Raw genomic sequence first — 144,179 nt, forward strand, 5'->3', positions numbered from 1 at the left:
ATTTGCGCCAAGTGGTTAACCGTTTTATGTTCGTTCGTGATATAAAGGACCCATGTTTACGAACTGTGTGTCAGGTTCGATTGAACAGAGTGCTACCAAATTTTGTTGTAAGTTCGGCGAGCATGCAAGGGAGGATTTTCGGAATTCTTAAAGAAGTGTACATGTCATGTCGTGTATTGCAAGCCCGTTTTTCGTTTGAATATTTATCAACTGTGACGCGAAAAATCTTTACAAGGACTTGTGCGATGTCTTTCTCCCGATCCCATTGTACAGATCGTTGTACTGTGCAGGTCCATGGAAGGCTTAAACGAGTAAAAAATATGGCTGTACCAGGAGGAACAAAAACTTTCTTTTTCAAACTCCATAGCAAAACACTAGACGTTAAGACTTATTTAGAAATGAAAGGTTTTTTTGTACCTTGGGGAAATCACTGCTTCATATGCCGCAAACCGGAAACTATCGAACAGGTTTTCTTAGACTGTTGGGAAGCCTTTTTCTTCTGGGACATTCTACAACGAACAATTAAAAAAGACCTACCCGTGGATGCATTCGGAATTCGATTTTTACCTATTGAAGATGATGATGGGCTACCGCTGGACATGATCATGTTATTGGGCTTGCACAGTATCTAGCGATCCAGAATGGCTTTCAGGCATGTAGACGTTGATGCGAGGAAAAGCCGTTGCGAGTGTTATTGAAGTTTTCAAGACACAAGACGAAGTGCCTGAGTGGCTTCCGAGAATGGAAGTGTTGCTGCAAATGACTGATTTGTAATGGATCACGCAGCCCAAACCGCGTGGTTTTAACCCATGTAGTGTATTTGTCGCGTAATATTCGCTCTCTGTGTGTATGTGTGTGATGTTCTATATGTGTAAACTCTAAGAATAAATTAGGCAATAAAAAAGCGGGTGGTGCAGTGGTAAGACACCCGACTACTGTGCCGGAGTTCCCGGGTTCGAACCCGACCGCGGCGGCTGCGTTTCGATGGAGGCGAAACGAAGTGGCGTCCGTGTGCTGTGCGATGTCAGCGCACGGTAAAGCGCACGGTGGTCGAAATTACTCCGTAGCCCTCCACTACGGCTCATCTTTATCTCTTTCCACTTTCATTCCCACCTTCCTCCCTTCCCTTACGGCGCGGTTCAGGTGTCCACAGAGCAAGTGTGACAGATACTGCGCTTTTCCCTTCCTGTGAACCAATTATTACTATTACCTGGGAAGGCAACAGGCTGCAAAGGAGCTGCAACCGATGAGCTGACCTGTCACATGACTGACAAACGGCGCATGTTCGTACCAACTGTTCAACGTGCTACCCCGTCGGGGTGGCGCAGTGGTTAGGGCACTCGACTACTGAATTCCCAAGGAAGCGGGATTGAATCCTGGCCTCGGCGGCCGCGAAGCAAGGCGCCCGTTTGCTGTGCGATGTCAGTGCACGTTAAAGAACCCCAGGTGGTCGAAATTTCTGGAGTCCTCCACTTCGGCATCTCTCATAGCTTGAGTTGCTTTGGGATGTTAAACCCCACAAACCAAACCAAACCATGTTCAACGTGCTCGTCTATTTGCGGCCACAAGTAATGCTCTCGCAATCGGCTTTTAGTGGTGGTGGTGGAGAAAACATTTATTATATTACAGAGAGGTATATACATGTGGGATGTCTAGACAGGCACTCCATTAGCGTTTTCCGTAGCCCGGGCGCGCTGCGTTAAGATCGTTTGGGCCTCTATGGTGCAGCAGCCGGACAGGGTCGCCTCCCAATTCTCTCGGGTGGGGTTGGGGATAGGGGGCAAAGATGGGTTTTTCTGGAAGGCCCACACCATGTGGTAGGTGTCAGACACCTCACCACAGTGCGAGCACAGCCCGTCGAATTGTGGATCAAAATGTTTTAGAGTAGACGGGCACAACATTGCATTGGTGAGCAGGCGCAGGAGCACCCACTCGTTAGCCTTCCCCAGCCCTTTGCACGGGGGGGGGGGGGGGGGGGGGGGGAGAGTTTGGTGCGTGGATCTGCAAATACTTTCAGGAACGACGACTCTGTCACCTCGGTACAGAACATCCTGCGGGACGGACAACTCCGCACGTAGAGGATAGTATGGCTTCAGATTTTTCGGCAGAAATTTTTTGTCAGGCCATGTCGAAGATGAATATTGCATGGCTAGCGTAACAGTCGAGTCATTGATGGTTGCCTCTTGTAGTTCTTGTACATTGACGGATGGGGATACCAGGCAGACGAAATCATCATCAGCAGTGTCTAGCTCGCCTAACTATGTGATTATACTCATAAAGGCAGGTGAGACAGATGCTGGGAGGTCGGACGTAGCTCAGATGGCAACAGGGGCGTATCAAGGGTCAGAGAAAGACATTCCAGGGATGCACCCTTTATCTTCATTTGTAGAGCCACGATGGCATCCAGACCAAGCAGTGTTGTCCCTCCCGAGACGACATACAGCAGGATATGCAGGCAGAACGGTCAATGAGTTTTGCTGACGCAACAAAACAGCCTTGTACTGCAATCCGAGACTTGGAGTAATCCAGAAGTTGAACCGCGGTTGATTTTAACAGGCAAGTATCGGCGAAATGTGGCGGTATATATCTTCTGGGAGAAGGGACACTGATGAGCCGGTGTCAGTCAGGAAATGGATGGACTTGTCTTCAACGAGAACAGATGCGAAGATTCCGTTTTTCCGACCATTAACCTGTAGAATATCCGCACTGGTGTCGTAATTCAGCATAGATGATGTGTCCGCAGCATCTTCGTCTTCGACTTGCTGCACTTGACAGGAGCGATCTGGCCACTTGCAACCAGAATCGAAATGGCCCACTTCGCCGCACCGACGACCCTTCCGTTTGCGGGCTCTGCATGCAGGGTTATTCGCTATGTGAGTGGTGGAATCGCAGCGATAGCAAGAGCGCTCCTGAAGTGCATAGGAAGATTTCTGCACATGGCAGTTTCTTTTATTGGTGCCCCATGTGATGCACGCTCGCATCCTACACGCTGTACTGGAGCTAGCTCTTCTGATGTCTCTTTTGACTCATGGGAAGCTTGCTAGCACTATCGAGCAAGGGCCGCGGCTCGCGACAGAGCCGGGGAAGCGTTCACGCAAATGGTGATTAGTGGTCTTCTCCACCGGCTGATCTCTAATCATGTTGTCCGCGAGGGTCCCAAACCCGCAATCGCCAACAAGACTACGAAGGGCAGCGATGTACATCAGCTGTCTCTCCGGCAGCTTGTACTCGGCGGCGGTAACACAGAGTACAGGTAGTGCGTTGCTATTTAGGAAATCGCCTCGTCAAATTCATCACGGCGAAGTGCCACGTCACCGGAGTGTGAGACAGCAGCGGTAGGCGCTTAGGGGACGACGACAGTAATGTATAGAAAATGCGCTGACCTTCAAGTCGCGAGCAGTTCAGCAAGATTGCTTTTCGCCGGTCCGCACTTGCAGGAAGTGTAGAGGCACCAGACGCCAGCATGTAATAAAACGTCCGGCCGCTCCCATTGCTCCCACGGAAGGACAGGACGACCGGGAGTCGGCAGGATGGGGGGCGGCGGCTGGAGGCCCGAGAAGATCATGATGGTGGCCAGTAGTTCACGTCCAGATCCTGATTGAAGTTGACATCCTCGTCGCCAAAACATGTTGTATCGGGAAGGAGACAGTACGCAGCAATCGACTGCTCTACAGCCCTTCTGTAGAGCAGTTGATTGCTGCGTACTGCGGGAGCTTAGGGTTCACACACTAAATACTGAATAGAGTACGCTTACGGTGAAGCACTCGAGAGTCACATGCTGGAGAAGCACTTGAAAAAAAGCAAGGTGATGCTCGAAAGTCGGTCGCAGTCGCGCGCGCGGCTGCGGGGGAAGCGAGACGGAGACGGCAGCGGATGGGAGGCTCTTGTTGGATGCTGGCATAGAGTAATCGAATCGCGTTGGGTTTTGCGATGACGGAACTGAAACGGCAGCGGTGGCACATACTTTTGTGCGCTGGCCGTGGCTAGACTGAACATAGTTTTGCAAAAATGCTTTACCAGCTGGAAATAATTCAGTCTGACTAGCCCGTGCATTAGCAGCAAGTCAAGAGATACCGCTTCGTCCAAAAGTTTCGTCTGCTATACTCTAATGCCGCAACTTATGCTCGTGCGTCAAGGTATGCTTGTTTGAGGTTTACTCTTACTTTTTAGACTGAAAGAACGACGGCAATAGCTCAGAGCAGTCGGGAACATAACGTTTATATGTGGGAGCGCTTGTTGCTAAAACAAGCTAAGTCTCATAACGTAAGAATAATATGCTTCTGATGGTATACCTAAATTGTTCAGCATGAACCCGTCGATTTCGGCCTCTTCGGCAATCTCTAGACGAAGCCCAAAACAAGTCCGAGAATCACTAAAGTCACATATTATAGTGCAGGCCTCTCAAAGAAAAGAGAATATGCGAATAAAATATTTTTGTTGAAGAAAAAAGAAAAAAAAAATCAGTGACCACCATCCACGCCGTGCATGCAAGAGTACAGCCTACACCGCGAATAGCAGGAGACATGGAAATAATATCTCGTTGTGATGTCGGCTGCCAATGGTTGCCAGACCATAAATCTGACTCCGATAATAATAATAATAATAAATTAATTTAAAACCATATACTGCACGGAATGAGCTCAAATTTCGAGGATTTATAATTTAACGTGTGAGGAGTGAAATGCAATAATTAGTTAATGCTCAGCTGTTAGCTGTCATGACCCCTTTAATTCTAACCCATTCCTAGCATTTCATTATGCTATAACATATGATCATCTGCAGTGCCACCGTGATCTGCAGCCTCCATTCACACTTTCCACATTGCGGAGTAGCAAACCATGGTCACCTTGCCGCCGGCCAACCTCTCTACCTTTCGAATCAATAAATTGCCATACCATCTCTTCCTAAAATATTCATTAAGCGGGCTGCTAGTGAATGCCCCTTAGCTGTATTAGTATTGTACTGATGAGAATGTTGTGTCAAAGAAACCGCTCTTCTCGGAGTCCATTAAAATTAGAACACTTAAGCTTTGCCTCAAGTGTAGACGGGATAGCATCTTTTACAGCGCCTCTTCATACCGCGAATTTTCAGCATTAACGGACTGGGGCAGAGTTTGACAAAGAAAGGTCTTTAGTTTGCTTTTGGAAAACGGAACTTCTTACTTATTGATGGACACCTACACTTGTAATGAACGGCATATAATTGGAGGTACAATACAATAGACCCGTGCTAAATTTTGAGGTCGTCATTGCGTTCGTAGTAGTCGAGTTTGGTTGGATATGCATGATTTTAGACCAAATCGGCCGAGGTCAAATTTCCATTATACATTATCAAGTTTGAATTACCCGCGCGAGGGCACGTGGTTGTGACTGGTTCTGACCTCACGAAGCAGCTTAGCTAATCAGTGTGATGACACGTGTTTTTACACTAATGAATAGGGCTTTCCCTGCAAACATGAATGACTGTGAAGCCAGTGAAGCTGCATTGCAAAGCTAAAAATGAGGATGTCTGCCAGTCTGCTGAAAACAGTCGCCATCTGTTAGAATGACAACAAACCGCACGGTCACCCCCATGAATAAAGGTTTTTGAATTAATGAATTAAACCCCACAAACCAACCAACCAACATAGAAGTCGCTGCATTATCTAGCTGTAATAACTTCAAGCCTGAAAAATAACGAAAAGAAAAACGTATTGCAGTGATGAAGCTTTAAAAGGCATATACTCATTTATTCACATGGAGGAGGGAATGTTTATCCACGTTTATTCATAAGGATCAACGTTGATAACGAGGCCTAGAGGCGTGGAGGGAGTCTACAGGGGAAGGGGGTGGTTTAAGTGAGGTTGAGGGCGCCAGACGTGATGGTGATGACGGCTGTCCCCTTTTCAACGGGTCGCCTCCGCCTGTCGGCGTGGCGGGGCCAAGAAAAAAAATCACACACACACACACACACACACACACACACACACACACACACACACACACACACACACACACACACACACACACACACACACACACACACACACACACACACACACACACACACACACACACACACACACACACACACACACACACACACACACACACACACACACACACACACACACACACACACACACACACACACACACACACACACACACACACACACACACACACACACACACACACACACACACACACACACACACACACACACACACACACACACACACACACACACACACACACACACACACACACACACACACACACACACACACACACACACACACACACACACACACACACACACACACACACACACACACACACACACACACACACACACACACACACACACACACACACACACACACACACACACACACACACACACACACACACACACACACACACACACACACACACACACACACACACACACACACACACACACACACACACACACACACACACACACACACACACACACACACACACACACACACACACACACACACACACACACACACACACACACACACACACACACACACACACACACACACACACACACACACACACACACACACACACACACACACACACACACACACACACACACACACACACACACACACACACACACACACACACACACACACACACACACACACACACACACACACACACACACACACACACACACACACACACACACACACACACACACACACACACACACACACACACACACACACACACACACACACACACACACACACACACACACACACACACACACACACACACACACACACACACACACACACACACACACACACACACACACACACACACACACACACACACACACACACACACACACACACACACACACACACACACACACACACACACACACACACACACACACACACACACACACACACACACACACACACACACACATTGCTGTTTCACGCGACCACTTCACAGCCGGAATGCTCCTTTGTTGCACCGCCCCATTCCGTCATCAGTATTCCAACTACACTTCGCCCCATCTGGTCGAAACTCAGGGCAGCGGGGAGTGCTGAGGCCTCCGAGATAAGTAGAATATTTTCACTGTAGCCAGACTCCGACATGAAGTATAGCTGCAGAGCGTTTTGCTTTCGTGCTACTAGGTGACGCTAAATATCCAGACACTGTATGGTTGGTAGGGTGACATCCAGGCAAAGACGCTGGGAAATGGTTGGCCATGGAGGAAGGAAAGAACTTTGGTTGGCGCATGTTTTTCCGGCGTCCGAGATACTGAAGATAACTCAGGCGACTCGGTTTGCAGAAGCGTCGTTCAGTGCGTGCGCTGTTGAAAACATCGCGTGTTTGGTCTTCGTATGCGATAGTAGGGTCCCTGGAAATATTGCTAGTCTGTCGTCCGCCGGCCGCGGCGGGGGGCTGCCGCTGAATGATCGCCGCGGTGGCGCTGCGGTGAACCGGAGTGCGCCACTGCTGACGGAGCAGACGACGCGCGCGCCCGTGCGCTTCGAAATGCATTCGCCGCATGCTCATTGTCAGGTGACTTGTACATGCGATGCCGCTCTTTAGTCTTTGATTTCAGTTTAGTCGTAATATTGAATTCGCAGCCGAGTTGTTCGCATAACCACGGATGCGACTTTTTTTTTTTTCGTGAGCGAAGTTTTGCGCGCATGCCCCTGAGCCGATGTAGAAACGAAGCTGCTTTTTATACCCTATTATCCTGCTGAAGCTACCGCCGTGCTGTATTGTAATGCAGACTTCTGAGGATTTTGTGCAAACAATTGCGCTTGCACGGAGAACTATACTAGACGCACATTCTAGGCTCCAAGGACCATGTGTGCGAGCAACAGAGCGCTGTCGCCGGCGTTTTCATTCACGCTATAGTTTCATCTTAACTTCTTAGTTTAGCTAAGTTATAACACGTATGTAGAACTAGAAACTTTCGGATGCATGCACAATTAAAGCACGCAAGATGGGAACCCGAGCCTTTCAAATCGCACCGCGCTTCAGGCAAACTGCTGATAGGTATTCTTTGGTACTTAGGAAGCCTAGCAGCCACTCATCAGAAAATGCCATCACTTTTGTTGACTTCCGTTTTGCAACCTCTAAAACATATTTTAACAGCCAGCTGTTAGTTGAGAGGAAGGGCACTAACACTTCTTTCAAACTCTGTCCTTGAAGGTGTTCATTTTCATTTTTCATTTCACCGATAGCTTTTACCAGCTTTGCCACCTTGTCCTTCGTACGACAAACTGCTCGAGACATAGAAGTCTGTTTCTTAATTTTTTCTTCTTTTTGACAGGGTGTTCTGAGTTAACTTTCGCAAGTATTTGCAGGCTATATGCATGTTGCATCAGAAATAATGGTGCAGTTCGTCGCAAATTAAGCAACGCCCATTGTAGGTGGGAAAGGTCTTGGTAATAGGCTTCAATCCGTTGCCAGGACACAAGCTGAGTTTCGCAATGTCCTGAATAAGATTAATTACCTTTTCTATGTCGACTTTACAGCTATCTCCTTGACTTTGTTTCCTCGAATGCACACAGCAGCATTCATGGCAGCTTCACCACTGCGATGGAACAGAACTCGCCGATGGCAATTGCCTCCGGAGATTCGTCCTCGCTTGAGTGGCACTATGCGAATTTTTATTGTTCAACATCAGAAAGATCGACATTTGTCCCCAGTGGCGGTGGCATGCAGCTTTCTGCATTCCTGGAGCAGGCTCACGTCACACGATCCACCATCGCTGTATTCTTCAACTGGCTCCAGATGCTTCAGGATCAGTGCACTTTTTTTCTTTCTCCACAGGTCTCCCTGCTGACTGTTTTTGCTCGTACAAGTTGCGCTCCTTTCTCTTGAGAGGCAGGGGTTTCAACAAGTATTTTGGAGTGTCAGGAAACAGCGTTGAGATGGCATCCTTCGTGAGTTGCGTAACATCCCGGGGAATCGCAATTACCTTTAGGTATTAAAACTTCGCTCAATAAAGCAGGGTTTGAAGTGTCGCTCACAAACGTCGACACTAGCTTATTCGTGTTACAGTAATGTGAGGGCAACCCCGATCCGGATCATCCGATATTTATATATACCGATATTTATATCAACGTCCAGGATTTCCTGTCTGCAACTCACAAAATAATGAGGAAGATATTCACCACTTGTGGGTTTGCCCGCCACTGAAGCCGACAATATCGGCACCTGACGGCAGTGGGCCTTTCACCGAGCAACCCATCTTCGTACATTGCTTGCACGCAAGGGCCTTATCATCGTTCTCTCTTCAATTTTATTAGAACACAGCCAACCTATTTTCTTTCATTTATTACGCCTTTTAATTTTCGTTTTGCATATTCCTTTATGCCCTAGCTGAGACAATAAACAATGTTATTGCCTTTGCCGCCGCGCTTGATGTTGCGCTCCCACTCTTGCCTCTTCCCTGCGTCTTTCGGCGTCCTGAAGAGATAACATTTCACCTTGCACGAGCGCTACCCGGTCTTGCACCCGGGCAAGAAACACGTATAAGTGCTATCACGCTTACCCGGTTTTATGGACATGACGCGATCACATATCCATAAAAAAGGCACACTTGCACACATGCTAGCTAATTTGCGCGCATTCCGGCTCGCGAGCGAAAAAAAGTGCAAGTGGTGCACGAGCCTTGTCACGGCACCAACGGATCAGCGCGGCGCAGATTCGCAGTACGGTACAACCGCCACAGCATCACGTACACAACGCGACCACGCTCCGAATGCGTACAGCGCCCCCTGCGCTTTCATTCGGGAAGCGGCCAACCGGTTCCATAGGGAACCCCGCTCGGACGGCAGACTAGCAAATACTTCTAGGGGCTCTAGCGATAGAGAAAGAAACTTCCCTGTATAGAGCACCACTGGTGACTGGTCTTAAGCTTCTACCGTCACCGGGAAAAAAGAAAAAAAAAAAAATCCAGCATACCGCGCGTACGCTCCATGCAGAATCGCTGTAGCAGTCACTTCACAATGCCAAAGATCACTCCCAAGTCGCAATTCTACGCAAATAATAATAAAAAAAAACGCTGCTGATCTTTGCCATTTTGTGCATTTTGAGCAGCACGGAGTGTGCTGAAAAGTAATGCGACTTAAAAGTCGAAATCGCCGCTCTTGTCGGAGTCCCAACCACATGTTTCAATTACACCTTCGACGTCGAAATCTTCCTCTACATCGTACTGAAAATCATGGTCACCGGGCTTTTTACGACTTTTTTCGAATGATAAATTCATCACATCTTTCTTCCTCCGCAGAATCTCGTCGTCGAGCTTGTTGAGGTCTTCCTCGGGGTTGACCGTGAACTCCTCGTTCACTTTTGCCAGACAGTCTTTCAAGGCATGTCCCTTTATGTTCTCTTGTATAATGCGCAGCATCTTCTCCACCTGTATTAGCGGGGCGTCATTCAGTACCGCCGAATGCCGATCGCGCAACGCTTCAGCGACGCTCTTGACATCCGAGTTTTTGAACAGACCTCTGACAGGCATCGTTCTCTTGTGAAGGGTACCGCTCTCCGTTTGATAGACAATAACGACGGCGGGGCTGCTTAGTCGCACGCCGACCCTTTTGATCCTGATGCCAGTTGATGACATTCTCCTCAAAGCAATACCACCTATATCAGACGATATTGATCTGTTGCGATGTCACAAACCTGACGATCCAGCTTGTACTTAAGACAATGAAAGTACTTCTCTCACGCCCAAGTGAACAGTTGAAGCGGCAGTCTTTGCTGTACAAACTCACTGAATTATCTGGCAGCGAACGTCATAGGGTAATAGGGTCTCTCAATACAGAATATTTTATGGCAAACGTTTGAACAGTGGTTGGAGTGGTTTCAAAGCAGACGAACGTAACATGGTAACATCACGCGTAACATCAACAAACGATGGTGGCGCAGCCTGTGAACGGAAGTCGTGCACGTCTATGCAATAAGCACAATTAATATTTATTAATTTCTTTTTAAGGTGTCAATAAAGTACTTTGTATGACAAATTAAATTATTAGGTATTTAAACTAAAGAGAACAACTGTACTTTTTGTATGTAGGGCACCGGTTGAGCGGTTGCTTTTGCCTGGCAACTTCCTTCTATGCATGTCAAACATGGCGCACGTCAAACTAGCCAGAAAGTGAAATGGAGAGTAAATGCGCTTGGGATTAGGAGACAACGGAACATCGGGTAAGCGAGCGATTTCTACGAAATATTCTCAGATGAAGTGGCTTCTCCCACAAGCTGAGAGCGTCACTTTGGCGAGCGCCGTAGGCGAGAAAATCCCATCTTCTTCCTGTGACCGTAGGGCTTGTTCAAGTTCGTTCACTCTGTTTGTCGCTTACTTTCTCGTTTTCCGCGCTTTAAAAGGGTGCGCAGCGCGTCCCCGCTCTTTCGTTGCCGTCTTCGTTCGCAGCGCTGCGCGACTAGCCAGAAGCCGAGGGGCTGACTAGCTTTTTTCCTTTCGAATTGCTGCAGCTTCGCTGCAACAGGCGCCTGAGTGCAGTTGACCGCGATAATTAATGCTCGTTGTTTGCTTCCGAAATGATCGCTAGGCGGTAAGCTGTCTTTGCTTCGAGGCATAGCCACGCAAGCTGACGACCACAGAACTCGCCTGAAGCGTTTGATTGTGAGTTTCCAGGCGCGTTTGTCCCGGATTTTGCACCATGCTGTGAGGCGACGCTTAGAGGCCCGTTGTTCTTGTCGAACAGTCGCCAGCGCCTCACTGCTAGTCGGATGCGCCATCGGGCAGGATGTTTCGTCGCGGGAGTGCGCGGTGTTTGCCTGCGAGTTGTGATTTGCGCTCTCGGAAAGCTCTGCAGGTGGTCGGCCCGACGTGAGGCAAGAGACCCGCGAAGTGGCGGGCTTCCTCGTCTTTCGGCGGAAACCCTTGTTCTCCGGGGAGGCAGCGTGGCTGTATGGCCCTGGTCTGCGTATGGAGCCTGTGAAGGCCCAACGAAAAATATTCTGAGCCACACATCTTTCTTTGTGACACTATAGCTGATGTTGCGTTTCACGGGCGAAAACACTGCATGGAACTTCGGAGTCCTGAGGTTGCTATGAACGGTATGGCACCCGGCTCCTGAACATTTAGTGACCTAGCGAGCGAAGGTAGAAAATTAAATATTCGAGGCATCTTTTCTGGATACTGAAGATTGCGCCATTTTCTACCTTCTCTTCTTCTCTACCCCCCCACCCCCCACCTTTTTTTTTTACTGATCTTGGCAAGGAAGGGATGTAGTTTTTACTGCAGTCAAGTGAATTTTAGGCTGGAACATGTGGATTAGTTTTCTCTTCCATAGTGCAGACTTTTATGTTTGCACAATTTTCATTTCCCAGTGTCTCACACAGATTGTGTCATGGCCTAAGAGCCTGCTTCGTTTTACTATGGAGTCATTGTAAAGACACACTGCTTCATTGTTTTCTACCTTTGGGGGTGTTCAGTATGTTTCCATGGGCAGCAGCTGTGCAGCTTGAAACGGTTGCTGTTAGCTCTGAATTTGTGTCACGAAGCTTTAATACAAATAATGTTCAGGATGGTCTCCGCAAGCCTATTTTACTGTAAAACATGGCAGTCATTTATATGCCTTGCTGACGGAAGGCTTGTTTGGCACAACGGGATGCATTATTTACAGTGCAATTTCAGCATTAGTGGTAAAAAAACAGATGCAAGGCACTCTCGTGTTAGCGTGAAATTCATTCTTGCAACTCAGTATATCTTTATAGCCTTTATAACCCATTCAGCAAATAATGCTCACAACCTTGGTTCTTCAGTGAAAAGGAACAGATGGCTTGCAACAGCATATGCCTTCTGCTTGGTTCGGCATTGTCCCATTTTTTACACGCTGCTGTGTTAGGCAGGCTCAAAGTTAATTTTTAACTGTATTGTTGGCACCCAAAATTTTTAGCAGTGTTTTATAAACATGAAAACCAAATACAAGGTATGGAGCAACATAACAGAGCAAAAGAGCTAAAACCAAACAAAGAAACTATAGCAAAGCTATGTGGTGCTTCAAGTGAAGCAGAACACTACCAACGACAAAATGGCAAAATAACCCAAAAGGCAAGAAAAAAAGAAAGCTGCTGCAGTAACAAGCAACAGACAAACTGTTCTTGATTCTTTACGTTGCATGTACAGGCATTTTTTCATTACGTTGTCATATTTGATAAATGGTCTCTAGGATGGTGCATTGTAATACAGGTCCTGTAAGCACGAATCTTTTAGCTCTCATTCCCACCAGCGAATTCAGTGAACAACTTCAGGAAACCATGGCACAGACCAGATTGAATGAAAAATCGGACTGAACTTCCGACCTTTTACGTCAGTGTGGGAGCCGGCTTAAAAAAACAAAACAAAAGACAAATATACTTTAGTTCCCAACTTCGAGCCAGCAGTAGTGGCTCCAAGTGTGCAGCTCTGTTATCCAATGCACTAGACCGCTCGGCTATCGCGGCAGCATCACGTGCAGCATGTCCTAACTGGAGACTTCTCATGTCATGCATTGTAAATAGTTACTTGAATCTTTCATCCACTCACGTCGTGCTTTTAAATGTTCAGAGTGACTATTGGTGCCACCCTAGCTGTACAGTTGAGCAATTTGGATCAAGAGACAGAAAAGCACACACCGCTATGATGGTGCAGTGCTTAGCGTGCTCGGCTGCTGTGCCCAAGGATGTGGGATTGAATCTCGGCCGCGGCAGCCACTTTTCAAGGGAGGCAAAATGAAGAGGCGTCCATGTGCTGTGCAATTGTCAGTGCATGTTAAAGAACTCCAGGGGGTTGAAATTTTTTTTAACCCTCCACTATGGTGTCTGTAGCCTGAGTCGCTTTGGGACGATTAACCCCATAAACCAAACCAAACAGAGAAGCTCGACTATGTCCCTGATGCCAGCTGTACGTAGCGGCACATACAGCCAAGAGAGGAGCCAATCATCGTTGAGGCCGATGAAGCAGGGACATGCGCTATGGCTCGTCAAGTTGTGAACACGAGTGACATAGGTTCAGTGGGCTGCATGGTCATGAAAAGATATCATGAAAATATTAGGGCAAGCTAAAGCGGCTGGTTAAGACAGCAGCTAAAGCACTGAAAGTGGTGAAGGAAGCCGAGGATGCTGTCTAGTTAGGAAAAGTGCCTGATTGTGGAGTTTGCTGGGAGGCCATGTGACAGGCCCAGTTTTGAGAACAGAAGCTCATCAGAAAGGCCTTTATCACTATGGGGCAACAAACCACTTTGCATGCATTTTGTGCTTGCACCTATTCTCGATGATACCATGAAATAGGTACAAAATTGGGAGAGTTCAAGATATTGTTTTTCTAAGCACTGGTGATTCCCAGTTTTCTTGTAAGACTAACACCGATTTTTGTTTTAAGGACAATGCAGTGGCACTGCCGTCGCTGGCTGGGTTTAAAGGGTTTGTTTAGATCCCTTAGGAATAAATGTAAAGAGATGACTTTAAAGCAGTTTTCTAATTGCACAGTGTGCATACGTTGTCATCCCTTTGCAAAGAAAAGCTGACTACATTGTAGAGCAGATCATCATTAGCCGGACTTTACCCACTGTAGAGCGAAGGCCTCTTCCATACTCCAACTAATCTGGTCCTGTGCTCCACTTTACTTTTGTGTACTTCTTAACCTCATCCACTCACCTTTGTGCCACCCCCTTCGCTTTCCTTCCTTTCTAGAACAGATCATGAAAGCATAAAACAGCATTTGAAAGGTGATGTATATTAAAACACTGCGAAACATACGATAGGGAGTCCCCCCCCTCGCTGTAGGTATAAGGTTGAGGGGCGACTCTTCAGAATACATGTAAGCAATACTTTCTGAAATTATTTGCTAATTTCACAGCGTACTCCTGGAGACAGTCATTTGTTAAGAGTTTTTGAGCTTTGAAAAACACTCAGCATGTAGTGTAATTTTGAGTAACTTATTGAGATCTCATGATAAGTGCTTGTTGTGACACCGAGCATACCCCCAACAGGTGTTTTTGAGCCCAGTGCTTCTCCGAATCACACAAGCTTCATTTGTTCACTAATGTCGGCATTTAATCTAGGCAGCCTAAACAGCTCTACATGGAAAGGGGTCCTCGAATGGCATGATGAATAAACAAAAGCAAACCGTGCGCATAGCAGACGTTGCAGGTGATACCCCCAATCCCCTTCTGGTGTCCGGGGGCACCCCATGACTGTACACATGGTGTCGCCTATAACATAGGAGTGCAGTATGAAACTAAAATTGCCACATTCGATTCATGCTGCACATGTCTGAATAGGTTCAAGCTTATCTTTACAGATGTCGGCATGAACGCCTCGGGCGGAGCGTGCATATTCCATGACAAGTTTAACGTTAGTCTGGTATAACTGTCCTTCAGGTGTCATTGATGCAGCCTTAAAAATTTTCCAAACACATTTAAGGACGGGGGTAAGGACGGCTTGTGAGACACAAAACCAGTCACCGGAAGTTTGTCTGCAAAATGTATTCCCCGGAAATGACACCGTTTGTGATTATAGAATAAAAATAAGAAAAGTCAATTGGGGTCTTGATGGGAATTGAACCCGGGCCACTGGCGTACGAGACGGGGTGCTGTCACTGCTTTACAACGCTTCGACGTCTGAAGTTGAATAAAGGCACATCTAGGGAATACACATTTGTCTTAAAAATTTATCTTGCACTGAGGCCTACATGAGTAATTGAGGGTAATTACAGTTTTCACAATTACGTTGCAAGATGACTTAAAGAAACATGTTTCAAAGTCACGTGGCTAATGATGAAGATGACATGACTGTGTGAATATGGACAAAGGGAGACAAATGAGGCACTTACTCGCACTTAGTCATTGCAGCAGCGCATGCTTTTTCATTTCTTTAGTGCAGCAGGCCGCAGCGATCTCAGTTTTTTCTAAACGACTTAGTCATTCCAACAAATATGGGTAAAAGATGATGCCTAGGTATTTATAATTAGGATCAAAAGAAATATATTAGTGCTAAAGCTAAGCGTCAACCAGAAAACAATAAAAACCAAAGACTAGCCTTTGTGGCTTCTAATAGAAGTGTTGTTCAAAATGAGATGCAGCAATGATATGAGCTTAAGTAGTTTTAAAAAGAGCACAAGGAGCATGTGTATGCAGGTGTCAGATTCCCAGCATTGTGAATAAGGGTGTGAATGGTGGCCTCTGTGATTAGTGATTACAAGCAAAGGTGAGGGAGTAACTTCTTTTCACTTGCTAGCACGTTTTCCCCTGCCCCTATAATAGCCGTGGCATTTTAATACGGAATGTTTGGTGCCAGAGTCCGCTTTTTTGTTTGTCACATTGTTGCTACGCTCTTTCAGGTACCATTCAAAACTTCTAGTTGCGCCACTGTAGATGCAGGCGCAGTCATAACAAGGGATACTGTAAGCAACCCCCAGAGTATTTGGGAGAGGGAGGGGCGGGGGGGGAGAGATTCTTTTATGTTCACAAGCACGCGTCTCAGTTTCCTTGTTGGAAAACGGACAGTGTAGCCTTTGAAAGCGTTCAGAAAGCACACCGAGATCTCACTCATTTTATGGAAGTACGGAACAGCGGCTTGTTTCACAGCTGAAGACAAGGCAGTGTTACTTGCTGGATGATATATTACTGTTTTTTCCGCACATGCCATGAAACCAATAGGACAGTCACTTATTTGCCTGGTGGTCTTTAGGAGAGCTGCGATTGCATTCTGCTCGTTCAGAAATAGTTGCTGTCAGTGCCACAGTGTGAAACTAGTGGAATAATTTCAATTCAATGGGTTTCTTTTTCCCCAATCTTACGCAGATCTTTGGCGCATACACAGATCTTTAGATTGCGCCTACACTGTTTTGGTGCTGTGGGTGTGGCGGTTTTCTGAAGGTCATGGAAGGTCAGACTGTAGAAATGTTCTACCGGCTCTTAGCAGTTTTTCATTTTTAGTCTTTCGATACATGCCTGGTTTCTGGAGGAGATGTGCCCCGGTTTGAAGTGCATTCAGGCCTCGGGAACTAGTTTTTTTTTGTCAGTTTTTCAGTTTTCTGGCTTATAACTTGCTTGTTATGCTTTGTTCAAACTGTATAAAAGCAAGGCAAATTCTCTGGAGAGCCAGGTATGCAACTATATGTAGAAGAGGTCATTGCTATGGCAATTATTTTTTTTTTTTTTACATTGAAAGGATGCTGAGGGCAAATTCAAGTTTCTGTGTGTTGGTGAGGTACCACGCTGTAATAATGTAATGACCAAACCTAAACTGAAAGCAGAACTTTTATGATCTAGAAATGGCTGAAAAAAAAAACAACAACAACTGAAGAACAGGTTTGGCATCACCAGCCGGTTTCATGGACTGTCGGCTTCACACTGGTTTTTCGACATGGATCTCAGATGCTGTGCTGCATAACTTAGAACTGCGGCAACCCGCCCTTATCTACGAGGGTAAAATGACTTTGCACTGAGCAGCAATAATGTTTCAATTCAGTTTCCTCGTCCATAAATACACCTTTTGTTTCCATATGAATGTCAGCACGGCTGGAAAAAGCATACCTGCCAACTCTCCCGAATTGTCCGGGAGTCTCCTGAATTTCGATTACATCTCCCGATCGTACGGACCGACTTCCAATCTCCAGAAAAGTGGCTGCCATAGCCCAGCGTTTCTTTTTATAATTTCTAATAGCTGTAATCCTATAACGTCCTATGATATAACCATGCTGGAAAGCAGCGTGGGAGCAGTTAGTCACCAGCATGCAGCTTGAATCGAGGTAGTGGCCACCAGCATCATCACAAACATGACCAGCCAACGGGTGCTGCCATGGACCAGCATGAGGAGTTAGATGCTTTCTCTAGCCTCTATGCTGTATTTACACAATTGTAAGTCGACCAATCCCCCCCCCTCCTCCCCCCCCCCCAGTCGCATGCCCCGAAAACTGCCCTAGAACATGGACAGATAGAAAGAGACAAACACACATATATTGTTTTCTATTTGTCCATGTTCTAGTGCTGTTTTAACATAATGTTCAACCAATTTGCCCGACAAGCCACTTCAGAAAAATAATTGCCTGGCTGTACTACTCGCCTCCACTTCAAATCATATATTTCAGTGATATACAATGCAAGCTTGGCCTCTAGCTCTGGTTTGCATACCAACTCTATCCTTCGGAAACCTCTTCACTTGGCGTTGAAAATTTTGTCTCACTGCCTCCGCCACTCCCGCATAACCCATTTAGAACCTTCGAACTTGCGGCCTACAACGCAGTTTTTTCTTCGGCATAAATGAAAGCCGCCTCCTTGAACGCGGCACGGAATAAGCACCAAATGCTTTTTAGACAGAAAAGCTCATGACAAAGCATGTGGCTGGTCGTAAAGTGAAAAGTGCGAACACGTGAACCTCGCGCGAACTCAACAAACTCATCGCCGTGTCACGTGACCCGACGTGACTGACGCCCAGAAAGCGAGTGTCCCCGCGATTGGGAAAAGTGGGCCTTCCTTAAACGATCGACACTCCGACAGGTGTGCAGTTCGTGCTGCACAAGAAAAGTTAGAAAAATTCTCCTTGAGAAGCATGCACAGTAACTTAATTTTGCACCTGAAGCTGTAAAGCAAATGAATTCGCCGTATCCTCCGTGATATAGTTTTTATTGTGCTCTTATTAAGGGTGCCATGCTTTGGGTTTGATTTTAGGTCGACCTCCCCCACTTTTGATTCTCGAATTCTAAAACACAGGTCGGCTTACAATCATGTAAATGCGGTACTTCCGTGCAACAAACGAGAGATCAGTTCAAAATAAACTAATGGGCTGCCACTTTCACCTCTTTCCAATTTTGTCAGCATCAATAATTTCCAAATTGCTGAACTAAAAAAAAAAAAAAGACACCCCCGTCCCCTTCTTCCGCCGCAACGGCGGTCTCCAGAATTTTCATGTTGCAGGTTGCAGGTATGAAAAACGTTGATAATCAGTTGTTTCTTAGAACAAGAATTAGGTGGTGTTCTTCTCAGTGCCTCTTTAAAGTCTATTTGTATAAACCTAATATAATGACTTCTAACATGGTTATACGTATGTCTTAGTCAACATGTCTCAGTGAATTTGTAGCGCTGTATGTTTATTAGAAACTGAATAGGGCCTTTTTTTTGCATGCGTCATGCAGTTGTGAACCCTAGTTAAAGACAGAGTTGTTTTACGAGGGATATTTGTTTGAATACTGGTATTTAAAGTTCCTTTGAGGGTTTTAATGTCGCAAGGTGCTATCCATTACATCCCCGCAGACGGCATCTGGTAAAGCAGACCTTTGCGTGTACCACGTGACATGAAGGAGCATCCACACTTAGCCGTGCGTGGCATTGCCGTGTCTTGGGAAAAGGGGATTCTGGTGGTTGAGCTGATGGTGTGTTTGGACCTTTAAGGACCCTCGGCGGAGGCAATACAGCACTTTTGCCCGTGCTTCCCACAGACTGCACCTTCGGTCTGACCCTACTGGGGGAAATTGGAAATTGCCCTTTCCTATTCTCCCTTCAGTCTTTCACTTCCCTATCTTTTTTTCTAAAACTATTCTGTCTGCTACTCTCTTCTTGGTTTTTCCTTACTTCCTGACGGCAAGGTTTAACCTTGTGTGAAGTAACTCACTGAGTTGCCCCATATTAGGTTATAGTTATGGTGGACAGCTGGCGTGGGCAGGACTTGTTCGCAAGTTCCTGTTCTGCTCCATGGTGGCTGGCTGATTCTGTGGCCGAACAGCATACTTTTTTTATAGATTCTTGCTGAAAACCACATGATCGCCTTAAAGAAAGGCGGACTGAAGCAGCATCCGACTTCTACAGAAAACTATAACTGTTCAAGTTTCATGTAATTCATAATGAAAAACCAGCCCTTACAATATCTCCATTCTTAGTGTCTAAGACCCTCACCCAAACCTTAGGACCAGGATACAATGTATCTGAACTAGCCAATAAGGACCTCATACTGGAAATCTCAGACAATGTCCAAAGCTCAAAAATTCCAAAGCTTGAGAATTTTGGGGACATCCTCATTACAGTGTCTGCACACAGATCCCTAAATTTTGTCTGTGGAGTGATATCCGAGAAAAGCTTCATGAAACTCCCAGACGAAGAAATTCTCGAGGGTCTATGAGATCAAAATATGACCTATCTGCGCAGAATCAAAATCAGTTAAGACAACATTTAAGTACCTACAAAATGCATTGCCCTGACTTGTGCAACCTCCAATATCCCTGAATCGATTGGAGTAGGGTACATCAAAGCAAATGTTCGATCTTCCATCCCCTACTGCAGATGCTGCTCTAACTGCCAACATTTCGACCATGCTTCATTTTTAAACCAGTCAACCTTGTTGAATTTCGACCATGGCTCACAGAGTTGCTGCGGCTGAAAGCATGTGCAAGATGTGCTGCAAAAGGTCACCAGTCTATTGACTGCGCTGCTGCACCACATTGCGCAAACTGCCATGGGGACCACCCTGTGCACTGTAGGTCGTGCCAGTCGTGGAAAAATGAAAACGAAATTATAACCCTGAAAACAAGAAAACATCACCTTCAAAAAGAGAGTCAAAGAATAAAAAAAAAATTTGTGGTCATGGCAAAAGCAAACTACTCCTAGGTGGCGAGGGGTGCAGAATGAAGTTTTAGGCCCTATACATCACTGTTTTTATCTCTTCATGAAACCTCACAACCAGCACATTGTACCAGCTTGAGTGCACCGTTCACCTTGTGTTTGGTGTTCTTTGGCCTGAGATGCCCTTGCGCCATTAAAGGCCACCATCATCATCATCATCATCATCATCATCATCATCATCAGGCAGGGGCAGCGAAAGCTCCCCTTTCAGCTAAGAAACAGTGCCTGCTGGCCCCCCAACTGGCTGCCCGCAAGGATTCCTCGCGGAAGGTGAAGCCTGGAATTTCCGCTCCCGCAGCTCGCCTGCGAACCTCCAGTAACTCCGAACAGGCGACGGATACTAACTCTCCTTCACCCCCGGCATAATGGCAGCAAAACTCTCTCAAATGAAAAAAAAAAAAAAAAAAAAAGAACAAAAAAAAATAAAAAAACCCCAGCGAAATACAATAACAGGACCAGATAATCTGGGAACCTAAGATTTTAGTTACATTCTCACAAATCATTAAAGGAGGCATTTCTGGTGCGCTGGAACGGCCGTGCACTCATTAGGAACTACACTGATCTGGCCGATCTTTTCAATTCACTTGTCTCTGTTGCTCTAAACCTAGGGCCTAAACACTCAATCAAACATTCTCCGAAGTCTTCCGCTGCGATCGACAGCAAGCAAATAGGCTATCTGAAGGCGTCGCTGTTATAATTCGGAATTCGGTTGTAGCTCGTCATATTGACCCCAGAACAAATTATGAGGCTGTTGCAGTCACCATCCGTCATTACAAAACAATGACATTATGTTCTGTATGAAACAGACTCTTGGGCAAGTTGGTAATCCATTGAACACCATTCAAGTGTCACACTTCATGATCTGGAATCATTTTTTTTAAAATTTTTTTTAACTACCAGAGCTGTATCTGATAGTTCGAGATTTTAATTTTTTTTAATTGGTTCACAGGAAGGGAAAGGCGCAGTATCTGTCACACTTGCTATGTGGACACCTGAACCGCGCCGTAAGGGAAGGGATGAGGTGGGAGTGAAGGTGGATAGAGAGAGGGAGGAGCCGTAGTGGAGGGCTACGGAGTAATTTCGACCACCTGGGGATCTTTAACGTGCGCAGACATCGCACAGCACACGGACGCCACTTCGTTTCGCCTCCATCGAGACGCAGCCGCCGTGGTCGGGTTCGAACCCGGGAACTCCGGGCGGTGGTCGGGCGTCTTACCACTGCACCACCCCGGCGGGGCCGAGATTTTAATGCACATTCTACTTTTTGGGAAGTAAACAAAATGATACTAGCGGCCATATTTTAGATTTTATTTTGTGCAACAGTGTTTGCTTGCTCAATCCACATACTGCTCTCCAAGTAATAGAACAATGAGCTGCTTAGTTGTGTGCCTGGCGCTGGGCTGCCTACTCCTCTCCAATCCAATCTAATCTAATCCAATCCAAACCAACCCAGTCTATCAAATCCAGTTCAGTCAAGTACAGTTCATGCTAGTGAAATACGATCCAACCAAACCTGTCCAACCCAAACCAGCCCAATCTAATCTAGTCCAATCCAATCCTGTCCAATGCTGAGTACACGCTCGCTCGAAATGCGCCACTGACTAGCCTATCATCATCACTACTATCATCCTGACGCTAGAGAATGAGAATTGAAGGGACAGAACACTGGAATCTTGGTCTCAAATTTTTTTCTGCGCAATGGAAAGATTGATGTCTAAAATTTCCGATTCATAGCGATTTTGGTAGAAACGCTGTAAATTTTTACCGAGGATTTTTCGATCAGTGCATGCGCCCATTTTTATGTAGTCCGATGCTGGAAACCATGAGCAGCGACCGCGATGTCGACTGGTGGTTGACAAAAAAGACGTACCGAAAACAAATATAAATTTAACTCGCCAGACAGTAGACATTTCTTTTTGCTTAGAGTAACGTCCTTTTTTAATTTCACACAAGGATGTTGCGGCACAGTAACGCACGCCTCATCGACGTACATTGCTTGGACGCAAGGGCCTTATCATCGCTCTTTCTTGAACTTTATTAGAACAGCCAACCTTTTTTCTTTCATTTAATAACCCCCCTAATTTTTTTTTACATATTCCGTTATGCTATGGTGTCTAGCCACCATAGTTATGCCCTGAGGCAATAAACAACGTTATTAAAAAAAAAAAAGTCATAGTGGGCGCTATCATCGCTTCACTTACGGTATTCCAAACAATGTGGCGCCATCTAGTGGTAGAACCTTAACGCACGCCTCTTGCTGTGCGAAAGGAGGGGTGTTTTTATTGAAGGACGCAGTGGAAAGAGCGCAAAATATATTGAATGATGGATAAGCACTCCTAGAAGAAAAAAGAACAGTGTGCACTTACGAAAATCAGCGATATTTTGCTGACATCTAGTCACGTAGGGTGCTACACTGAAAGTAATAGGGTTTCTCCGCTAGATTGCGCCTCAGTGGTTTTTATGCTAGGGCGGGAGAGCGCGCGCATCAAGGCACCCTATTTTATGCGATTTTCAATGAAAAATTAAACTTGTAAAGCCTCTTTGATATTGTAATGCTCGATCTGTACTATATGAGGCAAGGTCTTTTCATTACCACCATAATCTCATGACATATTTTGATCAGTGTTCTGTCCCTTTAAGATGCGCTACTCACTATGTCTAGCTGTGTTGCATTTATTCATTCATAAACATTTATTTTACAAACCTTTATTAAACAGCCTCTGCGCGTGCGGCATAACAGGGAGCTCCATGGGGCGCCAGATTTACCGTCTCGCAAAAATTTCTGCCAAAAAGGCACACTAGATCACATTATCTGGGAATGCGCCGGCGAAGCCTGGGAGGTTTGGCTGCAGAGCGGAGACTCCGCCGTTCAGCAGCAGGCCATCTGCCTGGCGGCGGAGGCCGTGGAGAACTCCTGTACCTTCACTAGCCCTTAGTCTGCGGGGCTCCTCCAGACCTGTCCTCCTGGCCTGCGTGCCGGGGGCGGGAAACAGAGGGCCCCTTTTCGGTGGAAAATAAAAGTTTGCATTCATTTACCGTCTTGCGTACCAAAATTGTTGCGCGACCGTTCTTTCGACAGCGTTCGGAGTGCTGTCAAACCGTTTCGCACGAAGCAGCGGAGGTGGCTCAGTTACAGAGCCAGTAGCAGGCCCGCGCATTTTCTTTTCCTTCTTCCTACAATCGCAACAACCGTTTCGCTTCCAGTGCAGCGTACATCTGTTAATCAAGTTTGAAGCATAGTTTGCGATAGGGATTCGAATCGACGATATGTGTCTCCTGTTGTGTGCTTTGATCACCATATCACGTGACAGCGCAGAGGACGCCATTCGAGGAGGAAGCAGAGTACAGTGGGCATGCGTTACCGGTCGCTAGAGTAAGCGTGAGGGAAGTGCGTTGCGTGATAATAACAATAATTGGATTACAGGAAAAGAAAGGCGCTGTATCTGTGACTTTTTACTTTTTTCCGTGGACACCTGAGCTGTGCCGTAATTGGGAAGAGAGGAATGTGGGAGTGAAAGCGGAGAGAGAGAAAGAGGTACCGTAGTGGAAGGCTGCAGAGTAATTTTGACCATCTGGGGATCTTTAACATGCACTGTCATCGTACGGCACCTAGGCGCCTCTTCGTTTCGCGGTCGGGATCGAACTCAGGTAGCTTCGGCACAGTATTCGGGCACTTTAACCACTGCATCACCGTGGCGGGCCGGCCCTAGCATCTGCGAACTTTTTTCTTTTTCCTTGGGCATGTGTCTCCTAAATATATACCTAAAGGGGTTTACAGGAAAGGAAAGGTGCAGTATCTGCCACACTGTTCTGTGTACACCTTATCCGCGCCGTAACGGAAAGGGAGAGAGTTGGGACTGAAAGAAGAGGAGCCGTAGTGGAGGGCTCCGGAGTAATTTCGACCGCCTGGGGATCTTTAACGTGCGCTGACATCGCACAGCGGACGGACGGCTCTTCGTTTCGCCTCTATCAAAACGCAGTCGCCGGCGGTCGGGATCGAACATTTTAACCATTGCGCCACCGGCGCGGGAAGTAAAAAAAAAAAAAAAAAAGTAATGAAAATCAATTGCAATGAATGTGGGTGCAGTATCCGTGAGTGGAGGATATTTGATTTGCTATTTGAAATTTTGAAGTATTGGTATTCCACTAGAGAACTAAAACAGAAGATTAGGAATGTGCGAAAATTCGAAATTTTGCGAATATTCGAAAATTTTCAAATACGCCGAAAATTTTCGAATTCACCGCAGTTTCACCGCACTGCACGCTTCACCGCAATGCTTGAATGCGAGGGCAGTGCAGTGAAGCAGGGCAGTGCAGTGAAGCATCCTCAAAACTCGACGGGGCTGTTTTGTGATGTGGAACAGTCCCTTTTCTGAAGAGGGCCTTCCCGACACTGTGCGCAAAGCAAAGTACCTATTGAAGCGAGGAAAAAACTTCGTTCTCACTTCGGTTTAATCTTAAATGCAGACAACCATACTGCAGATGTTCATCAGATAGAATTACTGTGTTTTCAGATGCCTTTTCATTCCCATTCAGGAATTCAAATGTTCAGTTCATTGCAACTTTCTCTTTTTTTCGGGTACCTTGAAGGCTGAAATAACGAGAGTTTACTGCATTCATCAGCAACATAACACCTCTACCTGGTTTCATACAGGTTCTTCCTGTACAAAATACTGTTATATGGATTCTGTATAGAATTTATACTGAATTTTTTAGTAAGTTCTTCTGTGCAGCTCATTTAGTTTTCTTTGCAAATACCATGTGAATTCTGAAGTAAGCAAGGCAAACAATGTATAGCTAATTTTTAATTTCTTTATTTTTCACTTGGATTCATTGTACTAGATTTGATATCCGAAGCCCTTTTTATTTTCCGATATTCATATTCGATTCGTATTAAAAAATTTCAATATTCAAACACCTCTAAAGGAAGTACCTTTCCCTGTAGCCCCACAATTCTCCTAGCTTTCCTCCTGGGAGAGTGCAGCTCGATTGAGCCCCTACCTCATGCCACTGTCTTGTCCGGTTCATTTCTGGCTGGCTCTAGGCATCACATCATGCCTTAGCACTTCAGCTGGTAAATCAGCCATTGCCTTTATCGTGTCGGTTTCATTCTGGTTGATGTGACACATCTCCCCTTCGCTCGGCTGTGGCAGCAGTACTACAACTTTTTCTCGGCACCAGCCCAATTAGGGCTGCTCAGCTTAGGCCTCTGCCAGAAATAATTTCGTAGAGTCCCAATCTTTGGGCTAGCAGTAATCATCATCATCCTCAGCCTGACTATACCCACTGCAGGGCGAAGGCCTCTCCCAAATTCCTCCAATTAACCTGGTCTTGTGCTAGCTGCATCCACGTGATCCCTGCAAACTTCTTAACCTCATCCGCCCACCTAATTTTCTGCCACCCCCTGCTACGCTTTCCTTCCCTTGGAATCCAGTTTGTTGCCCTAAGCTACCATCGGTTGTTCTTTCTTCGCGCTACATGTCCTGTGCATGCCCATTTCTTATTCTTGATTTTCATTAGAATGTCAGTGACTTGCAGTAATGGTGCCCCATAACTCTGGAACGCAGGCGCATGGTTTGGATCTTCACAAACCTCAAACACCATGTAGGTCGCCAAAAGCACAGGCTGTGTAGCCAAATAAGCTATACTGAGGGAGGGTGGGTCTTATGCATGGATGAGACTCCAGATGCACATAATGAGAATGGCAATGGCTGCGTTCATGACAGAGGACCTGCTTACGACCGCATCCTCTCATGTCAGAAAATTGTTTGATGTCACGAATAGTAGTTTAAGGTACTCACTTAGGAGAAAATAAGAGACCTGACAGGTCCCCTGCTCTCACTATGCTTCTGTGCTGCTTGTGTATTATTTAAAGCCATACCTTTAGGCTGTGCGTGGACACATAAAGGAAAATACGAGAATTTGGGTGGATTTGTGGTCACAGGTAAAAGAACAAAATGACACTAAAGGTAACAACATGCCGGGCATATGACTAGCACAAACACGCAGGTGAATTAAAGGCGGGGGGCAACACGCGGTTCTTTCTTACTTTCTTGGGTACAGTAGAGATATGAAATATAATATCGTGTGGGGCAGTAGCTGGCCTTTGTTCAGTGGTCAGTGATAGTCTCACTGTATGCAGGGTGTGTGTGCTTTTTGTTGTCCTGTGTAGACCGGAAGGAACTAATTCCCCTTGCGTCTTTTTGTCTCGCAGAAGAAGTCACCAGTCATGTGGCCGATGGTCTTGGACTACACAAAAGATGAATGCCAAAGAATGCTTCGAAAACTGGGTGAGTCGGGCACTAAGATCTTCTCTCAGTTTTGTGGCCCCGCCCCTTAGTTGACATGCGAGCTTTCAGAGAGGTGTCTACGTGAAAAAGGGAGCAAGAGACTTCACCACAGCTCCGGAAGCCCGTTTTAAAGCGTTTGTTGAAGTGTTCCTAAGGGTACTGTTCAGCATTCATTGAAATGCATGTTTGAAATCGAGAATTTGCATTCCGTGCATCCCGCCACCAAGCGTTGTTTTTGTTATTTTAAATTCAAAGTGAATGAGAGATGTGCACTCCAAGCTATTTGTAGACTCGACCGGGATCAGCTTTACTGGTGTCTGCATATGCTTAAAAATTCGTCTGCGCATTCTTAGCTTTGCTGCTTCAAGAAGGTCGCCAGGCTTGTATTTTAATTAGCTTAGTGGTGGCAGAATTTGTTTCTCGAGCGGCACGCTACACGAATGGTACGACTCTCAGCTTGTCACAGTGCAGCATATATTTGGCACGTGATGCCCAAGGTGTAATTCCATGAATTGCACCAGCCCAATGCAGTCGGATGGTTGCCAACTGGGATTTTGCGGAGTGCAGTAGTCGTATTCTAGGCCATGTATGCGTGCGCACCTTTCCGCACCCATCTGTGCGTTAGTTCCTTGCGCAAAAATAGGGTCACAGGTGCCACGTGCGGGCTGGCTAGGACACTCCACTCCAGTTCATTCATGCAGGAACAGTGCATGAATGCGAACTAATTCAAAGGGGTCTGTTGTCATTGTTTTTTCTTTTCCCTGTTCTATTTCATGCTCAACCTAACCCTTTCTGACTGAGAGGTCTGGCCTTTCTTTGCAGGTGTGCACCTAAATTTGGAGCCTGTAAAGTTTTCTGCCAACATTTCTGTTAAAAGAAATTTTACCTTTAAAAATCAGTTGTCATTTTAATTGGGTGTGTTTACTGGTAGATATCAGTGATTGCTCTGCCAGTACTGTCTATTGAGTGTCAGCCTGAATATGTCTTAACTTCATTTTTTTACTAGTTTCATGTCAGCAGTTGATGCTGATGTGTATGTGTCTATAACAGAATTGGAGGCATATGCTGCCGTGGTGTCGGCGTTCCGGGCACAGGGGGAGCTGACCAAGGACAAGAAGAAGACGCTGCAAGAACTGAGTAGTATTCTCTGGTAAGAAAATAGGCAGTTTACATTGAGGAATGGTGTAAATGGTGTGGTTTATCAGAACTGCAACAGGCTGTATTGAATGTGTGCGATCTATACAGCTGATGGCATTGCCTTGTGCCGTTGACTTGATTTGGTCATCATTATTACATAGCCGGCGAAAAAGTGTTGCTAAGCATTATACAGGGTAGCATGTAATGCAGTGAAATAGCACGATCTGTAAAAATGCTAATGCTGTCATCGTCTTCATTCCTCTTCAGTGAGAACATGTGGTTGTGGGCATCATTGTTTCTGTGTCGTTTTCGTGGTCGTCTGTTGGAAAGTCAGGCCAGTAAAACAATTGGAAGTTCACCACAGAATGTGTAGCACTGTGCTTCCCATACTTTGTTTATAATTGTAAACACGGTAGTGAACAAAATGTAGTTGACATTAGTTGAAAGTGTCGTTGCATACTACTATTTGGCCGAATCCCAAGTGACCATGAAATGTGACCCTTTGTGCTATTCTTTTTTTTTTTTTTTTTTTCTCATTGTAAATAAGTAATAAAAAACTAGTTGATATAAACGCTTCCCAAGGGGAAAGCCTGATACACTCGTGCACTTTCTTCAACTTCCACAGCATATCTCTGGAACGGCACCGGGCGGAGATACGCAGGGCTGTGAATGATGAGCGGCTAAATACCATTGCGGAGCGGTAAGCTTGTTTTCTGATTGTCTCCTTGTTCCCCCCCTTTTTTTTCTGCTTGTATTTGCCTGGTAAGCTGCTTGCTGTGAAGCTCATTAAAGGGCCTTGAGGACAAATTGAAAATGACGTGTACAGTAGATCACCGCTATAGTAAACTTGTATATAGTAAAATATCTGATACGTATAGTAAAGTGAAACTGAATTCTTCCATAGATGACTACATTTTTTCCCCGTTATAGTAAAGATGTTTTTGATTGGAAAGGCATTATTAGCATGGTCTCTCTCAGTGCTTCAGCTCCTTGTTCTGCTGACTGAAACATGGTGCAGAAATAGGGGATTTTAAATTCATTTTGAGTAGTCAAGCCAGGAGGAGAGGTTAAAATTTGGCTGACAAAAGAAAAGCATATGGCTGTTTTATTTATTTTCGCCTTGCAATGAAATGTCCAGAGTACTGCACCTGTCCAAAGTACTACACCCTTTCTTAATGTTCAATCACTGGGCTCATTGAGGTGGTAACACCATATTATGACCTCTCTCTTACACAAAAACATATTGCTGATTGCTATCATTGGTTAATGATGCACTGGGCATTTTCATGGTGACCTGTCTTTGAGGCGTGCAGACGGTCAAGTTAGATTGTGTGTTTGAAGTATTGTGAAATGTTTTTCTTTCATTGGGTGCGCAGTTGCACTTGGTATACACAAAATGGGTTGTAATGCAATTTTGGCTGGTAGCAATTGATGCCTCATAAAACCCGGTGCGAAAACCCTGCCCTTTTTGACCATCCCTGTGCTCTCATTGCTTCGAGAAGGAAGCTGTGATCCTCTAGCTTACTGGATCTCTTACTGAGCACAGCTAGGTATCAGTCACCTTCATTTTTAGGCTGCTGTCACTAGCCATAGTTAAGCACTTCACAGACATGTACGTACAAGTCAAGTGTGGTCTTTGCTGTGTGTAGTATTAGTTGTTTAGTGTTAGTAAGTTCTTCTTTTCCCTCTGCACTAAGAGAACTGACTTGTAGCATGAATAACAATACGGGTTCTGTTTGCTTCAGTTTTAGCAGTATGTGCTGTCTCTGCTATTTTCTGGTTCCAATACACGTGTGGTGCCTTAACACACCAGTTCTGCACCTGAGCCGCAGCTGTTGCTGCATGGAACACAATTTGTGGCACAGCTGATAAATGGCTCAGTCAGAGCGATGGAATCTCCCTGTGGACCACGTAACAACAGTTGCTGTTGCATGGCGGGAAGTTGGGGCAGATTTTCGGTGATGGGAGGGCATTTATACGGCATGGCCTACATTCGTGCAGCACGTAGGTAAGGAGGATTACGGTGTAAGAGCTTCAACAGTCCTGGAACAGACGCCCTAGCACTCAGCCACACATACGAGTGAGTGAGTGCACACGCTGATCTCACTGATTTGACTAGGTTGGTACAAACAGATGTGCCTGCGAGAGAGCTGAATATTGTGATTTGCGCAGCATCGCAAAATTGTTCATTGTGAGGACTTAACGCGATGATGCCTTATTTTTGTTGGCTTAAACTCCATCTAGCATTGTCATCAAGGAGAGGAGCAGGAAATGTTGGCAGCCAGGTGTTGTAGGCTTGAACGTGCTGGTGTCGATGTGTGTGCAGCATTGTGGGTCCCAACACGTCGTCCGACTGGGCGATCGAGGGTCGGCGCCTGGTGCCCCTCATGCCTCGCCTGGTGCCCCAGACGGCCTTCAGTGCTCTGGCAAATGATGTGGCCAACAACGTGGCTGATGCGGCCAAGGACGCCACTGGAGCTGACGTCACCACTGCTGCAAACAAAGAGCTGCTTTACGGTGAGCACCCTCACAAGGACTGGAGGCTGTCTTCCTTCGGTTGCGCTGATTGCCGAGCTTGAACAGCCTTGAGCAGGATGCCAGCCAAAGTATGGGTCAGCCAAACTTTGAAAGCCCAGCCTTTGTTTGTTTTTTAAGCTGAGTAGGTGCGGAAATCAGGGCCCGAAGTGCTTTAAGCGGAGAGCTCATTGAGATTGCAGGCGCAGGGATGTTTTGAGCTTCATGTTCTCTGGTGATTACTGGCCACAAGGGCACTTGCAGCAGGCTTTTCTCGTTGGGTGCAAAACATGACCCCAGATAAACCACGATGGCCGGTGACTCACATGTATGACATCATCAGTGTAGCACTGAATCTGAGAGGTGACGAAATTTTTTTGGTTATCAATGCCTAATTCTCATAAATGCGGGACTTTATCCCACGGTTTTTCAGAATTTTTTCTTGCTCAGGTTACCTACCCTGTTCGTCACTTGTCTTGTGTAGCCTCAGGTAGCTTTGCGTCCATAAAACAAACTCTTTAAATGCAACACTTATTTCATGTCTATTCAGGTGTCATTTGATATCTAGAGGAGGAAAATTTTTTGTAATTTCAGACTTTAGTATAAAAGTTGAAAAACTGCCGTTTTCTGTTCCTGTCCATGTAGCAACTCAGTACTAATACATGCTTGGGGCCTTAACATGTTTATGTTTGCAAATGAACAAACAAAAGCGTCACTCACGAGGCCCATACCAAGGTCATCATAAAACAAGGAGACGTCTATAAAAAAAATTCATTCATTTGTTCATTTCGCATGCTTGACTTGGTGACTTTCTGTACAAGATTTTTTCAAACTTGAGAACATTTTACTGTAACCCTATTTTTGGACATTTGATAGTGCTTACTTCACATCCACATATGTGGATGCAGTGCCTTGAAGGGTGATACTCTGCTGTGCTGAAAATATCAAGATATACAAAACTGTGTACCACGGCAAAGAAAATTTTATACCCAATCGGGTCTGCTGCCTTAGACAAGTGAACAAGGTCATAAAGAGTACACACCACACTGTGCGTTACGAGTTTCCTTCACAGGATTAGGAGCTAAAAGCATTGCCACATGGGAGGCAGATACTATTGGCATGATTATGATTTCGCTATCATCATTAGCTGGACTACTATTCCCACTGCAGGGCAAAGGCCTTTCCCATTTTCCTTGAATTAATCCGGACCTGCGCTAGCTGCATTCACTTGATTGCCCTGCAAACTTCTTAACATCATCCACCCTTCTAATTTTCTGCTGCGCCCTGCTATGCTTTCCTTCCCTTGGAATTCAATTGGCTACTCTTAGAGACCATTAGTTATCCTCTCTTTGCACTACATGTTCGGCCCATGCTCATTTTTTCTTGATTTCGACGAGAATGTCAATAACTGGAGTTACTGTAAAATCATGTGTGTAATATTGACACATGCCATTCATAGACGAAGATTTGAATGGGCGAGACCACGGCTCATTACTGAATAATCGGCACCAGTGTTGAGTAACGCGGTGACATCCACTCCATCAATCGTTACGCAGAAATCATAGGTAGTATGCCGGATGCTGTCGCTACCTGACACAAGCGAAACCTTGTCGTGTCGGCCTGACGATGACGGAGGATCTTCACATTTCCCGACATCAGCGACCCTGCCTCCGAAGGCCGCTGGTATTAGTTTTCCCGGCTAGGGATGGGAGAGCGGTGTCGGGAAGAGTTGGGACTTGTAGAACGGTAGCTCGTCGGGGACGTAGACCAACGCTCTTGGTAACCGGACGTGACGGGATACTGTCGTGCTGCAAGGTCACTTGCAATCTCAGTAGGCCGTTCGCCGTTCCGAGGGTAGAGGTCCTCCGAGGCGAAACCCCGCATGTTGACACGGTGGTACGGGCACGCCCGGTAAAGGTAACTGGCTTCACCGCAATGATAGCACAGGCGTCGACGGTCCCGGGGTCGCCATACTTGACTTTTACGGGGTCGCTGGTAGATTGGCGGAGGGGAGTAGCGAGACACCATGCGGCTCCATGCGAGGTCCTCCATGCGAGGACCTTGCGGCTCCATTGCTGGAGCTTCGGCGTTGATACTATGGTCCGGTAGGGGAGCCTTACGTAGGACGGACACGTAGGTGGGTCTCGCGTCGAACGTCTGGTGGGCAACGGCAGCAACTTGCTCAGCTGCCATACCTCGTCCCGGACGTCTTCAGCCAGTGAAGGAAAAGGTGATGTGTTGCAAGGCATCTGGAGCGCTTGCAGTTCCTCCCGCACGACAGAACGGATGAGATTGCGTAATGCATCCATGTCGCTGCCGACATGCACAGGGGGTGCGTCGGACCCAGTGATGTTCACGTCACAGTTGTACTGACGGGCTCGGTGTTGCAGCGTTGTCTCCATGGTTGCAGCCTCACTGAGAAACTCTGCCACAGTGCGGGGTGCACTGCGCACCAGTCCTGCGAAATGTTCTTGTTTAGCGTCCCGCATCAGGTAACGCAGCTTCTTATCTTTTGGAATTTGCGGGTCTGTACGCTTGAAAAGGCATGTCATGTCCTCAAAGAACATATGCATACTCGTTCTGGCACTGACTGCGCGAGTGTAGCGCAGCTTCTGCTCGCTTCCGGCGGTCGGTACTAGGAAAAGTGGCTTTCAAGTCACGACAGAAGGCTGCCCAGGATGGAAAGGAAGCCTCATGGTTTTCAAACCATGTCTGTGCAGACTCTTCAAGATCGAAGTAAACGTTGTGGAGCATACGTTCATCAGTCCACCAGTTGTAACGAGCGACTCGCTCGTAGGTCTCAAGCCAGTCCTCGGCGTCCTCGAACACGTCGCCATGAAAAGACGGGGGTGTTCGCGGCTGATGACACAGGATATGCGTGGGAAGCCTGCTCTTAGATGTCATTGCAGCAGGTTCTACGGCCGTCTGAGGCTGCGTCGTCCTGGTAGCGGCTGGAAGGGGTCCGAATTCAGGGGGCTCTCCACGTAGGCGGCGGCCGAGGTTTTTATGTACGGGGGTAAGCTCTGTAGTGACAGGTTGATTATGCAGGGCTGGATCGATACCTGGCGATGCCTCCACCAGATTTGTAACGCAACATTACACAGAAGGCACTCTGGCACCGAAGAACACCAACAACCAGTCAGGTCAGTACGAAAGCAGAGCACAATTTCGCTTCGTCGTCTTCTCCCAATCGCCCGTTCAAATCTTCGTCGTCTATGAATGGCATGTGTCATTGCCCCCTTTCTTGGCAGCATCGCCTCGATGCTGCAAATGCTGCTCGATGCGATGCGTTGACAGATGGTATGCTAGATTGGTATGGGGTACCACAACACAAAACGGAGCGCCACCAGCCTCAAGATCAGTCGGCGGGACGGTCGGAGTAGGGTTTCATCCGGATAACGTGTACAACATCAGTGAACATGGCATGTGTCAATGCCCCCCTTCTGTGTAACGTTACGTTACAATATGAACACACATGTAATAAGAGGTGTATTTCAGAACAGCAGAAACGGAAAAAAAAAAAAAATGTTTTCATCAGCATATAGTGTGAGCGAGGAAAGACCATCCCCTACCTACGGCACTGGAGAGCAGGGGATGGTGGCCATGGCAGTAGCTGCTTTCTGTCTCTTCCACGTGACCTCTAAGAATTACAGCTAAATGCTCGTTAATTCGACCCCTGTTAATTGGTATACAGTCGAATCTTGGTATGTCGAACCCAGATAATTCGAATTTTGGTTATACAGTTGAACCTCTGTGTAACAAACCTCCATGTAGTGAATTCCTTGATATTACGAAGTTTTTCAACTCCTCAATGCCGCCCCCATTGAAGTGCATGTAACTCCATGTAACGAACATGTGGCGGCGGCCGACCTTGATATAACGAACTCGCAGTGCCAATTATCTTTTAGCTAGTGCCAAATCACTGGCAATTTGGCGCAACCTCGCAAGTTTCAGGATGATAAAACGCGAACTGAAGTGAGAGTAACACCTACTATAGCAACGAGCGACTGTAGTTGATCCCCCACGTGTCGCTAGCGGGAACAGCGGAGCGCGCTGGCAACGCGAGGTAGAGCCGGTTTCCTGGGGCAACGGTGGTGGGTGAGCGCACGCGCGGCGGTGCCCCAACGCGCGCACTCTCCCCCAGACTGATTTCTCCTCCACCTCCTTTCCCCGCTCCCTCGTAGACACATCGCGCAAGCTGCAGAGGAGGTGGAGGCTGCTGCCGCAGTCACGTGCGTGATTTCACCGCTTCTATGACTTCGAATAATTCTGATTTACTGTAAACACTTACAGAGTGGTTTCCCTCACATCAGTTCTTAATCCGGTTTTCGTTCTACATTGTCCGTTTGGGTCTTCACGCAAAAACTGCGGGTAATGAAAATCTGGATGTAACTAAAAATCGCGGACATTTTACAATTTCGTTATGACCAGGTATAACTGTATCGAAATCACAGAATATCTCCCTGAAAATCCCATGTAAAAGTATAGGAAAGTCGTGTTGTATACCTAATTCTAGTTTCAAAGGTACGCCTTCTCCAATGATGATCGCATCACCCTTGGCCGTTTGCCGCATGACGTTTTCAAGCTATGGTGGCTGCGGGGGTTAAGAAGCGGCAGATTCTTTATTTTTCTTTATTTGTGACAGTTGTTTATTATTGCATCTATGGATCGTTGCATGCGGTTTGTTGCGATCACGTCACCGGCTTTTAGTGTTATTCGCTTCAAACGGCATTTGCGGATATCATGCCTTCCTATGATTTTGTGGCAGTGGACTCCGCCCGTCCCAAGCGTAGCGTGATAAATCGAACCAGGCTTGTACAATCAAGCCATCACGGGCACTCTGCCAAGTTCGCTTCCCACCACCACAGGAGCTATCAAAAGATAAACACGCCGTGATGTTATCGCTGTGCAGCATCTTGGTACGCTGCCAAAAAATGAGCTGTGGATGAGACGACCGAAATGGAGTGGCGCGCGCCATTGACATGCAAGCGAAAACACTCGCGATTTCTGCCGGGGCGACACAGAAACCTTGTTTCGAGCTGCCACAGTGGCTCGAGCGGCGAGAGGGACGCAGTTCCAACAAGTTCGAAATTTTTCACTCTGTCGTTGCCACTCGTCGCTGAGATCGCTCAGTCGCTGGCCTTAACACCTATTTGTATAAAACAAATAGGGTTTCAAAATTCTCGGGTGCAAAAGTGGAGGGTGGGCTCATTATGCGAGTGGGTTGATTACGCGACAAATACGGTATCGTTTTCTCGCATCGTAAGTGCCGTCACAAGCCAATTGCTGTATATCGGATTATTTCGCGATCCCCTTCGAGTTCGATATATCCGGATTTTTTTGCGAGAGTTGTTTATTTCAATAATGTCGGAATTTGGGCTTGTTGGTTCATACTTCCAAGCTGTAGTGCACAAAAGACGAGGGACTGAGAACGAGAGGACACACAGCGCTGTGTGTGTCCTCTTGTTCTCAGTCCCTCGTCTTGTGTGCGCTACAGCTTGGAAGTTGTTTATTCTTACCGTCATGCTGAGCTGTGGAAATTAAGAAGCAGCAATTTATGTTTTCTTTTGCGACAGTTGTTCTTGTCGGGCTGGGCTGAACGTGCGGCGCAGCGAAGCTATGGCGGTTGCAGACGTTAAGAAGCGGCAGATTTTTTTTTTTGCGAGAGTCGTTCATTCTTGCATCTATGAATCAACGAAAGCACGCGGTCGGCTGCAATCATGACACCGGCTTTTAGTATTGTTCATTTCAAACGGCATTAGCAGCTATCACACTTGCCAATGATTTTGTAGCAGTGGACTAGGCCCACCCCACCCCAAGTGCGGCGCGATAAATCGAACCAGGCTTGTGCAATCAAGTCATTACGCGGGTACTCTGCCAAGTTTGCTCCCTGCCACTGCAGGATCTATGAAAAGTATAGTCAAAAGATAAACACGTCGTGACGTTATCGCTGCGCAGCATCTTGGCGCGCTGCCAATAAATGAGCTGTGGATGTGACGGTCGAAACGGAGGGACACGTCATCGACTGATGCTTTTTTTTTTTTTTTTTTCAAATTCTTAGCGGCAAAAGGAGATAGTGGGTTCTTTATGCGAGTTGGTTGATTATGCAACAAATATGGTCTTTTTCACGATCGCAAGTGGCATCTCAAGCAGATTTCTGTCTATTGAATTATTGATATTTCGAACTATTTCGCGATCCCCTTCGAGTTCGATGTATCCGGGACCGACTGTATACTGATAAGTATTTCTGTCAGCGCCCGCCACAGTCACTTAATCGCGGTGTCATTAAGGAAACATACTAAAAACCAGCCTTGTGCCACCGGACAAGCCAAGCAAGCCTCCGCCGGCACTCTGCCAAGTTCGTTCCCCCCTCCCCCCTCTTCTCCATCCAACGGCTAGAGCCAGCTAATGTCAAAAGAAAAGCACTGCAATGTTTCTGCTGTGCAGACTCTTAGCGTGCTGCTGAGAAATGTGCTGTGGACTGCGATAGATGGCGAAATGGACGAACTAACAACTAAAGCTTTCTTTTTCAAATTCTGAGGGGCAAAAGTGGGTGGTGGTTTTATTATGTGAGTAAATACGTGTGATAAATTTACCATAATGCAAATGGCTCTTGTCAGTTTTTTTCGAAGCCATTCAATAATTCGAATGTCAGATAACTTGAACTTTTTTTCGTTGTCCTGTGAAGTTTGTATTGACGAGCTTTTACTGCACTTCATACATGCTAATGAAAGTGGAAACATTTCAGTGTGCCTAAGTTAAGCCTGATGTCGCACTGGAAATGGTAATTGGTATCAGGAGGCTCCTGTGGCCTAACGTGTATATTGCATGCAGAATACATGGCTTTGATGGCTTCATTTTAGAATGCGACGAGAGAACCACACAGTGGCAAGACAAGAAAGCACTGTTAGTGTAACAGCTGCCTCTACCTTGTCTGGTTCCTGCCCGCTTTCTTTTCTATCATTTTCTGATATCAGAAACTAGCTGAATGACACTGTCTTCTGTCTAGTACCAATGTTCTGCAGAGTTTATTGTAGAGTGACAAGAAGGTCATGTCCACAAGAGGACTTTGGTATCTAGAAGCTGATTCTTAGGTTACGCAAATACAGTCGAACCCGGATATATCGAACTCGAAGGGGATCGCGAAATAGTTCGATATATCGATAATTCGATATACAGAAATCGGCTTGTGACGGCACTTACGATGCGAAAAAAACGATACCGTATTTGTCGCGTAATTAACCCACTCGCATAATGAACCCACCCTCCACTTTTGCACCGAAATTTTGAAAAAAAAAAAATGCGTTAAGGCCAGCTCGCTCACATGCAAGCGATTGAGCGAGCGGCAGCGACAGAGCGAAGAATTTCAAACTTGTTGGAACTGCGTCCCTTTCGCCGCTCGAGCCACTGCGGCAGCTCAAAACAAGGTTTCTGTGTTGCCGCGGCAGAAATCGCGAGCGTCTTCGCTTGCATGTCGATGGCGTGCGTCACTCCGTTTCGGTCGTCTCATCCACAGCTCATTTCTTGGCATGCTGCCAAGATGCTGCGCAGCGATAACGTCGGGGCGCGTTTATCTTTTGATAGCTCCTGCGGTGGCGGGAGCGAACTTGGCAGAGTGCCCGTGATGGCTTGATTGCACAAGCCTGGTTCGATTTATCACGCCGCGCTTGAGGCGGGCGTCATGATCGCAGCAGCTGACCGCATGCTTTCGTTGATTCATACATGGAAGAATAAACGACTCCCGCAAGAAAAAAAAAAAAAAAAAAAAAAACTGCCGCTTTTTAACGTCCGCAGGCGCCATAGCCACCTCAGCCGAGCCGCCGCGTGCAGAGGGTTTGCAACACATGCTGGAGAAAGCGTCTGACGCCTGTCTGAAAACGGGCTGTGCTGGCTTGGCGTATGCGTAGCGCGTGCTGAAGGAGAGAGATAGCTCGGCAAAAGGATGGGTACACCCACGCACATGGCTTGCAAACATCATGTGCTGGCGCGCGGGAAACGATAACTGCAGATGCGCGCCTTTGGGGAATGGGCACGGCGCTGTCCAGACCAGCTGTCGCCGAACTGTCCCCTCTCATTCCTTCCACGCGTGGCTTGAAAACGTCACGCGGTAAACGGCCAAGGGTGATGCGATCGTCTTTGGGGAAGGCACACTTTTCAGTGCGTGGTGCGGAGTTCGATATATCGAACGACTGGTGAAATTAAGTTCCATATACGACGCGGCTTTCCTATACTTTTACATGGGATTTTCAAGGGGATATTCCGTGAGTTCGATATAACCAAAATTCGATATATCCGGGTTCGATATAACCGGGTTCGACTGTATGCGTCTTGTGACCGTTTGCACATTTGGGTACCCTCTGACTTCGTGGTTTTCTGTATGCTATAGTCCTGTTGATGTGCGGAATTTCACGAGTGGGCTTCGACATTTCTTCCTCCCATGTGCAGGAAATGGTCCCAACGCAGCTGTGCCATCGTGTTCTGGTCTCAATGGTCCCATGGCACAGTCTCGGACGCCGCAGGCCGCGGCAGTTGCACCGCCAAGTGCAGCACGGACGCCACCTCTGTCTTCCAGTGCCCCTCCGGCCAAGCTGTTTGGGCCTCCCGTGGTGAAGTCGGAGCCTAGTGAGTAACATACAACACTGAGCACTTGCCACTTGGTGATGGCAAAGCTCGCCACGGCCAAAGCAGTAGAAGAATTGGAGTGTCAAGTGTGGCCTCAACAGGCATGAAAGGGTCGTATTTTCCCCACTACCCTCTTTCTTTCTGGCTGTTGGCCTGCGAAGGACAAAGGTTTGTTATACGCCGTTTCATACATCAAGTGCAACAGTACCAAAGCTACAGCTCTTGTTTGCGCTCTCCGCATCCGCGATAAAAAATAGTGCCTGCTCTTGACGAGAGACAATAATAGTTACTTTGTCTGCAAGCTTAATACATTTTACATTTGCCATCAACTTCATATAAAGCACCTTTTTTAGGGAGAAAAGGTCGGATTCGGCTAATTTGTATGTTTTTTTATGTCGTTTTTGTTCGTGCCGCGTTTTGCTGCCCCGCAACCTTGCCAGCTGTGCCACCAGATGGCGCTGGCTGTGCCCTCCGCTGCGCATTCCTTTTTGAGAAAATGGTTCTTTGGTGCGCATTTTTTCTATAAGCTCCGCTCTGTGAAGCTGTCTAAGCATGCGAAGCATGTTATTGCAAACGTGTATGCTCGGAATAGAGCCCGTTTCGCCAGGAACCACTCGCCTACAGAACGAGCACGTAGTGATACGTCTCCTGTTTTTTTTCTTGCGGACTACTTGCGTAGCTTTTGCTGTGTTGCACCTGATGTATGAAACGGAGTATAGTGTGGCGTATTCAGCACTATGTATTACTAGTACATCATCGTTATCCTTTATGATACGGTACTAGGGCTCTGGAACTAGGTACCATGGAGGCATTGGTTCCCTGGACCATTTTTTTTTTAGGTTTCCCAAGTATCCATCATATTTATCCGATTCTAATATGCACTTTTCTTCCGGAACAAAAATAACCTGCATGTTAGAATCAAATATGAAAGTGAAACTGTGCCAGCAACACTACTGTGATCGACATAAGAAAAAAAGAAGGTGGCGTGAAATTTCTTGGGCATCAGTATTGCCTACCACGTTCATGAATACCAAGAAGCCTCGCAAACGTCTGAAGCGTCCCATCAGCAAGGCTCCAACCTGGAGTTGCACTTGAAGGTGTGCAGAGTTCAGTATGATGGTAGGTTGAAAAAAAAAAAAAGAAGAAGAAGAAGAAAAGAAAAAGAAAAAAGAGGGGATTTTGTATGTAGAGGCAATTGACAAATCCATCGGCATCAAGTACATTTTATGATCAGCGAATGTAGTTGGTAAAAAGATAGTCTTGGAAGGGTTTCAGTGGGCTTTAATTCTTTTACATTCTGGATAGTGGGCACAAATCAACAGACTTGACAAAATCGGGAAAGACCGCCATTCCCACTAGGGTTTCATCGCAAATGCAGAACATCATTGTACAGGTGTTTGTAAGATAAACTTACTTCGATGCAAGCAGTTTTTGCAGTTTTTTTTAGGCTCTTTCAACAGTTCAAACTTTTGGTAAATTGGAGTATTTTTTTTCTTCTCTCTTGAAGGCCAAATGAACAAGATTTTACTGATTGAGGAACCCCAAAAAGTGTTTCGGAACAACCGACTGCTTTGCAGAACCCTATTTGAGAAACCCTTGTTTAACGTATGCGTGCCTCAAGTATTTTGTTTCTGACCATGCAGTTGCTTACAGCAGACTGTTTCACCACAAAGCCAGCAATTATAAGTTGAATTTTGGCCATTTTATTGAGGGACTACTCTTCTGCATGCAAGGGATGAAAGGGGAGACAGACAGGATTCTTCAGCACTTAAGGTATTGAATACACTCGAGGATTCTCCAAGCATGAAGAACTTGAGGGCATCTGCTGTGGAACATCCCATCTTAAAGCCATTAGTCCCTTGATTTTTAATTTTTTTTTAATCAAGCCAGTCATCTGTTTGGCTGCTGTATACAGTCGAACCCGGATATATCGAACTTGAAAGGGATCGCAAAATAGTTCAATATATCGATAATTTGATATACAGAAATCGGCTTGAGACGTCACTTGCAATCATGAAAAATGATACTGTATTTGCCGCGTAATAAACCTACTCGCTTAATGAACCCACCCCTCCACTATTGCCCCCGAGAATTGGATAAAAAAGAAAAGCGTTCGATGGCGCGCCCCTCCGTTTCGACCATCGCATCTACAGCTCATTCATTGGCAGCGCGCCAAGATGCTACGCAGCCATAACGTCATGGCGTGTTTATTTTTTTACTATACTTTTGATAGATCCTGCAGTAGCAAGGAGTGAACTTGGCAGAGTGCCTGTGATGGCTTGATTGCACAAGCCTGAGTCGATTTATCACGCCGCGCTTGGGGCGGGCGTAGTCCACTGTCACAAAATCATTGAAAAGCGGGATAGCTGCAAATGCCGTTTGAAGCGAACAATGCTAAAAGGCAGTGTCATGATCGCAGCTGACCGCATGTTCAGCACAAGGAAAAGAAAAAAAAAAATTGCTGCTTCTTAACGTCCGCAGCCGCCATAGCATACGCTACGCCGCACGTTCAACACGACGGCAAGCATGAACGACTCCCACACAAGAAAAAAACGGCCTACAAGATACGAATCCGGTGGCAGGCTAGCCCCGTAGGCATTTCATTTCGAGATGTCGCCTTGGAAACCTGTAAGAATGGCACCCACCAGAAACTCTACAGCGGCATGTAGTGATCGCCGCAACAAACATTACTTTGAACAACTTTTGTAAACTGAGAAACGTACATATTCAAAGTACAGCGCAAAAAAAAAAAAAAGAAAAAAGCTGTGGACAGAAAAATTAAGACGTTAGACAAAAAATGAAATTGGGCGCTTCCAACTCTTCCTGTCAATAAAACCATTTGTATAAAAGCATTTGCGACTATATTTCAGAACGCCGTTTACAAGTCTAAAAGCTGCATTAGATACTGGCGGTGCATGCCTCGGTGGTGCCAAAAGAAATATACTTGAGTGTTAGTCAAGCTCCCTTAATAATTACCGAACGCAAAAATCCTGCAACAGATGCACACCTGGGTGTCATTATAACAAGCAGCCGCGACAGATTCAACGCGAACGCCAGGCGGCCGAGAGCAGCGTCCGGGGTGCCGGGAGCAACCGGCGTGACGTCACGGCCTCCGTGGAAGGTTGTTGTGGCTGTAGGAAGAATTAAAAGAAAATTTGGAGGACGCTTAAGCTTCGCCTTCAAGAGTGGAACGTGATAGCGTTAAGCAACACTTGCTGTTGGGCTAGTTGGTTCAAATCCATATTTGGGAACACAGCGCGGAACAAGACGCAACACAAGAAAACGAAGGTAGACAGGACGGAGCGCTGTCAGCGCTCCGTCCTGTCTACCTTCGTTTTCTTGTGTTGCGTCTTGTTCCGCGCTGTGTTCCCAAATAGTGATAGCGTTATTGCACCTCATCGAAAAAACTTATTAAATGCAAGGTTATTGGGGCATCCTCGCAGCGGTACCCGCGCGGCTTGAAGGGGAGAAGCGGGTGAGTGAAGATAGTGATCTAAAGAAAGGAAAGACGCTTGATTCTACAACCCGTGAGAGTGCACGGCGAAACGTCAAGGGCGAGTGGCGCGCCACGTGTCGGGGCAGCGCCGCACATTGCGAGGAGGGGTTCTTCTGTGTTTGCTGCAAGATGGCTCTGCATGTGCGCAGAGCGCAGAAGAAATGTAGCGGAAACGTACTTCGCTAATCGTGTAACTGCGACTTCTGTAAGTAACATGCTCATAATTACCAATATACACCGCAGTATAACGTTCTACGGCACGTTTCTAATGCAACACCGCATTCACTAGAAGCGCTTTTGTACCGCTTTCAAGCATCGAACTCATGGCTGAGTGGTAGCGTCTCCGTCTCACACTCCGGAGACCCTGGTTCGATTCCCACCCAGCCCATCTTGGAAGTTGCTTTTTATTTATGAAGTGCATGCCGGGATTTATCGCTCACGGCCAACGCCGCCGACGACACCAGCTTTTCTGCGACACGAGCTCCTTAAAGGGGTCGTGAAACGAAAATGTAGCAGCCCAGTTGCAATTTTCCTTGCTTCAGTAAACATTAGGTATGCCTATTCTAAAATATCTCGTCGAAATATTGCTTCTGCATTTAATAATACCATTCTGAAATCAAAGCATTTTTGCGTTCCTGAAGCGACCATGCGACCCTGTAGGCCGGAATTAGAAGTACTCGCCTACGTCATGTTTAGCCATTTGGAAACGCAGATATAATCATTATTTCCCATACAATAATAGGTTGCTGTTAAAGTTAGCAAATAAAAATATATTATATCAATTATTCGCTCACGCAAACGCATTTCTTCAACAATACTGTCACGTGACGCGCGGTCGGCGGCGGCGGCGGCGGAGCAGGACGGGTGGTAAAGTTCACTTTACGGGTGGTGTCTGCTTCTCGCTGCGCTCTGGAACAGAGCGAGAGGTGACGCTCAAGTTCAGATTTTCGGTAACGACGGCTATACCTCGCTCCGCCGGGTACTCCAAATGACAATGGTTCCAATCTAATTTGTTGTTGTTATTTTCTTTTTCTTTTTTTGTGAACATTCGTGATGGAGCACAACGTCTTGAGCAGTCTCATACCACCGGCACAACTTGGTTGTGCGGCCGCTGCTGTAATTTTTTTTATTATTATTATTCTTGGCGTCATTAAAGATACGATCTAAATACGGTTCCAGGTCAAAGAAATCGACAAGTGTGTTCAATCCGAGTGGTGGGTGGAGTGTTTCAGGAGCGGGCGCCGCGGCGCGTACTCGTATATTAGTTGCTCGCCTCCGCGCTGCATCACTGAGAATAGCGTGTCGAGCTTCGCTTCCTTTATTTCGGCCGGATGACCTGAACTATGGCACTACACGGAAAGCCGGAAACCGAAAAAAAAAAGAAAGGTTGCTACAATGTACTTGGGTGGCCCTTTCACCATACGCGTTGTCGCAGCTTTGCTCCCCCACCTTCCAGACGCCTCTCTCGTAACCTTTCTCAAAAAAAAAAAAAAAAGAAAGAAAAGAAGAAAAAAAAAAAAAGAGGAAGCATACTTCCTACAACGTCTACAGTGCTCAGACTTCGCCTATTTTTCCTGTCACCGTTAGGTTCTGGGTTTAGGCGTGTTGTGCGGGTTTGAGTGCTCACTATGCCAACCGTGTACGTCGCGATCGATTGCAGCACGGCTTCTCCGAGTGGAAGTAACGTTCGCTTTCACAAGTTTTGGCACACCGATTGGGTTCATGTGTTCGTACTACTTTCTACTGGAAGTCCTAAATGAACCTCGGCGTCATTCGAAGCCTCGGCATGGACCGGAAACGAAGAAAGCTCACCTCAAACGATGCGTCGTACCGACGCAAAACCGCTGGCTCAGTGCATTGGCAAAAAAAAGTGTAGCTCGCGTGATAAAGGCAGTAAACGTAGTTGCGATTTGTAGCCTTACAGATATGCTTATTTGAGAACTACTCGACTCGCAGAAGCCACCAGTTCTATTTGATTGTTTCCTGCCAGATTGCCCTCATAGCAGTAATATGCGCATTTTGGATTTTTTTTTTATTTTGAACGATACCGTGAGGCCAGCACAACAGGTGCCCCTACCAGCATATCGTACCACCCAGAACAGGCCCCTTGGTTCCACTTCGATCACGTTTTTTCCACAGCACTCATCTAGTCCCATAGAACCTGATGAAGACTCCAAAGAGGAGGATCATGTTGAGCAGAGCTCAGAATCCTTCACATCATTTAAAAGACATTTCTAGGGTAAAAATTCTTCACCTCAAAAGCTCATACGCCCCATGTCCTTGCATTACGATGGTGTGAATACCAGATCAACCATCCAGGAGAAATGCATTCACGCAAGTGTTATTGATTGGAAAGGCGGATAGATTGGCTTAAAAGTTTAATATCTGACCTGCTAAAGAAAGAGAAGAACAAAGAGGGTCGTGACTTGATTAAAATATATACAGAATCCTTCACATCATTTAAAAGACATTTCTAGGGTAAAAATTGTTCACCTCAAAAGCTCATACGCCCCATGTCCTTGCATTACGATGGTGTCCTTGCATTACGATGCATTTCTCCTGGATGGTTGATCTGGTAATCACACCATCCAGGAGAAATGCATTCACGCAAGTGTTATTGATTGGAAAGGCGGATAGATTGGCTTAAAAGTTTAATATCTGACCTGCTACAGAAAGAGAAGAACAAAGAGGGTCATGACTTGATTAAAATATATACAGGAATAGTAACTTGCACCACAGTCACGAGTCAAGTCCTGTGTCATGCAAGAAGCAGCAGAAAGCCTGCACTGCCTGTAGAGCCTTCCATTTCTGGCCAACCGGCCAATAAGTCCTCTGAGAGAGGCCTGTTGCCAAAACACTTCAAAGAAGTAACTCGAGTTATTGTTTTGCACGCATATACTGGGACACACCACTAGTACACGCTCCAGAGTCTCCGTAATGTCACATGTGGAACATTCTGGGCAGTCCGCCTGTCCAATTAAGTATAAATATTTGTGTGTGAAACCACATTTAGATGCAGTCTATGGAGAAAGCATGCATAATGGCATATAATTGGCAAGTGGGTATGGATCCACTAACGCACTACCTTGTGGCCTTGAGCACAAGTAGATATAAGGAACTCAGTGATGTGTAGTGCCAAAGGCTGGTAAGGGTGTGGTGTTGAAAACTTCCAAAAATTTGTAATGCAGGCTTTGAAACTGTGAATTCACACCACTTCTAAAGTGGTTTCCCACAGATGTGGAAAGCCTCTTACCAAGGGGCCACAAGCTCAGCAGCGTTTTGTGGAGAATTATGCCCTTAAAAAAAAAGATGAGTCATGTTCTGAGCGGCATCACCACAATTGTAGGCGACGCTTGCGGTGATACAGATCTGTGTATACATGGATAGAGTTGTAATATTCTCACCAGATGTATGTCAGATTAAGTTGCTTGAATCTACTAATTGATATCTTGGATTTCTCCAGTATCCCGAGAACATGCAAACGCACCAAAGGTTGAGTCATTACACACAGAGGTTGGGTGGGGTGGTATGGGAAGTCGTAGCGTGATAGCATTTGTAATTAATGGCAGCGGAGTGTACGTGAAAGACTGCTGTTCAGCTGCTCATCATCAGTGGGTGGCAATGGTGTTGTGCAAGTAGTCGTAAATACACACAAAGTGGTTCGTGCGACAATTATGTAGATATTGGGCAGGCACGTGACATTCTGAAGTAACAGCACAAAACGTGGATGGGAGCACAAGACGAGAAGACGACACAATGTCTCATCGTCTTCTCGTCTTGTGCTCCCATCCACGTTTTGCGCTGTTACCTCAGGATGGAAAACCAACAAGCCCAACCTGCTATTCTGGCTAACATGCCATTGTTTGAGGTGCATTGCAGCAGCCAAAGTTTATCCCAAGCACCTGCACTTCTATGTACATGTTACAGAGTGCTGGGAGTGGTGCTCATATGGGTGTGTACCATTTTCCTGGCTCGGGCAATCAGATTGCAGGCGGGCTAGCACACACAGCCCAAAGCACATGTAGTAGAAGTTTGGACTGTCGAACCGCGAAGTCTTCAGTTCAATTCCTTCCCTTATATTTTTCAATTTGTATGAGTATCATAGTCTGTGCTTGTATGGTTAAATTGCGAGGGTGTACATATCACCTGCGCTCCTGACCAACCTCACTCTGCATAAGTATTCACCAAGCAGTTTTCGTTCCATCAAAAGGCTTTCACAATATTCAGCGACACAAGCAGCTACTCAGACAGCATCAGTGTAGCATTCTTGGAGCTTCGCAAATCTGTGGTTACATTGTTTACTAGCAAAACATGCACGGTATGTAGATATGTGTACTAGGACGCATAAGATTCCGTGACAATGTGGACTGCCCTTACGTCTACAGCTGCCCTTTAATCCTGTTACATTCTAGCCTGCAGTGAATTCAGCAGCAAGGTTTCACAATTAAACCATCCCAACTTTATATTTCTAGACTTGACCCCAGCACCGACAAAGTTCATTGTATTACCAGCATTTTGGTGGCATATTCAACCAGAAGGCCAATTAACTCAACGTCATGCAGGTTCTAGTGCAGATGTTTTCATGCAAACTACGGGTATCATCAACGAAGGAGGCTTTACTATACATACCTTTTCAGCACGCTGTTTTATGACTGGTTAAAGTCTGGTACATTTCAAAGTATAAGGCACATATTATTGTATGCATGTCTACAGATTGCAGATTATGCTGGCTTGCTTCTGAATGAGACTGCAAAATGCTGAAAACAGTGGCCACCTTTCAAAGCAGCTTTTGCAGAAAACGGTTTGATTTTTCTATTCCCCATGAGCCACTATTTTTCAAGGTCGTGTAAAGGTGAACGCGGCAACTAGAAAATCTAGGTTTGTCAGTGCCACAAGGACCACCACTTTGTAGTACATTTGGGCATTATCTAATGTTACCAAATGAGTGTTAGAGACATGTTGCTTTCAAAATAATTTATTGGTTGGCCGCAGGTTCATCAGGGCATACAAAATTTTTAGGCTAGAAGGAAGTTGACCTAGAGCAAGGCATCTTTTATTCACGCTTCTTTGCTGTCTTCCTCTCTCCTAAATATACAAATGTGTATATACAGCTTCACAATCATGATGTGTTGAGGTCAGTGCTAAATAAAAAAAAAATGCATCCGACAAAGGTATAGTTAGAGATTGAGTACACAAAATTCATTCTAAGTGAGCCTATATATGTCTTGTAGATTCCAAGGGAAGGCAAGTATAGCAGGGGGCAGCGGAAACTCAGGCAGGCAGATAAAAAGTTTGCGGGGATCAGATGGATGCAGCTGACAGAGGATCGGGTTATTTGGATAGATATGGGAGAGACATCTATACAAGCAGGTGTATACACAACTGCACAATTATGATGCATTTGCGGTCAGTGCTAAAACAAAGTCCACCCATCAAAGGTATAGGTGGGGAGTGAACACACAAAATTCATTCTAAGTGAGCCTATATATGTCTTGTAGATTCCAGGGGAAGGCAAGCGTAGCAGGGGGCGGCAGAAATACGGGCAGACAGATGAGATTAGGAAGTCTGCGGGGATCATATGGATGCAGCTGATGTATCTGCGGTCAGTTCCAAAAGAAGAAAAATTCTACCCGTCAAAGGTAAAGGAAGGGAGTGAGTACACAAAATTCATTCTAAGTGAGCCTATATATGTCTTTTAGATTCCAAGGGGAGGCAAGTTTAGCAGGGGGCGGCAGAAACTCGGGCAAGCAGATGAAATTAGGAAGTTTGCGAGAATCATGCACCTGGCACAGGATCGGGTTATTCGGATGGATATGGGAGAAGCATTTACCCAGCAGTGGGTGCAGTCAGGCTAGTGATATCAACAAGACTAACAACTGGATGAGTTGGTACTGATTCATCTTAAAACCAGCCAGAAGACGAAACACGTGAGAGGAGCACAAGACAAAGTTTGACTAACAACTGAAATGTTACTGAAGGAAAGAGGCAAAAGAAGATTCGCACAGAAATGCACGTGCACGAAAAACCCCGCAAAGCAGTGAAAGCGTGGAAAGAGAAAGGGTCTAAAAAATCAAAATCTAAAAAAAAGCAAATTCCTTATGGTCAAGAACCACTCGTTACAACAGATCCAAGTCCAAAGGCACACTATACTGCAAAGGCTAAGGACGTGTGTGTGGCTAAGAAATCGGTCAGTCTTTTGGGGCCTTTTTTACATGTGCATCTCTGTGCAAGTCTTCTTTTGCCTCTATCCTTTAGTAAAATTCCAGTTATTAGTCCAGCTGTCCTGCAATTCTCTCTTCTCATATTTTCCGGCTTGTTTCAGAATGAATAAGGTGATGACTCTACAAACCTTGCACAAACTGGAAACCAGTGTAACTGTCAGATGGAAACCTTTCCCTTATTTGGCTTGCATTACAAATAGGGAGGACTTTACTGTGATGTCTGCTGAGGCATCCCCAAAGCCAGTGCGCAAGCTGGCTGTAGCAGATGTAGTGGTGCCTCCTGTTGACAAGAGAAAAAGCAATATTCACTTTTCAGCATAGCAAAATGAAAATATGATTTAGGTCTTTTACAAATTTGAAAGTTATTCATGCATCTGTACAATTAATTCCCGTCTAACAGAAGCTGTACAGTGTAACTTTCACTGTCAATTTATTCTCCCTGGAAGTATGGCAAACTTTGAATTCTGCTGCAGGCGATTGAGAGAGAATGAGACCCACCCAATATTAGAACTCCAGTGCAATCACAATTTGCTACTGCAGCAAAATAATGCCTGAAGGCAATGCAGCTTTTGACTGACAAAACCTGGTAGTCGTCTTACACCCTCTATACTAGTGTTGTGGCCGATGTCAATGTCCACGCTGATATCATCCGCATAGCACGAAGATGTTAAGTATGCGACTTATGCATTAAGCAGCTCTGTGCATGGAGTCATTCTATTCGAAGGAGCCATAAACTACAAGTGCACTTCTGTCAACAGCTCTCCGTTGTTTTCCCACAACACGGCACGTGCCAAACTTTCTGCAAGTGCCGTAAAACTACTCTATAACTTCATTTGCTAACTGTAAAATTTCCAACACTTACTCAAACTGTGGAAGTTTCGGTGTACTGGCCTTTGGGAGAACGTCTTTCTTTTTTTTTGGTTGTTACATTTCAGCACATGTAAAATGTCAGTGTCAAAGCATTTTGGAGAGGTTTACTGTGTGCAGGTGTTGATAATGGTATCAGTGAAGTCAATTTTTTTAATTATATTTGCACACTATACAACACTCACCTAATGCAAGTGGGTAAAAAAAAAACTAGCAAATAAAACTTTGAGTGCTGGTATGGTGATTGTTCTGGCAGCAAGTGGGGACAGGCTATAACAACAGTTGTCGGGCTAGTTAGTGATCGTCTGCAGAAGCCAGTCCTGCTCTGTGTGTTTTTCTTTTCTGTGTCGTTTTTTAGTGCATTTTCCCACGGCTTCCGCAGGAGACAGGCTACTTCACTGCATGCAATTTCACTTAGCACAGAGTCCTCCGAAATGAGATTGCTTTTGTACTTATTTACTGCATTTCTTGTGGCATTCCTTATGTATTTATGTTTTGAAGTGCTGCACTTGCTGAAGGTCATACCTGGCTAATAAAACAAGCAAATGTGTCCGGGCAGCGTCCCCCGCCCCCCTCGTTACTTCACATCAATGTGCATGCCCTTTCCATTTAGCAAGTTCACACTATCAGATGATGCGTGTTTTCTCATTTACTCGTGCATGGAATTAAGCAAACCAGTAATTTGCATGGTGAAACGTCATGCTCATGCGCTTCTACGAAAACAAGAAAAATATGAAAACCAGCGATGTGTTCGCACTAACGTGGCGCAATATCAACACTGTAGACAGTGTAGATGATCGCAGGTAAGTAACGTTAAAGGGGAAGCTTTATTTTATTAACACTGCCTTCCGCAATAGATTTCATTACAGCATTTCTTGCTCGAGAAAATGAAAAACAGGTGCCGCTTGTTCAAGTTATGTCGCCTTTCGCTCAAGGTTCTTACCTTGTGTTCTCAACTAGCAGTCCATGATCAAGAAGCATTTGGAGTAAATGCGGATGATCTGTAACACCCAGACGGCTGCTTCAACTACGTAGTCGCCGCCGGGATCTCGCCAGATGCTCTCAAGAGCAGTCGGCATCGGCACGCACCGCCCGCAGCTGCACCTGTTCGAAAGCTTCGGTTAGCGATTGCGCACTCTCGCAACGGTCAAACGTAGGCTAGGCTGCAAGACTCGGACATACATACCAATGCGTAGTTCCGAAACGGCTGGGATCGGGAGGCTGACGGTCGGGGCTTCTGCAAGCCGGAGTTGTGCCGCGGTTACCGCGGCCTCTCGACACAAGTGTTACTGTACCGGTCGCTCGCAGGGTCCATCTTCGCCGACCTAGCACCCGAAAAGTTGCGTCGGCGTAAGGCTCAAAGCCCACGATGTAACCATGTTTTAACAGTAGCGACTATATTCTAGTTCACTATAGCAGCACAGCGACGCTGGAACCCACGGAGGAACCTAGGCGTCGGCCGTGAGCGTAGAGTAGGGCACAATTAGAACCTCTAAAATACACCGAGCTTGGTCAACTTTGGCTCAGCAGGCTCCGGCAACGGGAGCTTCTCATTGGCTTAGCGCTATGACGTGTCTGTTGAGTTGAGGAGGACGCGCGCTAGGAAACCGAAATTCTGTTTTTGTCGCTATTAAATCAACGCGGGCGATGAAACGAATCGAGGTATATTATATGATGCAGGACAAGGATTCCATTTAACTAAGCCGCGCAAAATTTCTGGAAAACGTTTCACGACCCCTTTAACGCTACCACGTTAAAATGCTGCTCAGCGTTGGCAGCCGCCGTGGCTTACGCATGTTCAGCTATAGAACACTATAGTTCTAGAACACTATAGTTCAGCACGACGACACGAGACACGCATTGCACGTCAGCCGCCGCGCGCAGAGCGTTCGCAATACGCACTGGAGAAAGCATCTGCCACGTTGGCTTGTCCGTGCATGCGTAGTGCATGCTGCTCCAAACGAAGACCAGGAGAGAGGAAGGGGAGAGATAAAGCTCGGGCACAGCGCATCCTTGCGCTTCACTCTATCACATTTTTCCCCCCTCCCGAACACCACGGCTGCACGCTGCAGTGGTTCCCTCTCGTTCCTTCACACACATGGCTTGCAAACATCACGTGTTGGCGCGCAGCAGCAATCACCGCAGATGCGTGCACATTTGGGGAAAGGGTGCGGCGCTGCCCTAGACCAGCCATCGCCGAACTGTGCCCTCTCCTTCCGTGCGTGGCTTGAAAACGAAACGGCCGTGGGTGATGTGATCGTCTTTGGGGAAGGCGCACCGTCCAATGCATGGTGCTGAGTTCAATATATCGAACGACCGGTGAAATTGAGTTCGATATACGAAGCAGCTTTCCTATACTTTTACATGGCATTTTCATGGGGATATTCTGTGATTTCGATATAACCAAAATTCAAATTATCCGGTTTCGACTGTATATACCTGTGCAGTAAGCACTATAACTTCATGCAGGATGCGTCATAAATATGCAACCGAGTACTCTTTGTGCGCACTGTTTTTGGTTATGTTCTTAACGAGATCTAATCAACTATTTGGCATGAAATGCCTCCTGGTTTATGATATGAATGCCCCAGTTGGTGTGCTCTGAAATGCTACAGGTGCTGCTTGGAACTAGGTGTTGCTTCAGCAATGCACTTGTGTTTTTCTTCATTCGCTTCACGTTGTTATAACCCTGCTGGACCCCGTTTGCATATTTTTGGGAGCAAAGCAAAAACACAGTAAGTTGCTGTGGAAGAGTGGAAGAGGCATAGATTACTCCTGCTACTTGTGTTTTGAAACATCAGGAGCATTGGCATGAGCACTTTGTGGAAGGTGCTCGGAAATGAATTGTCTGTTACTATTTTTTTTTTCTAACCTTACTTATTGCCTCAGGGGCTATTTTTCTTCTATAGAGGGCAATGGGTGCTAACCTGTTCGTTTCAAAAAAATTTTCCACCTGTTTTCTTACCCTCAACTGCAGGGCTGGCCGGGTTTTGAAATTTTTCATTTTACCAAACTCACATTTTCTTTCTCCTCCACTGCAGCCATACCAGATGTAGTGCAAGGAGATGAGGATGTTACCGTGCGAAAGAGGAAGCGCTCTTTGAGCCTGGACTCGCTAATCACTGTGCCCACAACCACCAGCAGTGAAACCATTCCTACGAGCGTCGCCGCCGCACCCGCTTGCGCCACTGCCCCCACCACTCCTGTGGCTGCTTCTCCCTCTGCACCGGCTCCTCCTGCTGTTGCTGCTGCTTCTTCTGCCGTCACGGCTATTGCCTCCACGGCTTCGTTTTCGCGGGCAACAACCAGCAATGGCCCCATTGTGACCAAGGTGGTGGTCCCGGCGCCGGTGGCTGGGACACCAGCAGCCATCGCCGTTCCTGCCACTTTGCCTGTGGTGACAACGAAGGTAATCAGTCTGCCGACCGGGCCTGCTGCACCAGTCAGGGTGTCGGCACCTCACAGAACCACCACTGTGCCGGTGTGCTCACAAAAGGTGCGACACTGCTTTGTTGCTGGTGAATCATTGGGAGGTGACATTGTTTTGTATAACAGTGCACTATGCTTTCTTGTCTTTCTTGTTTGTAATTTTTCGTGTTCTTTTCAATGTTTCAATGTAGCATAAACGGAGAGGCGTCCTGTGAAAGATCCCCAGGTGGTCGACATTCGTAGCCCTCCACTAGAGTTTCTCTTTCCACTTTCACTCCCACCTTCCTCCCTTCCCTTGAGGGGGGGTTCAGGTGTCCGCAGAACAAGTGTGACAGATACTGTGCCTTTCCTTTCCTGTGAACCAAATATTGATATGCTCAGTAGACTTAATTTTGCAGTGCCATTATGGGCATGCCTGTTGTGGGGGTGTTTGTGCGCTCCTGCATTCTCAGTGCTCTAAGTAATACAGTGGAACCAAGTTATAGATAGAAAGATATTCTTTATTCAGGAGGTTGTAACGAACTGTGTGATTTTCTGGAATTCGTTCGATACTACATCAGCTATTTCACTCTGACCAAACCTGCTTTTAACAGTGCCTACTTTATTATACAGAATACTGTGAAGTGGGTAGCAGCTAATGCCGTACCAATCACCCTGCATAAACTAGTACTTCAAAAGCAAGTTGTCAACCACAGCGCACACCAAATGACTACATGTGAATAAGGGAAGCACGGAGGATAAAAAAAAATTGAGCGAGGCAGTTGGCTTGAGCGATGCAATAAGCCTGGATGTGTGCACACATAGCTTGATAATGGGGTAAGCAGTTGCCGAATAGCAGCATTGCATTACAGCCTTCTGAAGAGGGCAAAGGTACGAGGGCTGATCATCCTAGCTCGGCCGGCACGGCTGCTCCCTCTCCTCTCTCTTTGGGTGGGCTTTCTTGGAAGCATAAATACATATATTTTTCTATTTTCTTTCTCCACCGGCAGACCGGCTTCAAGGAGCCGATGCAGTGGCACACATAGATGTCTTGATTACTTGGTGTTTAAAGGGCAGCTCTAGTGGCTTTTTTCGTCACTTTGAGTTTTTGATTGCATTATATTCTTCGGTCTGACTGTGGCACAACAAATTATTTTTCGAAATTTCATGTACAACTGTTTTCGGAAAGTGAGAACAGCAAACCGAAACTGAAAGTGGCTTCATGGCCAGCAACGGCGTTCCAGTTGACAAAACGGTGACGTGATATAGAGTATTTGAAAAACACTTGCATGTGCGTTGGATGGGGGAAGTGAAGGCTGAGAACCATGATGCAGAGCATAAAATGCCGGAACTAGTCTAATACAGCACTCAAAATTACTTAACCATGCGGGGAGCGGGCATTAACGTAGGTATAATACTAGATGCGTTGCAAAGTTTCTTCCACGTTAAGGACATCGCAAGCTCTGACAGAGGTCTGCAAGCACCATAAACGCTCTTCAGGTCTTGTGCCTGCGAGCATCAACCAGCCTTTATGTTGTTGTGGGAACAAACCAGTGTGAAAATTTTGCTGTGACACTCTAGTAAAAATTGCACATTTCATGCACTATGTATAGTGAACTCTCTCAATCACCTGCATGCAGTCTTATTTCTAATCCTTGCTATTTTGTATCCATTATGGGTCTATGTTTAAGGCTGACTACACAGCTAGGGTGCTGCTTTTCGTGCGTAATTCATAACAGCATGATCCCTGAAGTGGACTTTGTCTGTAAAATCTCTCGAAGACAAGTAGTATGAAAGGGAGAAAGTGCTCTGAGAAATTAGCTCGTATCTGCCTTTCGTTGGTGATTGTTCGCACACAGCTCGGCACTCTGACCCTGTAAGTATGGTCGTTGCAGGTCATCCTTGTGTCGACGACAGCGGCCCCCAGCCCACTGCCTTCCTCACATCCCCCTCAGCCTGCTCTGAGTGTGCCCGTGGTGAAGACGGTGTCGGCGCCAGGCACCGTGCCGCTCGTACACCAGGGCAAGATACCGCCAACAGTCATGGTTTCCTCCTTGGCCGGCCCTTCCCTTGCCTCGTCCTCCTCTTCCCTTTCCCCTGCAATGACACCGGCTCTGACGAGCGTCACGTCCACAGTTACAGCTCCAGGTATGTGCATGGCTTCATCTTTCATAGCTGCCACAACTGCCTCAACCGCAGCTGATACACTGCAAACTGCATGTAAACTCGCAAAGTAGGATTGACATGGTTTGACTCACTAAGAGAACACACCATGTTTACACAGATGTAACACAGTTTTTTTCTCTTACTTTGCAGGTTTCAGAATGCTTCTCGCGTTTTGTTCAGAAGCAAGGTACAAATATAGCACAAACTTCTTCTCGTTGCTTCTTGAGATAGCTACAGCGATGTCCACCACTACACTTGAGAGCTATCAGGAGAAGCAAGCTTTTGGATGACCTTGGAGCTGTGCGGCTTCAAGAGTATAGGGGGGCTATGAATGTAGATTGGGACCAGTGAGCGCCGTTCAGAAAGAAGGGGATGTGGAATTGTTCATTAGAGTAGGGAACGTAAAAAAAGATTGGAAAGAAAGGCTAATGTGGATAGGGCTGGACAGCAAAGACCTTGTGCAACAGTGATGTGCGGTGATGATGGTGGCTGTCGCGACAGACTGCTCGTGTTGACTGGTTGGAGGCTTTTGTGGGTCTCGCTGCACCATTACACTTGCTTCCTTGGCTAAAACTAGGGGCGCTGTGCAGAGCGCTGGCTGTGTGGATGTGGCTTTGTGGCCAGAAGTAGACAACAGTGCAAAAGTAACGATGCTGTGTTAGTACTAGATTGAGTGTTCTTTTTACGCTAGCTCTTTTTAGCTAGCTTTTTACACTAGCTCTGTCAGGAATAAAGGGAGGGCGACTTGGCAGAATGCAAGTGCTCATCTGGTTGCGCAGGCCTCGTTTTCACTTTATCGTGTCGCGTTTGGGGCGGGCGACGCCCGCTGCCACACAATCATTGGAACGCGTGGTAGTGCAAATGCGTTTTAAAGCGAACGGGGCTAAAAGCCGGCATCGTGATCATGACTGACCGCGTGCTTTCGTTGATTGATGACTTATGGCCGGAAGGATGGACGACTGTCGCAAAAAAAGTCCTTCCTGCGTAATGATTTCATTTTTTATTTGGAAACCTGTAGCGCCCGTTCGACGTCATAGCCTTTCATGGGCATAGGCTGGGACCGCGCCGACAGAAATACCTACTCGTATTTCCAAATTAACGGGGGTCGAATTAACGAGTATTTAGTTGCAAGCTTTGGAGATTGCGTGGGAGAGAAGAGCAGGCAGCTGCCACCGTGGCCGCCAACCCCTACCTTCTGGTGCCACCGGCCGCCGCCCAGGTTGTGGTACCATTTTGAATTAACGAGCTTTCAGGTTCATTCCTATGCCCCTAAGGTACCGCAAAAGAAACCACCGCGTCTCTCCTCATGAAGTTACGTTTCCGTTGGTACGGGCGCCTCATGTGTTGGCTCATTGGATTTCTTTGATGCTTCGCCCCGTTACACCTAGGCACTGCAGGAAAGCAACTGTGGTGGGGGAGAACTGCTGATCAGTTTTTCACATTGCGAGCAATCATTAGCTTATATGATATATCCAATTGATCGCAAAATATATTATACAAGCACAGTCTGTCAATTTCAAACATGATAACTGGGAAATCGTGTTATCCGTGCACATATTAACCGGGAGAAAAATAGTGTAACTGTGGGAGATGTTTTACTGCCCACAATTTTGAACATATGAGACGGGAAATCATACGAACCGGGAACATATCAATGAGGTTTTACAGTATTTGGGAGACACTTCAGCTCTGCTTGCTTTAAAGGCAGGGTTTCTCAAATTGTGTTCTGTGGGCTGCTTTTATGGATTCTGCGAGCCCCTACACTGGACACTGGCAAAAAGAGGGCATAAAAGGGGCATGAAAGACTAAGCGCGCTTGTACGTGTGGTGTCTAAAGGCGTGGTTCTAACCGTCCGGTTAGCCAAACCAAGCCAAAACAAAAGTATGCGTGTCTCATTGAGCATTTTTTGTGTGATTAGATTTTTTATTCTTTTTTTATTTACAGATACTGCGATCCACTACAGATCATAGCAGGGTGAAAAAAAAAACAAATTACAAGCATATAAAACACAACTCAAATTCATAAAATTCTTAACATTTGCAGGCACTTTTCAAACATTACTACTCCAAACATTACTCTATGTCTTTGTTGGGACCAGAGTGAGGCTTTTCCCGCCGAGAAGCACGTGTGCATCAGAATGCCAGTATCTGCGAAGTAAGATAAATGTGCCTACGCCAGTCAAAGGTAGACGAGCTGTTGCATGATGTCGTGAGCATTGGTCGAGAGGGTGAATGAGATGGAACGTCGTTTTTGTGACTGTACAGTAGAATCTCGATGATACGATTACGGCTGGTACGAATTTCGGGATGATACGAATTTTAAGAATGCTTTGAACGGACTACATTGTATAGAATACGTTAAGATTCGGGGTGATACGAAGAGTTTCTGAACCCGCCGTGGTTGATACGAACATGCAAACCAGTCGCGCATGCGAGCGGGCCGGCGCGGCTGGCCTCAAGAGGGTGACATAACCGACGCGGCCACCGCTAACTCCTTCCCCCCCCCCCCCCCCCCCCACGCCGCGAATGATACGAACGAACGTTGTACAAAGCCGCACATAGCCACCGAGCAGCTCAGTGCAAGAGCTCACAGGGGGAGAGGGTACCTACCGCGGCCGCTGCCTCTCCTCTCCAACCCCCCTCACCCCACTAGCCACCCTGCCCCCACCTCCCTTTTGTAGCAAACCGACGAGCACTAGACAAGGACGGCCAAGGCGAGGCACGTGCCCAGTCGTGTACGTCACTCATTCGCTGGCAGCTCATTGGTCTATCGAAAAGTTGTCTCGCCGGCTGCTCCCAGGAGGCCTGTGACGCTGGCTGCCGCTGCAGTAGTTCTCCGTTTGCCGCTTCTTTTTGTCGTTCGCTGTGACGTGAACTGCCCAAACGTTAGAAAGACGCAAGCGTTCGCTGCTGCCGAAATGTCGCGGAAGCGTAAAGCCCTTTCTTTTAAGGAAAAGCTTGGAAGTGCTGAAGAAGGTTGACGAAAACCCTAAGAAGAAGCTTGTCAATTTGGCAAAAGAGCTAGGGTTGGCACCGTCGACGCTCTGCACCATTGTTGGGTAGCGGGATGTCATCTTGAAAAATGTGCAGCACTTCGGTGCGAACGTGAAGCAGGCTAAAACAGCGACCCATGTCAAGCTGGAAGAGGTTCTGCTGACTTGGTTCTGTAAAGTGACAGCGGCCGATGTCAACGTGGACGGCAAGGTGCTACGTGAAAAAGCCGACACCATCGCGCTTTCGCTTGGAATTGAAAATTTCCAAGCGTCTGGGGGATGGCTGTACCGGTTTAAAGAGCGGCACGGACTTGTCTACCGGGTTGTCTCAGGTGAAGGCAAAAAAGTGGACCAGTCAGCTGTAGATGAGTGGCTGAACACACTGCCGGCGCTGATTTCGGAGTACGCGCCATGCGACATACAGTAGAACCCGGATATATCGAACTTGAAGGGGATCGCGAAATAGTTCGATATATCGATAATTCGATATACAGAAATCGACGTGGGACGGCACTTACAACGTGAAAAAACGATACTGTATTTGTCGCGTAATCAACCCACTCGCATAATGAAACCACCCTCCACTTTTGCACCCAAGAATGAGAAAAAAAAAGAAAGAAAAGAAGCGTTAAGGCCAGCTCGCTCACAAGCGATTGAGCTATCTCAGCGACGAGCGGCAGCGACAAAGCGAAAAATTTCCAATTTGTTGGAGCTGCGTTCCTCTCGCCGCTCCAGCCACCGCGGCAGCTCAAAACAAGGTCTCTGTGTCGCCGCGGCGAGGCGTTTTTGCTTGCATGTCGATGGCGCGAGTCACTCCGTTTCAGTCGTCTCATCCGCAGCTCGTTTCTTGGCAGCGTGCCAAGATGCTGCGCAGCGATAACGTCGCGGCGTGTTTACCTTTTGATAGCTCCTGTGGTGGCAGGGAGCGAACTTATGGCTGATTGCACAAGCCTGGTTCGATTTATCACGCCGCGTTTGGGGCGGGCGTAGTCCACTGCCACAAAATAATTGGAAAGCGTGATAGCTAAATGCTGTTTGAAGCAAAAAATGCTAAAAGCCGGTGTCATGATCGCAGCAGACTGCATGCTTTCGTTGACTCATACATGCAAAAAACGGCTCCCGCAAAAAAAAAAAAAAAAAAAAAAAAAAAAAAAAAAAAAAAAAAGAAACTGCCGCTTCTTAATTTCCCGCAGCCGCCATACCTTATGCTACGCCGCGCGTACAGCACAACGATAAGAATGAACGACTCTCGCAAAAAAAAAAAAAAAGAGTGAGATCTGCCGCTAATTGGCGTCATAGCCACGTTAGCCGCGGTGCGCAGAGGGTTCGCAACACGCGCTGGAGAAAGCGTGTTATGTCTGAAAAGGGGCTGAGCTGGCTTGGCGCATGCGTAGCACGTGCTACTGATAACGAAGGCCGGAAGAGAGGAAGGGGAGAGATAGCTCGGCAAAGGAATGGTCACGCCCTTGCGCTTTGCTCTATCGCGTTTTTCCCCTCTCGTTCCCACCAGGCTCTCCCTGGTTCATTCACGCACTCAGCTTGCAAACGTCAGGTGCTGGCGCGCGGGAAACGATAACGCAGATACGCGCGCCTTTGAGGAATGGGCGCGGCGCTGCCCTAGACCAGCCGTCGCCGAACTGTCCCCTCTCATTCCTTCCGCGCGTGGCTTGAGAACATCACATGGCAAACGGCCGAGGGTGATGCGATCGTCTTTGGGGAAGGCACACTTTCCAGTGCGTGGTGCGGAGTTCGATATATCGAACGACCGGTGAAATTGAGTTCGATATATGACGCGGCTTTCCTATACTTTTACATGAGATTTTCAAGGGGATATTTCGTGAGTTCGATATAACCAAACTTCGATATATCCGGGTTTGATATATCTGGGTTTGACTGTATTTAATGCCGACGAGGCGGGCCTCTTTTTCAACCTTCAACCGGAAAGAAGTTTTTGTGTAAAAGGCTAGGCATGCTAGGGCGGCCAGAAAATCAAGGAGAGAGTAACAGTACTCTTTTGCTGCAACTCGGATGGATCTGAGAAACTCCAGCTTACCGTCATCAGTAAGTCGAAGAAACCGAGGTGTTTCCGATCGGCGGAGCGTTTGCCTGTCTTTTACAAAGGTAACCGAAAGGCGTGGATGACTGGAGAATTTTTCCGCGAGTTCTTGACAAGCCTTGATCGGAAAATGGCTTCAAGAAACCGGAAAGTTTTGCTTTTCGTGGACCAGTGCTCTGCCCACCCAAAGGAAATAACATTCAATAACGTGAAAGTCAGGTTCCTGTCGGCGAACACTACTAGCCATCTTCAGCCACCGGACGCTGGGATAATTAGAAATGTGAAACATTATTTTAAAGGACTTCTAGTGAGGCGTCTGCTGGCGAAAATTGACGTAAAAAAGCAAACTTGCGGATCAGTCTCTTAGATGCTTTGCACTTTCTAGCCATGTCGTGGGATGGGGCAACTTCAGACACAATCTCGAACTGTTTTAGAAAGTGCGGATTTGCCATCGGACTTGATGCGGCTTCGGTAGGAGATTGTCAAGAGCCAGATGAAGACCTCGCGATTGATGGCTGGGACAATCTGGAAACTGAAGCTTCGGTTTGGGACTTCGTTACCGCGGACGACAACGTCGCGACCTGTGGGCTGAGGTCTATTGAAGACTTGGTCAATGAAACGAATGATTGCGAAAATGAGCCTTACAGCGATTGGGACGCTGACGACGAGTGTGATCAGCCGCCGTCTACGGCAGATACTCTTCACGCTTTGGACGTTCTGCGTCGCACCGTAAGTGCCGGCAGCGTGAGCGACAAAACCGCGGCACGGTTTTATGCCTTTCAGGCGGAGCTTGTCCACGACCTCAACAGCAAAAAAGTGCGGACAAGCATTACGGTCTTCTTCGGCCGCAAGTAGTTTGCCATAATAAAGTTTGGTTCATTTTCAATTCATTCCCATGTGGAAGTTGACTTGTTTTGGATCATACGAATTCGGGATGACACGAATATTTTGCGTGCTTCCTTGGAATTCGTATCATCGAGATTCTACTGTAGTTTGCTGTGTTGTAGGCATGTGAACTTTTCGAATACGATTTGAGTATGAATATGGGAAAAAAGATGCCTTTGAATATCTAATTGAATGTCTGGTCTGTGAGAAAAAACGAAAAATAAAGAGTAGCAAACACTGTTTATCTAGTTTATTTCAGAATTCGCATGGTATTTTCGAATAAAATTAAATTAGAATTGCACACAATTGTATACCCTACTGAAAATGCCAGTAGAAATTTTACGCAGTATTCCCTTTACCTTTTGTTCATTTTTGTTTGTACAGGAGGGACCCACACTAAATCGGGGGGAGCTATCACATTGCTGCTGATTGTTGTGAATTCTCGTTACTTCGGCCTTCAAGGCACTAGAAAAAATGCCAAAATTAACTGAAAGCTCGAATTGCCTTTGAGTTCAAGGCCTGAGCATGAGTAAAAGATGGGTATTTTAGTAACGAACTAATTGCCGAAAGCAAGGAAACAAACAAATGCTTCATAAGTGAGCTCACGGTAGAAAAAACAAAAAAAGAGAGCAATGGTTCATGGACAATCAGCATTGCTTTATTAGTGACTCTTTTGAGGACAGATTGTGATAGAGGGTTTGTTGGCACATATTACGTGACCTGTCTTGGATCCCTTGAGGCAGAAAAGTTCGAGACCCCCGTATTATTACGGCACGAATTTAATGGCTCCTCCTGTCTGTGGCTCCGTTTGTGGATCCCCGTTCACTTGCATGCACTTTGCTGCTTGCTTAGCCACTAATCCCTTAATTTGTGGTTATATTAGTTTACACGTAGTCATCAGCGTACTGTCGTAAGCTAGCACATTATGTAAAGGACCACCCGATATGAGTATGGAGCTGCTCTTTAACCAAACCCTGCTAACGTTCCTGGGCGTGGCCTAGGAGCTTCTTCCATCTTGGCCTTGTCAGGTGGTCGTGATGACACAACCCAATCACCAATCAGTGCCTGGCCGTGTCACCTGTCAACTATCACCTGCCGGAGGCATGCTCATAATTTCTTGCTCACAGCAACAATGACGTATTTTCTGGAAAAGAGGTTTTGTCTGTTGAAAAATCTTACCAAATTTTTTTTTTTTCTTTTTACTGCTGACTTTGATTGCTGGCATAATGAAGTTTATTGCTCCTCCGAGCTGTCAACTGCTTCATCGGAAGGGCAGCTCGCATTAGTGACGTGTCTTTGTGTTCCAAAATTATTTCATGCCGGTGTTGGAATTGGAATCTTTTGGCGAAGAAGCAGTAGTGACAAAGGTAAGCTTCTTTTCTGGGACAATGGGCCAACCAGTAATGCATCGCTTGCACCAGACTGCATCTTTATAATCCAGCTTACTGCGTAAAAAATGCGTTAAAGCGGTAGAACACAACGAAAGCAAAGGCCAGCGGCGCTACTAGCTACCGAGCAGCTCATGACCTAAGCCGCAGATGTTGCTGTTAGTCCACATTCCTCAATATGACAAACTATCCTACGTGGTCAGACACTCGTCCAAAAATATTTTAGACACAGTGGCGAGGATGAGCTCTCCTTGTTCAATGGTTGGAGAGCTAATGGTACCTCACTCAGCCAGACAGCAGTGGTATCGTTTTCAATCAAAAGTGGCCCTGCATAAATGCTTGATCAGTACTCTTCTCACTGGTCATTGGATCAGTGAGCATGGAAGGTTTAAAACAAGCGTTTTACTTGCGCCATTTGTGTTGCAGCATTTGTGTTGCAGCGTGTCATACTTTTATGTGGTAGTATCAGGGTTTCTGAAAATCCTATTGCTCACCGTGCATTTGACACGCGCTGTCATCCTTCTGTGGTGCAGTACCGTCGGTATCCATGCCAGCAGCGGGTGAACCCGGCACGGTGCGTCCACGGCCGCGGGCAGTGACGGTGAACCCGCGCATGCCTGTGCGGTTACCGCGAGGCAACACTGGGACTGCCATCACACTAGGCGGACCCAGTGGACCCCAGCTACCATGCCCATCGTATGGCAAGGCCACCATCTCCGTGCCCAAGGGGGCTATCATGCAATATCGCCAGGAGGGCAGTAAGTGGCGGAAATCATTCTTTCCTTGTTAAGCTTCCTCTCTGTCAAGCTGAAACAAAACGCATTTTGACAGAGTTGAAAGGGAATGTACAGCAAAATCTTGGTGACGCAAACCTAGTTGATGTGCATATTGGGATGATGACGAATTTTAAAATTCCCCAGCCATAAAGCATTGTGTACAACACGCAGAATTTCAGATGTTCCAAACACGCTCCCGCTCTGCTATGAATGATACGGATGCACTAACCACAGTGGTATGTTGTAATTGCCAGTTGTGCTGTACGCACCCTCAGTAGTGAGCTGCGTCTGCACAGCTGTAAATAAACCTCCCTAGCCGTAAAGAGATTTGCACGAATGCATTCTTCGTGCTTGTGCTTACGAATTTTGTTAGTTTTGATGGTAGTAAGAAACTTTGGCTTATTTTCTTGAGATCCTGCAGGGTTCTGCCATAGTTTACATGCTACTGCTTAAGTCTGTGGCGGGACGTGAATGCCTGACCAGTTTATTTGCTAACCTCATTTCTTGGTGCAGCAGTGAAGATAATTGCTCAAAGCCAGCTGCCCATCTCAAGCACCAAGCTTGGGACCAAGGCAGGCCCCGGCTCTCCAATCGTGACTGCCTCCTCGTCCAGTTCCCTCAGCATCACGCCACGGGTGTCCACCGTCTCTATTACAAGTACGCCCGTCTGTCTGTGTTGCCTTTGTCACACAGCTTGCCAGACTTTCATTTTTGCCATTGATTCCCGTGATGTGTGTGGCCCTTTGTGGTTATGTGTTAAATCTTTTTTTTTTTATGCAACAGCATTACAGACCCACTTGTTCTTCAGAAAATCCGGTGCCGGAATTGTCATCGTTGTAAGTGAAAAGTGACGGGCTTGGCTTTTGGCAGGTGATAGTGGCCGGTGACATGGCAATGCACTGAATGGTTGTTGGTTTGAGTACTGTCATGGGACCACACAACATGGCAGAGTTGGCAGGGACTGCCTTTGCCTTTGAGCTGGGAGGATGAGATTGGAATCCAGCCTTCGAAAGACTGTTTGATCCCAAACTACACTTGCTGCGCTTAGGTCACACAGGCACGTGCGTCTGTAAGGTGTGGTTAAAGCAAACGATTATGCATGTTTCAGGTGGTCTTTCACATAATGTGCTAGCTTATGAATGTATGCTAATGAGGATGTGCGAGATAATTGGGGCACAAAGAAAAGATGACTGATTAAGCGAGCAGCTGAAATGGGCATCGGCAGAGCATGTAGTGCAAAGAGAGGATAACTAATGAGAGAGAGAGATATATTTTCATGGCAACAGGAGATGTCTGCCTGGTGGTGAGCCTAGCATGCTACTCCTGATGAGGGTGACAATGTGTGGGAAGGGAGGAGACCTTCTTAGGATAACTGATGGTCACTTAAGGTAACAAATTGGATTCCAAGGGAAGGAAAGCGTAGCAGGGGGCGGCAGAAAGTTAGGTGGGCGGATGAGGTTAAGAAGTTCGCAGGAGTAAAGTGGTTGCAGCTAGCACAGGACCAGGCTAATTGGAGGACTGTGGGAGAGGCCTTCGTCCTGAAGTAGGTATAGTCTGGCTGATGGTGATGATTAAGCGAGCAGCAAATTGAATTGATGTGAAAGAATATACAAGGGGAGCTGGCCACTAATTCTGTTGTATTGCTTATACCCTTAGAGGCTGATCTTAAGTGTCCCCCCACTTGTTTCCGAGTGATCTGAAGCCGAAGCACTGTATTGGTGCTACCATTGCGAATGAACAACCTGGAGAGGTGAGAGCGTAGGCTCAACTGTGCAACAGGCTGAAAGGAAAGTGTTCCTAATGCTGTGGCTTGGCTTCCCTTGAAGTGTGTAGACCTATTAATGTAGTACAGATGTCAGTGCAAGGTGTGTGATATGATCATTTATTATGGCACAGTATCAAGTTATTTTTTGCGATCATCGGCATGCCTTTATTGGAAGTTTGGGTGATAAGATTTACCTGGTATCTATCTCTGTGAAGAGAAGTGGCCATATTGTGATGCATTTTTTAACCTCGGAGGTTTGAAATATCATGGATGCACAGAGTTCGATACCGTGCGGAAGCCCCTTTTTTTTTTCTCAAGGAAGAGGTAGCGATGTTAAACTGCTATAAAATGTCGATGATCATGTGGTGCATACAGTGCAGTTCACTTATAACAATACCATGTACAGTCAAAGCTTGATATAACAAATCTCGCAGAACCGCAAAATATAGTTTGCTATGTTCTTTTCTGTGTAATGAAAAATCTGCGATTATAAGCCAGTGGTCAAACCTAGGTATGAAAATGACGTACCTTAGCAGTAGGCACGTGTGTAGACAAGCAAAACCTAAAATGAAAGTGTTACACTTACATCTAAGCTGATTTATTTGAAGAAATCAATTATTTTCTTCTGCTACGTGCAGCAAATACGACTACGCATTACATTACACCACTACAGCAGATACACCTTCCACATTGCACAACACCTCATCGGGTGCGTGATTGCACCGAGCGATGAATGTACAGACATTGTCCATATGCAAAAAAAAACAGTTCTATATATCCTCATCTTCACTGCTCCCTGAAGTTTGAGAACCTTGTCTCGGTCTTTCAAAACGATCGCGGTGGTCAATGGGGCAATGCAGCTGTCTGCAGAGGCCGATTCGCTTTTTCCCTGCGTCAATTTATGGCAGTGAAAGCTGCGTTCCTGTCTTCTTGGCAGTTTGCTGGCTGCAATCATCGTCACATCTCACACAAACTTCGCAAAATGATAATCTGCGACAAAAAAAAAATATATATATATATATATATACCGTCCTGCACGCGCAAATGGCACGAACGACCGACTGGCAATGTACGCACAAAACAGAAAGAAAAAAGACAGGCGGCTAGGCCTGCTCGCTACTGCATATTAAACCACAGCTTTGTAGTGGTGCTAGCAGCTGGCACTAGATATGCTGATGATGATAGCTCCAGTCCACGGACTATACACACCAAGGAGGTTAAAAGAAAACTGCTGGAGCGGAGGTCGCCTATACAGTAAAAGCTCATTAATCGACACAGACAGGACCGCAAAAAATTGTTGAATTATCTGAACGTCGAAATATCGAATGAACAACAAAAAACAATGTTTGCCGCAATAGGACGTATCTTTATTTGGCAAAGAAATTTGTTATCGTCACGGATTTGAGCGACTATGATAGCTCTAACAGCTGCCAGGTGCTCCGCAGGCGGTGTGCCGGTGTGTGCAGCAGGCGGTGTGCTGAAGGATGAACCCGGCCCCTGGCATAATTTAGAATAGCAGTTTTAGAATCGCTAAGTACATACAGTGGACGCGCACTACACGAAACCCGCATAAACGAAAACTCCTTTTAAATGAAGCAATTTCAAAAAAAGTCATTGGTTTTATATACAATCAGTGCAGAGTCGTGCTCAACAATCGAAACCCCATTTTGATTGCAACACGGATAAACGAAACCGAAACTGTGCATGAGTCGTCTTTGTTGATGTTGATATCCAGAATCCAATCCTATCTAGTACCTTGCACGCCTTGTTTTTTGTTGTGCGGGTGCCATTTTGCTCTGTTCCGTGGCTGTGTTCAGTGGCTGTGTTTCGTGACTTCTTACCGGCGTGCAGTATGGAAGAAGCTGCTAGAAAGCATCCCCATAATGCGTTGTCTTTAAGGGGGGACACGGCTCTTTGCGGCCGAAAATCGGTCTAAAAATCGGATTTTCTATTTCTTCATTTTTGCAGTCCTGAGATGTTTCCACAACTATCTGCTAATTTTGGTTGAAAAATACCACCTAATTTGCACGTTACAGCGTTCCAAAAATTCAAATCTGAACGTTTGCCCTTTAAATTGAGGTCAAATCACGCTGAGGTTTGATCGAGCGCAGATCGAGAAATACGCGCTCCACAGGCATCATTTTGGTCTCGTTCGAAAGATGGTGATTCAGGCTATTCCCATGTCACAATCTGCGTCCGTGAGCAAACATCCGAAGCAGAAAACAAAGGGACAAATTTGCGCGAAACACGCGCTGCTGTTGGGCTCCGAAAGCATGTGACACAAATGACCACTTTTGGTTGGCTGCCCGCATCGATTGCTTGCGGCCTGGCGCCATTTTGAAAAGGTCGCGTAGGCCTAGCTGGCTTAGCAACGTCCCGTCGTCACGACCGCGGCGTAAAACGGGGAAAATTTAGGTTCGAGCTTCATTCTGGCCGAGAAATCGAAAAAAGATAGAGATAAGAGGCGCGCTGGTGACGCGGCAACGCCGCATCCTGTTATCAGCTATCAGCGATGAAGCGCCGACGCTCCGCGATGGGCCGATAAGGGGGTAGCCGGTGGTGCTCGGCGCAACAGATAGGAGAGCAAACGATTTCCTCGAGGCGATTCCTGCTGCTTGCGAGCATCGCAATCGTGACGATGCAGTTGAAAAAGTGATACCTAAGCAGTTTTCATGGGCGCGACAGATCGAGCACTCGGAAAAGTTAGTGGCGCGGCAGCAGCGGCGATCGCGAAACGGCGTCACGCGCGGCATGCAGAATCACAAACTTTCTGGAAATAAATTTGCTTTTGAGTTGCAGGCACAATTATCTCGATGGGAAACGGTGCATCCACACCAGAAACCAGTCATGACTAATTTTATCGAGTTACTGTTAGCCTTGGTAATTCAAACATATATGCCCAAAACATTTTTTGCCGATTTCTCAAAATTGAATTTTGGACAGTCACCAGATCAATATTTCTGGCCCTGCTCTTGCTAGTTATTTTCTTTAAACCTAACCTCCTGTATCTTTTGACACCAAGGTAAATGTAATGACCATACCGGAAAATTTACTGAAAAGGTAGTCTTGGCACTAAAATAGACCTTTCCTTTGAGTCTATTTTTTTTTTCTTTTATGTGTAACTTTGGCTCAAATTGGTATAAAACATTAACTTTTACTTTAACCTACTTTCCAACTATTTCTGATCATATTGATATGTCAAACCTTGCCATAATTTAGATCTACATGTTCTGACATGCTTTTCCTTGTTTTCTCGAAACAGCATTTTTGAGGGTGCTGCAGTTTTGGAGGAGCGATATCTCTTGAACTATTTGTGCTATTGGTATCATTTCTTGAAGAGTGCAGTAAGACTGAAATATATGCAATTATGATAAGGCAACATTTACAAAACTAAAGAACATTAATTAGGCAAAATTCTTAAAACAATGCACTCTACAAAAGAAACAATTATATATTTAAAATCAGCATGTCAAAATACATAAGTGATGCAAGTTTAATCCAAATCGGTCCATAAATAAGAAAAAAATGTTCTAAGAGGGGTGTCTCCCCTTAAAAGCCAAGATGAAAGTTTTTGATGATGTGTGCCAAGGAGTCGGAAACTGCTATCGTGAAAAGGCATGGCATCCTAAAGTGCACGCTTTCAGGGATTCTGAAGTATCGGGACAAGATTGAAAAAGCATATAACAGCGGCGCTTTTGCCCATGATAGGAAAAGGATGCATCTGGCCGAACATGAGGACCTTGAGAAAGCACTTTTCCTGTGGTTCAAGCATGCTCGAAGTTCCAATCTTCCAGTGACCGGGCCTATTTTAGAGGAGAAGGCGAGAGACATTGCACTACAGATCAAAATTGAAGACTTTAAATTCAGCGATGGCTGGTTAAGCTGTTTCAAAAAGCACCACGGCCTTGTTTTTCGCACAATAGCAGATGAAAGTGCCATGGTAGATAATGATGTTTGCTCTGACTGGCAGCAGCAGAAGCTTCAAGACGTCCTTGCAAATTACAAGCCGAGCTGCGTCTTCAATGTGGAGGAAATGGCACTTTTTAACAAGCTTTTAAGGGTCACGACTTCTAAAGAAAACTGGTAATAAACGAAACAGATTTCCTTGTCCCCATCGAGTTTTGATTAAAGGGAGTCCACTGTAACTGGCATCTGTGTATGCCGGAGCAGTAGCTGTAGCGGTCTCCCCAGCTTCCTCAGGGATGGTGCCTAATGGAAGCTTGAAAGTTAGGGGGGAAATGGGGGGGTTGTGGACAACCGTAGTGGCTCATCGCAGGCGGCATCCACCCCAACTGCATCGGACTCATTCCCGTACCATTTTTGGAGTGCTGCGGCGCGCGCCTTCCTGCGACCTTGGTCATGGTGGGGGTGCATGTTCCGTGGTAATGGTTTGGCATAGATTGAGGTGTAAATGAGGGTAGGGAGTGTTCTTAGGGATGCATTGTTTGCGGAAATAGTGATGCCTAGCTTACTGAGTATGTGTTGTGTGGTACCGTATTTGCTCGAATCTAAGCCGGCCGCGATTGCAAGCCGACCCCCCAAAACTCGCGAACCCGAAAAAAAAAAAAAAAAAAAAACCTCGAATGCAAGCCGACAGAAAGGACTAGAAAGACATTTATTCAATCAAATGAAGGCCAACTGATCACTCGTCGTCTTCCTCGCTGGAGGCTTCCTTATCACTGTCTTCCTCCCACAGCGCGCTGTCCTCAGTACCATCCAGGGCGTTTGAAATGCAGCATTTACGGAATGACTGCACGATCATCTCCGCGGGAATATCTTCCCACGCTGCTGCAACCCATTTGGCCACTTGACTTAGCGATGCGCGTTTAATGCGACCTGTCGGAGTAAGTTCGTGGTCTTGTTCTGTCAGCCAATCAGTGTAGTACTTGCGCACCCTAGATTTGAAGGGTTTGTTGATGGCAACATCGAGCGGCTGCAGCTGACTGGTCATGCCGCCAGGTATTACAGCTACATCTGTCCCACCTCGTGATAGTGCAGCCTTCACGCCGTCTGTCAAGTGTCCGCTGTACGAGTCCAAGACCAGGAGGGAGTCCCGACACAACAACGCCCCTGGTCGACGTTGCCACATGAGTCTAATCCATTCTTCGACCATTGCCGCAGTCATCCATCCGTTTTCGTGCACACGAACGATGACGTTTTTCGGGAACACTTCTTTCGCAGGAAGAGTCTTCCGCTTGAAGATGATGTACGGTGGCATCTTCCGTCCATCGGCAGTACAGCAAAGCATTACGGTTGAACGTTGCTTCTCGTAGCCCGCAGTACGCATTTTTACTTCTTTTGACCCCTTCTCGGCCACTGTGTACGCCATGGGCATATCGAAGTAAACTGGGGTCTGGTCGGCATTTCCAATTTGCCCAAGTGCGTACCCCTTTTCAAGCCTCTTCTTTATGATGTACCGTTGAAAAGAAATTAATTTCTCTTCAAAATCTCCGGGCAGCTTCTGGCACACTGACGTTCGTCGCCGTAGGCTGAAACCAAACCGCTTCATAAACCTTTGAAGCCAGCCTCTGCTTGCCTTGAACGTAGTGCGCGCGATGCTTCGTGCTTTCGCGACCTCCCTTGCCTTCGCCTGAATAAGTTCTGTAGTTACAGGAAGTGCTCCGGCCCTCTGCGTCTTAACAAACTTGGCGACTTCTTCTTCCACCACATGGTGACGGCCTCTGCGGGGTCCGGAAAATGCCATTCGGGTTGCAGCGCAGTTTTCGTCCACGCCGTACTCTCGCTGCGCTTGAAGGTTGGACGAGCTTTCCGCCGCAAGCACAACTTTCCGCCTGAAAGCAGCGGTATAATGACACCGCTTATTTGTAGGCGCCATCGCATCAGGAAACGAAGTTCACAAATCGAAAGAACCACACGGAGAGTCCACAGACACGCTAGCAATTGCAAGTAGGCCTACCCACAGGCCAACGCTAGTCACCTGCGCAATACCGCGATGGCGATGGCGATTGTGCAGCCACATCCTCGAATCTGAGCCGACACCTCAGTTTCGTATTCGGAATTTCAGTAAAAACTATCGGCTTAGATTCGAATAAATACGGTAGTTGTACTGGCCAATCTAAGGTATTGTGTTTGCAAAGCTTGCAATTACCAAAACAGGTGCTGCCGTACGGTTAAATAACTGGGATCATAGCAGCAACACGCGGAAACGATGACACACGCCAAAACGAGACTTGCTGTCGATAGGGTTAAGCGGACAACACCAACCTTGCCAATCTGAGGTATTGTGCTTGCAAAACGCGCAATTACTAAAACAGGCGCTGCCTTATGTAAGTTAAATAACCGCGATCGTAGCAGTAATACGATGACACACGCCAAAACGAGACTTGCTGTTGATAGTGGGGGAGGCCACCCTTGAACACTAACTTCTTTATATCTTGAGATATTTGAATGAAATTTTCAGGGTATGCTCATAGTACTCATAGTACTCACATTTGAAGAACTACCAAGTTTCATGGAGCTGGGCTCATCGGTTCTCAAGTTAGAGGAGTATATCAAGATAGTTTACATAGGTCCCTAGGAGCAAGCCTGGAGAATTTGCAAGATGTGCTAGCAGTGTGAAATTTGTTATGGTTATTCCTGGATAGTTTCCCCAGGGCAAGACAATTCCCTTTTTCCAAATTTCCTCTTTGAAAAATTTTAGTACAGCCCCAAATTTAGTGTTAAAATTTATGCCTGACCTAATGATATTTTAATTGATTGCCCCTAATTACACATGAAATATTTTGAAAAAAAAAAACGAACTGTCTTGCCCTCAGAAATGTACTTAGGTATGTAACAAAAAAAACCATGAAAATTCAATAAGCGGTTCTTGAGATATGACTTTCCCTAGCAGCCACACCATGCAAAAAATTGATTCTGAGAAAACGGCTCTCAAAGGTTGAGAGAACAGTAACGTTTTTGTTTCTCAAGTTATCATGATGAAATTTTCAGGACAGGCTTATGACATTAACAAATGAAAAACCACCAAGATGCATAGAATTGTGCATGCTAGTTCTCAGGTTACAGAAGCATATCAAATTTGTTTGAATAGGTCCTTTATATCAGGCCTGGAGAAACTGCAAAAGGCACTGGCATTGTGCAATTTGTCATGCTGATTCCTAGATAGGTTCCTCAGGGCAAGACAAAGCCCTTTTTCTAAATTTTCTTGCTGAAAAATAGCATAGCACTGGAGTTTTTGTTATACTTATGTTGATTAACCAAATTAATTATGACAAATTCTAGACATATTTTGAATACATGGGTTTGCCTTGCCCTCAAACATTTATTCAGGCACAGTCGAGCCCACTTATAACAGCCCCACTTAAGACGAACACTCGCTTATCACGAAAAAGTCCGGTGCGACCGTCAAAACGTACATTAGGGCTATGGCACTCCGTCTTGGCTACAACGAACATCTGTGCGACTAGCCGATCGGCTACAGCGGACGCCTTGGTGCCGCGGACCACTTTCCACATGCTGAGATCCGTTGATCCTGTGCTCTGCAAGCCACGACTATCGGCATTCCCGATTCCCCCGCTGCATTCCGCCCAAGGCATGATGAGTGGCGCAGATGCAGCAGGCGGCTTCTCGGTTTATCTCTCGCGGCATCTCGCCGGAGGAACGAGGAGCAGCCCAAACGCGGCAAGCGACTTCCCGGGTTATCTTTCGCGGCATAAGCATAAGCGCCGAAACGAAAAAAGAGAGCTAGCCAAGTCTACGCTGAACGCGTGTCACATCTTGAGGCACCGTGAGCGACCACACAACGTTTAACACATTGCACGAAACCGTTCAGAAACCGTGACAAGAGATCGTAAATCCGGCGATCGCAAAAATGGCGAAAAACGAACAGAACGCACGAAGTACAAAGACAGCCAACAACGACAGCAAGCAAAGAGCCGGAGCAGTCAATGCGGGGAGGTAGCCAGCGGAGACCGACGCATCAGCGGCCGCAGCAGCCAATAGTAGTCGCTCGATCCCCCGTGTTCTCGGGGAGCGCGCGCTTTGTCCAATCGCAGCCTTGAATTCGCGCGCGGGGAACTCGAAAGCCGCCACGAGACTCCCAATCGGAAGCAAGCCATGTCTTGACCACGCCGTCGAGGGGGGGCAGAAAAAAGCGCAAGAATTCACAAACAAAACAAGACCAAGATGGCAGCGCTCAGTCCGGCGGGAGAGAAATGGCCCGCGCGCGAAGTTTGGGAATTTTCGGTGCTTGCTTGCTGCTCCGTGGCTGCCGCTGCTTGTTAAATAATTAATTGGAAGTATTTCTACGGCAAGTTAGGCATTAATAATTACAGAAATGGTAGTTTATAAGACATACTACCGCAATATATAATCTTCCAAAAATCGACTGTTTCGCGATTTTTCGGTTTTCAAAGGTCGCGTCCCCCCTCAGCGGACGACACCAACACGACTGCTGCAATACAGCAAAGCACAAAGAAGGACGCCGGTCGCTTTGGTCGCCGTTAACCTCGCTTCCCTCGCCCTCTCTCGCACTGCTGATGATAACCATATGATAGCCTACCAACCGTACTGTAGCGCCGCTCGTGGCTGTGTTTTTTTTTTTTTCTTTTTTTCTTTTTGCTCTCTGTGCACTGACTTGGCGGGCTGCAGAGTGAGGTCGAATTAACCGACACACGGCAAAATTTGTTCAAATTTACAAGAATTTTGCCCCATAGACTCCTATGTATAATTGTAGGGATCTCGCATGCACGTCGAATCATCTGATTTTCCGAATTAATGGGGTCAGAATAATGAGCTTTCACTGTACCTTCAAATGGGTGGAGGTAAGCCTCTCGACCATGTTGCCATGGGCAAGAAACAGGAGCCGCATCTCGCCCGCCGCACTTGATGCCTTGTCCCCCTGTGGGTTTTAATTGTTACGGTGATTGTTGGTGGTAGTTAATGATTAATAGAGGTTATAATAGACTTTGTAGAGGTAATGAATACAAATAACAATTATGACTCATCATGACAGCTAATGACGACGAAATGAGCAGTATGTCAAATGACGACTTGGAATGACCGCGAATGACAGAAAACGAGTAAAAATGCTTAGCAATGAGTGGTAATGACTACAATGACCGGTCAAAGCAGTCCGCCGTGAAGTGCATCGTACATAAATGGTCCCCTTCTTTTGGCTGCCAGCTTTCCCCCCGGACAGCCCGCTCCCATATATATACTTCGCACATTTGGGTCCTTGGGAAACCTGTTTAGAAAAAAGTTGTGATCGTCAGATGGGAAAGCCAAGGCAGACTACGAGCTGTCAGCATGCGCCGCGACAGACATAAGTTTTCAATATGCTTAAAAATTGGTACTTATAAGTGAAACATAATCCTGGAGCCCTTTTTCGCTCGATTTGTACATCTAGAAGCCACCGCACCAACTACGCACAACGGTGAACGGCTCATTTTTTTCCTATGGCAAAATGGCGGCACGCGGCTTCAGATCAGAGGCGTTCCCTCCACTTCAGCAGTTCTTTTTTAAACTTTCTTGGTACACACAGAAATGGCGGTTTCTGTTTCTCACGACAGTTGCGAGCTGCGGCGCTGTTAATTTTAGCTGAATTCGTAATACTGATGTTCCTAGATTATAGAAAAAAAAAAAGAAAAGAACTGCGTTATTCTGAAATATACGCTATTTTGAAATTCATAATTTTGAAATAGTTTTGCATTGAAAACTTAAGAAATCTGCTGGGTATCCTAAAAAAATATGTTAATTTGAAAAAGCTTGTTAATATGGTATTTGTAGTAACGAGATTTCACTGTACAATAATATGTTGTTTATAACGATCAGGTGTAGTCAAATAATCAAAATATTTATTGCCCCTCTGGAAAAATAAATCGCAGATAGTAAACAGCATCTCCCACATACATATCAGTTGCAGTGATTGAATCAGTGCCTTCTAAGCAGCTGTGATTTATAGCTACTCCAGCTATAATGGGCAAACAGAACAGGGGCTAGAGTGGACAAAATTTTTACGCACACATGTTCGTTACATCCATGATCGATGATGGCCACCTTTGTTTACACCCCGCCGGGGTGGCGCAGTGGTTAGGGTGCTCGACTACTGTTCCCAAGGATGCGGCATCGAATCCCGGCCTCGGTGGCCACTTTTCGGAGGAGGCAAAAAGGTAGGCGCCCGTGTACTATGCGATGTCAGTGCGCGTTAAAGAGCCCAAGGCGGTCTAAGTTTCCAGAGCTCTCCACACGGCGTCGCTCATAGCCAGAGCCGCTTTGAGACATTAAACTCGAAAACCAAACCAAAGCTTCATTCTGGAGGCCAAGGAAGGTTGGTGCTGAGGCGGTGTAAGCTTTGGGATTGGTTGTTCAGGGTCAAAAAAGAAATCAATAAAAAAATTATGACAAGGTCAGTGACGCAGAAATGCATTCATAGAGTGTTCTTAAGTTGTATGGGTCATCATGGTGCAGACAAATCACTAAGCCTTATCTGTTCTGACCAAGCACTGGATTCTGGCAGATTCGCGACAAGCATTCAAAGTAGACGCTTACGTGAAAAAGTGCAAATTACGTGAAAAGGCGTAAATGTGCAGACTGTGCTTTTCTGTAATGCTCCGGATATAATGAGAGTTGGTCATAACAATTGAATTTTTCGTTGCTTTTTTTTTTCTGATATCGTTATAGTGGGCTGCACTGTACATGCAGCAACTCCTGAAATTAAATCACCTGATCTAGCAACAACATGAAGCCGTTACAGTGAATGCAGAAAGGACACTTGTGCCTGCTCTGGGCTGACACTGTGTTACACAGTCAACTTTGGCAAGCAGACTGAAGGTAGACAACGTGGTTGATTCTGTGAGAGTCTGTTACTGTCCCACTAGCTTTTGTGTGGCTAATGTTTAGTGAAGTGTGTTGCAAAGTTAGTTGTTGACCAACTTTTCTTGGAACCTTTGTCATTTGAAGATTGCAGACGTACACTGTAAGCTCCTATAGCATACATTATGTATGCTGTCTGCTGTTTAATTGCCTAGTGGTATCCGAAAAGAAGTACAGTGAGCTCAAGACAATTTGACCTTGTAGACGACCAAAAGCATTTTGTAAATGTGTCATGTTGAAGCCGTTCAGAGCATTTATTGTTGGCAGGAGCATGTAAGTGGTTCATATTATAGAAATTTGAACCAGTGGGAGTTGCATAATGCATGCAGCAGTCTATTCAATGCCTCTCCATGCTAAATTTGCAGGCAACCAGCCTCGGGTCGTGAATGTGATCACCGCATCGCAGCCTGGCATCGTCCGGACCCTGAGCAGAACGGTGACTCCCAGTACATCGGGTGTGAACCAGCGCCCCGGTCCCACAGGGCTGCGGCCAGCCCTGGGCACCGGACTGCACCACAGTGGTGCCAAGCCCAATGTGATTGTGGTGCACAAGGCTCAGGTGTGGCCCCAGGTTGCTCAGGCTGGCAGCGCCACGTCGTCATCTTTGGCCCTCTCTCATTTCAACAAATCGACGGTGCGTGACACGTAGTGACTGGGCTCGTCTTGAAAAGCTCTTAATTATGGCCCACGTGCTGCTCTTGTTGCTTTTTAAGCTCAGCAAGACTGTTTCTTGGGCTAGTTGGTGGAGTTTGGTCATTTTGACGAAGCCCGAAGAGAGATAAGGGACAAAATGCAAACTTGCGACTTTATTTGGAGCGCGGAAGCATATACACAGAAGAAAACGCTCCAAAAAAGAGAAACAAGATTAGACTCATTACACGCTTATGCTATGACTATTGAGAAACGCAATTTTGTTTTCTGACAAATTCGTCGATGGAGTCCCGATGCACACGGCTGCATTTTTGTGAATCAAATGTGCCTCTATTATTTCATTTATGCATCAATTCTTGCTTCTTGCCCCAACAGTGCACTCCCCGAAGATTTTACTAGGGCAGTCACAGCAGTGTTCAGACAAGTTGCCCTTTCTTGGTTTCGCTGTGGAGATTGTACTGACATTGTGCAGAGTTGCCTAAACTGCAGTCAGAGGGCAGAGCTATCAAAGCACTGTTTCAGCCTGGTCAAGTACTGTAGTCACTTGACCGTGGCAAGAAACGCTGCCATAGACAAAGCCTCGAATGGAAGTGATAGGTATTCTTGTTATTCAATTTATTTATTGCTTAGAATTTAATTTTCATTCTTGGATTGAGCAAAAACATTCAGGAGGAACTTGTTACACATGTAGTGGCATTCTTCCTGGCTTGCCAATAGGTATTTGAACGGTCATGGCTACCTAGCCTACAGAACATGAAAAATATAACAGCCTCTTTTCTCCAAAATTCAAATGGTTTTGAAGGGTTTTGAAATTTTGATTAGTTAGCGAATAATACAGTCGAACCCGGTTATATCGAGCCCAGATATATCGAATTTTGGTTATATCGAACTCACGGAATATCCCCTTGAAAATCTCATGTATAAGTACAGGAAAGCCGCGTCATATATCGAACTCAATTTCACCGGTCGTTGGATATATCGAACTCTGCACCACGCACTGGAAAGTGTGCCTTCCCCAAAGCACCCTTGGCTGTTTGCTGCGTGACGTTTTCAAGCCACACGTGGAAGGAATGAGAGGGGACAGTTCGGCGACGGCTGGTCTGGGCAGCGCTGCACCCATTCCCCAAAGGCGCGCGCTTTGCAGTCATCGTTTCCCGCGCGCCAGCACATGACAATTGCAAGCCATGTGCGTGGGTGTGCCCATTCTTTTGCCGAGCTATCTCTCTCCTTCAGCACGCGCTACGCATACGCCAAAACAGCTCAGCCCGTTTTTAGACAGGCGTCAGATGCTTTCTCCAGTGTGTGTTGTGAATCCTCTGCGCACGGCGGCTGATGTGGCTATGGCGCCTGCGGACGTTAAGAAGCGGCAGCTCTCTCTTTGTTTTTCTTTTTTTTTTTGCGAGAGTTATCCTTTCTTATCGTTGTACTGTGCGCGCGGCGTAGCGTAAGATATGGCGGCTGCGGACGTTAAGAAGCGGCAGGATTTTTTTTTTTTTGTTTGGCGGGAGTCGTTTATCTTTGCATGTTATATGAATCAACGAAAGCACGCGGTCAGCTGCTGCGATCATGACGCCCACCCCAAGCGCGGTGTTATAAATCGAACCAGGCTTGTGCAATCAAGCCATCACGGGCACTCTGCCAAGTTCGCTCCCCGCCACCGCAAGAGCTATCAAAAGATAAACGCGCCCTGACGTTATCGCTGTGCAGCATCTTGGCACGCTGCCAAGAAATGAGCTGTGGATGAGACGACTAAAACGGAGGGATGCGTGCCATCGACATGCAAGCGAAAACGCTCGCGATTTCTGCCGCGGCGACACAGAAACCTTGTTTTGAGCTACCGCGGTGGCTCGAGCGACGAGAGGGACGCAGTTCCAACAAGTTTGAAATTTTTCGCTCTGTCGCTGTCGCTTGTTGCTGAAATCGCTCAATCGCTTGCATGTGAGTGAGCTGGCCTCAACGCATTTTTTTTTTTTTTTGAATTCTCAGGTGCAAAAGTGGAGGGTGGGTTCGTTTTGCGAATGGGTTGATTACGCGACAAATACGGTATCGTTTTTTCGCATCGTAAGGGCCGTCACAAGCTGATTTCTGTATATCTAATTATAGATACAGTCAAACCCGGATATATCGAACTTGAAGTGGATTGCAAAATAGTTCGATATGCAGAAATCTGCTTGAGACACCACTTGCGATCGTGAAAAATGATACGGTATTTGTCGCGTAGTCAACCCACTCGCATAATGAACACACTCCCCATTTTTGCCCCCGAGAATTTGAAAAAAAAAAAAGCGTTCTGTGGCACGTTTCAGCCGTCGCATCCACAGCTCATTTATTGGCAGCGTGCCAAGATGCTGCGCAGCGATAACGCCACTACATGTTTATCTTTTAACTACCCTTTTCATAGATCCTGCGATGGCAGGGAGCGGACTTGGTAGAGTGCCCGCGTGATGGCTTGATTGCACAAGCCTGGTTTGATTTATCATGCCGTGCTTGAGGTGGGGCAAGTGTATTCCCCTGCTATAAAATCATTGGCAAGCGTGATAGCTGCTAATGCCGTTTGTAGCGAACAGTGCTAAAAGTTAGTGGCATGACCGCAGCCGACCGCATGCTTTCATTGATTCATAGATGCAAGAATGAACAACTCGCAAAAAAAAAACCAACTGCTGCTTCTTAACATTCGCAGCCGCCATAGCTTACACTGCGCCGCACGTTCAGCCCGACAAGAACAACTCTCGCAAAAGAAAAAAGAATTTGCCACTTCTTAACCTCCGCAGCCGCCATAGCATATGTTCAGCCCGACATCAAAAATAAACGATTCTAGCATAAAAAAAATAGATCTGCCATTTTTTAGTGTTCGCGGCCGCCTTAGCTTGCGCATGTTCAGCATGACGACACGAGATGCTCATCGCACGCCAGCCGCCGCGTGCAGAGCGTTCACAACACACACTGGAGAAGTGTCTGCCACGGGCTGAGCTGGCTTGTCCGCGCATGCGTAGTGCATGCTGTGGCAAACGGGACCGGGAAAGAGAGAGGAAGGGGAGAGATAAAGCTCAGCAGTAGAGTAAGCACACCCTTGTGCTTCACTCTATCGCGTTTTTCCCCTCTCCCAAACACCACGGCTGCATTGGTTCCCTCTCGTTCCTTTACACACGACTTGCAAACGTCACATGCTAGCGCGGCAGCGATCACCGCAGGTGCGCGCGCCTTTGGGGGAAGGGCTTTTGCTGCAGCCGTCGCCGAGCTGTGTCCTCTCATTCCCTCCGTGCGTGGCTTGAAAACGAGACGTGGCAAACTGCTGAGGTGATGCGATCGTCTTTGGGGGAGTCGCGCCATCCAATGCATGGTGGGGAGTTCGATATATCGAACGACCGGCGAAATTTAGTTCGATATACGACGCAGCTTTCCTATACTTTTACATGGGATTTTCAAGGGGATATAATCAAAATTCGAAATATCCAGGTTCGACTGTATATCGAACTATTTCGCGAGCCCCTTCGAGTTCGATATGTCTGGGTTCGACTGTACTTGTCATTTCGATTTACATTGCACATTCTGCTGTTCGAAGTATTCAAACCTCCCAAGCTTGGAAATTGCGAAACTCCCGGTCATTTGCACTTGTGGCCAAACATTGTTGTGTATCCAAATGTCGCTTGCTAGTGCCAGTAACTTGCGCTTGTTTCATCAGTTCATTTCCTATTTCCTGATAGTGTCTACAGTCGGATTGCAGCAATGATAAATGATAAATTCTGTACCACTACATGGCTGCTGCATTCTTGCAGGCTGGAAAACAAAGTGCTGGATTGTGCCACAATGCAGAGAGAGAGATCAAATTTAATGTCGTGCAGTGTTGCTGCAAGCCTGGGCCAGGCACTGTCTCACTGCACTAGGTCTCTGTTGGTCCATGTTGCTGCAGCACATCCGCGGCCTACGCAATCAGCAGGAAACTATACGAGGACATGCGTTAGCAGTGGTGGAGGACAGGATGGAGCGAAGGCACACGGGTGCATGCGGAATAATTGGTAGGGGGTGGGGAGGGTTTGGGTCTGCAGATGCGGTGCCACAGAATTTGGTAGTGGAAGGTAAAAGGTTTGTGGGTGGGTTGGAGAGGGGGTGAGCTGACTCCTGGCTCAACAGCTCAGCTCGCTGAAGGTATGCATGTCATCTCTTAAGTTGGTGTGTACATTGGAGGTCTCATTCTCAGGGGTTCCCAAGTGCGCAGGCACCCAGATCAGTTCCACTTGGCAGGGTAGTTCATGAGAAATCGATTGTAGCATCCGTTAGGCGGTCTCGTGGATCCTGCCTCTAGCGAATTAGTAATGCGGTGATCAGAAAGAATGTACCGAGCTTCAGTGTGGGCGATGGCAGCAGCTATTGCAGTCTCTTCTGCCGAATCTGGAGTGGAGGTGAGTAGGAGGGGGACTGAGATTAGTGGGCAACAGCTGTGCAAGCCGCGTCCGCCCATATGGTGTCCTGCTTGAATCCGTAGCATTTGTGGAGAGCACGCGCATGGGTCGCTGTGCGTGCAGCGTGGTAATCGGCGTGTGTTGAGTGGAAGGGGTTTGACTAGAAGGTTGCAGTATATTCCTTTAGTGAAGGGGAGGAGCTGGGAATATTTGGCGGGTACGTTGATATGGAGTCTGTCAAGTATGTGTCTGCCTGTACAAGTTTTAGTGAGCCAGAGATATTGACCTTGTCTGTGAGCTTCTTTGAGCTCGTATGTATTGTGGAGTCCCATTCGTAGGAGTTTTGAGGTTTGTGTGTGAGCAGCGAGATGGAGGGTGGTTTTGTTTGCTTTTCTAAGGAGGGCTTCTAAGGTGTCGGCTTCCCTCTGGTATAGTTTTATATATGGGATGGTATACAAAAAGCGGCTCAGTAAGCAGTTGTGGACGAGGCGGCATATATTGGGTTCTTTAAGCCCATAGTGTTTGGTGTAAAAGTGCTGGATGAGATGTGCCAGTGCAGTTGCTGCATATTATTTTTTATATTTTTTTGACAATGAAACTGTTGTGTCTGATGTTTTGCAAGTGCAGGCTAAATGTGCGTAGGGTGTTTACCTCTGGTATGATTTGACCCTCCAAGTTATGTCAGTGGGTGTCGTAGAGAGGGTGCGGGTTCCTGAGTGCGTGATTAGAAGTTCAGATTTGGTTGGGGAGCGAGTGAGGCTGTTGGTACTGTTGTGTGTGGGCAGCTGCCTGTTGGACAGTGTCAGCTGTTTGCCCATTGTTGCCCGTTGTGGTCCACAGGGTGATGTCATCGACGCAGAGCATGTGTTGGAGGTGCAGTATGTGGCCGAGAGAAGCAGATAGTGGGATGAGGGCATCGTTGAATAGTAATGAGGATAGTACAGAGCCTTGTGAGGTACCCACTCCTTGAAGGGTGTAGAGGTAAGAGTAGCAGTGGCCTATATGAACCTCCACGATGCAATTAGTGAGGAAGGTGCGAATGTGAGAATACATTTATGTCTGATATTTGATGGGGAAAGTTGATTATTATGGCAGTGTGTGGTGGATGTTGTCAAAGGTCTTGGAGTGGTCTAAGAGGGTACTACGGCTTCAGTGTGGGCTGGGACGAGGATGTTATGTAGGATTTTCTGTGTGCTGTCTTGTGCTTCTAGGTGGGGACTGAAACCGATCCTGCTGTCTGGATAGAGCTTGCACTCGGTTATGTGATTTGTAAGGCAGTTCAGTGCTACACGTTCCATAAGTTGAGGCAAGAGGCAAGAAAAATGGGTCTAAGGTTTCGAGCTCATAGAAGTTTATTAGGTTTGGGAATGACACCATGATTAGTATTAGTGGAGGACGTGTGTCTTCCAGCAATCATTGAAATATTCTGTGATCTCTGTGATGGATACGTCTTCTAGATAGCATATCATTGTGTTAGTGATTTTTTCGAATTCCAGTGCCGAGGAGGTGCGCAGGGATTGTATGGCAAAGTGAACCTCCTGTTCTGTGATGTCTGCGTCGAGGTCTGGGTTTTGTGTACCTGCGTATGCTGGGAGGAGGTGGTTAGAACCAGGTGCAGCATGTAGTTTTGAGTTGATGAATTAGGTCTATGGGTGTGAGTGGTGTGTTGTGAATGAGCAGTGTAATGTGCTGCTGCATGGTTCATTCAGGAGAAGCTGCCAAGGTGGCTGGACATTCTATCGCAGATTTGTCCCGATTTTTCATGGTTGAGAGTTTCAGAGTGAGAGTTGAGTTGGCCTTGGAGTGCTGCGAGGCGTTTCCACTGTTTCTAGTTGTGACAACATGGTTTGGAGACTGCTGCGTGCCTCCCAGAGGCATGCTAGTCGAGTGTCTACTTCTTGTATGTATGGAGGTGTGTCTACGTACTGTTTATGTGTAACAACGTCGTTGCGGAGGGTCTGAATCCATCCGTCGACGTCCTGAATGGACATGTTTTGGAGCTCGCTTTGCATGATGCAAAGGTCGCCCCATTCGATGTGTGAATGTTTGCGGGTGATCTCGCGTTGGGCATAGGAAGGAAGTGTGATCAAAGAGAGGCTGTGGTCACTTCATATGGTATGTATGGCGCTTTCCCACGTCATGTTTCGAATGGCATTGCTCAGCTTGAGGTAGGGCTGATGTCCAGTTGCGCACTGGTGTCGATGCACATGGGAAACAGGAAGTTGTTGAGTGTAGTGAGTTGGAGTGGCCTGTATTTCTGTCCAAAGGTGCTTTCTCAGTGTCGTTTAGTGAAGGTGAAGTTGGCTACATGATGATTTGAAACAAGGATTAGGGCTTCTTGTGTTCTGTGCAGTTGTGACAGAGGTCCAACTGTGTGAGCTTGGTCTCGAAAGAGCTCATGGTTTTGATAAAGATGAATTACGCTAGAGTCGCGAGGCATGTCATCATTGCTTCTGCAAGTTTTGTGAGCTTGGTGTCTATCTGCAACTCGAATTCAACAAGCTTAGCCTCCAACTTAGCCTTGAAAGGAAGCGTGATAGGAATGGTCCCGCCCGAGTTGCAAATTAGGTTGCTGGTTTTGTGTCCGTTTCACGGGCCATCCTGTTCTGTTTCACCAACACTGCTCTGTGGCTTGCCCCTGTGATAACCAACCACTGACATCACTCCTACAGTAAGGACATATTTGGTCACATCAAGTGCATTATGACAGCATTCAACAAGCTCCTTTGTCACCCAATCATTAAGTCGAACTGTCGCTCTAGTAGACTTCGTGCAACTGAACAAAAACTAGGTGCAAGACATTGTAAACAAAGTATCTAGCCCAATTGATTACTACTACTGCCTCTCCCTCATTTAATGCCCAGTGGGCCATTCCAGTTTACTAAATCGTGCTGCGTTGTAGAAAAGTATTTAGCTACCTACTGATTTTCTAGACAATTTGAAGATAACCTGCAATGATATTAAAACTATTAAAAATATTAAATTCAATTTGCACTCAAATTTCATTACTGGCAATTGCTTCAGCTCCACAAATCTCACATTCGCACACCTCTAGTACCTACTGTACTCTGCTGACAAAGGCATAACATGCATCACCCATGTGTTACAGCCCAGTCAGATAGTTAAAAGCGGCCTCTCTTATTAAAACTGTGCAGCACTGTGGAAACCACAGCTTGTACCAGCAGATCTGGAGCTGAATTTTTCAAGCACATTTGCAAGTAACAGTGGCTTCTCAGTGGGTATGAGTGACCAATGTCTTGGTGCAAGATAACCTAAGCACAATTCAATCATGAATGTTCTAATGTGTGAACACTTTTCAAAACTCTGTTCCTTTGGCTTTTACAGTGGGCCTCTTCAATTATCCACATCTTGCTGCCTGCAGGTCGCTCGAGTGCAGAGCCAGCCGTTCGTTTTTTCTCGGGTCACTCCAGCCACTTCCGGTTGCTGCCAGAATGTGCTCATTTTTCTCTCGCTGGCCAGTTTCGGGCTGTCCACTGGCAGCCAGACTTGCCAGGACCATTTTGTGGGCTGCGCTCGGGCAGCTAGCGGATGATGGAGAGGTGATATGAGAGTGGAGATTGTGTGCGGCCACTTTCGCATGGACTTCATGCAACATTTTTGTTTCATGCTACATTTTTGTTCGACCTTGAGGCAAGCGCAGCTGCTCTTGCTGGTCCATGCAGCATATCAATTATCGCATCTTTTTCAACTGTCGCTGTTTATTTTGTGTGCACGGGAAGACGGACTTTATCTCGCATTTACAAACGCTCACTTCACATTGCGCTCGTTGAATTTGGATTCGCAAAATATGTCCCTCTGTCAAGTCCGCAGCCTCAGCTTATTTTACAGCGCCGTTTGAGAATTTTCTCGAGCGTGGCCACAGATTCTAGCTCACAGTATGCGTGCATGCGAGGCACACGCATTTGGGCATGCACATCAGTGCCGTGGGGAGCGTGCAGTGGAAGTGTGCAGCTTTCGCAAAATATAGTCCCTCTGTCAAGCCCGCAGCCTCAGCTTATTTTACAGCGCCGTTCGAGAATTTTCTCGAGTGTGGCCACAAATTCTCGCTCACAGTATGCGTGCATGCGAGGCACACGCATTTGGGCATGCACATCAGCGCCGTGGGGAGCGTGCAGTGGAAGTGTGCAGCTTTCTACGCATTGTAAATGCGGACATGGTTGGGAAAATGTTCAGAAATATATTTGAGAAGTACCACATGCAAGCGCTGTCACCTCTCAGTTGAAGGAGAAAAGCTTCCCAGTGGGGGCCATTATGCATGCAGACCGACACGCAAGACCACATTTTGTAACACCCTTCATTTGATTTGATTGAGCGCCGTTCTCCACGGCGAAATCCTAGCACAGAGATACACCACGCTGTCTTTCTGCCAGCCCCATTTTGTAATAAAAAATTAATCTGCTACTTTCTAGGTTGTCTGTTGTTCTGCACGAAGCAAGGCAGATGGCGTCAGTGAATTGACCTGTCTTTTTCAGGAGTCGTTCACGTTCCTACAGAGGCAAGACCGGCCGAAAGTCAGCATTGGTGGTGGCGTTGGTGCCTCCGGCACTACAATGACGGTCGTCAAAACGCCCCTTCCCACTTCCCAGCCATGCGCTGCGCCAGTTGTGCGGGTTGTGAAAGAGACCACCATTAAGACGCTACAGCATCCAAGGAAGGTGAGGTGACCCTTGAAAATTTGCAGCGCTTGTCTCGCTCTGATCATTCAAACCAGTTTTAGCCCGAGTGCTGCTGACGCAGGTACACATGCAATGCCAGTAATATTGCCTCTAAGGAAAGCCATTGTCCAAGGCTGAAAGGTGTAATGCTAGGCCTTTGTTTGGTATTGGAGGAAGTAGCTCCTGAAGCTGCGTGTAAGTTATGAGAGACACTCTGTAGTGGATGGCTCTAGTTAATTTTGACCAATTGATGTTCTTCAGCATGAGCTCATGTTGCACAGCCTACAGACATCCATAACTATAGGTTGGCGCAATCACTCATGATTCAGCTCTTGAGTCATGAGTCAAGACCATGATCTGAGTTACGAGCGAGTTCGGACTCGTATCGGGTCATGATCGAAATTGCGTCCGGTCTGAGGCTGAGATCATGGTCTGTGTTTCTGTTAAGATGGTATGTGCCTTTTTTTCTATTATTTAGTGACAGTGGATGAAAGGAAAGGTTTATTGCCGCGGAGAGGATGCTGGCAGGCGCGCAGGCTTCTCGGAGTCTTTTTCTGACCAAAAGAAAGAAATCTGTGGATTCTTTTCCTGCATACGCTCCCTGGCATACTTTGTGCATTTTGCACGCAATGAATGGCCTCTTCGAGCACTTTCAAACCTTTGTTTGCACATGCTGACGTGTATTACTATACTATGACTGTGTTTGATAACAAAATAAAGATCACATGTGGTGCTTCACTAACAGGAAAAACAATAAACCAAAGCAAAAAAAAAAAAAAAAAGGCAAAGCTTGACCGAATGTTTACTTTTCGTGGATATCTGGGGGCATGCCTTGTCCCCCAGTAATCAGTGCGTTGATGTGCTTGTCTGAGAATTCTCCTCCCATGCCCCAGAGGATCAGGCCCACACAAAAGGCCACATCAGTCCTTTCTGCGCATTGTCGAATCACTACGTTCGACAAATACAGCTGCATAACACTGCCGTACCCCCCTCTGTATCTTGTCTATCCTATCACAGATGTGATGCTTCATTGCACCCCACCTTCTTTCATACTTTTACTTCATCCCTAAACGCTGTTTCAGACTGACTGCTGAAGGGTGGCGGGGAGCGAGGGTCACAGTTTCATTTCTTGCACAGTATACTGATCAGTGACCTCACGTGTGTCGTTTCAGCCATCAGCGGAGCTGCCGTCAGATGCCACCGGTAGTGGGGGCGCTGCTGGCAGCAGCATCCTGGCCGAGCTGATGCAGGCGGCAGGCATCCTCCAGGAGGAGGCCGGCCAGCCCCCACCAGCTCCTCCACTGCTGGTGATCAGTGAAGATGCCGTGCCTCCTGCAGAGGTGGAAGTGGCCATCGACACCGTGCCCTTGGACGACAATGCCGTGCTGCTGGACGAGGGACACCTGGGTGAGTGCGCACTCGGCTTTTCGTGGGCCTCACATGCTGCATTGCAGTCCACTTATAGCGATACCAGATGCAATAATATATCGCTTACAACGATTAAATTCTTGATATTTATCATTTTTCCTATTTGCCCTATTTAAAAATAAACCAGATATAACGATCGATTATCAGCTGTACAATGGATACAACGATAGGTTTATTGCCGCCCGGTAGAGGTTTACCACAAAAATTTTACTGAATGTTTAATAAAGAATAAAATGTTAAGAGGACAATGACGTGAAAGCTCAACATATGGGGCGAAAACGGAAAGAGATGAGCACTATCATCATCGCAATTGCAGCCTGTTTCCGCGCAAAGGCTGCGGTCGTATCGTCATCACCGTCCGTGGAAAATGGCGGGGACCACATTGATGGACAGCGTGATAGCTCTTAAGATGAAACGGCAGATTCATCGGAATTTCTGGCAGGATTTCAAGGTTGGAAACCTCATGAAAAAATGCGGGCATTCGCACTTTACAATTTTAACGATCATCAAGGCTGGGGATGTCCTTCTGTTCATCCAGTTACTAATTGGTTTCGTGCACTTAAACAGGACTGCCACCAGCTTGCGCGCTACTGGAAGTGATGCTCACAGCAATTGTCAAGCTTCAGCTGCTGTTCATGTGAGCACGAAATTCCAGCTTTTAAGTATGCCTAAGTTATTGTATCGCTATTTATGTATGCTGTGATAAAGTGTTTAGTGCTCTTTACGATGATTAGCATAGGCAAGCCTACATGCCAGGGAAAATATGTGGGTGTGTTTTTTTTTCTCTCTAGATATAACGATAATCAGTTATAACGATCGGATTTTCCGGTTTTCTCATCATTATAAGTGGACTGCACTGTAGTATCGAATAGACCACTGAACAAGGGTATAGGGGGGTAAGCCTCAGTTTGCAGGTCAAGCTAACGTTTCAACAAGTGGACTTGTCTTTTTCTGAGCATACATGCTAGTACACTTTTTGTTCAAAGTGAATGCCTGTTGTTTTCTTTTTAGAGTGAAGCTTTTAGGCATCCGTTTCTACATTGTACATTGTTGGCATAACTGGCCACCTGCCAGCCGTGGTAGGCCGTAGCAGAGCGAAGTGCCACCTGCTACAGCTAGCAGGTGGCAGGGGAGGGATAGAAATCCCCCTCCCTGCCTTTTATGGCAGGCACAACAGAAGTGTGGTGTCACAAGAGGAAGCCAGATGGTGAGTACCGTGAAAGCAGGAGGTTATGGCAGGAGCTGAACAATGCACCTCACTGAAGGGCAAGAGTGAAAGGCTGAGGAGGCGTATGCAGCTTGTTGAGTTAGGAAGGCAACGCAGAGGAGGGAAAGGCAGAAGAAATGTAAAGTGAGAAGTGGAGGACAAGATTATGGTGAAGGCAAGAGTGAGGGGTTGCTCTCAGTTTGCACCGACTGATGCACAGTGCTAGTGGGGCAACGTTAAGGCTTCCTTTCAGCGGAAGATCTAGCATTGGTGTTGTAATGAGCACTGCGCAAAAAAAATTAGATGTAGTTTAGCTCTGGTTAGCCCTAGTTGAATTGCGAAAGCAACGGCAGAAGTTTCTTTTGCCTGCTGCATTATTCCCCTATCACGCCCTATCAGTGTAAGTTGCTACATTATTGGGGACACTTAAGCTTATCCTTTAAGGGTATGACGCGAGAGTGTAAGCTACTAGCCCACATATAAAGTCACGCTTCAACCAAGCCATTGGACGTGCCTGCGTGTCGTACGGGTAACGAGAATGCAAATGATTCTGGTAGGCTGATTCTGATGTCACCCTTCCAAATAAAAGGAGCGACCTGAGTTGGCAGCTCCTGCCCGTGGGGGAACGTGAATTCAAATGTCATGGCAGGCTGATTTTTATGACGAGACCGGAGCTACGCCTCTTCACGGTGTAGCTGCGGCCACCCGAGGTCTCACTTTGGCTGTCGTACTGTTGCTTTCACAATAAAACCATGAGCATGCCTCTAGCAGGTGGTACTTGGAAGGTGGCATGGATAGCAGGTAGGATTGACAGCTGCCAAGAATGAGAAGGTGCGATGTTTGCATTTTATCCTCCCTTCCCTATGATATTGCAGTGGTGGGGAGTGAAGAAGAAAGTGCAGTGGAGACACAGGGTGTTGTGGTGGAGGAGTCGCCATGTCTGCTGCAGAACCACATTGTCTTTCATGAAGTGGAGCTGGTCACCCAGCCCAGCCCTCTGCTCGAGGTGAGGCAGTGGCAGAGTTTTGTCATTATGCGAGGGGGGGAGGTGGGGTGTACACCGGAAGTGATACCTGAGGTTTCCTGCTGGATGCTTACAACATTCCCACTAACAGCATTGCCCTCCTTCTGGGGGGAACAAGCTGCTTTGTTCAGACGTGGCTTGGATAGGACAGTTTCTAAGAGTGAACTTGCAAGCACACCTTTGTCACTCTTTTTTTTTTTTCTGTTTTTTTCATTGTGATTAGAGTGTTGAGCAGGACTGTAGTGTTTGCACATTAAACACTCGTCAACTAAACTTGGTCTTGGTCAAACAGTGTCAAGCAATGACGGCGGAAGATGAGTTTGATTCACATTGGTAAAACAAATGCTGCTTATAGAGTTTCCCGGGAACAAAGTTCACAAAGTTTATATGTCAATTAATTAATGGCTATTGTAAGACTGACATAACTAAAATCACATTTTTCTCTTCTGAAGACACTGCTCGCCAAAAGCACAGTCAACCCCGTTCTCCTAGCATATAACGACACTTTCAAGTATTTATTCTTCCCCCTCACAATAGCGGTCTGAAATAGCTTATTAACGACGTCGTTTCTACGCAAAGATTAACTGCATTTTTATCCAGTTTATAATAATGGTATTCCTTGTATAATCTGCTATTCTGCTTGTTTGCTAAAACCTTATGTGTGACGACGTCAGCACTTCGTTTCTTTTTTATTTTATATAGTGCTTTATGCATACTTATTTGTTGTTGTTGAACCCAGCTGTACCTTGTGTATTTTGCTTTCTATTGTATAACCAGTGCTAAGTGCATTCTTCTGTACATGCCATTCCTTTCAATCTCGCCTGTACCACCTTCCTAAAATCGTGTTATGATTGCAGTATCTATAAATCAATAAATAATATCTGAAGCAAAGCAGCTGTAAGGCTTTCACATCATCTTCCCCCTTAATGATACATTTGTAAGTCTGTCGCTGCTGTCAATGATGCAGAGACGGAATCATTGAGAGAATTTAGAAAAAGATGGTTGATATTTTACGGGTGATAAAGCGCCCGTAAAGACAAAGAACAGTGTGAAAAGATTGCTGCGCATTTTGTGCGTTGCCTAAAAGAGTTGATTACATGTGATTACAGTTTTCCCACTTTGAATGGCTACGAAACTGATGCATGGTGTTATGAAATGACATTTTCAGTGTGGGATGACCAGCTTTGTATGTGTGGGGCTCGTTGTATCCGTTTGTATACTTTTTTTTTCTTTTTATGTGAGACAGCAGAAACATGAGCTCGTGGGAGCCTCTAATGGCCAAACCATTGAAATGTTCATCGCACTAGAACTGGTGAGATGAACCAGGTTGATACAAGTCTCGGGATGACATGAATGTGTAAATTCTCTGGCAGCAGTGCACTGTGTATAGTCTGCAGAGCTTCCGATATTTCGAACACTCTTCTGCATGACCACAGTAAAATGTCGTTAATTCGGCCTTTGAGGAGCCAGGAAAAATGTTCAAATTATCTGGAGGCTCAAATCACCGAATGGCCCTAAAGTACTGCCGAAACCACTTGCATCACAGTAATTTCATACTTCTATCATAGTATTATTGCCTGTACATCTGCCATGGAAGCTGACTGACAGCAACCATATTTCTAGTTTCATGAACTCCTTTGCTTTGAGCACACTGTCAGGAATGTCGAACAATTGCTTCAGTGTTGTGACTGTCTCCATGGCCCTTTTTGCAGTGCGACGCAGTAGCACAGGTGCCTCTTCAGAAACAGCTCCGTTGCATTTTGGGATGCTTCACCTCACAGTTCGAGTGGTGAAGATTCCTCAAAGCATCTCTGTTCAGCATACTCAGAGTGGCGGAAGCATGAGAGAGAAATATGCGCAGGCATTAGATTGGTGTGATGCCATCTAAAAATTGGCTGCGGTTAAACTTGTGCGAAGTGATAGCTGAAGAGCATACTCAAAGAGGGGAGGAAGCATGAGAGAGAAATATGCGCAGGCTTTAGATTGGTGTGATGCCATCAAAAAAATTGGCTGTGGTTAAACCTGTGCATAGTGATAGCTGAAGAGCATCTCATAGAGGGGAGAAAGCATGAGAGAGAAATATGCGCAGGCATTAGATTGGTGTGATGCCATAAAAAAATCGGCAGTGCTTAAACCTGTGCAAAGTGATAGCTGAAGAGCATACTCAAAGAGGGGAGGAAGCATGAGAGAGAAATATGCACAGGCATTAGATTGGTGTGATGCCATAAAAAAATTGGCAATGGTTAAACCTGTGCAAAGTGATAGCTGAAGAGCATACTCAAAGAGGGGAGGAAGCATGAGAGAGAAATATGCGCAGGCATTAGATTGGTGTGATGCCATCAAAAAAATTGGCTGTGGTTAAATCTGTGCATAGTGATAGCTGAAGAGCATCTCAAAGAGGGGAGGAAGCATGAGAGAGAAATATGCCCAGGCATTAGATTGGTGTGATGCCATAAAAAAATTGGCAGTGGTTAAACCTGTGCAAAGTGATAGCTGAAGAGCATACTCAAAGAGGGGAGGAAGCATGAGAGAGAAATATGCACAGGCAATAGATTGGTGTGATGCCATCAAAAAAATTGGCTGTGGTTAAACCTGTGCATAGTGATAGCTGAAAAGCATCTCATAGAGGGGAGGAAGCATGAGAGAGAAATATGCGCAGGATTGGTTTGATACCATAAAAAAATTGGCAGTGGTTAAACCTGTGCAAAGTGATAGCTGAAGAGCATACTCAAAGAGGGGAGGAAGCATGAGAGAGAAATATGCGCAGGCATTAGATTAGTGTGATGCCATCCAAAAATTGGCTGTTAAACCTGTGTAAAGCGACAGCTGAAGAGCATACTCAGAGTGTGGATGAAGCACGAGAGAGAAATATGCGCAGGTGTTAGAATGGTGTGACGGCATACAAAAATTGACTGTGGTTTAACTTCGGTTAAACTTGTGTGAAGCGATAGCTGAAGCATGGGGACACAGTAGCAACGGTGGTCATCTGTGCTGCTCGTCGTTCACTCCTTGCAGTCATGGCGGCATTTCGCAAGACACTCCTCACATTCATCCGCCACTCTTTCCACCGCGCACTTTTAGCTCGCAACGCAGTCTTCTTCAGATCATCAGATGCAGCCAACCAACGATCGTAACAAGCATGGCTGCTCAGTTGCTCTTCGTCCATGGTGTGTCTGCAGCTGAGCCGTGTGGTGTGTCTCTCTCTCTCTCTCTATATATATATATATATATATATACCAGAATTGACATCAGTGACCATGTGTCTTGCCACACAACTGCTCACGTGTTGAGCTACTTTCCACGTCAATTGACCTTTGACCTTAACCTTTGGTGGGAACAAAGTGGTTGTGGCTTAAGTGTTTGATCCCAACCGCTGGTAGCTGCATTTCGATGGACGTGAAAGGAAGAGGTATCCGTGTGCTGACCTTAACCTTTGGTGGGAACAAAGTGGTTGTGGCTTAAGTGTTTGATCCCAACCGCTGGTAGCTGCATTTCGATGGACGTGAAAGGAAGAGGTATCCGTGTGCTGACCTTAACCTTTGGTGGGAACAAAGTAGTTGTGGCTTAAGTGTTTGATCCCGACCGCTGGCAGCTGCATTTCGTTGGATGAGAAACGAAGAGGCGTCCGTGTGCTGTGCGTTGTCAGTGCTTTTCAAAGATGCCCGGATGGTAGAAATTACTCTGGGGCCTTCCACTATGGCTCCTCTTTCCATTTTCAGTCCCACCTTCCAGCCTTTCCTGATGGCGTGGTTCAGGTGCCTACAGAAAAAAAGCCCGACAAATGCTGCGCCTTTCGCTTCCTATGAACCAATTAATTTCAAATTTGACCTTGAAACTGTTCGAAGGTCATCGGAAGCACACTGTGACCTTGCTTTTCCTCACGTAGTGAAGCTATAGCCTCAAAAATAAAACTAAAAATTTAATGACACACAAGGCAGTGTCCACAACGTGCTCCCAGTGGCGACAGTGGGATGATATGGATTGAAGAGAAGCAAAACCGAAACTATGCTGCTGAGTTATATTTCAGCAGTGGCGGATTTAGATCGTTGTCACACCTGCATTAGCACGCACGTCCGAGATGCAATTAAGATTTGGGGAAGTCTAATTGATTGATTGCTGAATTCGCTGGTCGTACTGCGATGTGACGCTCATCTGAATTAATCAATGTGAGCCTGCCCATGTCCGAATTAACCAGCGTCCGATGCCGTAGACGTACAGGACATCGGCTGAGACCGCACTCCTAATTCGCATCGTCCGAATTTTCGATTTAACAGGGGCAAAATTGACGACATTGCATTACACGGTTGATACAACCGTAAGAGCTGCGACCGCAGCCTTGAGTACTATGTGCTCCTCACACGTCGTTAACTTTGTTATCAGTAGTCGTGCTGTACGTAGAGGGAGCAGCAGCGGTGTGCTTTCGGTGTCCTAAAAATGTCCTCTCGTGTCTTTGTTCTGTCTTGTTCTGATCACTGTCCTGCTCACTTTCTCTTGATGTGTGCGGTGTTTCACTTTGCTACATGCCACTTCGCATGATAGTATCCGTCCTTCTTGTTACCTTGGTTGTAGGTCGCACCAAGGTCACCTGCCGCTGAGAACAAGGATGCTCAAAGTTCTTCCCAGAATGGACAGCTTTCAGCCGAAAATGAGCCGGCAGCACATATGGACTTGCTCAGTGAGTGTAATCATATGGAAGACTGCTTTTAGAAATGTCTTTTCGTTCCTGCTTCGATTTCTCTTTGGCATTGGAGCTCAGTATATGCTACCTTTTTTATGTGAATGTACTCCCCCTTGGTCATTTCACTATCGTGCATTATACTTCCATGAAGTGCTCAAACCATGGCACACAAATATAATTTACCTCGTAACCGCTGCAATATAAAAAAAACATTAATTTGAACTTCAGAGCACCTGAAAGGAAGTGTGGATTATCCTAAGCTTGAATTATCGAATAACCGGCCAAAAATTTAGAAATAACAGAATTACTGCCACATGAAATTCATATATTTTTGCTTTATTCTGTTCATTTCTTTAAGTTTCAATTTCTGCTTTGGATGAAGACGTAACAAAACTAGAGATTTTACACTTCATTAGCACCTGCTGCATTGACTACAGAGTGAGCTACGGCATACCAGTTGTTGAAACTGCAGCCGTCAGTTGTGTTCGTTCCTTCAGCCAGTGTGCCTTCTCTTGGATTTGGACTATGTACTTTAATTTTTAAGGCTCATGAGTGTCTGTCCGTGTGTGCATCCGCGAGAAGTGTCACACTTGTTTGTGAGATTCCGTGCGTTAAGGCGAGATTGTGACATTATCACCTGGTGACATCATCGGTCATAACTGCGGGTCATGACGCAACGTCCGGTCATGACTACTGGCTTCACCAGGCTATTCACGCATTTACTAAGCTGACCCCGCTGGGCGTGCATGCTAGATGTCCTTGCTGCACCATTCATTTGGCGCTGCCTCGAACGCCGCACCACACAGCTTACAGAAGATGAAGTAAAGCAGGAATCCGCAGCATTTCAATCAAAGGCTTTCACTTCAGCGCACTTTAGGGTACCAAAGTGCCCCCAAGAATTCTTTAAATTTGGATTTGGTTTTTATTGGCTTTCTGTTTTAATTTTTCCAGTTGTAGAATATTATTAATTAGACCTAAAAAATAGTCGACACGACGTCAAACAGCCAAGGACGTCTATATAGTGTGCAGATGTCAAAACAGCCATGGACGTCCAAATTGTGCAAGAAAATGTGCAAAAACGTTGCAAACTTTAATGTCGGGCCTTGTCATTGTATTACAACACCAAAAACAGTCAGTCAAGAGTAAAAGAGGAAAACAGTAGTAAAAGAGAAAAACAGCAAAGAAAAGAGGAAACAACGAAAAGAGAAAAAAGTAGAAACTAAAAGAAAAGAGAAAAAGGAGCAAAAAAAAGAAAGAAAAGAGAAGGAGAAGAAGGAAATGAGTGAAAACGCAGCAGATAAGTGCAAGAAATCACAGGAAAGAACCTCAAAGCACTTAAAAAAGTTGCAAGTGCCTCCAGCAAATTTTTTATCATGTCAGATTTCCACCTCTCATTATATGCGAATCTGAAGAAATTTCAGCCTAAATTTGCAGTTCCAGCCTCATTATTGTTCAGAGCTATCAGCATCAGGCTTCCAGCGAGAGGCAGCGCTATCTAGCGATGGCGTCAGCCGACAGTTTCGATGGTTTCGGTTTCGCCACACTGACCCCGCGATCCTCGCGACCGCGGTACCCGCGGAACGCTCGGCACATTGCACGGGTTTCGCACGCGCCTTTCCAGCCATGCTGGCCACGCCCTGCAGCTAAATTGCGGAGACTTGACCAGCATTCCCAAGAAGCACGCCAGGTGCGCTTTCAAGAAATGCGGGGTACCGAGCGTGTTTAGAGGTACCAAAAAAAGAGTTTCTACAGAAAGATGTCTCTAGCAAGGGACTCTCGGCAGACAATACACGTACAAGACGATTCCGAATCTAAGAGCACTTCCTGGGTGCACATGCCGCATGCCTGTGCGCAGTGCTAAATGGGGGCAGGTGTTTGCCGGGACGGATGTAAGCTACTCTTCCCTTCATGGTGCATGAAATTTTCCGACATAGTATGTTGGCGCTAGAAGGAGGAGCGAACCAACAACAGGCCATGAAGGTTTGTGGCAGTGTTCGATGCCTGGTGCAGGGCTGTGTTGGATGTCAAAGCGCGGAGCACGTACAATTTGTGGGGCAACTGCGAAATGTAGAGCAAATAAATACTTTCGCAGACCTTTCCTTGCTCGCATTTTACACGGATGAAAACATTTTTTTCCCGTTTTTTGTTGTCCTGAAATTACACCTCGTATTATATGTGTGTTCGTATTATATTTCGGGTTTTTACGATATTCCTTTTCTCAGGCACCTCTCTGGCAACCAGGCAACCAACCAGACTAAAAGGTGGAGATGGTGGGGATAGGTTACCGCCTGGAGTTGGTTCAGTCCAGCCTCGCAGTCCAGACAGGAAACGGCCTGGCAAGGCCAATGGTGAGTTGTTCCTAAAGTTGAAAGATCTGTATAGTACTATTCAGGAGCAAACAATGCATTAATAGCTTCCTGTGCCTGAACCAGAAACAGTTGCGTTATGTCAGACAGAGGTACGAGCACATCTTCCGACTGGAACTGGTTGAACGTAGGTTGTCAACAGGGTCCTATTTTCTCTGTCCCTGTTCTATTTTGTAATCTAAGAAACCTATTCTTTGCTATCTGTTTTTTTCTAACTAAGAAAATGACAAATGGTGAAGGAGAGGCAATTAAAAATGGGGAAAAGTGAAAAGAATTTGTTTATTGCTATCCTTCCAGGTGACGATGGGAGAGATGTTCCTGGTGCCAGCAACGGCATTGTGGCGAGTGGAGTCGCCGAAAGGCTAGGACTGACGGTATGCCATCATTTCTTGTTCGTCTTGCCGTCTGTTTCTAAGGCATTTAAGTTTTCTTCGTGCTCCCTTGATTTTTGTGACAGTTTTGCTGCATGTGTTACGCATATGATGAAAAAGAAAAGAACCGCCCTTCCAACAATGACATGCGTGTGGTTACTACTGAGAGCAAGTCACTGTGAAAAAGCGTAGCAAACATGGCCTTTTATTTCTAAACAAGTTCAGAGAGAATGGGCATTTAGCAATACCACAATCAGTGATACTATCCTTGTGCCAAATACTTCGAACTGCACTAAACCAGAGAAGCTGCACCATCCTGGTCAAAATGAGGAAAATAACTCCAAATTAACTGCTTTCAAATTTAGTGGTGTTGTGATAAGACTGACTTCGGCGAGGGATTTCAGGTCGCACTGTGCGGCACAAAAACGAAACAGAAAATAAAACCTCTGAGCATAGCTCCTCTGTTACCCACCCAATAGCTCTAGTTGTCCAAGAGCGCTTGGAAAGTGTGAAAATATGGCTTTGAAGTCATCAATAGCAGGCTATTGAACGGAATAGGCATGGGCAGGGAAATATTAAATGTTGAGTTATGAGCAAGCAACTGAGTGCCGTGCAGTGGTTAAGGTTGTCACAATTTGCACGGTACCATGGTGGCTTACTACTATGCTCTTTTGCATTGACAGATTACTTGAATCTATCCATAACAAATGACATCAAATGTAATGTGCAGCAATACATCGTGGCTTGTTCACTTCTCTTGGCTGGTCTTTGTGTTCAACTCTCGTGGCTCATCTCTGCAGGTATCGGGCACTGTTGGCACTCCAGCTTCTTCTAGCAAAACTAAAGCGACCGTAACAGCACAAGATTCAAAAGCCGCCAGTTCATCAGTTATGGCTGTAGTCCAACCTATCAATATCGTCCCCTCGGGATCTGTAGAAGTGAGCAGGCTGCCCAGGCGGACAGATGATTCCGATCTAGCCGTCCCCGGTCCTAGTAACGTGTTCACTGCAGGCTCTGCGTGGAAGCACAGTGTAAAGACGTTGCCTCCTACTGTAAGTCTGGCTAGTGAGCCACAACTCAACGGTCCACCTCGGCAGTCCGAGATGAGCGTTCCACCAGCACCACGTGCCAGTGCTTGTGCAGCACCACCGTCAACATCTAATGAACTTCCGAGAGAGTCATTTGATGCCGCTGCGATAGAAGGCCTGAGTGAAAACTCAAATGCTGATCTGAGTGATGTTTTGGGCAGCAGGGATGTAAACAAGCAGCAGCCAAGTGTGACTTCCAATAGGGTGCCAAGCCTGAGCTCGACAGAAAATTCAGCCGGGGATTCGGCAGAAAACTCCGTCGATAACGTACTGGGGAACTCTGAGGGGAACTCCGACGACAGCACTAACGACAGCTCCCAAGGCAGCCCAAACGAAGGCGGTGCACTCAACGAGGACGATTCTGTGGGACCTACAGACCTCCAGGACTCCATATCGAGTTCCTCTTCTGCCGCAGTGGTCTATCGTCGCAACCCAAATGAAGAGCAGTCGGCCATCATCAGTTCCTCGTCCAATGACCATGGCCGAAGGGACCTGCACAAGGCGAAGCGTGCTTGTGACGTGAGCAGCTCAACGTCAGTGTCTGCCTCCCCGTGCCTGGTTGTGCCCATGCCTTCGACCTCCTCTGCCGTTTTCGGGGAACACCGGCTCCCAACAGCAAGTTCAATGCCATCCGTCCCCGAGCAGAACTCTCCCGACCAGACCAATGAGGGCAGTTCTGTAGCGGGACATTTTCAGCTGCCTTCCTGCTTCGGCGAAGGTGGAGCTGCCGGTGGTAGCAGCAGCTCCAATGTCACCTCAGCCGAGCTGGAAATAGCCGTGGTCTCTTCGCCAACACCGGATGCCCAGGAGCTGCTCTTGGCCAACAACTTGATTGGGGAGGGAAGCAGTGAACAGCGCCACAGCAGCGCTGCAGTTGAGTCGTCGCAGCAGGAAGGACCTGCGGAAGTGAGCTCGGCAGTCGCAGCACAACTGCCCGGGGCATCTTCGTCATTGGCTGCTCAGCGCGAGGAAGTTACATCTGCAGAGAACAGCAATGGCCTGTCATCTGCAGCAGGCAATGAAGTGACGTCGGCAGTGTCTTGCCCTAATTTCAATGAAGACGATGATGATGGAGTTGATGGCAATGAGGCTGGACCACTCGTGAGTGAGCTTGTGGTCAACAGTGATGAGGAAGTGAGCACCGCTGAGGCGGTGCTGGTGCATTCTGAGGGTATGGCGGAAATTACCTGTTCGACCGTTGATGCGGCCAGTGCACCGACAGCATCTGGGAGTGCGTTTCACCTTGACACGCGGCCCCTGTCTGTGTCCAGCACTGAAGAGGCGGAATACTTGGGAGGCAAGTGCCCTTTTTCAGGAATGCTTGTTGGCAGTCTGATAAGACGCAATAGCTTTGCACAAATTTGTTTCCTCAGCAAGCATACAATGAACTTTGCGGCATGAGCCAGGCATCTGTGCGTACTATTTCACTTTGACCATATTATATTGCAAATTTGTAACCTGTATATTAGTTCAGTGGTGGTATTCTCTTTCTTACCGCTTTGACACATTATGTTCGCAATTCTGTACACAGTGAGCTTGCAGTTTTTTTCTGAGAGTGGGCTGCACCTCAAAGTGATTTCCTTGTTTGAGGTGAATTTTGTGTCTTTCTCTTATCAGATAATGTGTCCTTTATGCTGTGTAGCAAAGGCAGCAATTAATATTTTGCAAAATAGTAAATGATGCAGTTTCTCTGTGCTCGTATTTCTGAAGAAATGTTTTTCTGCGAGTAGTAACATCACATTTTCTTAATGGAGTATAGACACCAATTTTTGAAGTGCCAGAACGAATGCGATCATCTTCGTCATTATATACAAATGCTCCCCAAGCAATCCCAACCTCTTACATTGCCGCGAAGATATTTTAATCTGATTTTAATTATAAGCCGGGCAAAAACCACATTTTTTAAAATCTATTGGTAGTGACATCTCTGTGACGAAAACGTGTACATATGTAAGTAACATGACGTCGTCAAACAACTATGACATAAAGTCATCAGAGCAAAAATAAGTGACGACATGGGGTAGCTCGCCATATCTGTGTAGATTGGCACCCTTAAAAAGTTCTCCGCTTCTGTTCGATTGACTTGATCACCTTTCATGCTGTCTGCGTTGGTGCATGTTACATTTAGTTCACCTGGTGTCGATTCTGTGGTCGACGTGTTTTACGAACGCAAAGCTTAGGTATGCTTTGTGCTCGCGCATATACACACATATATATCGGGCTCTAAGGGGAAGCAAAATTTGGAGTTTCCTCGTTTCTTCTCGTTTCATTTTACGTCGGACTCGTCCTACTGGAACCTGGTGCACATGGTGACTGACTTATACTCAGACGCCAATTGCGTGCCTGCACAAATGCGGAGCTTTCAGCAACGGTGTCTCCCACGGACACATCGGGAGTCGAACTGCACTTCGTCCCGTCTGCCCTAGGCGTCGCTAGGCCTAGCCGGTTTCGCATCGAAGCAGCCGCAGACGGCACTTCATAACGGGCTAGCGTGTCAAGGGGCTTTATGCTAACACCGTAAAAAGCGCTGGACTTCCGCACCGCTTTACTGGGCAGCACATCTCTCACTAAAATATATTCTGATTTGCGCGATACATTCAGTAGTGGAGCTAGCAGATGCCAGGCGTGTCACACCGGGAAGAAGCAGCAATTAAAGTGACTGGGGGAAAAAAAGCTCACTAGTAATAATAATAATAATAATAATTGGTTCACAGGAAAGGAAAGACCCGGTATCTGTCTCACTTGTTCTGTGGACACCTGAACCGTGCCATAAGGGAAGGGAGGAAGATGGGATTGAAAGCAGAAAGAGAGAAATGGGTGTCATAGTGGAGGGCTCCAGAGTAGTTTCGATCATCTGAGGATCTTTAACGTGCACTGACATCGCACAGCACATGGTCGCCACTTCGTTTTGCCTCCATTGAATGTAATCATTTCTGCAGCTTCCCAGTATTGGCTAAACAGTCCTGTCCAATTTATTCGTCATTGAAAGTCTTCTAGAAGGGGTTGTTATGTATGCGAATAATAGCTATCCGCGATAAATGACAGCGGAGATCGCATTGACGCCACCAGATGGCACCACTTGCTTGGACGGCGGCACGCTGGCCTACCGCGTCGGGACCAGTCAGCGTGTGAGCACAGGACTTGCGTGGTGTAGCTGGTAATGGTGGCTGATCGCGGGCGGATCGTGCTGTGCTCTAACTCTCTGCTAAAGCACTTTTTTGGACACTGGCTTAGCTAACACCACTGGCAAACAGGGCTGAGAAAGCAGCATCTTCTTTTGCTCAACATGTCTTACCAGCTAACATTCCCACGTGACAACCGATCAAGCTTTGTCACTGCTGCTTCGTCGCTTGAATCGTTGGTGAGTGTGTCGAAATCAAGGCGCCTGGCAATGTCGGCAACTTCCGCGTCATCGGGCAAAATAACAATGTCTGAAGCGCCGCTCGATGCCGCTGTCTTCTTGCACATGCGATCGCAAACAGATGACAAATGCTACCCGTGTGCATCGTTATATTCCGTGTCCACGTCATCACCAACTTGCTAGTAGGGGGCGTTCATGTGGCGCTCCTGCATTTTTGACGTCATCATGTGCCCGTGCTCAGAGAGATCAAAACCAAAAATGATCCTAATAAATGCCCCGATAATTAACTGAGCTGTGCTGGGGCTTTTCGGTTTGCAGTCCTTTTGTTTTGGACCACGGAGGGTTGAATAAAGCAAAAATATCAGAACAGAAAATGTATGTGTCTATACTCTTTTAAATTTTTTAAAGGTAACACACTTCGAAATATAAACTTTTTTCACAATTCTTTGCCTGTTTACTTGATATGTCGTGGCATTTTGACATACTGTTTCCATTAATAAAGGCACATTGTACGAAATTTTGAACATTCCTGCAAAAAAATTGACCGTGAGTATATTTTGCGGAGGAATGCAGGGAGCGTGGCGGAAGTAATTCTGAAGTGGTTTTGAAATTTGAGGTTGCGTTCTGCCACCAGAATGGGCGGAAATCGTGAAATAGGCAGGGACGCGGCATCCTGCAACTTGCATTTGTGCGCTGTTAACGCTGTAGATGTTATTTGGTAGACACATTTTGATATAAGCAGGTGAAAAAAAAAAAAGCACCGATACCCAATGCCTTCCTCCGATATTTCTGAAGCCACTAAAACCCGCCGAAAAAAACCCTGCAGCCTCTGGAAGTGACAACATCACCGACTAACAGTTTGAGTGAAATCCGATTCTGGTTAGCAGATCGAGCTAGAGCGCTCTGCTGCAAAAGGAAATGCTCCGAATGATCAGAAAAATTTACCCAGTCAACCAGGGTAATTCGAAATCGCTGTCGCAGAGCCAGAAAAACTGCTACGACCACTAGGGGAAATAGCCACAACAAATCCTCTTTTGTAAGCGGTAGTGTACATACTATTTAGGTGGGAAAGTATTTACGGAAACGAAACAAATAGTGGCATGTCTGAGGGCTACACAAAACTAGCCTTTTCATTCCTTGCAACATACGCATTAAATAAGAATTGATAAAGCATCCTGTGGGTTCTTTTCTCTATTCAGGTTTCATGCTGTCTTTTGTAATTTTTTGTGAGAACATTGCTCATGCTGCATGACTCAGAGTTACCATCATTGGTCATTTTTAAAACTGCATTGAAAATACTGCAGCTAACTTTATCAGTAAGTTGGTTTTTTTTAAGTCACCTGATTGGCAATACTAAAGTGAAATGATCTTTGAGATGAGTTCTAGGCTCGAAACGTTTCTCGCCACAATATGTAATATGTTTTGCTTTGTGCATGCAATGTATAGTTCGGTATAGCTTGAGAATGCAGCCGAAGTCTCGCCTCCACAGACCTGTTTCTTTTCTGACAGATAGCTGCTGCTAGCTGGATGAAATTCCATGTTCAAAGAGAGCTTATAACGATGAATAGGAAATTGTCATTTTATGAAAGAGCTTTTACAAACCTGAATATTTAATAACAGTAACTCTTTATATAATATAATTTTTTTATCCCTGCCACAGTAGCCCAGCGGTCAGGGTGCTCAACTGCTAAGCTCAAGGATGTGGAATTGTGGCCGTGGCGGTCACAATTCCACATCCTTGCGTACAGATTGCATTCAGTAAGTTTGGCAGGACAGCAGCACTCCAGTAACAAAAATTGCTTCGTATCTTAAGATAGCGAGCAGTTACTTTGCTGCTGGCACTGCTTACCTCATGTAATCCCTGTTACGAAAACCCTTCATGATTCGTTTTATCTGGTCGGCTTCCAGTGTGTTGAGACTCAAACATTTGCTTAAGTCGACATCTTCTAATTTAGCTCATAGGCTTTCACCAATCTGCTGCTAACTTTCGTGCAAGTGTTGTTCGATGCAGAGTTTATGAACCGGTGAGTGAAAAAAGAACTTCCGAGCTATCTTGAAGGTGGACCAAGTTTGAATCTGCCCCTCGTGGTTTCAATACCACAAGTTAGTCATGCCGTTGCGATGAAAAATAATGTTAAGTTTTTTATCATCATTCCGTTAGTCATAGAGGCTTACCTTTTTGTAAGATGGCATCCAGTCTTCCACATGTTGCTCATCTTTCGTGCTGAAGATAGCTGGGTCCCACCGGCAAATGGAGCCAGCATGAATAACAACCGGGCCCACTTGCCCGACTTGATGTTGAACATTCTCAGGCACTACTGGGGTCCAGGAGAGAGGCTATGGAGCTGTGAACCTGATACATTTACCTTGCACCTCTGCCAAATATAGCATGGGGGGTTATTGAAAGGTACTGGGACAACAGGAGCAGCGGTGAAAGCAATCCAAGATCGACCAGGCTGAGCACCAAGCAATATGTAGCAATAGCAATGCTACTCAAGAGAATGATCATCTTCATATTTAAATAAGCTTGTTATCGGGTATGGCAGAGTAGTGGTAACCTGCTTACTGCAGAGAGAACTGGGGTTTTTGTCTCATTGGTGGCTCACTCTTAGATGCCTGCTTGCTTGTAAGAAACACTGCGATATAAAATGTTTCTGTCCGACTAACACCGTGCCTGCTTTCCCTACTGTGCACAGGATCTGTGGAGGTTGACTCGCACGAAGACGTTCCCGACGTTCAGGCATTCAGTGATGTGGGCACAAGCAGTAGCTGTAGCAGCAGAGGTGGAGCAGTGGCATCGGCAGCTTCCGCAGCGGAAGCAGCTGTAGGAACTGTGCCGCCAGCTCCAGATGAAGCGTCCTCGGACTCACATTCAGGTGTCGAGTCATCCCACGCTGTGTCAACAGCCTGCGACAGTGCCCCTGCCGGCGTCGAAGGCCGACAGAGCCAGAATGGCACGTCTGACCAGCCAAGTCAGTCGGAAACGGGCGGCGAATTTCTTCCAGCATCTGTGGCAGAGCGTGTGGTACAGTCTGGCAACGATGCGGAAGAAGTCTACGAACTACTAATCTGTGACTCTGGTGAGTGCTTGCTTTCCGGCTGTGCCTTACATTGTTTTACTTGGCTTTGTCTGTTAGGTGCTGTTTGCGACAGTAGAAGCATTAGCTTTCCTTAGTTGGCTATCAGCTGCTGCGGTGGCTTTGACCCAAGGTTGTAGGTTTGATCCCAGCTACCATGTTTTGATGGTAGTGAAGTGCAAAAACACTCTTGGGATGCTTTAATGTAAGGGCAGGTTAAAGAACCCTGGGTGGTGTAAACGAATCCTGAGCCTTTTATTACAGTGTTCCTCATAGGGATGTGACGCTTCGGGACATTTATACCCATGTTTTACAATTTTCTTTGGTGTTTATCTGTTGTGAGTTTTAATCTGTAACAATCTTATCAAGCGTGTCATGTTTGAACCTGTTACGTTGATTTTATAGATTCTTGTAGCGGTGGGTGATGCAAAGAGGAGTGTGGTGCTCTGAAGATACTTTGTGACTCTAGACACACCAAGAGGCCCGTCCCTGTTGCCTATTTTGTTCATGAAAAAATGATTGTGGTAGAGAATTGCTTTGCTAAATATTTGTGTGCTGGACACGTTTTTGAGAAGCGTACTCTGTAAAATGGGTCTTTGGGATGCACATGAAAATGCAAGTTGTTTGCAGACAGGAATTCATTCGTTTTTCCTGTGTACCTTATGCATCTGCCGGTTTAGTAGTACTGTTCAGAGCACAATGTGATGCCTTGTTTCTGAGCAGTACCCTTCAGATTAAGCGCATAGATTGCGGCAAGAGGCAAGCATAGCAGCGCTCGCTTTATTTCACTTTGCAGAGGCCAGCGAACGCATCACATCAGTCATGGATGACTCTGTGTCAAGCACTGTGTTTGGGGCGCAGCGAGGCACCACCAACCCATCTCCGTCCACGTACCATCTGGTTTCCCTTCCTTCTTGCTCATCGTCCGGTCCCAGCACATCGTCATGCTCACCTCCAGTAGTTGACGTTGCGTCACTGACGCTTGCATACCATAGAACTGATGATGCAGCAAATTTTGACACCTCTTCCTCATCATCAACTTCTTCCTCTTCTTCCTCCTTGTCAGGGGGTGGTGCTCAGCCCATTGCGGCCGACTCCTCCGCAGGCCCATCATCACGTGACGATACTGCTGCTGCTGCTGCTGCTGCTGCTGCTGCTGCTGCTGCTGCTGCTGCTGCTGCTGCTGCCTTGAATGGCTTGCCGGGGAGCACTTCTAGTGAAAGCCAGCAGCTGCAAGTGGACAATGGACAGAATGGCAATGACGGGAGAGGGGGGAATAGCAGCGGTAGTAGTAGTAGTAGTAGCAGCAACAACGGCACTGGCTCAGATCCCGCAACGCCAAGAAATATTGACGACTCGGAGACGTTTGAAAATGGAGCAGCCTCAACGTCTTCATCTGTCTGTGATGTAGTTCTTGTTAGGGAAACCCACGATGTCGAAACCTCTTCCGAGATTGTGTTTTGTGCAGGAGTGGAAGTGGCTTCTAACATGACCATCTCTTCAGACAACTGCGACGATGACAGCAGCAGTAACATGCCCCCGGAGGACGTGCCAAGTAATTCGCGGGCAGTCAGTTCATCGGCAGCACCACGCAGCTACGATGGTTTGGCGAATGGAATGCAGGACGAAGCTGCTTCAACGTCGAGGTTTCGCGCAAACTGTGACGATGACTCTGTGCTGAGCTCGGCGAGTCCGGAAGTCGACGAAGTGGCCAGCAATGTGGTGACTATTGAAGTGGCAACGGACCTTGTTGAAAGGACGGTGACCTCGTCTGCGTCGGCGACCCCTGCGTCCCTGTCCCAGCCCAGCACGTCTAGGGGTACTGCAGGGCCGCAGCTTTTGTTGAAGAGAAAACGACGAGTGAATGCCTTGATTGACGAGTCCCTGTGCGCGTCGGGACATGTGTCGGGCTGGGCGCGTGTTGCGTCGGGGCTTCTGGACAGAGTGTGCAAATTCAGGGGTGCCAGCAGGTCCAAAGGCATGCTCTTGCCAGCGCATTGGTTTCTGGAGCCAGGTGAGATCCATTATGCCACTGATAAAGAAAATGGTGTCTGGCATGCTGACTGTTGGGTACAGTGCATGTGGTTTCTTTGACATGTTACCCATTCTTTTTTTTTTTTTTTTTTGCTTGTTACATCTGTCTCGCCATTTTTTTGTGTGTGTGGTGGTAGTAAAGGTCTCTAGCTCATCCTTTTTGATTATTTGTCTTTATGTGGTTGACATTTACAATTCTGCTGCATTTTGATCAAAAAGGATTTAGTATTGTTCAGGCCTGCAGCATTGTTTTTTTAATATGATGTCTTAGCACTTTCACCTGACTTCAGTACAGAAGAGCACTGACCTCCAGCAGTATTCACAGCTTTGCTTAAGCAGTGAGAACGATTGTGTTAGTTCAAGCTGTGGCAGTGAAAGCTTTATTTTACTTATTTCATTTTTCTCTTCTTTTGTTTACCTCTTACCTTACCTTACTGTGAAACCAGTGCAGATGTTCTAAAGGGCTATAGACACATTTTAGGCATATATTTTCTTGTCTGTAATAGTGCATTAGACATTAGAATGTACACATCACAATTGTAGCACTTGCCTATGAGTGCTAAAAATTATGCAACTGAATTTTCGTTATGCTGTTTCAGTTTCACCAGTTGGACAATGGTTGTGATGTATACAGAAAAATTTAGGTCATGTGAGGTGGTGGTGATAAAAACTTAGGCGTCAACCTACCCGCCTACGTGACGGCCTGGAGCCCTTGGACCCGAGCGGCGTGTTTGGCCAGTCGGATTACACCTAGCTGAGTCTCAGGGTGTCAGCTCAACCATAGAGTCTCCCAAATTTCTTTCGTTTTTGTCTGTTCATTTATATTTTTTATTTCTGGACACGTCCATATCATATAACTGATGTCTCATTTGTTCTCATTTGAGCTATTGAAGCAGGCTGGCTTAAGTGTTGCAGTGAATTTGTTTTTCATGTAAGCAATCAGAATGGAGCTTTTTCTGTCTTACTTGGCCTAAGAACTTCTCGTACAGCTATTTTTTCAGGTGATGAAACTGAAACCAAAACACTTCACAAGGCAATCCAATCGTACATTATTTTGTGGTCCTAATGGAGGAGTGTAGGTTGAGGCAGGTTTACTAATGCCTGATGCATCGCTTGAAAAGAAGAAAACGTGAAAACGAAAATTTTGTCGTTTACTCCTTTAACATTGCACCAGAAACAAATATAACTTGGCCTGTATTGATCATGATTTCTGCATTCTAATGACAGCATTTTAACGAGCATGCATTCTAACTGGCGACGACAGCATCTGTATGAAAATATGGTACGTTTAGTGTAGGTGGCTAGACAGCGTCGTCACTCACATGAAAACACCAGACATAGAATTATTTTTAGGGCAGATGTTACAAGCTTGAACTGTGTGGTGTAGAGAGTTATAAATGTAACTCTAGCAGAAAAAAAAAAAAATGTGCATCTTATGCTGTAGGGTAAGCATCTGCATACCCCACAAGAGCCACAAAATCGACTTTTTTTTAGGAAGCAAAATTGTTTCAATTTAACCTTAGTGTTTCTTTAATGAGACATGTTCGCAGGAGTATTATTGCCATCTGCCGGCAAACTGAAGTGCCTTCTACACGGCTACAGTGATGTCAAAATTCATTTCATGCGCCAGGCATCCAGCACTGTGCAAGTTACCAATTCTGTTTACAGATGAACTCTACAATGCAATAGCAATGTGTTAGAGTTAATGACTGCAGAGCCATTGTCTGAGTCACCAGTGGCAGGGTCGAGCTTGCACACGTAATTCCAGTCATACACAACATTGCCTCTTCTAGTATGCTATACAACTGGTGAATTAACCTGCTAGCCGCACAAAGCACCCTACAGCAGAAGCTGCAGTAAGTACTCGAAATGCTAATGTTAGTGTAAGACAGGCAAGTAATTATATGACTACAGATGCACACGTAATTCCAGTCATAACTACGTTGCCTCTTCTAGTATGCTATACAACTGGTGAATTAACCTGCTAGCCGCTGCTGCGTAGAAAAACAAAGCACCCTACAGCAGAAGCTGCAGTAAGTACTCGAAATGCTAATGTTAGTGTAAGACAGGCAAGTAATTATGACTACAGTGTTAAACTTCAACAGGTGATAACCTGCAAAATTTATCTGTGTATATATTTTAGGAATCTATATTTTCACGGTGGGGCTCATGCCAAAATGCTTGTGGTCTTGCAGTTTTGTCCTCAACAAAATCAATTTTGTGATGTAAACCACACAAATCACTGCACACATAGCTTTGATGACTGGTTTTGGTATCAATAAGCTGGAGTTTAAGAACATTTCAAAACTTTGGCAGGTAGGGAAACTTGTGAGTTAAAGAATTTAGCTCAAATTCATTTTGCGTCATGCTTTGGGCTATTTCTCAATTTCTTTTATTTCAGCCTTGTAGCACCTTCAGGGGTGCGGCAAAAATGGATTCTTTTGCTGTTCTTGTTTGGCAGCAGTAATGATGGAAAAAGCTGTGTTTACCATTACCAACCTTGTTTCTGATGTCTGCACAGTTGATCCGGAAGATGCTCCTGGGTACTACGACGTAATTGAGCAGCCGATGGATTTCTCAACAATTAAGAAGAAGTTGGAGGTTAGTACTGGCTGCAGATCTTGTGCAGTCAGCCTTTGAGATTTCTGCTGTCTTTGTTATAAACAATTTAGTTGTGCAACACGGTATCATTTCATCGCATGCTGCAGACTCCTGTGTTTTACAGGGACAGGGTGAAAAATGCAAGTGGAATTACAAAATGAACAGTATCTACACAAAGCCAGGAGTGTTAGAAGAGGAATGCTAATTAGGTTAAGGTCATCAGGCCGAGCGTGGTGAAATCCCAAATTTCTTCCTGAGCAGTAGAGCTTACACACTAATAACTAGCCTTTATCACTGCCACATGCAGGCAGAAGGGATTTGAAAGAAATAAAAGCGAAAGAAAGGATTCAATAAAATAGGCACATCACAGCCATCACATCCGTGCAGGAGCAGATAACCAAAGATACCTTAAAAATAAAAAAATCAAAACAGTCAAGCTATTGCTGCTGCGAAAACTGATACCACCAGTTCCAAGCGTTCGCCTGATTTAGTGTTGGGATGATGGAATAAAGTTCTGGCTGAACCTTCACCGCTGCCTTGTGCAGAGGGCGAGAGTTGAAAGAACAGGAAGTGCGACACATCCACAACTGATACCCTGGAGGGCCAGGAGTTAGCCACAAATCCTCTCCGTGATGTGCATGCAGTATACACGAAAGTCCCAAAGGGCACTTGCTCGTGGAGTGCTTAACTTGCGCTTAACACAATAATAACATCATCAGTGCAGCTACAAATTGGGCGAAACTTGAGGTCAGCGAAGCAGTGACGAAAGCAAAGGATTTTATAAAAGAGATATACCTGCATAATCGTAAATCCTGAAACATACTTACTGAAAGCAAACATTTTGAAGCATTTTGCACTACCCTACGAGCACATGTCCCAGCCGACGGCTAAGAAATGGCTAGCAGGTGTGAGTCACGAGTTGCACATAGTTTCCTGGTTGCGGTGGACTGCTGTCTGGTAGGTGGTAGGTACACTTGATTGGTGGATGAATGCATCTTGGAACCACTTCAAGGTTTAAAATGAATTCTGGAGGACCTTCGATGCTATCAGAAGAAAGACACCAACATTCCCAGGACAGAGCCTGTAAACGCAGTCGGGGACACAGACACTGGTGTAACGATCACAGTAGGGACATGTAAACAGGCTCCAAGACATCGACAACAGGCAAGGATTTTAAATACATGTCGTACATGCTACATCCTTGCTGCTGCTCTGTGGATGCTTACAAGTGACGTAGGAAAACACGCGTGAAGGTTTTCTTCAATGACAACCATCTTCAAGTGATTCTGGGTATACGGGTGAGCTGCCGCTGCAGGGACTGCCATTTTATGCGTGACCCTTTGCTTGCCTTTTGGCTGAAGGGGGTATCTGAACCAGTGGAGCAAAGTGGTGCTCATGTGACAGTTTGCATAGCTGTGCACAGACAAAGTCCAAACAAATTAAAGACGTCTAACACAACCCAGAGGGCTATGGAACGAAAAATGGTAAGGGTAACATTAAGAGATAGAAAGCGTGCAGAGTGGGTCAGAGAAATAACTCAAGTTACCGATATTCTAGTGGAAATTAACTCTTCGGGACCGCGCCATAGGCCATCGTGTAAAAATGCACGATCAAATCGCGCGCTCAAATATCCGCTCATTGGAACACGTGTCGCCATCTAGTGAGTAGTCTAGTATCTAAACTTTCGGTTTTGGTGTAGTTTGCCTTTTTCACGGCAGGCGGCGACGCGGGAGAGATTTTAATCTTTGGCGCGGCGGCGGCGCAGATTGAGAACCATGGTGTCAACCTCGCGTCAGGCCGCAAGAAAGCACACACAAAAAAAATGTTGTACATAAGCCTCCCACTTTTTTTTGTCTTGAAGTTAGAAAAGAGGCATTGTATCACATTTTGTATATTCTGAAATATTTTTATTACTCTTTTTTATTTCCGTATTCAAGAATTTCCTTCTTTTTTATGTTTTTTTTAGAAGAAAAGTTATATTTTGAGATTTTTTTGTGATATCATGTATATTTTTAAGGCATCTCAATTTTTTTCTCGTGAAAGTGCGTTCATTTAGCTGCATAACAATATATGTTACAACAAGCTAGCAGAAAATGTCATTGAATAAAAAAATATTTTCCAAGTTGTATCACAATTGCCTTCTTTTCGGGCAGTCCCGAAAGAGTTAAGAAGAAGAAATGGACATGGGCAGGACATGTAGTGCGAAGAGAGGATAACTGATGGTCGCTGAGGGTAACAAACTGGATTCCAAGGGAAGGAAAGCGTAGCAGGGGGCGGCAGAAAGTTAGGTGGGCGGATGAGATTAAGAAGTTCGCAGGGGTCAAGTGGATGCAGCTAGCACAGAACCGGGTTAAGTGGAGAAATTTGGGGAGGCCTTCACCCTGCAGTGGGTATAATCAGGCTGATGATGATGATGAACACTATGTCAAACTCTGTGCCAGCCTCTCAGTGCCTAATTGCCAAGCAAAACAATGGCAAACTATGCCGAACACCTCTGCTAATTTTACACGATAGCGTATATAGTGTATCAGCAAAAGAACATTGCTGTGACATGGCATTGTGCCTGCTGTTGCCGTACGTCCAAAAAGTGCCACTTCAACTCAGGCCCTGCCTAAGCGTCTCCCAAGATTTTAGAGAGAATGTTTCCTGCAGATAGGTATGAAGAAGAGAAATCTTTAAGTGCTCACACATGCATGACACTTTCAAGTCCTTTACATCACAATGCTAAAAAATAGAAATACTTCACTAGCTATCATTTAGTCTGAGGTTACGCAGCGGTATCTGTCCTGCGAGTTTTTTTTTCTGTCAGTGTAATGTTTGTGCGTTTCTCCCAAAAATGCAAAGGACACAGGTGAAGGCACTAGAAGACACACGCCACTGACTTTCAGCTGTGTTTGCAGACATTTACATGTAATTATTAAATGGCTTGGTTTGCAGTGGATGGAGAAAATGGGCATAATGCGCAAGCAAAAAAAACTTGCCGTTTTTCTTTCGCACGCCTTGCCAAGTGTACATTCTCCTTCCTTGACAATGCAAGGAAAGGGTTTCTGATGCCAGTGTTAGTGCCAAGAAGAATTACTTGTCCAACCACATTTGCCTGCTCGAAATTTCATTTGCAGCCCCTTGCACTGACGTGTTAATACCTCTTCTCGCCCCATTGAACTCCTGGCTAAAGAAGCCTACTACGGGGCAAATGATTGAATTGCAAAGGATCATCACTTGGGTTGGCCTCTGCATCAGCACTGCTGTCTTTGTATTATCGAGAGAAGGAATTAGCTTACATGGCAAGGTATGCAAAAGATAGCATCAGTTTTTTCTTGCCTGCACATTGTACATGTTCTTTCCATTTGTCGTTGTGCATTAAGCTATGTATACGTACATTGTTGGCATAATTTGCGCAGTTTTAATAAGCGAGAACAACCAATTAGTCTGCATCTTTACTCTTGCTTTGAATGGGCTTGGGAACAAAGTTTTACACCAGCTCTCAAGGGTGGCTCCAATTTCCTTTTACACTTGCTTTTGTTCCATTTAATGAATTATTACGGCGCTGAGGTACCAGGGACGTTTCAAAGTAATCCGATTCAGTGTACTATTTGTTTAGTACAAGTGTACAGACTCCATTGCTTCAACCTTCATGGCTTTGCACGTGAATCCTGTGCAGAGTGGCCAGTATCGGGACATAACAGACTTTCATGAGGACATGATGTTGGTGAAGCGCAACTGCCAGACGTACAACCCTCCGGACCACGAGGCATGGCTGGACTGCGAGGAAGTGTTTGCCTTCTACCTGCAGGAGTACAATCGATTGGTTGAGAAGTGGCAAAAGGTAGGGAATGCGCCACTCCTCTGGTTGCATCTGTTTTTCCTCAGCATACTTGCATAGCTTGTTCCTTGGTATCTAAGTCTCAAATTCTAGCAAGGGGGGGGTAACGATTGTTGTACAGCTTGTCGCTTTATTCAAAGTGTCTCGTTGAAGAACTACATTGTGCTCACCTGCCTAGTATTTCACACTTATCTAAGCTGCAGTGGAGCCTTGTTAATGCAAAGCTCCTCAGACTGTGTCAAATATTTAGATTAAGTGGGCTCTCGAATTATTGGAAAACGAAGTGAAATGTAAAAAGCAAGTGTGAAATGTTGTACAACTGCTCGCTGCACCTTGTAGTCATGACCGCTGCGCTCAACAACGCTCATTCGACTTTTGACAACCCTTTATTACAACTTGCTTGGAATGTTGGTCATTGAATCGCTAACGGTTGCGCAAAGTTCAGTCCCGCAAAGTTCAGACTGGTAGGTCACTGCCGCGCCCGTCATTGCACCCACCCGCCACCATAGTAGCGGACGGCAGCTGTTTCGACGCACGTCTTTCTCTCCCTCTTCTTTTTCTTTCTTCTCTATTTTCTCTTCTGTTAAAGCTACAGAGCCTCTTCCTGTGCATTTCCTTTTCCTTCTTCCTTCCTACAACAACAATTAGTATAGCAGGCATGCAGTGGTGGTGGGGGTGCCTTGGTCATGTGGTTCTGGGGAATCATGACGTCACACACCTGGTGGACCAGCAGTGCACGATGTCATACATGTTTAAGGAATGGACAACACTGACAAGAAGAGCACAAGGATGAGCACATTGTATGGGTATTGTCTCGTAAAGACAAAGCTAAATTATTTGCAATGCTGTAGCTATGATCATGTGACCACGCCATCTTGAATCCGAGAGCGACAAAGAAATGGACAGAAACCGGGAATTGTAAGTAGCAAAGAGCTAGTGCCCTTAAAAGGCTGTGGACGGTAGCACGTCTTTCATATCGAAGAAAATAAAGGTTTGTTCATGCAGCATACATTTTCTCGTTTTCATGGTCCATTAGCCCATAATTTAGTTAACTCGGACATTTTTTCCGATCCCTTGAGATCTGGGTTAATGAGGTTTTACTGTGTACGTAACACGTGCCCTTCAGTAAATATAGCTGGTGTTCTCTGTCTGTTACCTTTCTGTGTCCATTGTGTTAAATTAGCGGTGTTCCATTTTATGCTAGGCAATCCTCCACTGCTAGCCTGGTAAAATGTACTGTTAAATTATGGGACCACGGAAATTCTATGAATTATCTAAGATGTCAAATTAATTGGGTGTGAATCATCGGCGTTTCACTGTAATCGTGTGGAGATAAATAAGCATCACTCATCACACTGACTGACACCCTAGTCATCCTAATCAGCACCTTTCTCTTTTGCTTTCCTTGGTTTCAGCGGCTGTTGGCTTCTTTCGTAAGCATTTCCAAGTTTGCTTTTCTTCGTCGTCACAGCAGCAGTGCAAGCCGTTTTTAAGGGCAGCACAGTGTTAGTAATATCTTAAGTATGGTTGAGTTGGGAAAATCTAGCTGTAGGAGCTGTTTGCGTGACTGGTGCCATAATCCCATTAATATTTTGGTCCGTGCTCTGTCCCTTTAATGTTGTGTTGCAACCAGTAATCTCTTCTCAGTTATCCTCCCATATATAAGCTGTTTCTTACGTAGCGTAATATAATTTTTTGCTGTCATCCTCTTTTCGGTATACTAATCTATGATTCACCCTCGGTTAATGATTAGGGTTAGGTTGCTGAAATTCGAGTTATGTTGCTTCAGCTGTACTACTGATGTCTCGAAGAAAATGGATGAATCTCAGTCTGACAAAAAAGGGGTTCCAAGCATGAAAGAAGGCATCTGCGGACACACTTATGTACAACCTTATGTCTTACGTTCGAAGCCTAGCCTATTCACAGCCGCTGCCCACTGATTCGCACAGTACTTTGTGCATAATGGAGGACAGTGTTGTCTTCCCGTGCTGATTCTGCTATGCAATAATGGAATTGATAGCCTGCTTCCATAGCATTTGCTATGATAAGGTCAAGCGTTACGTGTTTTTTTTTGCCAGGTCCAAGTTAAAGAGCCATATGCTGAATTGGAGTTTTTAATGAGAAAATTCCGTTTTGCTTCACACAGCTAAGAGACCTGTTGCTGCAGCCTGTTTTTAGTTACCTGTTGTGCCAAAACACAGCAACTGGTGTTCATTGCATAATTGTCTCGTAACAGACAAAGCATAGCAGCTTAGCCTTCTTGTGATCTTTCATCTTCCATTTTAAAAAAAGCCTTCCGATTTCCTCTTGTTTCCTCATTTTGCAGAGCCACTTACTATCTTCGCCAAAGAGGTCAAAGCCCAGCTGAGAGTGATCTTACTAGAGACAATGTCCACTACTCTCCGCACCAGCACACACCCAAGTGTTCAGCGACAAAGCAAAGCGACCGCCGTGTTGTTTGGCATGCAACGCCATTGCGGGCCGTTCTGCCTGTGGAACGCTCGTGGCCGGAAGCACTTCTCCGCCTTCTACTTATGAGTATGCTGTACATACGGGACCTACAAACAAGGAAGAGTGCAGTGTACATATGGGGTTTTGCACATTGCTCGCCCTGCTGGACTTCCGCACCCCTCCAGGCTTCTGGCCGCATCCTTTTTATTGGTTTGTTGCTGCTACTTTCATTCTGATGGCCCACACTGTGTATTATGTATGCTATCAGCAACTTCGTTTTTATTTTTCTCCCACGTGTATGGCGGATTTTTTTGCCACTTATGAGTATGCTGTACATAGGGGACCTACAAACAAGGAAGAGTGCAGCGTACATATGGGGTTTTGCACATTGCTCGCCCTGCTGGACTTCCGCACCCCTCCAGGCTTCTTGCCGCATCCTTTTTGTTGGTTCGTTGCTGCTACTTTCATTCTGATGGCCCACACTGTGTATTGTGTATGCTACCAGCAACTTTGTTTTTATTTTTCACCCAAGTGTATGGCGGATTGTTTTGCCATAGCTCGCATCACTTTGGTCATTTGTTGGCTTTTTTATTTTGTTACAGCCATTATTGTTGTGGCTTACTGTTGTAATATTATCCTGCTATACACAGGTGCGACGAAACTGCTCGTATGACTGATTTGCTGTTGCGTGCTTCGCGCTTAGCTTCAAATGTTTGTCGCTGCTTTTTAGAGACACGTTTGGAGGAGGCAGACTATATGTTTTAACGCAACAACGCTATACATTGTGCGTGACTGGGGCACTAGTCGCACCTGGTCTGTCATAATCCTGGCACGAATCGTGGAAATATGTTTTGATAGCTGCATAGTAGTGGAAAACGGAAGACATGTGGCTTCTTGCGTTTTGAAGGAGTTTTTAATTCTTGCCTTATTTTAGATAGAGTTCAAAACGAATTGGAGGTAAAGGGCAGTTTGCCATTATTTTAGGTGCAACGTGTCAGTTTCATAGCTTTGTGCATTTGGTCATTGTGAAGCTTCACCTCCCAGCTTTGTTGCATGTGGCTTTGTCAAGCCTGTCATGTGCTGTGTTGGTCACTCTGCCATATTTTGTAAAGGCCATGTTGTATGTAAATAACTAATGTGTACATATTGTGCGGTATAATATAATTGTTAATTTGTTTTCCCTCTCAAATTTATCAGTGTACAGAATGTATATACCTATAAATATATATATATATATATATGTATACTGTATAAAAAGGATATTTTTAAGCTTTTGATTTGTACATAAAGGTGTACCTTCTGGCAGATATCTTTTTTTTTTTTTCCGGTAACATAACTTCGCGAACTTAAGGTGCAGCTGCGAACTACAGGCGCCATCATTACCCGAGGTGTCTTTTTAAAAAAAATACTCATCGCAGGTCTGGATGGTGACAAAGAATGAAGCCTGCCTATTTTTCGTGGCACTGGAGAACTGTCTATTGACATAACATACTTGGCAGTAAAAAATAAAGGCACGGCGATGTTGCTTGTAGTTGTCTCGTCCCGTTCAAGCATGTCTTGGTCAGCCTACAACATATATCTGCAGATTGTCTTTCTTCTAGCACCATCAGTCTGTCTTACTTGACCTTAAAAACTGCAGTAAATATACACTAAACTGCCATTGGTTTGGCCATGAAGAGACCAGAAGTATAAGTTCAAATTAACTGAATGTTTAAATTGTTGAATTGGTCTCTAAAAAAGCTTCTAAAAACGGTTTTCATCACAGTAGTTTCATCTAATAAACAACTGTATGAGGGTTGTCTGCATTTGAGACGAAGCCCAAATGAGAAGTTTTTCCTGGTTTCTTCAATTACTTCAGTATCGGTTATATTTACTGAGGATCAATTACTGTAATTCTTCAATCACAGGATCATTTAAGAAATACTACTAAGCTGCCCTTTTTGCATTGGGACGCAGTGGCAATGTTGCATCTTCACCAAAAAGCCCCATTGCATCTTGAGGATGTCTCAGCACATGTTCCATGCTTTTTGTATTCTTTTAGAGACTGATTAGGGTATGAGGAGTTAATATGTGACACTTGTAGCTATTTCTGCGAGCAGGCGCCCTTGAAATTTTGATTTGAAATTTTTGCTTTTAAGCATTTCTGCTTTCAGTGTCGCATAACATAAAACAAGAAGTCATTCATGACAAAGAGCCGCCTGCGGTCCCACGCATTGCTGTGGTATTTTCTTGCTGTGTATGTACAGCAAAAGCTCTAAAACTTGCCATATTATACCTTTGCAAGTTCCATGTCACGTTTTACCTTCCACAGCAAGAGTTGTGTGAACAATGGACTGCGAACGAAAATCTTCCGGTTCCTGATCTCTTTCCAAATGCAAATGAAACCAAGCGAAAGGAATAGTTTTATTCACACGTTTCCTTAATATAACAAGGAACACCTGAAGAAGGCTCATGTCCTCTTTCTCAATAACATCATCCTATTATAGTGGCCACATCGTGAGGACTAAGGGTTTTCAATAGCATCTGAATTCGTTTGAGTCATTTTTTTTGTAGCACTAATGCATAAGGTATGCATTATGTAAAGATGAGATTGTTTCATGCATTTCTGCTCCTACCTAACTGCTACATGTATATACTGGCCACACTAAGAATAAATTTAAGTATTGATCAGCTGCCTTGGCGCGAGCACGTGCATAAGAATGTTCATGCTCTAGTGCATGCGTCCACTAGGGACGGATGCTAACAGCGTCGTGCTTGGCTTTCAGTGCCAATTTAAGCAGAGTTTGTTTTGCGCTGCCAAAGCAGCAAACAAGATTTGGTCGCGCATGGGCACAGTGCCAATACATAAGAAATTTTGCACAGACGATGTTTTTCATTTCTTGTATTTTGAATTTTGATTTTCTGTTTCTATATTTGAAAATTTATACACTGATACCTAGTATCACAAAACATTGGCTTTCCATTTCGAGCAGTATAACACCTTTGAAGGCATTTTCTATTTTTAGCTATTTCAATTACTAGTTGATAAATTACTCTAAATTTTCTAAATTATCAAGCAATTTGACACCGTTGAACCCTTTTTCCAATTTTTCACTTTTTTCAATTGTTTGATCAATTACATGCTAAATTTTCTTAATTAGCATCATCAAGCATTGGTTTTTCTTTCTGAGCATTATAACACTTTCAAGCCTTTTTTTTCATTTTGTCAAATATTTCAGTTCATCAATTACTAAATTTTGTAATTAGCATCATCAGGCATTGGCTTTTCATTCAGAGCATTTTGACACCTCTTAAATCTTCATCACCTATCACACACCAACAAATCAGTTACTAGAACCAGAAATTAACATGATACAATGTTTTTACCTAGCCTCCTTTTATTTCCAACATGTGGTGTCGAAAACAATGATGCCGATGGCTTTTTGGCTGATTGAGCTCTATAAGCTGTTACCTAATATATTTTCATGTATTGTTCAGTAGGTCAGGCATGGTTTATGATGTTATGAGAATAGCCGCAGGACGACAGTGGACGTTGGTAGCAGCTCTACCGCAAGAGGCCTGGTCCAAGCCGGGAGGCTGGCAGCTCTTGAGTGCGCTCTTGGTTGTCCATTCATGATGGATGTGTTTCCCTAGCGTGGTGTCAGAAGTTTCAGATTTCGTATAGTTTCAAATTGCGCCCTATAACGTTGCCTAGATGTTGCTCGTCATTTGTTTCAGAGCAAAAACTCGCTGCATCATGTATTAGCCAAGGTCAATCTAGCAGGTCATGACCTTCAACAAGCCAGCGGTCACTGTGGGTAATAGCTTGGTACCACCACTTAACCATTGACGTAGTCCTTGGACGGCTGATACAGCATCACCTGTTCCCTCTTGTAGTTTACAGTGTCCTCATCTTCATAGTCACAGAAATTTAATAGCTGCAAAGCCATGTCAGCTCATGTCTAAACCTAAACCTAACCAAAGCAAAATGCTCTTGCTTCACCTAACTGGGTATAGCAGGGTTAAATCTCAGTCATTTTTTATCACCAGGCAATGTACACACCAACATTAATACATTTGGGTAGTATACATTATCTTGACATTGAATTGACACGATTGGGAAAATAATGATATTGGTTAATTTGTATCGGCATTGGACAACACTTACTGTCAGCAGCAAAATTTTGCGGGATCTCCAAGCGGTGTGGCAAAGCGACGGAAAACTGCATTGCTGTGCCATCTGCCATAATTGCTCCCAGTGACGAGGCTAACGGAAACTGCGTCTAAAGCACACTTTGTGCACGCCTGTCCTTTGCTCCCTATCAAGCATGCCACGTTTGCTTGCTTCCTTGTGACGCGCTTATCAGACTCGTGGAAGCCGCTGAAGCGCTGTGCGATTTTGCCGCCAGTTTGTGGTGGGGAGAGTTCGCCGGTGCCTTTTGCACTACGCCCTGTGCAGCAATGGTGACATAGCGATTCAGGGGCGGCAACGAATGTCAAAAGCATATCCTAAGGAAGCAAGCGACGAAGCATGCCTGATAGCGAAGGAAGGACAGGCGTACGCAAAGTAATTCAGACGCAGTTTCCATTAGTCTTGTCATCGGGAGAAATTGCGGCAGGTGGCGCAGGATTGCAGCTTTCAGTCGCTCTGCCACTTGCTGGAGATCCCGCAAAATTTTGCTGCGGACAATACATGCACGTTCTGTGGGGAAAAAATTTGATTGATTCTCAGAATATTCAGCAAATTTAGCTGAAGGAAGGATAGTGGAATAAAGCTACAGATTGAAAGGAAACAGCATAACACACATTTCCATGGCAACCAAGTCGGAGACAAGAGACACCACATGCAAGGTTAACTGCATCAGGTGCAACAGTAAAACAAAATGGTGTTTCGTTGAAACTGGTGTACATCTCCATGTCCCTCTTGTAGGCTTGACAGAGGCACTATGGACTTTGAAACATGGTGTCAGAAGGGTCGGAGCAGAAATGAGCCAGGACGCTTGACTGCAACCAGCATGAAGACAGCATAAGGGCAAGTGACAATGGGGAACAGAGATGGGCACGACAACATGACAAGTTGACCGCAACATGGCGTCGGCAGCTGCTATTGAAGCGGCAGAATGCATATGCCTGACAGGCGACTTGTGAGCAAATTGGCAGCTTTTCAAGCAGCGTTACGAACTCTACCTCATCGAACTGGCCAAGACGCGAAGTCCTCAGAACAGAAAGTTGAACTACTGCTAACGATTGCCAGGACAGCTGTTATTGAGATATATATAACACTTTAAACTTCAGCAACCTAACCAACACGGTGCCAGCACCAGACAGACCTTAACATAGTTCTTCTAAAGCTCAATATTTTGTGCTGAAGCAGAATGAGTTGTGCTTGCGGTTTTTCGCTGTAGAAAACAGCAAGCAGACAAACCGTCTGTCGCTTTTGTGACAGATCTCAAGCGAAAAGAGAAAGAATGCTACTTTGGAGACCAGCATGACAAGATGATCCGCGACCAGGTAGTTTTCAGCATGGCCAGCGAAGAATTCCTTATGAAACTACTAAGGTTAGAAGAGCCTACTGTTGATATGGTTGCAAAGGTATGCCACATACATGACATCTCGACACAGCAGCGTTGCAACGAGAAGGAACAGTGACAGCGACAATATTAATGTCGCCAAACAGAACAAGAAGCAAGTGCCCAAGGGAAACAAGCTGCAGGTATTGCCAAACAGTGCACCTAAAGACACTTTGTCTTGCCTGGGACAAACCGTTTGAAGTGTGGCCAAAGCAACAACCTTGCAAAACAGTGCAAGTCGAATTCTATTCACTTGGCCAGTGATGGCTCCAATTCTCAAAAGATTTTGACTGTGCGTGTGCGCAAGAGGAAAGGCATCCTGTCCCTGCAGAACAGGAGAAAGGATATCAGTTTCAAGTTGACAGGGGTGCATCAGTAAATAGAATCCCAGTGCGCTATTCTCCGAACAAGACGCTGCGAGATGTCCCTACAAAGCTCCAGATATACAATGGCACAGTTCTCGAAGGTTGACGATTGGGCAAGTTGGTAAGGGTTCATACTTAACCAGCCAAAGGACGAGACACAGGAAAGAAGAGGACAGGACAAGGCTGGACCAGGACCAGCCTTGTCCTGTCCTCTTCTTTCCTGTGTCTCATCCTTTGGCTGGTTAAGTATGAACAGTTCTCGAGCCAGAAGGAAAATGTAGACTACACCTGACCAACAGTGCTACAGAGAACTAATCAATTGCCTTTGTTGGAGTCAACCTTACGCCACTCCTATGCAGAGAAATCTGAGCAGGTGCAGCTAATCAGTGTCAATTACGACATTGTTTCAAGAGTTCAGAAGACAGCAATGCCTCAAGATGACTTATTAGTATGGTACCCAGATGTCTTCAACAATGAGCAAGGATGCTTTCCAAGCCATGTACGACTGAAAGCTGATCCAGCAGTAGAACTTCAGATGTCAGTAGCATGCAGAGTGCCCGTGAGCATTCAACTGAAGTTAGAAAATCTGTTCAAGGCTTTGACAGCCAAGCAGATAATCGATGAGCCTATGCAGTGAGTCAGTCGTATGGCCGTTGCTGCCAAGAAAGATGGCGAGTTGCATATCTGTATTGATCCACAAACACACAAAGCTCTGAAAAGAGAATGACCATTTGCCTGTCCTGGAGGATGTGATAACTGAGTTAACAGAGGCAAAGGCCTTTTCCAAGCTTGATTTGCAGAATAGATACTCGCATTGCAAGCTTGAGCACGAGTCTAGCACGCTTGTAACCTTCCAAATACCATTTGGATGGCACAGGTGGCTTCGACTTCCATTTGGTCTATCAGTCAGTAGTGAAAAGCGATTGCAGACTGCATTGGATGGGCCTACAAGGAGCCAATTGTGTCGGAGGTATCATAGCATATGGAAAGGGCAGCTCCAAGGAAGCCGCACATGACAAATCGGTATGCACTCATGGAGAAATGTTGGAACCAGAGCATTTGTACTGGCAATGGCAACCTTGAATGCAGAGCAGGTAACCTTCATGGGCCACAGGCTCATGTCACATGGATTGGAAGTTGACTCCGACAAGATCACTGCTAAGCATCCATAGTGGAGCTTTACGATTCTGTGGCATATGGTAAACTGCCTTGCAAGACTTCTACCAGATATATCTGACATTATGGAACCTATCGGAAGGCTCGCGGCCAGGAACATAGAATGGACCTGGACCACTGGACAGCAGAGTGCATTCAGCAGAGTGAAGGAACTAATGGCCTCACCGCATGTCCTGATGTTCCACGATCAAAACAACTCAGTGCGATGTGATGCCACTGAGGAAGGCCTAGGTGTTTTGATGCTGCAAAACGGTTCTCCTATCTGCTATGCCAGCAGAACCCTGATGGCAACAGCAACAAGGATGCCCAGAAAGAGATGACCATGCGCTTTGTCCTGCACAAGTTTCACGCCTTTGGCAGGCACACCACAGTCATCTGAACACAAACCACTTCAGAGCATCACAAAGAAAGCTCGTGACAACGTAGCCAAATGACTGCAGAGCATGCTAAGTGCAGAGGTACGACTTCACAGTCGAGTACTGCTAAGGAAGACATCTCTGTGGTGTTATGGTCCAGGTCCATTCAGGAGGAGGGCAGGTACGATATCAGGTTCACAGACACACGCTTTTCTTTTCTTGATCATTCGTATAATAGATTACACACGCATACAGCTTAGCTTAAAGTCTAATGTGACAGGTCCAAAAAAAAAACGTCCTACTATGACTTGATCAAATGTCAGAGCAGCAACCTCGACGGTGCCCTGCAGTCCGGTTGTGGCGATGGCCGGCCAACGGTAGACGTCTGCTTTCTGGAACGTTGTGCAGGAACCAGGTCCTGGATCCGGTTCCCAGGAGACCAGCGGCCAAGTTATGACGCTGGCCCGGTTCACGCCGGGCTTCCAAGTACCAGGTACTGCGGCAGGCCCAGTCCAGGTACTGCAGCGGATCAAGTGAGGCGGTCAAGCGCCATGGTGCAGGCTAGCTGCCTCTGGGAGTTGTTCACAGGATGGCGGAGTGCTGTGCGGCACCAGACACCGGGCCAAGTGCCCGGCAGGTGCTAGTGAGCCGTCCTTTGACGCCAGGCCCACAACGATGATTTCAACCGCCAGCGGCGCTCTGGAACGTCCGTCCCGCTCCCCTGCCTCGAACCAACTCACGCGCGCTGGTTCGGCCCGCACGCGGCTGCACTTTATTCCCTCTCCATGACCAACCCGTGCACTCGCACACACGATCATCATCATCACAACCTCCCCCCGTTTCAAGACAGCTTCTTACAACTGTTACAGTCCAACTGTTCTGGCGCCGGGGAAGGGGTAGACGTGGCGGGGGTGACTAAACTCACAATACTATACCACACAACTCGTTCACACACAAACAGAAATTCCAGTTTTGCTACTTGAGGGCTCATATTGCTGCCCTCGACTCCTCGTAAGAGACTCCTTTTCATCACCAGAAACACTCCACTATACACTTCACACACAGCTCACAGCACTATCACTGAATTACTTGGTAAACCCTGTATGTGCACGGCTGCATGCCTTCTAGTCGTGGTGACAACTTGGCCTTCCTCGACGCTCTTGGTAGAATCCTACGACGCAGACTCGCAGAATATGCTTAATGGCGGAGTCATCGTCGGATTTCTCCAGATCCACTGAGATGCGCTCTAATTCAGTTGCGGGTAATATTCGGTGCGTAGTTAGAGGCTGTTTGCTATTGCAGTACTTTTCCTGCTCTTGTTTCTGCCGTATAGTTGGCCATGAGTTGGTGTCGTTGGTGCCATACATTGGCACTTACCACAGGCGCTAACAAGTCTTCTGGAATCTCCGCGTATATTAGGCCAATAAAAATCCTCACGGACGCGATCAATCGTGCGCCTGATTCCTTCGTGTTCGGACGTATTGTTCATGCGCCATTCGTAGGATTTGATGCCTGAATGCCAGGGGCACAACAACCTGTTTAAAACTTCTTCCAGTACGTCGCCAAGGAGTAATAACGGTGAAGGACTTTTCCTTCTTCGCGGAAGCAGTACTTGCCACCCTTACCGGATCTGAACTGAAAGAGTCGTTTAAGCGTCGCATTTCGCTGCTCTTCAACTAACTGGCGTTGCCTAAGGTCACAGTATTGAATAGGTGGCCCATTCAACGCAGATACTTGTCCTCTTGTGCATTTCCTACTATACAGTAACTTAATGCTGTGATTTTTCGCGTGGGAACTATACTCTGGAAACGGGCGGTATCGTGTCATGCCCGATAGCACGCACGTTCATACACTCCGTGTTCGGATCATCAGGTTCCCTGACACCGGGGATATTTCCGAGCACAAGGTCATACGGCGGCCTTTTCACGCAATTGCGGTCACCTCGCCTGTGAAGTATGGCGTGTCTACTCGTACTCGTGCCACTGGTAACTGGTCGATGTACCATCGAGGAGAGACAAGCTCCCTGTGCACTCTGTTAAGCAGTTCTTCGGGATCAAACTGCGACGGATACATTACTACCCGTGTCTCGAAGAACACAGATGCGCTTTGCTGCCGCTAATCCCTCAGTAATTGGCATAGTTCCCGTTTCAGGTTGAAGCGCTAGTTCTAGTCTTTGATCATGAACCATGGAGGTGGGGACTTTTCTTTTTACAGGCTTTAATAGCTCGGTATCCGTCGGCGCGGCAGGGAAGACAACAGGGCCTACATAGCAAGCGGTACTTCGTCCTTGCACTGGTTGCTGATTCCTGCAGTCCTCCGTCCTGTGGCCGCTCTTGCCACAAGAATTACACCTTATTTGGTGCCTCTCTAGTAGAGGTGCGACAATCGGAAGCCCGATACCCTTGACAGTTGCACAACATATGCACCTTAACTGCGTCTTCTTCGGAGGGTCGACCGAGCTCTCACTATGGATTCGCGCTTCATCAGGCTTTTTTCCATGTTAAAACAGTTCTGAACTTCCAGGAAGCAATCAGTTGTGTCTGCTATTACGTCGAGGATCTTGCACTCTCGTTGTTAATTTAAAAAAGACGAGTTTCGGGTGGCAACATCGCAGGAACTGCTCAGCGATTCGCACAGGTCTTCAAATGTTTTAGGAACACTCGCCATTTCAATCTAATGGTCGAAGTAACCAGAAAGCCTCGCACCTACTGCTTTCCTGTCTCGTCATCTTCCGCTCGAGCCTTTCGGAATTTGTAATGGTAACTTTGGACTGTGAATTTAAAACGCTGCAGAAGAACCTTTCTGACCATCGATATTCTAAGGAATTTCCTGCAGACATATCCTGCCGATTACGGTCAAGGCTTCCCCAGTTAGGCACATGCTTACAGCCATTATATCTTGAGGCCAGTCCTGTCCTGCTGCCACACGCTCAAACCGTTGCAAATATGCATGCAAGTCATCTCGTCGCTCGTCGAATAGGGGTAGCAGCTTTTGAGGGTTGAAAAGCTGGACTTGTGGCGCTGACAATATGGGGTCGACATCCTCTGTCGCACTGCTCCTCGCTGCTTCTTGGAGCCTGAGTTTCAATTCGAGGATTTCTTTTTCTCTTTCAGCTGCCCAATTTCTCACAGCAGCTAACCGACTTTCCTCTCTTTTAGCAGCGCGTTTAGCCCTTTCGTCTGCGCGTTTGTCTATCCAGTCTCTCAGCTCGGCGCTGAAGAAATCCAGCTGAGCGTTCAACGTGGCTAGACGCTCAACGTCCACCTTCGCTCAAGCGTAGCGATGCGCGTGAATCCCTCTCTGTTACTATTCCTCTCCCTGGCAGATTATCGCCTTGAAGCTTTTAAATTCTACAAATCCTGGCAGGCTCGCCAAATTTTGATGTAATGGGCCCAGCTGGTCCGTTAAGGAGCTCTGGGCAGGTACGATATTAGGCTCACGGACACACATACGCTTTTCTTTTCTTGATCATTAACTGATCACGGATCACACATGCATACAGCTTAGCCTAAAATCCAATGTGACAGGTCCAAAAAACGTCCTACTATGACTTGATCAAGTGTCAGAGCAGGCGACCCCGACGGGCCCTGCAGTCCGATTGTGGCGATGGCCGGCCAACGGTAGACATCGGCTTCCTGGAACATAGTGCAGGAACCTGGTTCCTGCCAGGAACCAGGTCCTGATCTGGCTCCCAGGAGACCAGCGGTCAAGTTATGACGCTGGCCCGGCCGGTTCACGCCGGGCGTCCAAGTACCAGCTACTGCGGCAGGCCCCGTCCAGGTACTGCAGCGGGTAAAGTGCGGCGGTCAGGCGCGATGGTGCAGGCGAGCTGCCTCTGGGAGTTGTTCCCAGGATGGCGGAGCGCTGTGCGGCACCAGACCCCGGAACAGGCGCCCGGCAGGTGCTGGCGAGCCGTCCTTTGAAGCCAGGCCCACAACGATGAATTCAACCGCCAGACACGCTCTGGAACGTCCAACCCGCTTCCCTGATTCGAATAAATTCACGCGCACTGTTTCGTTGTTGTTGTCGTCCAAATAACTTATGGCACATACCCACAGAGGGGGATCGGCCAAGAATTCGGTAGCAAAGAAACTTTTTTTTTTTAAGTATACTTGCATAAGAAAAAAAAATTGCTTTGAGGGGTAGAGGAAAGGAAATAAAACGGAAAAGTGGTAACACTCACGGGAGATTGACACTGTAATTGTAGAACAAGTGATGTTTATATATTTAGCAAGGCAAACGATTTGATTCCAGTAAAAAAATATGCATGGCGGTAAAAACAGACCTGTGACTGTGCCCAAGGATGGTGGCGCCAAATGATAACAATGTCGGGCTGCTTAAACTAAGGCCAAGCTGTTGGAATGGCTTTTCCATCAACTGTCTTCTCAACATAGAGATGCGGCGGTAAAACAATAAAAAGTGATCTAATGTTTCTTGTTCACCGCAAAATGCGCAGACGTGTGCAAAACCAGACCTGTAAAAATAGAAATTTAAAGGTGGGATACGGCATCGCAGTCTTGTTAGAAAAATATTAACTTGCCGTGAATGAAGATTTAGATGCAGGTAGCCATCAGATATTAAAAGACATCCTTTTTCATATTTAATAGAACGTTTCTCCGAAACATCGCTGCGGTGATGTACGCTGTCACCGGAAGGATAGATAATACGGGGCCATTGAGGGACTTTTTTTGCCAAACTGTCAGCATATTCATTTAAAGTCACATAGCTGTGGCCTGGTACCCATACCATAGGTACAATCTTCAAATGTCTAGGTATCAGGGAGGCAAAGGTTTTTACTATTGCAGAATCCACCGACGAAGAGAGGGATGAACACAATGATAGAGAGTCGGAAATTACAGCAACTTTAGAAAACGAGGAGTCTAATTTCCGTAAAGCAAGTACCACCGCCAGAAACTCCGCTTCAAAAATTGGGGTGAAGTCCGGAAGCCGGGCAGAAAAAGACCAATCTAAATGCGGACAATATATACCCACATCCGCTTTTTCATTACATTGAGATGCGTCAGTAGCTATACTACTAAACTAGCAGAAAGACTTCTCAAATGATCTTCTAATAATCCGTTTAGAATAACGGATAAGTCTTTAGCATTATTCGGGAATATGTCGTCAAAGACAATTTCAACAGATGAACCGATGGTTTGTATGGGTAGAATACTGTGAAGGGAAACATTTAAAGGGTCCAGCAAATTTTTGACCATAACAACCTGCGGGGTGTGAAATTTAGGCCAATGGACACCGAAAAAGGAGGTCGGTTGACAGCAAAAAATAGACATAGATCGGTGAAACTCTGATTCATATATCCTTAGATAGATACGTCTGAACAGTTAGAATTTGTAATCTATATATCAAGGGAGGAATCCGGGCTTCAAGGTAGAACACATTGTTGGCAACAAATTTTGGAAGTCCAAGACACAACCGAAGCGCTTCGCGCTTCAACAGAACAAGCGGTCAATTTTATAAGCTGCTGAACCAGAAAAAAAGACTGAACCGAACTCTAAAATTGGACGCACATACATAATATAAACAATTAAAAGCACATTTCTCCGCATTCCAGACCGGGGACGACTAAATCTGCGCAACATGCCCACGGCCTGAGCCCCATTCGTACCAATATGGTTAATGTGGGGCTGCCATGAAAGATTATCATCATAAGTGACCCTTAAATACTTTAATGATTTAACCTGTGGCATTATTTGCTGCTGATGCATTACCGATAGACTTACACAATCTTTAATATTGAATACGAGGACCGCGTTTTTGTTCACATTTAATGTGAGACGCAATCCACACAACAAATTCTCAATAGAGTTTAGGTACGTTTGCAAGCGGAGATGAAGCGATTGAATATCCAATGCAGTTGCAAAAAAGCGCAATATCATCTGCATATACGTAAGTGCGAACATCATGATTAACTGGTATTGAGCTGAGTAGTATGTTAAAAAGGACTGGTGCGAGGACTGCTCTTTGTGGCACTCCCCTGCCTTGCTTATATCTGCCAGAATTAACGCCAATTAATGCACAGTAAAACTCTCGGTTTTGGAGGAATTCAGATATCCAGGCTACTAAATAATTTGGAAACTGAAGATATTTAAATTTTTGCAATAGAATGTTATGTTCAACGCTATCATATGATATATATAGCGTTATCAAGGCAGCGTGCATTTTTTGGCGCCGCGCTAAAAGGACTCGACTCTCGAGGTCAGCATGCGCATTCCAGATGGAACACTTTTGACGGAAACCAATTTGGCAAGGACTGAGGATATTTTCTTTATTCATGTCCGAAATACGTATAAGTATGACTCTTTCAATTAATTTTACAATGTTTGATGTTAATGCAATTGGCCTAATATTATCAATGGACAAGTCACCTCCTTTATTCTTAAGTAAAGGAATTATTTTGGCAAGTTTCCATTCCGGGTGTATCCAAGCATGTTTGATGGAATGATTTACTAGCTCTAATAATGTCTCGGGTGACTCGTCAAAAATAATTTTCAACATTTTTCAGGTTACGTTGTCAGGACCGGGAGCAGCGGCTGGTAATCTCATAACTATAGGACAAAGCTCAGAAACGGAAATTTGAGAATCATAATTAACTGGTTCCATTGGCATTACAGATATCGACCATGAAGGAAGTGTAGACGAGAAACGCTTCTCCAGTCCTTTGGCAATTGTTTCAATTGTGTCTGTTGCTTCATGGGGAGTCAAAATAAGGGAATGTAGATTTTGCGATAGCGGGATCTTTTTACGCGAGCGTAAAAAACCAGAAAGAGCAGTTCGGTTGCCAGATTTGGACAGAAAATCAAAATGCCTAACATCATACTCGTCCTTCGCTTTTGCAACTGTACGCTTAAAAGTAGCTGCAATGAACTTATAATCATGCCAGTTTTTCGGGCACTGGTTCCGGAGTAGCTTTTTCCATGCCGTCTTTCTACGTCTGTGATCTCGGGAACAATCAGCATTCCACCAAACAGCTGAAGTATTCCCCTTTGAGCTCCGTACCAAGATCTCAGACTTCTTACGGCAATCCTCAATCACCGAGCATAAGAGTTGATTTTTGTTCTTCATCCGTTAGTCACTGACTCAAGATTAGAGCGTAGCGCCGGAGTTACAGGGCGATTAACATCAAACGCAATCGGTATGTGGTCACTGGAGGTGCCACAATCAAGTGTCGACCAATTATTAACGAAAAGACTGGAAGAGGTAAAAGTTAAATCTAAACCGATTGAGTGTGTTTTCTTATGAAAGTGGCCGAGCCCGAATTTCTGCAGGAAAGGTTATTATGTGTTGCCCAATCCAAAAGACGCTTGCCACAACTATCTGTCTTGTAGCCCCATGACACATGATGCGAATTAAAATCACCAGCCAGAAGAACTGAGTTTCGACAATTAATAGCAGATCTAGAGGTTTTGTATCTTGTACACCGCTAGGGAAATGAGCATTCATTATGGAAAACGGAGAGTGCCCTGGAATTTCAAATTCTAGGGCCAATAACTCACAATCAATAGAAGACAGCTGGAAAGAAATCTTAGCCCTGTGACAGAATTTTGTACAGACAAATATAATTAAACCTCCTCCTTTTGATTCTTTTGATTGGCGATCTTGTCGGAGTGAATGATAATTTTGTAAATAGAAATGCTTTTCGGCTGTTAGCCAAATTTCTTGCAAAATAATTATATGTAGATTAGACTAAATCTGTTGAAGCTGTTAGAATTGAACGACAATTCCACTGGATAACTTTTAGTGCCCCTGTGATTGCGAAATCTGGGCAGCCGCAATTGCCTGCCCCAAAATATTATCCTTTGGCTTTGATGCATGCTGATGTTTATTTCATTTTGGTTGGGACCGCAGAGAAGAATGGTTGGACAAGGGAGACCCACACCGTTTTAGAATTCTTACCTCTGATTCCATCATCTCTGCGTCATTAATGTTTCCATCCTCATCTGGAGTAGTCCTGTGAGGCGAAGCAACAGTAGTGCTTTCAAGCAGTTGAGACCTTTCCGAAGACATGTTAGCTATGACAGAGGCTGTTCCTGATTGCAGGGCTTGCGTTAGCTGAACTGCCAGAACGTTAGAAAAACACCCTGTGACAGTAAAAACTATTCGGTCGACCATTTTAGTCATTGAGGATTCCACTGCAGTCATTATCGCCTTTGAGATTGATGTATCCAGAGGCACACCTGATCGGGCTGACACACCTGCATAACAGTGCAATCGCTTCTTAACTTCTGTTACAGCGTCACGACGAGAACAGCGTTTTCTATCTATTACTTCTAGAATTTGAAGCTCCTGTTTGCGAGATGGACACTCCAAGGAGTTTTCAGCGTGAGCTCCACCGCAAAGGCAGTATTTGTCGATTTGTTGTGAACATGATGACGAATGATGACCATCGCCACATTTGCAACACCGCACCGAGGACTTACAACCACGAGCACTGTGACCATATCGCCAGCAATTAGCACACTGCAGTGGCTTAGATTCCAGATGATCCACACGGAAGATCAATGGCCATGCTTTTATCTCTGACTGGCATGAAGTTCCCGCAAATTTAGCAATCACTGACTCTGTTGGTACCCACGTATTATTAGCCTCCCGGCTGCAACGATACACCGCTACCACACCAGCCGCCGAAAGAAGGTCGAGGGTCTCAGCTGGAGTTAAAGAAGAGTCTACTCCTCGGACCAATCCTTTTGTGCATGCAAGATGAGTAGGGATAAAGGTGCTCACCTGAAGCGATCCAAATGAATTGCATTTAAGCAGATCCTTAACGAATTTCAGGTCTGGAGATCGGCACAGTATCCCGCCACGCCCAAACTGCCTCACTTCTGTGATCGAGTCGCAGGGAAGAGGTTGCCTGGGGAGCAGCTCGAACAGTCCCAGGGTTATTCATTTTGATAAATCCGCCATCCTTAGGCACCAGCGCCACAGGAATGTTTAGAACGCCAGAGCGTTGGAACGCTTCCAGAGGTAGATCGTGAGGCATAATGAAAGCCGACCAGGGGGAGCGCCTCTGGTCGGGAGACTGCGTAGACATCACTTTACAGTTGCAACCTCTCTGCGAGTGTTATCAGCGCGGTGAAAAGCGCAAATGCGCTGGGGAAACCAGAAAAAGAGGACCAGCCGCCCAATACTTAGCCGATTCACGCCTTCTGCTCGTAGCGGTCACTGAGCGGTCATAGGTCACTCTATGGTGTTCCTCCCTGCCAAAGCTATGCACTGTCTTCTTCTTTGCCGCAGCGAACTTGAGGCACGTGTCCTTCCGCACTTCACTTCCTCTCCACGAGCAACCCACGCACTCGCACACACGATCACCATCATCACAATCTCATTGTTGCAGATGCAAAGTGCAGAGCATAACCAAATGATACTGATTGTGGACCACCGGTAAAGGAAGTCAGTGTTGCTTGTCGTCAACGCGCATGAAGGGCCAGACTCTTGACACGATCAAGGAAAACACAGACTGACGGGATGTGCAACCTGATGAGGTTGATTTAGAAAGGATGGTCGAAAGACAGGTTAGATCTCCCATAAGGAATACATTCTTACTTCACTTTCCATGATCTGGTAATTGATGAAGGCTTGGTCTACATAGGACCAATGAGTTGTGATAGAACATGCGCGCAGACATGAAGCAACGTTTTCATTTATCCCATTTAGGAATTGAAAGATGTTTGCATAGAGCAAGAAAGGGCATTTTCTGGCGCGGAATGAATTCTGGGATAGACTTCATCCAGTCGTGTGTCAAGTACAGCCATGGATTAAGAGTCTTGTACCCCAGAACACAAATATCCGTGGGACAGAGTTGACACAGATGTAATGGTGTACAAGGGCTGGAACTCTTGGTAACTGTTGACTACTACAGCAAATATTTTAAAACAACACTAGAACACGGACAGATTTTTTAAAATAATGTTCACCAACTCGCCCAACAAGTCACTCTACTACAGGAACTTTTGGGAAGTAGGTGAGCTTACTTCTATCATTGCTTCTGCTAGCTATTATCAAGAAACTCAAAGCACATTTTGCACACCATGGAATTCCAGCTTTACTTGTGACAATAGTAATTAATTTTCGTGTGGTGAATTCACTGAGTCAGTTTCTATGTGGCAGTTTATTCATGACAAGTCTAGAGTATGAAATGAAATGGTCGAGTCGGCAGCCAAGACAGCAAAGTCTCTGCTAAAGAAAACTTTTCTTCCCCGGATCAGTGTAACACACCATGAAAAGGCGGATGAAAATGTACTATAACAGGACGTCACGGGATCTCCCCACACTATGCAAAGAAGACACGGAGCGAATAAACCACCTGCTCCAGGGTAGCCATGGGAAAAGGATACAGTTGTGAAACCTGTGACTCCAAGGTCCTACACAGTCTATGTCAATTGCAGCACACTGAGAAGAAATAAGGTGCACCGGCGAGAAGTGCCGAAACCAAATTATGGATGGTGGACATTCAAGGGTTTCCCGTCAGTTCAGACGGAGCCAGCATATCATCAACGACCGCACCTGCCACACCATCTCTGTTTAAATGTAAGAATTCACCCAACATTGTGAAAGAGTATCGTGTTAGGCCAAAACACTCAGTGCTGTCCACACCTCGACCGGTGCGGAAAAGAGCGCTACAGCGGCATGTAAATAATTATGTGGTGTCATAACAGCCTGTTGATGAGGTGTGGTGATAGTTTTATCTCCTTCAAAGAAAAGGGGGTGTCACAATACGTTTCGGTTTCGGAATGAGCCTGGTGCAAGTGTTATCAGACGCAGCAGTAAAAAAAATGGCGTTGCGTTGAAGTCGGTGTGTGTTCCACGTCCCTCCCTAACGGCCTGATCGCATGATGCACTCTGCAGAATTAACTCTCATTTTGGCGATCAAGTCTAACATGTCAATCGTACTAACACTACATCAAGGAAACACTACGAAAGACACCACCGCGCTGCTCACACGCATATATACAGCGACGTTCAGCGAGGTATCTCCCATACAAGGCCCCCATTTTAGGGCCAGTTACCTTCGCAATTGAGGGAAGTTATTGTAATCATTTTAGATTGAGCATTAGCTCTACTGCGGTTATATGAGTGTTTTGCGATGTTTATTGCCTCCGGACATACAATTGCATATGTTGTGAAGGATGCAGGATGTGGTCGTCTTCGGCGCGGCGGCTGCAGTGGCATGTTTGAACGCTCAAGTGGTCGCTGAAAAACGTGGTCGTCTGCTCGAATCTTTATTTCTGTGCGTGAACTGGCAACGGCGACTGGCATTGGTGCTTATCGCGTGTTATGTGTGCCGAACAGGGCTGTGCAGAATTAGAACCAACTGCGAAATGCCTGGGAAGTGTTGTGTGCCGTGGTGCAATGGCATTTACAAGACAGGCCCCAAAGTGCACGTCTTCTCGTTCCCTAAAGCCGACGAAGCAAAAAAAGCCTGGATACGTGCAATTCCACGCGAAAACCTGGTCGTTTCAGCAAACTCTTGGGTGAGACAGTTTTTGCAGCTTATTATTTTCCCAGCAAGTTGCTTCTACCCTTGGGGTTGCAAGCTTTGCTTAGAACTCCTTTGCAGCACGTAAAGGATAAATGCGTCACGCATAACTCGCGATGTCAAATAGCCGTACTTATGTTAGGGTATATTTATTCTGTTTAGGTCTGCGAACGTCACTTTAAAGCCGAAGACATCGTTCGAGAAGCAAACTATATTGAGCAAGCCACCGGCCGCAGAGTGACCGCGTCGCTCTCGCGTTTACGGCTTCGAACTCAGGCCGTACCGATGGCATTCCCCGATTGCCCATGCTACCTGTCCAGAGTAGGGACTATACGAGAGGACCCAGAGAGCAAGCAAATGCGCTTAGACGCCGCTGCCCTTGAGAAAATGCTCGCGGAGTCAATTATCACTGCCCAGAATGAGGACGAAGCAAATAAGCTTTCAAGCTTTGGCGCAAGCAGCTGATATTTTGGCATGTCATCGAGTGCAATGAACACGTCATTTCGGCTCACATTTGTAACGATGAGGCTCCTTGGATTAAATACTCTGTTATTATAAAAACCGACAGTAAACGTCGTAAAAGCACCAGTGAAGCTACTCGGATCCAAAGTGCTAGTTCCGTTGACGGTCGACAGCAAACGACGGCTGCTGGATTTTCTTGAGGGAGTGGAAAATTTTGATAGCGCCGTGAGTTCAAGTTCTGAAAGCTCAGATATGGACATCTGCGAGACTGTCGCTTCTCTTCTGAGCGAAATAACCGCAGCGCAAGGAGATGATAACTCCCCGACGATTCAACTGCTTACCGAGCAAGTGCAGCTAATGTCAAAAAAAAAAAAAAAAAAAAAAAAAAAAGAACGGTGGCGCTACTCTGCAGGCTTCATGGTTTACTGCTGCATACTTTTTACAATATCGCCTCATGCGAAAAAATACATGCGAAGTCACGGGAGCATCATCATGCCACACCCAAGGATTATTCGATAAATATGTTCATCACTCGGGGTGAACCCCCAGTTAGGGCAGCAAGACGGCATATTCCGCCGCTACATCGCCAAGAAGATATCCGACTTGAATGGAGTGATTCGAGTGATTGGAGCCAAACACAACCTAAAACACCACGAAGAAACTACCAGTTTCACAGATATAATAGTAAAATGGCCGCAAGTTGTCAACGTAAAAAACTCCTTTCAAAAGACTGAGACTAAGAGATGTATATCAAAAACCCGTCTACCCTTCTCCATTCGACTCGAGACTTTACTTTTTGAGCGATTTCTTGGACTGGTGGGAAAGGAGGGCGGACGCCTGTACACTGTCTTATGAAACTCATGGCGCTTTGATCCAGACGAGTCAAGCATTTATTGAGATTATAAGATACTGTTTTGAGTAGCTCAATAGGTCCTTTGTGCTCCTTGGGAAGGTCCAGACCAACTTTCTAGAAGACCGCTATGGATGTTACCGACGACTGGCTGGTTTGCAATATCATTTGTCTGTAAGGTAAATCTATGAATGTGATAACAAGTGGCGACTGCAGAGTACACTTGCACAAATGAGCGTGGTATCTGCAACTGACAATGAGAAAAATATAAATTGGGAAGAGCTTCAAATGCAAGCAGCTGTGCCAAGCAGAAATTTCAACACTGTTGTGACCGAACAGGCGCGGTCAAAATTGAAGGATGCAATTCCAGTCATTGCATATGTGGCTGCTTACTCGGTGCACATCGCTCCGAAGAGGTTGAAATGCGACAAATGCAAGGAGATCTTGACAATTGACAAGACTGTCACAGTTTCGCCTGACAATCACATGTACACTCTTGTCAAAGACATTGACAGGGTAGGCTGGTTTACCCAGCAGTGCCAGCTGTGAATGCTGTGGCTCACTATTACGTTGTGGTGGAAGAGTTGTCCAAGCAAGCAGAATTTATAAAGGTCCAAAACCAGCGCCAAGTCGCTGCGGAACTCACACTCCAACTGCTCAGCGATGAGGAGCCTTCAGACTTCGACGTCTGAGAACAGGGATACACGAGTGAGAAAGTGCTGAAATATGTGTTGTGGTGCAGCACAAACATTCTCCTCAAAAATTTTTGCCGACGATTGAATGACAAGGTGTCTGACCCGGACAACAAGAGTAAGAAGCGGAAGCTGCAAACTCTGACCAATAAATGAGTTAAACGCCGATGCGTGTAGAAAACACATGGCTCTTTGCTGTGTTTTAATGCTTGAGTTTAAACAGATTACTGCACGCGTAGCCGAAGAAAAAAAAAATCGGCTGAGCGCTCTATTATGCGCACTGTGCTGAAGCGCTCCTTCACTAGCGCCGAACGGCGGCCCTGTCCGGCCTACGTCACGCAGGCAGCCCCCCGGCCTTGAGCCAGTCTAGGTGGCGTTGATCCTTCCCGTACTGGCCTTCTTCCCCCGGAGCTGCCGCGGAGAGGACGAGAGTGAGAGGGACTGGCGTAGCGTGCCTAAAACTACCGTGTTTAAAACCCATCAATAAACTAAATCTAGCGCCATCTACTCTGTCCTCCTACGGCGCCGCCGCTCTTCCTCCCGCGTTTCGACCGTGGCTCCCCCTACGGGGTTTCATTAGGAGATTTAAGCGTGCCTGGGCTTTTAAGCGTGATAATGAAAATAAATATGCGGAAGACTAAGGTAATGATGAACAGCCTCGGGCCGGAACAGCCGTTTACGTTAGGTAGCGAAGCACTGGAAGTAGTTGGCGAATAAGACCATTTTAGTTTCAATGCCTGGGCGCAGCCATCTTAGTGTGATGGCGGCGCCCCGTATGAATCAAACTGGGAAAGTCCGCTCCGGGTCCCCTTGACGCCATCTTGGGCTGTGCTGTGCGTGTTGATGCTGGGATACGGCAGCGTAAAAGTGCTGTTTCGCGGTGCTCGTGAAAGCTATCCTACACTTTGTTGCTATTTGGCGTTTTGTTTGAGCGCGCCAGCAAACTGTACACCATTTGTTTGGCATGATGGCATGATGGCAACTGTCGGAAACAGCACTAGCGGCCAGGGCGACTGCGAAGGACTGCGCTCCACTTCCGCAGGCCGAACTCGTCAGAGTTAACTGTGAGGATGTATCTGTTGCATCATTTACGATACATGTATTTTCGATTATATTTTATAATCGCAATGGTAACTGTTCACACAAACACAAAACGAATGAACCGTACGGGCAGCTACCGAACGAGGAATATACAGATTCTACGAAAGATGCTTTCCAGTCATCGTCGCATTGATTTAACGTGAAACGGGACCCATTTCATTTAGTGTATTTCCTCTCAACAGTGCATATTTATATTCGATGTTGCGCTGCTTTCATTCTGCATTAAAGGCAAGGGCAGCGTTTACCGCGGTTATGCCGCTAACCGCGGCTATCGCGTACGAATGAAGCTTTGCGAATGCAGTACGTGGTGCGTAGGCGACCGAATGCGAAAAACATACGATCGAGCTATCCCGCTTCAACAATATATACTTTCAAGTTCAACCATGGTTCAAGAACGGCACATAAAAGAAGCAGTCTAAAGTACCATCCGTCGACGTTTGTATGCAGCCTTGGCGTACGTTCGGCGCAGCAACCGTCCCATCGTAGCATCATCGTTTGCACGAAATATATTACATATTATTGAGCAAAACGTCGAAAAACCTGCGTTCTCAGCTTCACCATGAACGAAGAAAAATTCGCAGCACATACAGCAGCGCTTACGAAAGCGGCGCCGCCCGCCGGCGCGGCGAACGACGGCACTCTCGCCGAGCGCTGCTCCCTACTCGTCGCTAGGCCTAAATTGTTTCGTATCGAAGGGATATCCGACTACAGTGTACAGACCGACGGCGCTTTGTAACTGCTCAGTGTCACAGTAAATTGTCTCTCGTGGAACGGCCTTATTGCCGATCCGATTCTATCAGTAAAAGAAAGATGTAAATTTCGGTGACGCTCTAGCAGCGGAGCCAGCGTGCAGACGATGAGCTGAGCGCCGCACCAGCGGTAGCTGGCTGTGTTGAATAACTTGTTTGTATTTCAATTATCAATAACACGGTATGGGTCATGGATCCGCAATTTTTTTTTCTCTTGGCATATTGTTTATGTGAAGAACATATTTTAGCACCCTCTTCTGGCGCTGGCGAAAAAGATCCACCGTATCGCTGGCGCGGAGCGCTTGTGGGAGGCACAGCCTGCCCGGCGTGCGTGTTTACTACAGCGGAAGAAGTAAAATGGGCATCAAATTCATGAGTCCGTCATTGGTACTAAGTGTGTCATGGCTTACACAAAACGTTCATAGGCGAATTAAATCAGGATGGACTGGAAAGCGGTGAAGCAGGAACATCACAGCCGCACCCGGACTGTTGTTCCCGACATACGCTTTCGGCAATCATCCTGCGATTTCTTTGATCGTTTGTGCAGTCCACGAACATGCATGGTTGTCCCGATGACATTACCACTAAAAGGGGAGCTAACAAAAGTTATTGAAGTCTCTCAAACGACAGTATACCGAGCTGCAAGGCCGCTCTGCTATGCACGAAGCGTGCGAATGCACAGCCCACTCGGTACTGGCAACAATGGGCCGGCGCAATGAATCTGGTTAGAGAGTATTTTCCTCCTCTCCTGCTTGCTCTCAGTAGCACGTAGTAACCGCAAATCCACACCATGAAATGCAAATAGATAGAAGAATAAGGTTTTGGTAGAGCACATTTGGCAAGTATTTGCTGATTATGACTAACAGCTTACCGGTATCTATCAAGAGGAAAGTATACATCAACTTTATCTTACCTGTACTCACCTACGGTGCTGAAACGTGAAGGCTTTTACGATTCGCCACCGACATGTGCGACAACCGACGCGGCCCCAGCGCAGCATCAGGCAAAGCAGCGAGCATTCCGGCCATTTCAGCGCCGTGCAATCGGCCTCTCAACGCTTCCTCCCGCGGGCGTGCTCCGACACTTCAGAAATATATGCGCCGTAATGTGTGTGCGTGCATGTGTGCAACATTTGGCCAAGCTCGACGCTCGAGGGAGAGAGCGTCGCTATCAACCGTCAGCAAGAGGTGGAGGAGTTTCTGTCGCGACACCGAGGCTGAGTCATCACAGCTTGGTCGGACATGAATTTCTCCCTTTCTATCGTTTCCGCTGTGAGAGAGAGACTACAGAGAGATGCCGCAGAGACGACGCCAGACACCAGCGTTGTGTCAGTTTTCTCTCTGGGCCAGCTTCTCTGCCCGTTCCTACGAGATGCTGTATTAAACGTTGGTTTGTTGTTCGATGCCTCGTCTTAGCCGGGACCGCTGTGGCCTTCCGCCGAGCCACGGAGCCGCCAGGCCAACGCTGCTGATGGGGCCGCAAGCAACAGCTAACAAGGCTAACAAAAAGGGTTCTGCTTAAGTTGAGGAAAACGCAAAGGGATATGGAACGAAAATTGCTAAGTGTAACGTTGAGAGATAGGAAACGCGCAGATTGGGTCAAGGAAACAACTTGAGTTAATTACATTCTAGTGGAAATCGAGAATAAATGGGCATGTGCATGGGCAGGGCATGTAGTGCGAAGAGAGGACAACAAGTTGGACTCTAAAGGAAGGAACGCGTAGCAGAGCGGAGGAACGCGTGTTTCTTCGCCTCCTTACGAATACTATGATGTGCCCGGCGTCACTTAAACACTTTGACAGTGCCTTCTCCGGGGAGTGCCCACACTGCGGAGAAATGTCCTCGGACCTTTTCCACATGGTGTGGGCGTTCCCCTCCAACCCTGCCTCTGCACCTAACCAAAACACCACCCGGGAGGACTGGGAGGCGACCCTACTCGCCTGCTCCGACCAGAAATCCCAAAAGGCGTTGGTCAAACAAGCAATGGCGGCAGCGGAAGCCACTGAGGTCCCGTACTAGGGACTCCACCTAGTGTTTGTGAGGGGAAGGGCACTAAGCCTGACCCCACAGCAACCTTCATGTAACCCCATATTTTATTAAACGTTTTCACCACCACCGTAGCAGGGGACGGCTGAGAGTTAGGTGGACAGGTTAAGAGGATGCAGCTAGCTCAGGACCGAGTTAAATGGAGGAGTATGGGAGAGGCCTTCGCCCTGCAGTAGGTATAGTCCGGCTGATGATGATTAAGCGTGCCGGGCGGCACTTCCTTCCCCCTCCCCTGTCATCTTTACGGACCGCATCATGAGACGACGTCGCGACATTGGAGCGCACGGATGGTGCAGTGACAGCGGAAGAGCATCGAGATTCCCTATAAACAGCTTGGCCCGCTGGTTGTTCCTGCACATGTCGTTATTGCTCGCCATGGATGTGGCCCGAGGTAGTGGCGTGGCGGTTGGCTCTGAGAGTGGAGCCCCGAGCTCCGTAGAACCCCCAAAGACTTTGAGTTTCATCTCAACCTTGCTGCATGAGCCGAGCCTCGTACCAGTGCTGTGAGCCAACCACTAGCTACACCCCCTGTAGATGTACAAGCTGATCGACAAGCGCAGAGCGAACATCCAGAATCATTTACAGACGCACGCAAAAGAAGGGTTTCCGTATGTCAGAGGTAACGAAAACTACAGCATTTCCGTGCAGATCCTGCGTAAATCCGCACGGGCTCAAATGTTCGAAGACGACTGACTTACTATGATGAATTTGTTCAGCAAGCATAATGTGTGAAATGATTAAACTGTTCTATGGGAAAGGAAGATGTATTAGATGTATAGCAAGGGGCCGGTCGTCCATGTTGGGAGTCTGGCAATCTGGAGTGCTCAATCCTGAATAAAACCAGTTAATCTTGCTCGTTCATTTGTGGTTTGTGTGTGTTCCCAACAGCAGCCAAAGCATGATCATCCTGTCGTCAGACACTCAAGCGTTTTCGGACGATTCTTCGAGAATGCCGTGCGCTAGTGGTTCCAGAACAACATACCATGTTAATGCGCCACGGGCAAAAAGCATCCTCTTGATGTGCTTGGAGTGAGGAAAATGGTTGACAGCACTGAAAAGAATGCCAAGGCAATTCTAGCGCTTGTGATAAGTCTTGAGGTGGACCACAAGGACCTCTCAAGGCGCGCAGGTCGCCAGGACTTTAAAAATTGACCGGGAATGACCTCGTATAGTTTAGGTGGCTGATGGCCTGATAATCTGTATGGTCCTAAGGAGCGGTGGAGGCGCTTTGTGCGCTTAGCCTCGTCCCCAAATGCGGAACCAGAACCAGACATGGCCGCCAGGTGCATAATGTGTCATAACGGCGGCGACTGCAGCATTAGGCATCCAGGAGTTGGTCCCATATTCGCACGATAGCCAGTTCACAAGCTGCTTCAGCGCGTTCCAGGAAGGTGTAGGCACCAGTGTGTAGGCTTGTAACATCGCGCGCGTCAAGCATCGTCATTGTTTCTCAGGCGTAAAAGAGATGGAAAGAAGACATGCGCCTTACTACAGCCGTATTGCAGGCGAGGGTGACAAGAGAGGACTGCGTTCCATGTTTTGCATTCAAGACAAAAGTACGTACATTAATATCATGAGTAAAAACTCTGTCGTTGTCTTTATGTCAAACAGGTGGTCTGTATGAGGGTGATATGTTGCTCGGTGATTGTCTTTGTGAATGTGAATCAGTATCTGGTGCAACAGGTCTGCCATGGCCTCCGTTGTTGAATGGAATCTCAGATGAATCAAGAACTTAGAGACTTAAGGCTGTGTCGCTAGCCAGAGCAGATGTTTACGCATGAAAGGGTTGTGGCGACAACTGACTTGTTTTTCGCCAGAGTTCGAACGCGGGACTGGACCCAGCATGTCCTTTCCTATTATTTTTTTGGAAGGACACTGAAGTATTTGTTGGGCATCAGGAACCTAGCTCGATTTGCTGACGGCACCTTTCGACGCTGATAGGCTAGCACGTCAGCGCGGAGACGAGACCAGTTGTATTTTGCATTGATTATGCCAAGTTTACGAGTTATGCCAAAATATTTCATAAGTCGCCGTGTCATGGAATGGCTGAATGATTTTAATATACCAGCCGGTATGGCGATTTAGTATCGCGTGTTGTTCGCGGCGATATTTTTGACGAGAAGACTGCTGCTAATTCGTACCATCAGGTCCAAATTCAGTTCAGTGTTGGAGCATTGTTATTCAGCATGGCAGATGGGCGCTGAGAACACGCAAAAACAGCGTCATCAGTTTCGTCGGTAAAAGGATCTAGCGGGAGATAGCGTCGAGTGCTTGCGGTCGGACTTGTCTACGACGGTCCCATTGTCACGAAAAAGACGAAGGGCATTCGCAGATATAGGGGGGGGGGACCGTAGAGCGACCGAATTTGAATCCAAAGCCTGAAGCACGTACGAGCACCTAATAAAACTGCTTCGTGCCTTTGTAATCAGCAGGATAGCTTAGCCACCCCCTTTCTCAATCTCAATTCGGGTGAAGTAGAGAAGTTAGAGAAAATGATCAGAATGTCATTCAAAAGGGCTTTAGGCACCCCCCCCCCCCCCCCCAACTCGTCGGCAGAGAAGCTTCTAGCTATGGGAATGCATAATACCTGGGAAGAAATTGCTAAAGCGGTCAGGGAGGCCCAGATTTGGCGGCTCAACTCCACTGTAGTTGGCCGAAAGATACTACAAGAACTACAGCTTCAGTGAGGTGAGCCACCCTACGTCGATGAATTCCTGAAGCTTGAGACGCGGAAACTGTTCAAAATTGCACCGATCCCTAAGAATATGCACCCGATTCATGACCAGGAACGAAGACAGCATAGAGCAAAATTTATTCAAAGCAAACTAATAAACGAGCCTCCTGAGGAATCAGCCTATTGCGACGCTGCCAGCAGACTAGAAGGGGCCGCGGTCATAGCAGTGGTAGATGGGAACCACTCCCAGAAAGTAATTGGATCCGATAATACGCGTAATGCTTTAATAGCTGAAGAGGCTGTGATAGTGCTAGCATGTACAGACACTAAAGCCAAAACTATCCTTTTAGCTTATAAGGTGGCTGTTAGGAACTTTGGCAAAGGCTTAATTTCCAAGCAGGCGGCCAGTCTACTAAGGAAGCACCCCCTAAACCGGGAGGTTTGAGTCATCTGGGTTCCAGCTCACGAAGGTCTACCAGGAAATGAGGCTGCCCATCGTCTCGCTCGAGATGTATACACCCGAGCGGTCATAGAGACCCTGCTACCCGGAGACAAAGACCCCATCATCACCTACAAGGAGCTCTTTTGAGACTCCCAGACTAAACAGAAGGGTCTATCCACCACAAGATAGGTCCGTAATACCCTCAGAATGCAGGGCCTGGCGAAAAATTCAGGCCAATCGTTTCTTTTCTTATGTTACTCTGCATAATGAGTTGACAGGGGACCCAGAGGCTTGCAATCTCTGCAACGTATACCTCTAAGTCAAAATCATCTAATCTGGCAATGCCCCGATTCTCCGAGAACTAAATAAACTGATCCTCTTGTCCTGGGAGTCCTACATCCGCAGCCCAAATGCGGATGAACAAAGGATCGCCCTACGCCTGGCGGAGGAGGCTTACTCCAAGACCTTCTCTGCGGCCACGGCGCAGGAGAGCCGGCAAGGAGACCCTCCCCTTGGCTGAGCCCCTGCCCCGAGGTCCATGTCGGTGTAAAGTCTCACTCACTCACTCCTCTTTCGACCATGACGTCGTCGTCCTTATCGCGACTTAGTGGGGAGCTAGCTGGAGTCTCGATGTGGCATTAAGGCATGTAAAGAAGTGATGTCATCCTATTTCGGCTGTCCAGATTCTGTTATACACTCTGGATTTGCTCAATTTGAGCAAACTGATTGGCGATGTCATTCCATTACCCTCTGCCGCACTAGGCTGGTCTATGCTTGTTTTTGTTTAGGACATATGCACCTGTTATAGAAGAACCTCTCTGGGAGTGTATTTAGTCCCTGTAAAGTGATGAGAAAGATACCATTGTTCCCTATGTGATGCGCGGACAAAACAGTATGTGTTGTTGATATCAGGCCTCTAGCCACTGTCTCCAAGAAATCATCAGGT

At 46.3% G+C, this 144,179-nt stretch overlaps 2 protein-coding genes, 1 long non-coding RNA gene and 1 pseudogene across 5 annotated transcripts; 2 read left to right on the plus strand and 2 right to left on the minus strand.

The window, feature by feature from the left end:
• Positions 1–9,582: 9,582 nt before the first annotated feature.
• Positions 9,583–10,903, minus strand: LOC146199914 (centrosomal protein of 19 kDa-like). The gene has a single exon (XM_084592827.1). The coding sequence runs from the start codon at positions 10,624–10,626 to the stop codon at positions 10,129–10,131; it is 498 nt and encodes a 165-aa protein (XP_084448953.1). The 5' UTR covers positions 10,627–10,903; the 3' UTR covers positions 9,583–10,128.
• Positions 10,904–11,106: 203 nt separating this feature from the next.
• LOC146199915 (uncharacterized) lies at positions 11,107–116,796 on the plus strand. Of its 2 annotated transcripts, none has more exons than XM_084595293.1 (23): positions 11,107–11,210; positions 26,841–26,916; positions 27,967–28,066; positions 28,679–28,753; positions 30,380–30,570; positions 39,013–39,189; positions 52,815–53,269; positions 55,077–55,329; positions 63,202–63,426; positions 63,958–64,101; positions 76,408–76,676; positions 85,587–85,769; positions 86,942–87,176; positions 89,280–89,410; positions 93,998–94,103; positions 96,329–96,454; positions 96,770–96,846; positions 97,644–99,228; positions 103,989–104,372; positions 105,166–106,383; positions 108,925–109,004; positions 112,666–112,830; positions 115,154–116,796. In XM_084595293.1, the coding sequence occupies exons 2-23, from the start codon at positions 26,856–26,858 to the stop codon at positions 115,193–115,195; spliced, it is 6,282 nt and encodes a 2,093-aa protein (XP_084451419.1). In that variant the 5' UTR covers positions 11,107–11,210; positions 26,841–26,855; the 3' UTR covers positions 115,196–116,796. The 2 variants fall into 2 exon arrangements, with proteins under 2 accessions (XP_084451419.1, XP_084451420.1); XM_084595294.1 differs by having other exon boundaries at positions 63,961–64,101.
• On the minus strand, positions 47,285–51,227 carry LOC146199916 (uncharacterized). Of its 2 annotated transcripts, none has more exons than XR_014705144.1 (3): positions 50,717–51,227; positions 49,035–49,186; positions 47,285–47,826 (listed from the first exon to the last, which is right to left on the minus strand). It is a non-coding gene; the product is annotated as an uncharacterized LOC146199916 (long non-coding RNA). The 2 variants fall into 2 exon arrangements; XR_014705143.1 differs by lacking the exon at positions 47,285–47,826 and having other exon boundaries at positions 48,819–49,186; positions 50,717–50,877; positions 50,960–51,227.
• Positions 116,797–134,060: 17,264 nt separating the features above from the next.
• LOC146199917 (uncharacterized) lies at positions 134,061–136,222 on the plus strand (annotated as a pseudogene).
• Positions 136,223–144,179: the final 7,957 nt, after the last annotated feature.

This window comes from Amblyomma maculatum, chromosome 2 (assembly GCF_055883805.1).
Source record: "Amblyomma maculatum isolate TAMU_Amacu chromosome 2, ASM5588380v1, whole genome shotgun sequence".
Lineage (NCBI taxonomy): Eukaryota > Metazoa > Arthropoda > Arachnida > Ixodida > Ixodidae > Amblyomma > Amblyomma maculatum.

Coding starts and splice junctions, on each gene's coding strand:
- LOC146199914 (XM_084592827.1), bottom strand. CDS start 10,626: ATGTCATCAACTGGCATCAGGATCAAAAGGGTCGGCGTGCGACTAAGC.
- LOC146199915 (XM_084595293.1), top strand. CDS start 26,856: ATGTGGCCGATGGTCTTGGACTACACAAAAGATGAATGCCAAAGAATG. Junction 99,229..103,988: donor AGAGGCGGAATACTTGGGAG/GCAAGTGCCCTT, acceptor TACTGTGCACAG/GATCTGTGGAGGTTGACTCG. Junction 109,005..112,665: donor CAATTAAGAAGAAGTTGGAG/GTTAGTACTGGC, acceptor AATCCTGTGCAG/AGTGGCCAGTATCGGGACAT.